This window comes from Stigmatopora nigra, chromosome 23, assembly GCF_051989575.1.
Source record: "Stigmatopora nigra isolate UIUO_SnigA chromosome 23, RoL_Snig_1.1, whole genome shotgun sequence".
Classification (NCBI taxonomy): domain Eukaryota; kingdom Metazoa; phylum Chordata; class Actinopteri; order Syngnathiformes; family Syngnathidae; genus Stigmatopora; species Stigmatopora nigra.
Window position 1 is genome coordinate 6,277,501 of NC_135530.1, and position 135,000 is coordinate 6,412,500.

Below are 135,000 nucleotides of genomic sequence, written 5' to 3' on the forward strand. Positions count from 1 at the left end.
AACAGTGATGCTCCCTCACCATGAATGCATATATAAACATAATAATATATAATATATTATGTATTTTTTTAGGTTCCATTGGTGGTTTTTGACAAACCAGTCACAGACAGAGCCAGAAAAGAACGAACAATGAAAACATTTCATTCCAGGAATTTGACAAACTTCTCCCTGGCACTAGGCGGGGGACAACTGGGGTCTGGCTGGGAGTCAATCGCTGCATTCACAAACACTTCCAAATCCCAGCTTCAAAAACGCAAAGAGAAAAAAAGTCACAAATAAGGCTGCGGATCATGGCAAAAAAGCGTGCAAACCCCAGTGTAAGCCTCACTAAATCTCTCATGTAACATCCCCAAAACATAATGCTGGTGTGCTATCATGTATCCGGGTGAAGGAGGGAGGGGGAGGGGGGGGGGATTCAGGGTTATCTTTCATTACCACACTGCCTACTAGCGACTAGTTTGTAGCTGAGAGGCAGTGACCACATGAATAGGTGCTCGGACATTTGGTCGCCGGTCAAATGGTGACAGAGAGTTTACTGTTGAAGCCAGCTCTCAAAATTATACTCATAAGAGAGAGTGAATATCTAAGAGAGAGAGAGAGAGACAGAGTTTAATATCTAAGTACTGTTTAATATCCAAGTGAAAAATGGGCAAACTATGGCATTTTAATCCAGCCCGCCGATGTTGTCCAAATAATGTTTTTTTTGGTTTTTATTTTTTTCCCCCCAAGATGGTGCAATCACGCGGAATCCAGTGGCAGTAGCTCTGTCCACTCTTATTAGTTTTTTTGTGTTTTACAGCCCCTCTATCTTTTTTTAAATAACATTTTAATATTTTTTAATACATTCCTTTTTACTTGACTTTTTACTTTAACTTTAATGATGAGTGATGAGTATGTTAATACTTGAGTCCTTTTTTCTGTTTACGTTTCATATGTACTGTTAACGGATGCACTTTTTTAATTGTATCGTATCTTGTGCTGACCCGGCCCATCTGTCAAATTTTTAAAGTCAATGCGGCCCCCGGGCCCAAAAGTTTACTCACCCCTGAGTAAAGTATAAAGTACCGATCGAGAAAAAATAAATGGTAGCAATAAGTTATTTCTGCCCTTTGCTCGATTCTCATCTAACATCCGTCATAGGTCACTCCAAAGTCATGTCTTTTCGCTCCTCAATACGCAAATTGCTAAAGCAGTCCTCGCCGGGAGATTCATGGAAGACACTTACTAATGACGACGGGTTGCTTGGAGAACCTCGAGGATCAATATCAGTCCCGGCATACATTAGCAGTTGTTAGCATCTATTGTCATCAGGGGGCCGAAAGGCTCCTCCTTGGAATAAAGTGTCAATTGAATCGAGTGTGAATGCCACCCAAGTAAAAGGTCATAGACGGGAGAAGTAATAGTGGTTTTATTTGAAACCAATAACTAATTGAAAGGATTTGAATGTTTCAATGGAAAAAAAATCATGTATTATATGAAATACAAGTGCCTGATTCTTCTCAGAATTCTCAGACCTTTTGACCTTTGCTTTAGATTAAAAGCAAATGTATTATAAAGTGAAATAAAACTGAACAGTACTTGATTTTTTTACCATACCAGTAGAGGGTGCCACACTTGATTTTTCAACTTCTACTCCAAAAAGTCATTAAAAAACAAGTAACAATACAACTTAAATGATTATTATGTAATTAACGAACAACAGTCAAATGTATTTACCTCCAATTCATGTTTAAATCATGATTCTATTCTCAAAATACTGCTCTGATTTTATTATGTCTTTTTCTATGTCTGTATTCTCACCCTCTTGCGACTGTGACAACAAAACTTCCCGAATACAAGAAGAATAAAGTTATCCAATCCAATCCATTTGACTATATTGTAAGTAAAGAACTACAGTCAAATATATTTACCTCAAATTCATGTTTTAATCATGATTCTACTCCCAAAATCACTCTTATTTTCCCAATTTTTATTTCTACCCACCAAAAACTCCAAATAACCACTTGACTAGCGTTTCTCCTTGTAAAAAAAAAACAGCCAAAGCAACAAGTAGCGCTTTAAACTTTCAACCATGTGATCAATTTAGCCAATCAGCAACCCAAAGAAGGTCACTCACTTGTGGAAAACCCATTTTCTGAATCCCCAAAGTGTACCTAATCTAATCCAAGCATCAGAACAAACACAGTACTATTCACATCAACCAAGCAGCCGCATCCGTCATTCACCGTCACCCACACTTGGGCCGAGCCTCCCAGACTCCTCCGGCAAGGTTGCCCGGCGAGATTAAGGCACGAACGAGGTGCAATATTGACAAGGCCAACCCCCTTGTACCCGCAATGTCTCGTTGACGGACGGGGTGGAGGTCATATGTCAAAGTGACTCGCTTACAAAGGCTACCGTGCGGCCCGGGCCAGATAGGATTAACAAACTCCTCCTCGGGGGACACCAATGTTTACCCGGCTTGGCTGGCGGAGGACCTTGATGGCGGTAACTCACACTAATGGCTTACCTCTGACCACAATGAGCGTACAACTAAATGAGCACTGAATCACTTTGTAGGAGCATACTTCATATTTTACCTTGTCTTCAATAATATGGCTCTGATAAGGTCTCAATTATTTGCAAAATGTATTCATGTGTATATATTTTCTGAATGAATATAAAGATGGTTCCCCATTTCATCCAAATGTTCTGAAAACAATAAAAAAAACTGTTAATTTGTGTTGAAGATATAATATTTATATATTTTTTCTCTAAATGGATTAAAAGAACTGGATTAAAAGCCCTGAATAATCAGTATTTCATAGATCTAAAACAATTTTTATTTTAGCTTTTTTTTAAATATATTATTAGATTTTACAAAATAATTTTTGAACTAAAAACACAAAAAAAAAATTTAAAAATACAATTATGGATTAAATTAACTGGATTAAAATTCCAGAAAATTCAGTATTTTATACATCTAAAACAATGTTTATTTTAGCTTTTATATATATATATATATATCATTAGATTTCCCCCCGAAAAATCGGACTAAAAAGACAGAAAAATAGATTAAAAAATTACAATTATTGATTTAAAAGGGGGAAAAAAAATCAGAAAATGTAATATACATCCATACTCTTCATTTTATTTTTTATTTACCCCAATGAGTATCCTTCATATAGATGGAGGCACCCAATGGCATGGTTATATCCCCATTCAGACGACTTTAATATTATAATGTACAGTTAAAAAAAGAATGGTGAATGTATATTCTTACACTACGATTGGTGTCATAGTTCCACTGATCCCCTCAGGGCTCCCCCGACATATGCGGCAACCCCTGCGGCCATACTTTGAACACACAAGCTCCCCGATTTAACACCAGACAACTCCTTAGATCACCAAAATACAAAATGAGGATGATATAGTGCAAACCAAACTGAAAGAAGGCCCATTTTTTAATACCTGACTGAGTCAAAAAACACTATAACTAAAGTAAATGCAAATAAAAAGGTGGTCACGTGTGGTCGAGGGCAAAGGACACTTTCCACACAAAAAAAGTCATGATTTATCAATAAATAGCATTTACAGGACAGTCTTATGTTTCGTTGAAAAGCTTCCGGCAACACTTGGTCAACTCAGTATTTGTATAAACTGAATAAGTATGAGCATTATAGTAAAAGTTGCTAACTTTGCATGATTAATCACCTCACATGGACGAAGCAAGCTACTCTAAAGCCAAAAAATAAATGATCCTTTATATATATTCTAGTTTTAAAAAGCTTCTCATAGTGTGATTGAACCAAAAAACGCTGCAAAAATTAAAATAAAAAAGGAGTTAATGACGACCATATCCACTCCCCACAGGGCAGCTGAAGCAGGTGCATCCCTCCATCCCATAATGCCCAAGACAGGTTTGCCTGCTTACCTGTACTCTCTGCAGATGTCACTTCGCAGCCGCACTGCGGATGCAAGCGAGGCACGTCCAAAAAAAAAAAACGAAAAAAAAAACAAAGCAATCACCCTCTTATTCCCCGAGAGAGAATTCGGGGAAAAAATTGAAAATCTTGTCATAAATCCTGGCAATTCCGCTTTCAATAATCCACACTCCCAAATAATACTTTGGCGGGCTTGAATCAGCAAAAGCAGCGTCCTTCTTCCTTTCCCCGGTCAGCCGGAGCTCACCACGCCGCTCTGTGTGCACTCATAGCCGGCCGCCGCACCTGCCATGCCCGGGCGAAGAAGCGCGGGGGAGAGATGGAAGAGGAAGAGGAAGGGAGGAAGTCGGAGTTTGGGATGCTGCTCGGTGCGGCGCTCGTGCTCAAGTGACGCTCGAAGGGGGGGTGGCAGGCAGGCAGGCAGGCAGGCAGGCTGGCTGGCTGGCTGCAGCAGAGTGGGAGTGGGAGTGGGAGCAAAAAGGAGGAGGAGAAGAAAGAGGAGGAGAAAGAGGTGGTAAGAGGAGGAAGGGGGATGCCTCCGAGTTGCCCGCTTTTGCCCTTCACACTTAAGGAGGACGACGCACTGAGTAAGCCAAGAAAAAACTACCCGAAAAATCCTCCTCCCCATGTGCACGAACCTCATTTTTCTCAAGATGAAAAAATAAGTGAATAAAAAATAAAAGAGAGGCACAAGTTTACTAAATGAGCCCCCCAAGATCACATTGCTATATACAAAGACAACATGGCTGTCGCAAGGTTTGATTCTCATCTGAATCCTTCTCAGCGGCTGTTTTTTGATGAGATTTTAATTGCTTCAGGGGTGTGTACAATTAGTCCAATTAGTATTCAAGCGCCCTTCTTATGTAATGTGCGTTAAAATCTATGGTGGTGAGGGCAAGAAGCACCTTTAAATTGGGTGAAATCTGATTAGAATATCTTCGATTTGTTGCTGCTGGGGTCTTTTTTGGGGGGGTCTTGAGTATTCAATGACTTCCCTCCCTCCTTTCCAATCCCTCCCCTGCTTGTAGAAAGCTCTCATGGGGACTGCTTGTATTTGAAACTCTGCACCAGAGCGCTCCCTACAGGCAATTTAAAAACGCAGGATGCAGGGAAAATGTATTTTAACAATGATTTGTATAGTAGTTGTGTTTATGTAGTTTGACGTGTAGTACTTGTTTTACTATCTATTATTATGTATTTTTTCCGTATAAATTATTGTTTTGTATTGTATTCTTCCACTTCTTTCACATTTATTCTTATGCTTGATCTCTCATCTCATTTTCTGAACTGCTTAATGGTCACTCGGGTCGCAAGGGGTGCTGGAGCCAATCGCATGGCACAAGGAGACAAACAACTATTCATGCTCACACACATAACTATACGCAATTTAGAGTGTCCAATTAGCCTACCAAGCATTTCTTTGGAATGTGGGAGGAAAACAGAGTACCCAGAGAAAATCCACACAGACCCGGGGAGAACATGTAAACTCTGCACAGGTGGACCGACCTAGATTTGAACCCAGATCCCCCAATGTGAGGCTGACCCGGAAACCACTAAGTATTTTTCAAATAAACTAGTCATTAATAAAACAATTGGACATCCTATTGAATAGGAGGTGGGCAAACTTTTGGGTCCGGGGGCCACATTGACTTTAAAAATGTGACAGATGGGCGGGGTCAGCAAAAGATACGATACATATAAAAAAAAGTGCATCCGTTAACAGTACATATGAAACATAAACAGAAAAAAAAGGACTAAAGTATTAACATACTCATCACTCATCATTCCAGTAAAAAGTATAACGTACAAAGTAAAAAGGAATGTATTAAGAAATATTAAAATGTAATTTAAAATAGATAGAGGGGCTGTAAAACACGGAAAACAAATAAGAGTAGACAGAGCTACTGCCACTGGTTTCCGCGTGACGGCGCCATCTTTGGGAAAAAATGTTAAAAAAAAACATTATTCGGACAACGTCGGAGGGCCGGGGTAAAAATCCTAACGGGCCGCATGTGGCCCGCGGGCCGTACTTTGCCCACACTCTGATGTAAACTCTGCACAGGTGGACCGACCAACATTTGAACCCAGATCCCGCACTATGAGGCCGACCCGCGAACCATTCAGTTTGATATAGTATTAATAAGTATTTTTCAAGTAAAATAGTAATTAATAGTAATGTAGCGGATGCCTATCACCGTCAATGGTAGGTGATGTTACAGAAAAAAATATATATATTTAATACAAGGTCAATGTCACCTTTAAAGAAAAGCAACCTGTAAATCAATGTGCAAGATAAGTGACAATTGTTTGGAAGGGTTGTCCCATTTCCACCCAAATCTCCTTGACAGCACATTGATTGACAGCGCCGTGTCACATTTATGTCGTCGTCGTTTATGTTTGAGGGCATCTGGGTACTCATTTGAAGGCCATAATGCGTCGATATGGACAAAGCTATTAGCTTCAGAGGGTTAAATCAACAGTCTTACAGATCTTCAGATCAGATAGCTAGGAAAAAAATCAATAGAGCCACCGTCTACTGTCACAATAGATGTGCAGTCATCATCAGTGGATCCCTCGAAATTCGTCAAATCAACAAGGATAGTTAAGATCTAATCCAAAATTTTTGACCAAGAGAGCCACAAACAATACATATTTTCAAACAATATTCCTTGAGAGCCATACTCTGAATTTAAAAGTCAAAATACTTGAAAATGTGAGCATTTATTATGCATTTCACCACTTTGAAAGTAAAAAAAAGTCAGAATTCTTTTGAAAACATTATTTCACTGTTGCTAATCAATGAGTATCAATGAGAGGATGTATGCAGAAGAGTCTAATGAAGAAAAAATATGATTTAAAAAGGTGCTAGAGATAGTTTTGTGCGTCCGGGACTTAAGTGTCTGACCAGTGGTTCCCATATTTTACCACACAGGTTCACGTAGAGTCATATATACCCATAAAAAGAGCCGCATATGGCCCCCGAGCCATAGGTTCCCTACTCATGCTCTAATCCAATGATAGTGCTTTATATTAGAGCTGTCCAATGTCCGATTATGTCATCAGAAATCGGTCCTGATCATTTTCAAAATGTATTCATGTGTATACATTTTCTTAATTGATATCAAGAAGTTTTTGCCATTTCATGCAAATGTTCTGGAAACAATACAAAACTGTTAATTTGGGTTGTAGATATAATTTTTTGATTTGTTTTCTTCTAAATGGATTAAAAGAACTGGATCAAAAGCCCTGAATATTCAGTATTTTGTAGAACTAAAACAATGTTTATTTTATCTTTTATATATATATATATATATATATATATATATATATATATATATATATATATATATATATATATATATATATATATATATATATATATATATATATATATATATATATATATATATATATATATATATATATATATATATATATATATATATATATATATATATATATATATATATATATATATATATATATATATATTAATATATATATTATTATTATTATTACATTTTTCAAAAATATTTTTGAGCTAAAAACACAAAAAATGATTAAAAAATTACAATTATGGATTAAATGAACTGGATTAAAAGGCCTGAATATTCCGTTTTTGATGATCAAAAATATTTTAGTTTTTTTATACATTATTAGTTTTTACAAAATGATTTTTGAACTAAAAACACAGAAACAAATTATTAAAAATGACAATTATTGATTTAAAACGGGGTGAAATCAGAAAATGTAATATACATCCATACTCTTCATTATAATTTGATCCTAAAACAGAAAGTCGTAATTCACTTTCCCGGGCCACACAAATTGATGCAACGGGCCAGATTTGGCCCCCGGACCGCCACTTTGACACCTATGAATTAAAGGATACAACCAACAAAATAAACCCAAAGTATATCAGACAATACGTACATATGCAGTATACTATATAGATATATTTACTCTGGAGCGACAATATAAAAGCCAAGAAAACCCCAATAAACAGAGCTTAATCCATCAAAAATCATTCTAGAGGTCTATTGCAAAACTATAAAATAAAAAAATACAATGTCAGTACATTTTACCCTAAATATTTAAATTTACACAAGTGAAACTAACTTTCCAGAACAAAAAAAAGCAAAAAAATAAGAAACTCAATTCATCACAATGGAATACTTTTTTAAATCTAGATGAAAATCAAATATTTACACGTTATTTGTTCCTTCTGCACAACATATTTGCCCAAAAAAACAAATTCCTCTCTTACTGTTGCATATATTTGATAAAATTTGATTAAAAAATACATTTGGATCTTTCCCCGGTGTCAGCAAATGAAGAAAAAAAATATTTATAGCATATTTAAGTGACTGTTAATAGTAAGGCGGGCATAGGAAGATGTTGTATTGCCACTAGTTTCTTTTTTCAAAGCTACTGCCTAGTATAACTGGCACATTTGTCTTGCAAATAAGACCGTGACTTGTGAATGGCGTTGATGAAGCCACCGCCTCTAAATCACTCCAGTGGGTTTAAGAGGTGGGGGGGGGGGGGGGGGGGGCAGTTTGCTGAGGCCAGCTGGCATGGTGTCATCTCAGCAGTTCTACCCGTGTTGCCCCAACCAAGTGTCCGGGGGTCCCCTTGTTTGTGAAAGAAGCCACTGAACCCCTCTGAGCACATCTGTATGCTTCATCTAAACGCTCAAGCCCCCACCCAATGATGCTACTAACCTCCCAGGGGTCTCCATAGCCCCATTTTGGAAGCGTCAACAGACAAACGCAGATGTCCGTCATACATCTGTTACACTAACCGAGCTCTTTGGCTCCCTTGGCAATTGAACACAAAATCTTACAAAAGGGTAGAATGGGGAAACAAATTCAGTTTTTTTGGGGGGCTAGCTCAGGGGTGGGCCTAACTTATGGACCCGGGGGCCATATTGACTTTAAAAATTTGACAGATGGGCCGGGTGAGCACAAGATATGATACATATAAAAAAGTGCATCCGTTAACAGTACATATGAAACATAAACAGAAAAAAGGGCTAAAGGATTAACATACTTATCACTCATCATTAAAGTAAAAAGTATAAAGTACCAAGTAAAGTAGAAAGTACAAAATAAAGTAGAAAGTACAAAGTAAAGTAGAAAGTACAAAGTAAAGTAGAAAGTACAAAGTAAAGTAGAAAGTGCAAAGTAAACTAGAAAGTACAAAGTAAAGTAGAAAGTACAAAGTAAAGTAGAAAGTACAAAGTAAAGTAGAAAGTACAAAGTAAAGTAGAAAGTACAAAGTAAAGTAGAAAGTACAAAGTAAAGTAGAAAGTACAAAGTAAAGTAGAAAGTATAAGGTACAAACTAAAGTAAAACGTATAAAGTATAAAGTGAAGTACAAAGTATAAAGTACAAAGTAAAGTAAAATGTATAAAGTACAAAGTTAAGTAAAACGTATAAAGTACAAAGTAAAGTAAAAAGTATAAAGTACAAAATCTAGCAAAAAGGAATGTATTAAGAAATATTAAAATGTCATTTAAAAAAAAGATAGAAGGGCTGTAAAACACGAAAAACAAATAAGAGTGGACGGAGCAACTGCCAGTGACGGTGGTAAAAAAAAAAATTATTAAAAAATTGGGACAACGTCGGTGGGCCGGAATAAAAAGCCTACTGGGCCGTATGTGGCCCGCGGACCGTAGTTTGCCCACCAGCCACTGGGCTAGCTGATTATTTCAAATCAGTAAAAATCAAATAAAATAAAGTACAACTTGAAAAAATGAGAGAAATGGCCATTTTTTTGCATAAAGTTCAATTAAATTCTTACGTGAATAAAGCTCTACATTTCCCACCCGTGACAATCCCATTCAGTTTAAAATCCCACCAAATCTTTTGACAAGCGCCTGCTCAATTCCCACTTCTAAATTACATTTGTATTTACCTAGACATTTTCCAGCTGTCAAGTAGATGCTTGGTGTCCATCTCATATAGAAAGGTTCCCTCCCACCACCCCCCGCGTACTTGGAAAACAGCATCAAAATAACCTGATATCTCATTTTTTTAATAAATGAACGACACTCTCAATTTCCACTTAGTATTTGGATTGTAAATAGCTTTTTCAACGCATAGTCAAATGGTAAATGTTGTTAAGGATGACATTCGTGTTTATATGTCATACGGATAGCCGTACCGATGTAATGAGTTACTTTGCATATTGATGATTTTGATACTTTTTAGGAGGGTGCGTGGGTGTCTGTTTACCCATCCGCGGATCATCTCTTCAGCCTCCCTGTCAAGCTAGCAGCTGCCCACTTGTCTGCCTGTCTGTCTGTCTGTTCATGTTTACGTGGGTGTGTGTGGTTGTCCATGGGTACCAGGTGAGTTTCGCCTGCCATGTCTCCGGAGATCCGTTCCAAGCCGTCCCCCTAAAGAGTTGAACCCGTGAGTGCTGCAGATGGTCCGGAGGATTGGAGACAGGGGACCCCAAATGAAAATGGCAAGTGACAAACAAACAAAACAATTGACTGTCCTCGGTGGAATGCTAATTATGGTCCATTTTGTGAATCAATGTTCTCTAAATTGACAGTCGATGGTAGGGGGGCCATATATGGCTCTTTCCATGGGTGCATATGGCTCTCCACTAACCTGTGAGGTAAAATATGGAAATCATTAGTGAGAGAGACAAGTCCCGAATGCATCAATAGGAGCGTCTCATCGACACTGTGGCGTTGAGAATAGCTCTAACACCACTTTAATCATAATTTAGTTTTTCATTACTCTTCTGAATGCATCATCTCATTAATACTGATTGATTACCAACAGAATAACAATGTTGTCAAAAGAATTCAGAAAGTTTATGGTTGAAACCAGCTCTCAAAATCCTATTCATTAGAGAGAGATTAATATCTAAGTACTGTTTAATATCTAAGTACTGTTGAAAACAATAGATATTTAGATATTAAACTCTCTCTCTCTCTATTGAATATCATTTTGAGAGCTGATTTCAACAGTACGTAGATATTAAACAGGGACACCAAAAGGGACATAAAGACCGGGGACCAAAAGACCGGGACCAAACGACCGGGGACCAAAAGACCGGGGACCAAAAGACCGGGGACCAAACAACCGGGGACCAAAAGACCGGGGACCAAAAGACCGGGGACCAAAAGACCGGGGACCAAAAGACCGGGGACCAAAAGACCGGGGACCAAAAGACCGGGTACCAAAAGACCGGGGACCAAAAGACCGGGGACCAAAAGACCGGGGACCAAAAGACCGGGGACCAAAAGACCGTGTACCAAAAGACCGGGGACCAAAAGACCGGGAACCAAAAGACAGGGGACCAAAAGACCGGGGACCAAAAGACCGGGGACCAAAAGACCGGGAACGAAAAGACCGGGGACCAAAAGACCGGGGACCAAAAGACCGGGGACCAAAAGACCGTGTACCAAAAGACCGGGGACCAAAAGACCGGGAACCAAAAGACCGCGGACCAAAAGACCGGCGACCAAAAGACCGGCGACCAAACGTTCGGTCGCGTGTGAGAAATGGTCTTAACATGGCGTGTCTGAAACAAAATGCAACTCTTCTGACCTTTGTCCACGCGCTTTACCGCGGCAAATTTTACGGAGAACCTGTTACGTCAATCAAAACTGAACGTTAACCCCTGTGGAGTACTGACAGATACTTGTGAGAATACCAAAGAAAAATCTTTATCTGACAAATTTACTATGAACAACTTTACAGAATGACTGACAACTCTTTTAACGTGCACGCTAACACCCTAAAAAAAGTGTGTCAATTATTCATGATGTCTGATGTTGATCGAGGTTTGCATGAGAAAAGGCTTGTAAACACTGTGTAATATTAGTGTAACGCTTTTAGATTTAAAAAGAACACCCAAATGCAAGACTTACAAGTTCAAAAAATACCATGTGGGATTTTTACATAGATATATATCAAATACAATAATACTTCTATGGCCGATCAACCGGCCCCATTGTTTTCAATAACTGCCAAGACAGGAGATCAATTATTCACTTTTGGGACTTGGGATGCGGGATCTAGACGCAATCAATGTCAATTTGGCATTTGATCTCTGCCATATCTCCCGCTTCAAATGGGTTGGATCAGACATGGGCAAACTACGGCCAGCGGGCCACATATGGCCCGCGAGGCGTTTTAATCCGGCCCGCCGACGTTGTCCAAATAATGTATTTTTTTCCCCAAGATGGCGGTGTTACGCGGAAACCAGTGGCAGTAGCTCTTATTTGTTTTCCGTGTTTTACAACCCCTCTATTCATTTAAATGACATTTTTATATTTCTTAATAGTACATTCCTTTTTACTTGACTTTGTACTTTATACTTTTTACTTGAATGATGAAGGATGAGTATGTTAATACTTTAGTCCTTTTTTTCTGTTTATGTTTCATATGTACTATTAACGGATGCACTTTTTTATATGTATCGTATCTTGTGCTGTCAATCTAACTATGACTCACGTTTTGGTTTGAGCTAATGCACATAAACACTGCTTAAAAACCAAGAAATAAATATTATGAAAAATAATATTGAATGAAAAAAAAACCTAACATAACGTGTCACTAAAAATGAAGTGAGAACGCTAGTTTTTTTTAAAATTATCCTTTGTATTGTGAAAAATACAACATGGTGTTGCATTACACAATGAATCAACATGGTAAGTTTGAACAAATAAATTAAAAAAATAATAATAATGAAATTGTGTTGTGATACAAAATGCGTATTTAGTAAATTTGGTAAAGACTGGCGTATTTGGCAGCTGCGTATTTATGAAACAAATTTGACGCTTTCAAATCTTTTCAAATTAAACCTTCACCCATAAAAAAAAAAGCTCATCTGGCCATCCTTGGCGAGTCCTAGAGTACGAGTACAAATGTCGCCATTCACGCCAGTCCGGTCCCAGGACAACTCATTAGGTACGAGGTCCTGTCGGCCCACGAACAAGAGAAAGAGAAGGACATTGTGCTGCAGTGTGTGCACTCTGCATGCCACTCACACGGTGGGAGAGCGTAAATGGCCGCTACGCACCGAACACAAAGGCTGACGCGGATTTATGTCGGGTGAGGGTCAGAGGAGGGTCAAATTAAAGCAAAGGCTCGCAATGGCTGTCGATACAAAACGGTGCTCAGACTTTTGGTCGCCGGTCTTTTGGTTGCCGGTCTTTTGGTGACAGAAAGTTTACTGTTGAAACCAGCTCTCAAAATTATATTCATGAAACAGAGTTAAATATCTATGAGAGCAATTTTAATATCTAAGTACTGTTGGATATCTAAATACTGTTGAAACCAGCTCTCAAAATTATATTCATTAGAGAGAGATTAATATCTAAGAGAGAGAGTTTAATATGTAAGTACTGTTTAATATCCAAGTACTGTTGAAAACATTAGATAATTAGATATTCAACTTTTTAAATTTTTTTATGAAATTAATAATTTTGAGAGCTGCTTTCAACGGTATTTAGATATTAAACTCTCTCATGAGCTGGTTTCAACAGTGCTTAGATATTAAACAGTACTTAGATATGAAACATTACTTAGATATTAAACAGTACTTAGATATGAAACAGTAGATAGATATTAAACAGTACATAGATTTTAAACAGCGCTTAGTTATTAAACAGTACTTAGATATGAAACAGTACTTAGATACTAAACAGTACATAGATTTTAAACAGCGCTTAGTTTTTAAACAGTACTTGGATAATATACAGTACTTGGATATTAAATAGTACTTGGATGTTAAACAGTACTTAGAGATTAAACAGTACTTAGATATTAAACAGTACTTAGATATTAAACAGTACTTAGATATTAAACAGTACTTAGATATTAAACAGTACTTAGATATTAAACAGTAATTAGATATTAAACAATACTTAGATATTAAACAGTACTTAGATATTAAACTTCTTTCTTAGATATTAAACACTACTTAGATTTTAAACATTACTTAGATATTAAACTTCTGTTTTAGATATAAAACTTCTCTCTTAGCTATTAAACTTCTCTCTTAGATATGAAACTTCTCTCTTAGGTATTAAACTTCTCTTTTAGATATTAAACACTACTTAGATATTAAACATTACTTAGATATTAAACTTCTATCTTAGATATTAAACAGTACTTAGATATTAAACAGTAATTAGATATTAAACAATACTTAGATATTAAACAGTACTTAGATATCAAACTTCTCTCTTAGATATTAAACACTACTTAGATATTAAACTTCTCTCTTAGATATTAAACAGTACTTAGATATTAAACTTCTCTCTCAGATATTAAACTTCTCTCTTAGATATTAAACTTCTCTCTTAGATATTAAACTCTCTCATGAACATAATTTTGAGAGCTGGTTTCAACAGTAAACTCTCTCTCACCATTTGACCGGCAACCAAAAGACCGGTGACCAAAAGACTGGCGACCAAAAAACCGGCGACCAAAAGTCTGGTTAACGATACAAAACTAACTCTAAACAAGGCAGTCGTCATTTTGTCCGTCCCAGCATGCACCGGTGTGCTGTGTCCGTCGTATACTTTATTGATGTACAAAAAAATAAATAAAAAAATGTGATTGGCGCACTGATAAACGTCAAAGACTGCACTCTACATTGGCTGTGATCGTCGATAAGAATCCCTTGGATTTCGTCTTATTTGGATGCAAATGAAGTAGAGGATTATGTCTCGGGGCTGAGATGTGTGCATTTGAGGCGAAATGGAATTGGCGAGATGGCGATGGCGGCCACCACGGCGGGGCTTTTAATGAGTGCTTGTTTGATTTGGGGAATTGGAAACTGGAAGGTCTTTTTTTTCTTCTCCCCCCTCCACGCTGATTTGGCTCACTTTAGGACGAAAGCAAACAGTGCTGACTCGTGTAGGGGTTTGTTTTCCATCTGACCTTTTTTTCCATTTCCTCTTCCGCAATATTGATGCCAGCGTTAATTTCATATTTCTAATATAACCAGCGGGAGTGATAAAATAAGAAAGTAGGTTAGAAATGCAGCAGTGAAAAAGACTGTTTAGCATAATGCTGATAAACAATATATTAAGGTTATATAGCACGTATTAATGTTTTGTCAGTATTAAGACATTCGCTGCCACTGAGTGAGTTAACAGGCATATATTCTTTATCCTCTCTCCCCAATTTGGTGCGTGATTTTTAAATGCAAAATCTTATTCAGCGCACTCGTGGACGCTTCCAAAAGCAAGACTAAATTTTAAAACAAAATTAGAATTAAGTTTAGTGTAAGGTTAGATTAAATTTATTTTTGAATGTCTGCATCTTAATCCAAGTTCATTTAAATTTGTTTATGTCGTGTTACCAGCACGTTGCCATGCAAAAAGTATCCCCCTCTCACTTCCCTCCTCGAAATGTGTCTGATTTTAGTACTATTAAACACATTTTAGTAATATTAAACACATGTTAGTATTATTAAACACAGTTTAGTACTATTAAACATACTTTAGTACGATTTAACACGTTTTAGTACTATTAAACACATTTTAGTAATATAAAACACATTTTAGTACTATTAAACACATGTTAGTATTATTAAACACAGTTTAGTACTATTAAACATACTTTAGTACGATTTAACACATTTTAGTACTATTAAACACATTTTAGTAATATTAAACACATGTTAGTATTATTAAACACAGTTTAGTTCTATTAAACATACTTTAGTATGATTTAACACGTTTTAGTACTATTAAACACATTTTAGTACTATTCAACACATTTTAGTACTATTAAACACATTTTAGTACTATTAAACACATGTTAGTATTATTAAACACAGTTTAGTACTATTAAACATACTTTAGTACGATTTAACACGTTTTAGTACTATTAAACACATTTTAGTACTATTCAACACATTTTAGTACTATTAAACACATTTTAGTACTATTAAACACATGTTAGTATTATTAAACACAGTTTAGTACTATTAAACATACTTTAGTACGATTTAACACGTTTTAGTACTATTAAACACATTTTAGTACTATTCAACACATTTTAGTACTATTAAACACATTTTAGTACTATTAAACACATGTTAGTATTATTAAACACAGTTTAGTACTATTAAACATACTTTAGTACGATTTAACACGTTTTAGTACTATTAAACACATTTTAGTACTATTCAACACATTTTAGTACTATTAAACACATTTTAGCACTATTAAACACGTTAGTATTATTAAACACATTTTAGTACTATTAAACACATTTTAGTACTATTAAAAACATGTTAGTATTATTAAACACAGTTTAGTACTATTAAACATACTTTAGTACGATTTAACACGTTTTAGTACTATTAAACACATTTTAGTACTATTCAACACATTTTAGTACTATTAAACACATTTTAGTACTATTAAACACATGTTAGTATTATTAAACACAGTTTAGTACTATTAAACATACTTTAGTACGATTTAACACGTTTTAGTACTATTAAACACACTTTAGTACTATTCAACACATTTTAGTACTATTAAACACATTTTAGTACTATTAAACACATGTTAGTATTATTAAACACAGTTTAGTACTATTAAACATACTTTAGTACGATTTAACACGTTTTAGTACTATTAAACACATTTTAGTACTATTCAACACATTTTAGTACTATTAAACACATTTTAGCACTATTAAACACGTTAGTATTATTAAACACATTTTAGTACTATTAAACACATTTTAGTACTATTAAAAACATGTTAGTATTATTAAACACAGTTTAGTACTATTAAACATACTTTAGTACGATTTAACACGTTTTAGTACTATTAAACACATTTCAGTAATATTAAACACATGTTAGTATTATTAAACACAGTTTAGTACTATTAAACATACTTTAGTACGATTTAACACGTTTTAGTACTATTAAACACATTTTAGTACTATTAAACACATTTTAGTACTATTAAACACATTTTAGTACTATTAAACACATTTTAGTACTATTAAACACATGTTAGTATTATTAAACACAGTTTAGTACTATTAAACATACTTTAGTACGATTTAACACGTTTTAGTACTATTAAACACATTTTAGTAATATTAAACATGTTAGTATTATTAAACACAGTTTAGTACTATTAAACACATTTTAGAATTATTCAACACATTTTAGTACTATTAAACACATTTTAGTAATATTAAACACATGTTAGTATTATTAAACACAGTTTAGTACTATTAAACACATTTTAGTACTATTAAACACATTTCAGTACTATTAAACACATTTTTGTACTATTAAACACATTTCTGTACTATTAAACACATTTTGTACTATAAAACCACTAGTTATTTGTTACTTTGGTAAAAGATGGCGAATTAGAACAAATAAAAATGTTTTTCCAATCCAATATCCAGTTTTGGGTGTTTTTTTTCAGAGGGTGGGAACAAATGTATTTGTTTTTTGTTCATTTCTATGGGAAACGTTCATTTGAGTAACTCGACATACGGACTCAGTCCGGGAACGAATTTAGCTCATATCTCGAGGTACCACTGTACTTCAAATAGAAAAAGAACAACTAGATTCAATCAAGCAAATTCTTAATAATTATGCAAAAAGACACTTTATAGCAAAATTCTCACCCAAGGGCCTAACAAAAAGTCAATGAGAAAACTCTTCAGTGGGAAACCATAGCTTCAGAAATGATAAAAAAAACATTAAAAAAAGAAAACAATAAATGATTAATGGCTTTTCATTAAAGAGCCACACCAGGATAATTTTCCCTCAGTGCTGAAGTATGTTTATCGCCCCGAAGCCAATGTCATTAGCGAGAAAGTTCTGCTATCCTTAACACACAAATGAATTTTGTAGTGCGTAACACAAAGCCGTTTTTTCCCCAACAATTACTCTGCTTTTGTCACATGCTATTCACCGTAAAACATTTAAAATCACGTAATTGGACGTTTGGTCGCCGGACGTTTGGTCGCCTAGACGTCTGGTCGCCAGACGTTCGGTCGCTCGGACGTTTGGTCGCTCGGACGTTTGGTCGCTCGGACGTTTGATCGCCCAGACTTTTGGTCGCCGGACGTTTGGTAGCTCGGACGTTTCGTTGCCAAGATGTTTGGCCGCCGAAACATTTGGTCGCCGGACGTTTGGTCCCCGGACGTTTGACAACATGACACTGTTACTGTTGAAATCAGCTCTCACAATTATATTCATGAAAGAGAGAGTTTAATATCTAAGTACTGTATAATATCTAAATACTGTTTAATTTCGAAGTACAGTTGAAACCAGCTCTCAAAATTATAGTCATGGAAGTTTAATATCTAAATTATCTACTGTTGAAATCAGCTCTCAAAATTATATTCATGAGAGTTTAATATCTAAATATCTACTGTTGAAATCAGCTCTCAAAATTATATTCATAAGAGAGTTTAATATCTAAATATCTACTGTTGAAACCAGCTCTCAAAATTATATTCACCCGGGCGACCAAACGTCCGGGCGACCAAACATCCGGGCGACCAAACGTCCAGGCGACCAAACGTCCGGGTGACCAAACGTCCAAGTACCCTAAAGTCATGACGAAAGCCTCTGGATCCTTTGTGTATATACTATCATATATACAACTCCACATGTCTTTGTGTGCGTGGGAGGAAGCCAAACAAACTGCTGAGCAGACATTTGCAAGAAAACAAAGACGCATAGCACCAACCTGCATCGCAAACAAGGCTTATATTGCTAGCGGACGGACCCTCGGGCCCCTCCGACACACGCGTGTACGCACACATCCGAGTGCTGATAAGCCAATGTGACTCACACAAAGCGCCGTGTCCGCTTTATCAAAATCAATAAACGGCCCGCGGCGGGTCGTTTGAGAGCAACGGCGGCAATAACAACGACTACATATTAATGAGCTTGCCGGGGAAAAAGGTCAAGGCTAAAGAAAAAAAATTCTTCTGATGAATATTTAAGTGTGATTAAAATCAGCGTGATCTCTAAAGTGATGGTTGTTTTTGACCAATGGCAAGACCTATAATTAGGCCGGAACTCATTTATTGTTGGTGCTCAGTTGATGCTCAATAAACTGTATAAAAATAAAACAAAACAAAAAAATTCAAATCCCTGCCATGTAAAACTTCTAGAATGCAATTTTTGCAACGAAATATAAATTAAAGGGGAAAAAACTGGACGAGTTGTTAGCGTCTCAGCCTCACACTTCCGAGATTGAGGGTTCAATTCCAAATGGGTTCGGAACTTCCTGTGTGGAGTTTACATGTTCTCCTCAGGCTTGTGTGGGTTTTCTACATGGTAAGCTGGTTGAACGCTGTAAATTTCCCTTAGCTACAAGTGATTGGTTGTCCTTTGTGCCCTGTAATTGGCTGGCCAACGATTCATGGTGTCGTGCCCGAAGCGTGACCGGACATTTGGTTGCCGGTCTTTTGGTCGCCGTTATTTTAGTCATTTTTATCTAAATACTGTTTAATATCTAAGTACTGTTTAATATCCAAGTACTGTTTAATATCCAAGTACTGTTTAATATCCAAGTACTGTTTAATATCCAAGTACTGTTTAATATCTAAGTACTGTTTAATATCTAAGTACTATTTTATATCTAAGTACTGTTTTTTATTATCTAAGTACTGTTTAATATCTAAGTACTGTTTAATATCTAAGTACTGTTTAATATCTAAGTACTATTTTATATCTAAGTACTGTTTAATATCTAAGTACTGTTTATAATATCTAAGTACTGTTTAATATCTAAGTACTGTTTAATATCTAAGTACTATTTTATATCTAAGTATTGTTTTTAAGTACTGTTGAAACCAGCTCTCAAAATTATATTCATGAGTTTGATATCTGAATATCTACTGTTTTTCAACAGTACTTAGATATTAAACAGAACTTAGATATTAAACATTATTGATATTAAACAGTAATAAGATATTAAACAGAAATAAGATATTAAACAGAAATAAGATATTAAACAGAAATAAGATATGAAACTCTCTCTCTCTGTCACCATTTGACCAGCGAAAACATGCATTCTAAAAAGTACCTCACATCTTGTTACACATAAATACATTGATACATAAATCTTTTGCAATCAATGACACCAAACATTCGCCGTCAGTTCCAATTTATTGGCCCTGTTTTGTCCTTAACCAGCCTTTCAGAGCAAAACCGACGTGAAACGTCAGCTACTACTGGAAACCCGAACACTCCAAGGCAATGCGTCAAGAGCGGGTTTCGAACATGGCATGTTTTTATCATGCAATGTTCGCCTTGCAGCCTTCTGTCAACCACAAACACTAAAGCCCAATGTCCTGTTAATAACCAAAAAAAAAACTCTTCTTTACCAATGTTTTTGCCTATAAAAGCATGTATAGAAATACCTCAAGTAGACGGACAAGCTCCTCGACGGAGGTTGCACAAGTACAAGTCATTTAAATCCCCTCATAAAGAGCGAAAAAATGTATTTTACAGTGTTGAGGGATTAGTCTTAACTGGCCTCTCAGAGTTCATGGCTGGATGGGCTTAGGCACGGCTGCGTAACAGGTTTAGCGTGGCGTGAAAATGCCATCAAACGCTTCAAAAATGTTTGTTTTCTCCCCGAGAATTAACTTCCAAATACACATCACAGCCGGACATATTGAAGGCGATGTATCTGTTGGAGGCGGAGCTATATGAGCCACCTCCAGGATGTATGGATTGTGTAAAAAGAAGGGGAACATTCTTCTTATTTTAAGAGGTAAACAGACTTGAATGCAGAGGTGAATGAAGTCTTTAAAAAAAAGAACAAATGGAGTGAATAGGAGAGGGGTGTGAAGTTGTAAATTGTAACCTAGAGGCGTGGCCTGCTGATGAATGGAGCCATCAGGCCGGGCAGAGGCATCGAGCAGCCTGCCATCTGCTTGCCCATTACTACAATGGAGTGTTTGACTCTTTTCCCCGCTGTACTGGCACCGTCAAACATTGATGTGTTTCTAATCCAATGCCGTCTTCTTCCCCAAATCAGTTCCGGGGGTTGGAAATTCAGGCGGACGGACAGCCGTCTGTGCGGGTTGGAGAATAATTGCCTGGAGATGGAAACTCGGGAATGCGCCGAGGCGAGGGCAGGACAAAAATGGCAGCAAAATACATGTAATGGTACAGACGATCCCCTACTTACGAACGAGTTAGTTGAAAGTGTTCATAAGTTGAAAGTGTTCATAAGTTAAAAGTGTCCATAAGTTAAAAGTGTTCAAAAGTTGAAAGTGTTCAAAAGTTGAAAGTGTTCATAATTTGAAAGTGTTCATAAGTTGAAAGTGTTCATAAGTTGAAAGTGTTCATAAGTTGAAAGTGTTCGTAAGTTGAAAGTGTTCGTAAGTTGAAAGTGTTCATAAGTTGAAAGTGTTCATAAGTTGAAAGTGTTCATAAGTTGAAAGTGTTCATAAGTTGAAAGTGTTCATAAGTTGAAAGTGTTCATAAGTTGAAAGTTTTCATAAGTTGAAAGTGTTCATAAGTTGAAAATGTTCATAAGTTGAAAATGTTCATAAGTTGAAAGTGTTCATAAGTTGAAAGTGTTCATAAGTTGAAAGTGTTCATAAGTTGAAAGTGTTCATAAGTTGAAAGTGTTCATAAGTTGAAAGTGTTCATAAGTTGAAAGTGTTCATAAGTTGAAAGTGTTCATAAGTTGAAATTGTTCATAAGTTGAAAGTGTTCAAATTGAAGTTGATTCAGTGCTATATTTTGTATTATAATGTATGTTTAAGGTCTATCTAAGTATATTGAAGGTTTATATAAGTGCATTTGTATGTTTAAGGCTTGTATAAGTAACCAGCATTGGTTTGTACTGAAAAAAAACATTTCATAAAATGGATAGAATACATAAAGTACTGTATACATACATTAGAAAGATGGAGAGAGATATTTACTAGAAACTGTCCGAAAGAAGCTATCTAATGTCCGAATTTAATCTTCTTTTTTTCATCATAAATGATGCGGTAGCACTGTATGGCATCATTCAATCAATTTGCAACCTTTGTGCAACGTTCAATATTTGGGTCCTTCTTTCTGTTTATAAATGGTACTGATGGTCGAACGATTCAAATTGTAGTATTCTCGTGCAACGCTCACCACTTTCTCACACACATCAAGGGCTATTATTGCCACTTTGGTTTCAAATGAGAATCCGAGTAAATTCATTGAGTAGATTCATTGAGAATCCGAGTAAATTTAGTGCAGTTTGTGCCCCCCAAGCCACCCTTGTGTTGTCCCATTTGAATTTAAACTTTGTATGGCCAATAGACGAGTGAGTGTGAAATAGCTCCGCATGCCATTCCCAACAAACCAAAACAGCACTGTGTCCAAGCCAATCACATAAAATGATCAAACTAAATAGCATGGATGCTGTAAAAATGACTTTACAGGGGAACAAATGGCTCTTGTGGAGACTTTCCAGAGCCCCATTCTGAATTAATAACACCGTTGAGATTGTGCAGACGGTTTGGAGAGAAGGACGGACCCCGTCATCTCCTAATTTGATTCCCGGCCATCTAACCTCATTGCGGGTTTAGCTTGGCCTTAGAAGGCGCCGGGTCAGTGGCGGAGAGGCAACAGAAATAGGCACCTGTCCTGAACTCCCTGAGTCATTATCCCCGACCTTTAGAAAAGCTCTCCAACACACACACAGACAACATAATGTGAGTCAACCCCTAACCCAGACATGGGCAAACTACGGCCCGCGGGCCATATACAGCCCGTTAGGCTTTTTAATCCGGCCCGCCGAAATTGTCCAAATAATGTTTTTTTAAACATTTTTCCCCAAGATGGCGCCGTCACACGGAAGTCAGTGGCAGTAGCTCTGTCCACTCTTATGTTTTTCGTGTTTTACAGCCTCTCTATCTTTTTTTTAAATGACATTTTAATATTTCTAAATACATTTCTTTTTATTTTACTTTGTACTTTCTACTTTAATGATGAGTGATGAGTATGTTAATACTTGAGTCCTTTTTTTCTGTTTATGTTTCCTATGTACTGTTAACGGATGCACTTTTTTATTTGTATCGTATCTTGTGCTGACCCGCCCCCCCTGCCTTAGCCCTTTGGAGAGTCCAGAAGTCAGGCCTGCTGACTGACAGACATGGGGATTAATCACAGAGAATCTCACGCTTGCATGGGCACAGCTTCCTCACTTTTTCCCGATGATTCGGAATTAAGATTGTATCCTCTCGCACATCTGACTCATTCGAATCCATCCCCCCAAAAAGACAGCGTCTAAGAGTGCAGAAAGCATGGAGGAGCTGTCTCCCCTGAGACAACATTAGCCCAGGAGACTGAGAAGGGTCCGACTATGAGGTGTAGACCAACCTTCATTCTCTCCATTTCGAAGTAAGAGAACTTAAAATACAGCAAGGTGTTGAAATACTATGGTCATTTTTATTAAAACAAATTAAAGTCTTAGTATACTTTTAGCCCGCGACAAGGCCAGACAGCTCGCTAAGCAGACACATCGAGACTATTAGTATATTAATTGTAATTTCTTGTAAACTAGTATAAAATGTGGGATGGGCACAGGCGAGGAAATTTTGTCTATACCAGGGGTGGGCAAACTTTTGGGCCCGGTAGCCACATTGGTTTTAAAAATTTGACAGATGGGCCAGGTCAGCACAAGATATGATATATATAAAAACTGCATCCGTTAATAGTACATATGAAAAATAAACAGAAAAAAGGACTAAAGTATTAACATACTCATCACTCATCATGAAAGTAAAAAGTATAAAGTACAAAGTAAATTAAAAAGGAATGTATTATGAATATTAAAATGTCCTTTAGACAGATAGAAGGGCTGTGAAACCCCAAAAAACAAATAAGAGTGAAAAAGAACATTATTTGGACAGGCCGTATGTGGCCCGCGGGCCGTAGTTTGCCCATGTCTGTTCTAAATACACACAAAAACAGGACGTTTCGTTCTGTCACCCAGGAACACATAAATGAAAAACAAGTACACACATGCCAATAATACACAACTTATTGATAATGTTGATATTATATATTTAGATATTAATGCTCTGACAAACTATCTCTCTCTATTATGATTATAATTTTGAGAGCGAGCGAATTGTCCGGCGCCGAAATGTCTGTCCGACAAACTGTCCAGCGACCAAACGTCCGGGGACGAAACGTTCAGGAACAAAACATCCGGGGACGAAACATCCTGGAAAGAAGTGTCCGTCGACCAAGTGTCCGTCGACCAAGTGTCCGTCGACCAAGTGTCTGTCGACAAAACGTCCGGGTACCGCCTAGCTTTATTAGCACAAAGCACACCAGATAAATAACGCCCGTTAAATACTAAAAAGGAAATAAAGGGCGAGAGATGGGGTGTGTATAACAACATTGCAGCATCTTTTTATTTTACTGTGATCGTGGGATGGTCTGGAGAGTTACATTAAGAAGACAAAGCACAACATAGATATTAAGGTGTAAAGTAGTGAAAATACTTTTAACATCAAAACAGGATTGTTTGGAAAAATACTTTTTCTACGAGTGCTGGAAAACGGGGTTCTCTATTGTCCATTGAGTGCTCCCGGTGGATCACCCTGGTACTGCTAAGGCCTCATACGGGGAAAAGTGTCACTGCCTTTGGATAGTTGTGTTTTTTTTTGTGTTATTTTTGATTTTTTTTCCAAGTGTTGTGCTGATTAGTTGTTCTCTTCTTGATCTTACTGTAGTTTTTCCCTCAGTCAATAATCTCACACAGTCTTGATTGCGCTGCCATTTTTCTTCCCGTATATTCTTTAACCGCCGGTCCTCAACTTGGTCTGGAGATAAACAAAAAGCAAATTTTATAATAAAATATTAACAGACGAGAGGAGAACAAGCAGGTTAGACGAGACAAATAGAAAATTGAGCAGAGATGGCGGCGGGGCATGAAAGGGGGAGGGGCCGGGTAGAGCCATTCAGGGACAACCCAAAGGGCAACGGATTTCATGTTTGTGATAAGTGCGACCATAAATCCCTGCACTGGTTGTCAATAATCATTTGAACTGGCCTGCTGTGGCTAAAGATGAACACTGCGTAGAAGGGAGGGATGGTGATGGAGAAATGGAGGATCCTGCTAGAAGGAAATCATCACAGAGAGTCATGGGATATAGCTGGTGGATTAAACAGGTTCAAGTCCGACATTATTGATCAATTCGTTAAAATGCCACTTGCTTACGCCGGTGGTTGGACGGTTGGTCGCCGGTGTTTAGGACGCCGGTCTTTTGGTGGCTGGGTCTTTTGGTCGCCGGTCTTTTGGTCGGCGGTCAAATGGTGACAGAGTTTACTGTTGAAATCAGCTCTCAAAATTATATTCATGAAAGAGAGTTTAATATTTAAGAGACAGAATTTAATATCTAAGTAATGTTTAATATCTAAATACTGTTTAATATGTAAGTACTGTTTAATATCTAAATACTGTTTAATATGTAAGTACTGTTTAATATGTAAGTACTGTTTAATATCAAAATACTGTTTAATATGTAAGTACTGTTTAATATGTAAGTACTGTTTAATATGTAAGTACTGTTTAATATCTAAGTACTGTTTAATATCTAAGTCCTGTTTAATATATAAGTACTGTTTAATATCTAAGTACTGTTTATTATCTAAGTCCTGTTTAATATCTAAGTCCTGTTTAATATCTAAGTACTGTTTAATATCTAAGTACTGTTTAAAATCTAAGTACTGTTTAATATCTAAGTAGTGTTTACTATATAAGTACTGTTTAATATCTAAGTACTGTTTAATATCTAAGTCCCGTTTAACATCTAAGTACTGTGTAATATCTAAGTACTGTTGAAAACAGTAGATATTTAGATATTAAACTCTCTCGAATAGAATTTTGAGGACTGGTTTCAACAGTACTTAGATATTAAACAGTACTTAGATATTAAACAGTACTTAGATATTAAACAGTACTTAGATATTAAACAGTACTTAGATATTAAACTCTCTCTCATGAATATCATTTTGAGAGCTGATTTCAACAGTAAACTCTGTCACCATTTGACCGGCGACCAAAAGACCGGCGACCAAGTGACCGGCGACCAAAAGACCCGCGACCAAAAGACCGGCGATCAAACGTCCAGTCACGGCTTACGGCAGTCTACAGCTAATGAGTAATTCCGCTTTCCTGCAAATTGGCCTTTGTTTGGTAACATGCTAAGTTGCCGATGACAAAGAGGACAAGACTATTGGGTCAGTCGACTTGAAAGGTCAATCGAACATGTTGGTTCTAATTATTGGACAGCGGGAGGAAAGTTTGTTCCTTTGAGCTGTAACTAATCTTGTTTTGTCTGCAATTTCCAGAAGCGGAAATTGAAGGATGCTCATTTTTTTTTCACTTTCCACACCATCTATTTATCGTCCAGAGAGTCTTAGCCAAGTCAATCGATGGGAGGAAGCAAGGTATTGTTGTTCAGTCTCCCATCCAACGAGCGCGTGTTTGTCCTTTCCAATTGTTCGGGAAGAGGCTAAAAGTCGACGGCATCGATAAGACAACAGCTTCAAGGTGCCAATTCTCCGTGACCAATTGGGACTCTTCTACGTTTTCATTCCGCCAATTAGAATTGACTGAGGCTGCCCGACACCTTTGGTCACCGGTCTTTTGGTCGCAGGTCAAATGAAATTAGATATTAAACCAGGCATGGGAAAACTACGGCCCGTGGGCCGGATGTGGCCCGCGAGCCGTAGTTTTCCCCTTTTAATCCGGCCCGCCGACGTTGTCCAAATAACGTTTTTTTTCCCCCCGAAGATGGCGCCGTCACGCGGAAGTCATTGGCAGTAGCTCTGTCCACTCTTATTTGTTTTTCGTGTTTTCCAGCCCCTCTATCTTTTATTTAAATTACATTTTAATATTCTTAATAGATTTCCTTTTACTTTAATGATGAGTATGTTAATACTTGAGTCCTTTTATTCTGTTTATGTTTCATATGTACAGTTAACGGATGCACTTTTTTTATATATATCGTATCTTGTGCTGACCCGGCCCATCAGTCAATGTGGCCCCCTGGCCCCAAAATTTGCCCACCCCTCTATCAAACAGTACTTCGATATTAAACTCTCTCTCATGAATATAATTTTGAGAGCTGGCTTTAACAGTAAACTCTCAGTCACATTTGACTGGCGACCAAAAGACCAGCGACCAAACATCCGAGCACCCTTTGTCGAGGTTATAGTGAGGAGGTACTTCAGCTATTAGTAAAACAGAAACGGGGCTTATCAGAAACGAAATCGAGGCATAAATTCGTCCCAAAATGTCCGATTCATTCGTCAACACCCTTGAGAGGAATGGCGCCTGAGCTAGTCTGTCTGCTTTGGACTTATTTGTGCAAGCTGCTGCTTCTTCATTGTCACACATGCAAAGCTTTAAGAGCACAAACATAGCTCCAGGGCGTGAGGCAGAGCGACAGAAGGGTCAAGGGAAGAAATGAAGTGGACAAGGGAAAGATAGGGAGCAAGGGCCACTCATGCGGCGGGAATACCCAATGAGGAAGCACGGCGGCGGCGGCAACGGCGGACGGAGATCGGGCCCAGAGATAAACTCGCCGAGGGGGAACGAGAGGAGAGGGGAAGAGCTTGCCTTTATCCCGCTTGCCCTTCGGCTGTCTTCGACTCACTGCTTGCTGTCTGGACGTGTTAAGTGCCGAATGCATTAGAAATGAGAGTGAGGACGATAGGAGATGGCGAGCGGGGCATTAAAGGCAGTGGAAGCGGGTCCGAATGTCATCAACGACTGCAGTGATAAGAGTAATTATAGGCGAGAAAAGCCTGCTGTTGTCCCGCCAGGCTCGGTCGGAAGAGTCTATTTTAAAATGGTGACAGAGTTTACCATGACCGGACGTTTGGTCGCCCAGTCTTTTGGTCACCAGACGTTTGGTCGCCCGGACGTTTGGTTGCCAGTCAAATGGTGACAGAGTTTACTGTGGAAAACAGCGCTCAAAAATATATTTATGAGAGAGAGTTTAATTTCTAAATATCTACTGTTGATTCATGAGAACTGTTAAAACCAGCTCTCAAAATTATATTTACGAGTGAGAGTTTAATATATAAGTACTGTTTTATATCTAAGTACTGTTTAATATCTAAGTACTGTTTAATATCTAAGTACTGTTTAATGTCTAAGTACTGTTTAATATCTAAGTACTGTTTAATATCTAAGTACTGTTTAATATCTAAGTACTGTTTAATATCTAAGTACTGTTTAATATCTAAATACATTTTAATATCTAAGTTTATTTGACCGGCGACCAAAAGACCAGCGACCAAACGTCCGGTCACGTTAGAGGAGTCAGCCCTGCGAGTTTTATTTCAGATTGAAGAATAAAGGTCAAAGCAAAGCGGCCCAATTGGAGTGGAAAGTCCCCTTCGGCTCATGGGCGGTGTCAGAAAGGAACCGTTTGATATTCGTACGCCAGTGTGATAAAGCGGTGTAAAACATCGCAATGGTGGCGACCGTTATCAGCATGGTTCCTTCTTCCGTTTTTCTTCATATCTAAGCTTTTTTTTTGCCAAAGTGACTCTTTGGCACTTAATGACTTGAGAAACAAGTCAGATAAAGCTCAGACAAGAACGAGTGTGTTTGGCGATTGCCATGGGGCGATAAACACGGGGCCAAATTACCATATCGTCGGCAGGCTGGTTTCACAACAATTTACAAAATGGTGTAACGGCACCCTGACGAGGCTACAGGTTGCTGCTGCTAAAACGCATTGCGCCCACGGCATGAATAAAACATCCTTGCAATTTACATGATGCCAAGCTTAAAAACCTGCTCGCATGTGACTTTCATATCTAATACTAATGCCTGTGAGCCTATGCGGGAGCCGTTCACCTCATTTGCTGTAAAAACAATAAAATTGCAAAAGAGAAAAAAAAAAATCTAATAAAAAAAATCCTTCTTGGATGTAAATCACTCTTTTTTTGGAAGGCAACTCTTGGTAAGTGCGCGGAAATCAGGTTAGTATCCACCTGAGTGACTTTAGTACGACTGCATTTTAACCTGACACGAAGGGAAGAGACTTATGCGGAGAGGAATGGCGTCCAAGTGAAATGGCATTAAAAACACACAGGGGTAGCCATACATGTCGGCAGGTGTTAGGGAAACAAGGCATTAGAACTAGGTTTTCTTTAGGGACTCAAAAACACATGGAAATTATACTGCATGGTGGCATCTGAGGTTATAAGGTGAAGGGGACAGTTGTTTAGTAGGTACATTTTTGAAATATTTAGCTTTTGCATACCTGTCAAGGTGCTCGGACGTTTGGTCTCCGGTCTTTTGGTAGCCGGTCTTTTGGTTGCCGGTCAAATGGCGACAGAGAGTTTACTGTTAAAACCAGCCCCCAAAATTATATTCATGAGAGAGTTTAATATCTAAGAGAGAGAGAGAGTTTAATATCTAAGAGAGAGAGTTTAATATCTAACAGAGAGAGTTTAATATCTAAGAACTGTTTAATATCTAAGTACTGTTTAATATATAAGTACTGTTTAATATCTAAGTACTGTAAACATATCCAAGTACTGTAAATATATCTAAGTACTGTAAATATATCTAAGTACTGTTTAATATCTAAGTACTGTTTAATATCTAAGTACTGTTTAATATCTAAGTACTGTTTAATATCTAAGTACTGTTTAATATCTAAGTACTGTTTAATATCTAAGTACTGTTTAATATCTAAGTACTGTTTAATATCTAAGTACTGTTTAGTATCTAAGTACTGTTGAAAACAGTAGATATTTAGATATTCAAGAGATAGATATTCTTTAGATATTCTCTCTCTTGAATATAATTTTGTGAGCTCGTTTCAACTTGTACTTAGATAAATTACAGTACTTAAATATTAAACAGTATTTAGATATTAAACTCCCTGTCTTACATATTAAACTATCTCTCTTAGATATTAAACACTCATGAATATAATTTTGAGAGCTGGTTTTAACAAAAAACTATCTTCGACAATTTGACCGGCGACCAAACGTCCGGTCACGACCTGTAAACCTCGGCCAACCCCTTATGAATGATTGTAATTCCGCTATTAAGTGAAAATAAACCATACAAATGCAACGAGCCACATATTTACTCAAATGAGACTAAAAGTCTAAAATGTTCGCCAAAGTGGACGTAGTAGCGCCCAATCAGTCGGTGTGCCTTTTGTATGCACTAAATTCAAGATTCTGTTGTTGTCACTGTATGGCGCTGACAGCTTGACTGTTTTGGTACATTGCTTGCTGACGTGCTATTTCTATATAGTGAAAAACATACTTAAAAGAAATCCCGTACAAAAGTTGTTATATGGCGTTATACAACTTGAAATATATTGAAAAGAAGTATAAAATATGGGAAAAACGTATACCTTGACAGGTATGCTTTTAAACTCATTGGCTATTATTGATAGCAATAGGCGTCCAATCCATTTTGTCTGGGAGAGGCTAACACATACCTGTCAACTTGTACGTTTTATACGTATTTTATACGTTTTTTTTACCATTTCAAATCATGTACGCCGTACACCGACTTCTGTACGGGGATTTTTTTTTTTAAATCACCAATATTTATGAAAACCGATCTCAACAAGACCGTTTTGGCTAAAATCCAGATAGTCTCGTAGGCTGGTAGCCAACGACGCTATTGTCATCGATCGTTACTATTGTCACGGTATACCAGCAAAAATGATCCACAATCGTATGTATTTTTTTTTAGTGGTGCGTACGGCAATATCGATTTAAGGATGACATGCGCATGCGTAGATATACATAGAGTAAATTTCGTGGAAGCAAGCATGGAGGAGCCACATAGTAAGAAACGAGTTACCGCGAGTAAACATGCGTCGTACGGTGTTTGTAAGGTTTTTTGGGGGTTTGTATGGGGAATAATTATCATTTATAAGGGCAGTTATCGGCAGAGGTCGACAGGTATGCTAACATTTCCCAGCCAAAACAGATTGAACGTCTATCCGCGTCAGTGACATTTGAACAATTCAACGGTTTACTAAATTCTCACAGGGTGAAGTGTAGAAAACTTACATGTCGTCTGTTTTGAAAGCTGCATTCTTATTCATCTTTTCAAACAAAACAAGCGAGTTATTTTCAGCATGGCAACAGAATATTACCACGTGCAAAGCCAGCCACTCTACGGATTTCAACAAGCAGACACCATGTGGAATATGTGGGGAGGAATAAAACACGGTGTTATTCCGCATCCAAAGCTCTCACCTGTTTAGTATTGTTGACACACTGCAGGTACATGGCTGCAATGTTGGAGCACAGGAGAGTTTTGCCAGCGTTTTCTTTGTAGCACGCCAAGATCTGGCCCTGCAAGTCGGTGCATACCGGAAATGTCTCGTAGCGCCTGTGAAAAAGACAGAAAGCCATGTAATTAGGGAACTGAAGATAAAAAAAAAAATGCCAAAGAGGTGCTGATGGGATGTGAAAATGAGAATACATACAGTCATCAGCATCTGGGGTGTTTTACTGACTGGGTAGCTCTCATTGTGATTGATGTCGAATCGATTTTAATTGTTTGGAATGCCGGTGAATGATGACGATCTAGTGCTATTGACGGTGAAAATTGATTTTGAGGCCTGTGACCAAGAGGAACGACAGGCCGTTGGTGCTCGGACGTTTGGTCGCGGGTCTTTTTGTCACCGGTCTTTTGGTCCCACTTGGCTGCCGGTCAAATTGTGACAGAGAGTTTACTGTTGAAATCAGCTCTCAAAATTAGATTCATGAAAGAGAGTTTAACATCTAAGAGACTTTAATATCCAAGTACTGTTTAATATCGAAGTACTGTTTAATATCTAAGTACTGTCTAATATCTAAGTACTGTTTAATATCTAAGTACTGTTTAATATCTAAGTACTGTCTAATATCTAAGTACTGTTAAATATCTAAGTACTGTCTAATATCTAAGTCCTGTTTAATATCTAAGTACTGTTTAATATCTAAGTACTGTATAATATCTAAGTCCTGTTTAATATCTAAGTACTGTTTAATATCTAAGTACTGTAGAAAACAATAGATATTTCGATATTAAACTCTCTCTCATGAATATAATTTTGAGAGCTGGTTTTAACAGTATTTAGATATCCAACAGTACTAGGATATTAAAATTGCTCTCTTAGATATTAAACTCTTTTTCATGAATATAATTTTGAGAGCTAGTTTCAACAGTATTTAGATATTCAACAGTACTTAGATATTAAAGTTGCTCTCTTAGGTATTAAACTCTCTCATGAATATAATTTTGAGAGCTGGTTTCAACAGTAAACTCTCTGTCATCATTTGACCGACGACCAAAAGACCGGTCACGCAGGCCTCGCTGTCAAAATGGAGCAGATGTCCATCACCTCAATGGTAGCAAATTTGAGGGACACCACGCTGCTCATTGAGTACTACTTCAGCCCATGGTAAGAAGACCCTTAAGCCTCAATAAATTCTGCTATCATTACAGTAAAAAAAACCCCAAAGTATGAATGAGCATTCCAAAGAATTGCGGAATTCACAGAAAAAAATAGACCATTTTAAAGAAGGACAAGGCAAGATGTTAAATAAATGACTTCAGCCTCAAGGAAGAAAGAACCATCGCTATCTTGAGAGCACATTGGAGAGTCCAGTGTAAAAATCAATGTATTGTATTTTTTCAAAACACCAATAGAAAGGATTTGAATTACAGCAGCAGTAACGCTTTGGCAAAATGACTCGTTAGTGGGTTTTTTAGCAACCTAAAAAGGGGGTGTAGTAAAATTTGAGTGCAAAGCATCTTTTTTCAAGACAAGCCATCGCCCACTCAATACACTAACTGCATCCCCAAGGCCTACTGTGTCCAAACTGGAATTTTCCAGATGCCAAGGCTCCCTTTATGCTACGCTCGACTTCAGCATGGCGCGTCAGTGTCCTACGTTTAAATGCTTTTGTCTGACGCTTCATATAGCCCATAAAGATCTGTAACGACGACACGTAGCACGTGAGGGCTATTATGCTAATAGCGGCGTCATCATTTTATTCACGCCAGTGCCCAGGAAACTCCATCGTTTGCACTAAAACGTCCATGAAAGGTCTTTTTGTGGGACATCAGCCACTCGGAGCCGGGTCTCCCCCCACCTGTCGTCACAATCAGATGTTTCAGTCGCCCCCTCCTCATGGGGAGAGAAATGATCCCCCCGTTAGATGCAAAGCTGGGGATTGCTGAAACGACAGGTCATTACCCAGGGTGCAATGCAGCAGGAAACGGATGCGCTTGGCTTGAATATCATGGCATTGGTTTGGAACGTCCTTGCCTTTGCGGGTAATCGCTGCGTAGCCGTCAAAGGGTCACACGGGAATGGAAAAAGGAGGCGTAATCCGGGTGTAATGATAGGTGTCATTTGGGTCTAACGTGGTTTTGTTAGAAATCCTGAATCCAAATACACCTATACGGTCGCCGGACTTTTGGTCCCTTTTTGGTCTCTTTTTGTCGCCGGTCTTTTGGTCCCTTTTAGTCGCCGGTCTTTTGGTCGCCGGTCTTTTGGTCGCCGGTCTTTTGGTCGCCGGTCTTTTGGTCGCCGGTCTTTTGGTCGCCGGTCTTTTGGTCGCCGGTCTTTTGGTCGCCGGTCTTTTGGTCGCCGGTCTTTTGGTCGCCGGTCTTTTGGTCGCCGGTCTTTTGGTCGCCGGTCCTTTGGTCGCAGGACGTTTGGTCGCAGGACGTTTGGTCGCCGGTCTTTTTGTCGCCGGCCTTTTGGTCGCCGGCCTTTTGGTCGCCGGCCTTTTGGTCGCCGGTCAAATGGTGCCAGAGAGTTTACTGTTGAAACCAGCTCTCATAATTATATTCATGAGAGAGACTTTAATATCTAAGAGAGTTTAATATCTAAGAGAGTTTAATATCTGAGTACTGTTTAATTTCTAAGTACTTTTTAATATCTAAGTACTGTTTAATATCTAAGTACTGTTGAAAACAATGGATATTTAGATATTAAACTCTCAGGAATATAATTTTGAGAGCAGTTGTCAACATTACTTAGATATTAAACAGTACTTAGATATTAAACAGCACTTAGGTAATAAACATTACTTAGATATTAAACTCTCTCATGAATATAATTTGAGAGTTGGTTTCATATGTAAACTCTCTGTCACCAAAAGACCGGCGGCCAAAAGACCGGCGACCAAACGTCATGTCACGTACGTACACAATGTTTCCGGATCAGGGCAATGAAGAACAGATATCTGTGCACCCTTGCTCGTATGGATCTTGGCACTCATTCATTACGCCGCCTGTTGGCACGGACCGAGTCGAGATGAAGCGCTAATTACTTTCTGAGGCGTCCGTGCTAATGCCAGGTGCATCCCGCTGATACAAAGCACAGTGTTTATCACCAGTAATAGACTCTTAATGGAGAGAAAAGGGACGGAGAATGAAGAGATGCATTTTTTTTTGTTTTGTGCTGGCTCCAGAGTAAATTTTGCTTAAATTAATCTTGGCGACAAGAGCACCGCGACGCATACAATCCAATATCATCTATTATAAAATGAACAGAAAAGTAGAAGCTAGGCCAAGAAAACTACGTCCCGCGGGCCACATACAGCCCGTTAGGCTTTTTAATCTGGTCCGCCGATGTTGTCCAAATATTTTTTTTTACCCAAGATGGCGCCGTCACGCGGAAGCCAGTGGCAGTAGCTCTATCCACTCTTATTTGTTTTTTATGTTTTTCTAGCTTTTTTTAAATTACATTTTAATATTTCTTAATACATTCCTTTTTACTATACTTTGTACTTTATACTTTTTATTTTACTTTGTAGTATAAACTTTTTACTTTACTTTGTACTTTTTTACTTTACTTTGTAGTATAAACTTTTTACTTTACTTTGTACTTTTTTACTTTACTTTGTACTTTTTATTTTACTTTATACTTTAGTTGGTATTTTATACTTTAGTTGGTACTTTATACTTTAGTTGGTATTTTATACTTTAGTCGGTACTTTAAACTTTAGTTGTTACTTTACACTTTACTTTGTACTTTTTACTTTACACTTTACTTTGTACTTTTTACTTTATACTTTACTTTGTACTTTACTTTGTACTGTATGCTTTACTTTATACTTTACTTCATACTTTACTTTGTACTTTATACATTTAATTTCACTTTGTACTTTATACGTTTTATTTCACTTTGTACTTTATACGTTTTATTTCACTTTGTACTTTATACGTTTTATTTCACTTTGTACTTTATACGATTTATTTCACTTTGTACTTTATACGTTTTATTTCACTTTGTACTTTATACGTTTTATTTCACTTTGTACTTTATACGATTTATTTCACTTTGTACTTTATACGTTTTATTTCACTTTGTACTTTATACGTTTTATTTCACTTTGTACTTTATATTTTTTACTTGAATGATGAGTATGTTCATACTTTAGTCCTTTTTTTCTGTTTGTTTCGTATGTACTGTTAACGGATGCACTTTTTTATATGTATCATATCTTGTGCTGACCCGGCCCATCTGTCAAATTTTTAAAGTCAATGTGGCCCCCGGGACCAAAAGTTTGCCCACCCCTGGGTTACACTCAAGTCCACTGAGAAAAGGTTTATTCGTTGATTGGAAGCCAAAGAAGGGTACGGGTTGCCTTATTTGGCTGCTAATCAACTAAACTCAAACACAACGCTAACATCGGTCACTGCCAATTGATGTAATTGTATGCTCGCTCTACCTTTGCAAGGTTATAGAAGACTTTTCAATCTCTGCATCGGCTGTAAGACCTGCATATTGATCGCAATATGTCCGCCACTCTCCATCAATAAGTCGCTTAGTCGTGCGAGTAGAGCGAGTATTTCCCCGCCATGCCAATGTGCTGACGTCGGTTTAATGTAGTCATGGACACCTTGAGGAAGCAGACATTTTGAAAGGAAGCGAGCAGGTAATCTGTCGCTGCTAATTGCATGCTAGTGAGCAACTCTGCTCCCCCTTTCGACCTTCTATGCTCTTTTTCTCAGCGTTTTCTTCTCCTCAAGCCCAATTCCATCTTTTGCCCGGCCTTCATTGTATTGGCCTAGCCTTTTTTTGGCTACTTCAGCATCTCGCCGTGGCCTCTGTGCTCTCACGGCTTTGTGATTTATGACACGGCTCTGCGAATGTGTAATGTGGATATCTGCAGTGAAGCAGCCTCCTCCCCTCTTTGTCGCTTTGACTGCTTCTATCAGTGCATCAAGGCAAGAAAGACTCACTGTGTTTGTGTGCTTTTACTGCCGCTGATTGGGTGAAATATACTATCGCTGGGTAACCAACATCTAAACTTTTCAGCCGGGGGGCCACATTGACTTTAAAAAATTGACAGATGGGCCGGGTCAGCACAAGATACGATACATATAAAAAAAGTGCATCCGTTAATAGTACATATGAAACATAAACAGAAAAAAATGGACTCAATTGTAAACATACTCTTCACTCATCATTCGGGGCAAAAGTATAAAGTACAAAGTCAAGTCAAAAGTAATGTATTAAGAAATATTAAAATGTCATTTAAAAAAAGATAGAGGGGCTGTAAAACACGAAAAACAAATAAGAGTGGACACAGCTACTGCCACTGGCTTCCCCGTGATGACGCCATCTTGGGAAAAAAAATATATTATTTGGACAACGTCGGCTGGCCGGATTAAAAAACCTAGCGGGACGCATGTGAACCGCAGGCCGTAGTTTGCCCATTGCTGGTGTAACCCTTCATTCATCAAACTTGGTAGCCATTCTAACAAATTTAAAATTTGGAAACTTAGTATTGAACACATTATTGCAGCATAGTCTTGTTTTCTATGTTGCAGTTGAAACCTCAAAATTGAACTGATGTACAAAAGCAGATTTGTTGAATTTTGGGATGCAAAAGGACAGTTTCAAAAAAAAAAATCTTCCTAAAATTAATCAGAAAAAAAAGTTTGATTAGATAGTAATTCTGATATTTTGTACCAATTCCATATTGTTTTTTGAGGTTATTCCAAGGCAGACCTTGAAATGTTAGGCTATCAATGAACTGCCACAATAGGCTAAATTTCAATCCATTTGGAATCAAATCAATTATTTGCTCCAATAAAGATGCACACCTGTTAAACAAGCTCAAAATTGGTGCTTTGTTCAAGTTTGGAGCTCTCTAGTCCTCTACCAAATTGCCTTCCAATCAGCACGATGTCTATTCATCATAATTTGGGCCTACTTATGGGTTTACAAGGTTAAGAGGAGGTTACCGGTCGCCCCTTTAAAAGGCTCTCATGTTCTCTACTGTTAAGGCAAGTGTCACAAGCACGGGGGAAAGATAAATATAAACGATGCAGTTAGAGAGAAAAATGAAACGGTCCATTTTTCCAAGCAGACCCGAGTGACCCCGGCATTGAATCGATCAGAGTGGATGGAGAGAAAATCAAAAAAAGGCCTCCGAAAAAGCCAAAAAGGTGAGGAGTCTACATGAATGAAGAGGGAGAGCTTCTGGCATCTTTTCAAGCCTTTATTGGCTTCTGATACTTGGCTGACCACGGTTGCCCGGGAAACTAAATTAGGCACGGGCCTTGGAAGATAACATTAAGATAAAATGACAAAGTCGCTTGGCAATTGCTTGTTCATTTTGTATCAGTTTTTGTAAGTATTGAAACATCGTTGTCATAAGAAACTTGTTACGATCTCGCCGCGTAGTGCGACGCGATCGTAGGGTAAGTTGAACCCAGATGCAGAGTCACCGAAGTAAATGGAAAGGTGAGGCAGATCTGTAGCTCTTGTAGGTTGATTTAATAAACGGGGTAACATAACTTAAACAACTTGGCTTGACCACTCATTACAAACGAAAAGAACATGCGGCGTGGCGTCAAATGGAAACAGCAATTACTACGAGGATTAACAGGAAACGAAACCAGAACTAACCCAGAACGATCCGACAGCGTCCACAGAAAATCATAATGCTTAAATACCAAAAATAATCTAATCACGTAATTAGTGACAGCTGATAGTTATCGTGACGTCATGCCAGGAAAGGCAATCCAACCACTCCTGACAAAACTTGGCCGGAGTTTGGTTGGAACATGGAGATTTGACATTGATTAACCCAGAGATAGGCAAACTACGGCCCGTGGGCCACATCCGGGCCGCGAGGCGTTTTAATCCGGCCCACTGACATTGTCCAAATAATGTATTTGTTTCTTTTCCCCAAGATGGCGGCGTTGCACGGAAGCCAGTGGCAGTAGCTCTGTCCACTCTCATTTGTTTTTCGTGTTTTACAACCCCTCTATTCTTTTAAATGACATTTTTATATTTCTTAATACATTCCTTTTTACTTGACTGTGTACTTTATACTTGAATGATGAGTGATGAGTATGTTAATACTTTAGTCCTTTTTGTTTGTTTGTTTCATATGTACTGTTAACGGATGCACTTTTTTTATATGTATCGTATCTTGTGCTGAGTCGGCCCATCTGTCAAATTTTTTAAGTCAATGTGGCCCCTGGCCCTAAAAGTTAGCCCACCCCTGGATTAACCGGACTTCGCCCTTGGTCGTTGCCTTGGAGACCTGCCACTGATTAATCAAACTTTGCCCAGAGTTTAGTCATTGTCATAGAAACCATACTATGCCCTGTTTTCCTATATAGAAATTGACCCACTGTTAATTCAGAGAGAGTTGTAAGGACAACAGAATGTGAGCGGTTCATAGCTGTTTGAGCTTTCTCCCCATTCTGCAATCTGGTAATAAACCTATTTCCTATTAAATTGATCTCACTCTTTCTTAAACTGCTCCTGAAGTTGTATTTCTGATCCATCCGCCTCACCTGATGGCCACACAGGCCCATTTTCCCCTCAACTACAAAATGAACTTGTGCCATCTTGACTAATGAGTTTGCTGTTTTTTGCTTCATAATCAACAACTAATTGCTTTGCTCATTTTGTAGGCATGGCTATTTGTCATTTAAACTAATAGCAGCACTTGCCAAGAAAGCAAAAGCCCTGGCTTAACACCTTATTTACATTTTGCATGGTACTTTTTTTTACTAATTTGGCAGCTTTTGGCTACTTCCTGAAGTCAGAAAGTGAAGCAATAAAAGAGGTCCCAAAGGATTCGGATTTATGCACACTAAATGCTGAGTAGATGGAATATTGTTGGATCAAAATATGTAAGCTGTCTACTCCTAATTCAAACCTTTCCTCATAAACTCCACACAAACACGTTTTTTTGCATTGCTAGCCCAAACTGGTGCTCGGACGTTTGGTCGCTGGTCTTTTGGTCGCTGGTCTTTTGATCGCTGGTCTTTTGGTTGCCGGTCTTTTGGTCGCCGGTCTTTTGGTCACCGGTCTTTGGGTCGCAGGTCAAATGGTGACAGAGAATTTACTGTTGAAACCAGCTCTCAAAATTATATTCATGAGAGAGTTTAATATCTAAGTACTGTTTAATATCTACGTACTGTTTAATATCTACGTACTGTTTAATATCTATGTACTGTTTAATATCCAAATACTGTTTAACATCTAAATACTGCTTAATATCTAAGTACTGTTTAATATCTAAGTACTGTTTAATATCTAAGTACTGTTTAATATCTAAGTACTGTTTAATATCCAAATACTGTTTAACATCTAAGTACTGCTTAATATCTAAGTACTGTTTAATATCTAAGTACTGTTTAATATCTAAGTACTGTTTAATATCTAAGTACTGTTTAATATCTAAGTACTGTTTAATATCTAAGCACTGTTTTATATCTAAGTACTGTTTAATATCTAAGTACTGTTTAATATCTAAGCACTGTTTAATATCCAAGTACATTTAATGGGCGATCAAAAGGGACCAAAAGACCGGCGACCAAACGTCCGGTGACCAATAGACCGGCAACCAAATGTCTGGTCACGGCCCAAACTCCACTTAAGTAAATTTCACAACTTCATCCTATTATGAGGATTCCTCAGAAACGCCGTGGGCACTTTATATTCACCTTGAAATAAAATAAAGACTGTGTCTATGGCTATTGTCAACAGGATTAAAAAAACTAAAGAGAATAAAAGGCGCAAAGAGCTTTTCAAGGGAAAGCATTAAATAAACAATAGACAAAGTAACTTTTTCTAGCCTGCAGGGAAGGGGATGAGCGACAGCCAAGTGACAAACAAAAATGAGCTCCCATTCTCCGTGGCCAACCGGGAAATGTTACACACATACATAATCAGTTGCAAACACAAAAGCCTAACAATACGGCCTGATCTCCACGTAAATGCTTACATCAAGGTATGTCTAACAAAACGTTACAGCTGCTATTCATTCCTCACCATTCGTGGCGACAATTCAGCTGGGAGTCGGGTTAAAGTGAGCAAAGACGCCCTACCGAAAGGTTAGCGCTGACAGGGAAGCTTAGGATCCCGTTTTCTTTCAGCGCTTTGCATAATCTCACATCTTTCACGTTCCGCCGTGGCTGGCAGTTGGGCCCTTCGGGACGCCGCGTCCGGTGCCTGGGCCGTGCACGCACCCTACCGTACGTGCCACGCGGGAAAGGTCACGTATTGAAACGCCGGACGATGTGATAAAACATCAGCCCGAGAAAAAAACGAACCAGCGACCAACATGGCGTTTAAGTCAGGGAAGCGACGGCGCTTATCTACTGTCAGAGAGCAGGTGAATGGTAAAAATGGTGTGACGAATTTACTGTGTTGTTACGTGATTTTTTTTGTTGTAAAATGGAACCTCGACATAAGAGACATTGAGATACGAGTAAAATTTTAGGCAAATATTTATCTCGAGACAAATTGTGATATACAAGCAGACAGCGGAGGCGAGAGGCCGTGACCGGACGTTTGGTCGCCGGTCTATTGGTGGCCGGTCTTTTGGTGGCCGGTCTTTTGGTGGCCGGTCTTTTGGTGGCCGGTCTTTTGGTGGCCGGTCTTTTGGTGGCCGGTCTTTTGGTGGCCGGTCTTTTGGTGGCCGGTCTTTTGGTCGCAGGTCTTTTGATCACCGGTCAAATGTTGAAAAAGAGTTTACTGTTTAAACCAGCTCTCAAAATTATATCTAAGAGAGAGAGCATAATATCTAAGAGAGAGTTTAATATCTTAGTACCGTTTAATATCTAAGTACATTTGACTGGCGACCAAAAGACCGGCGACCAAAAGACCGGCGACCAAAAGACCGGCGACCAAAAGACCGGCGACCAAAAGACCGGCGACCAAAAGACCGGCGACCAAAAGACCGGCGACCAAATGACCGGCGACCAAAACACCGGCGACCAAAAGACCGGCGACCAAAACACCGGCGACCAAAAGACCGGCGACCAAAAGACCGGCGACCAAAAGACCGGCGACCAAAAGACCGGCGACCAAAAGACCGGCGACCAAAAGACCGGCGACCAAAAGACCGGCGACCAAAAGACCGGCGACCAAATGACCGGCGACCAAAACACCGGCGACCAAAAGACCGGCGACCAAAACACCGGCGACCAAAAGACCGGCGACCAAAAGACCGGCGACCAAAAGACCGGCGACCAAAAGACCGGCGACCAAAAGACCGGCGACCAAAACACCGGCGATGTTAATAGATCACGTATTAGAACAAATAAAACTTTTTTTCCAATCCAATATCCTGTTTTTGATGTTTTTTCAGAGTTGGAAGGAATTAATTTGTTTTAGTTCATTTCATAAGGAAACATTCATTTAAATTACGAAAAAAAATCGACATAAGAGCTAATTCCTGGAACAAATTAAGCTCGTATCTCGAGTTACCACTGTATAAGTAAGAAAGGTGCAGCATAGATCTACAAAAGCAAGATGATGCATTAAAGCTAATCATCTAATAAAATCAACCACTATAGGATTACTTTTTTAAACCTCCTGCAAGTTCACATTTTAGCCTCCATTTTTAAGCAATCGAATTTATCCAAATCAGTTTTCTATTAGCATTTGATCCCTTTCAAATGAATATGCGTATTTTCTTTCTCAGAATAGAGTATTTGAATTGAATTTACGACTCTACGCGTACTTAGTTGATTAGTGCTGGCCTCCGCACACCTCCACTCAACAACAGTGATTAATTGCCTCGTCAAATGAAAGCAGTGGGGCACAAATTTACTTGTCAGAAAATCATTTACATTCCTTAAACTTCTATTTGAAGGCAAGTCATTTATATGCATCACATTTTCTACACCCTGGTTTTGAACTCTGACCACGGCGCTATGGGCGACTTTGTAGAATTATGCGCCTCCAGAAAGCCTCTATCGCAATCATGTGTCATGCTATAAAGTGACAAAAGTCCCTTCAAGTTCCCTGTACTGACAGCCAAAGGATGTAATGAGGTCAGAATGGCGCTCGTCTCGTTTCAGTTGGGAGCGTTCTATCAAACTCTGGCGGGAATAGAAAATGGCAAGGAGCAGCTGCCACACACACACACACACACACACCTATATACACAAACAACTACATAAAACGACTAGCGCGTATGTATACGCACACATCCTGGCCTCCCAAGTGGCCCCACCTCTCACACTTTCATTTATTTTTCAACACCACCGAGGAAAATGACCGTGCTGTGCTTCTGGAATCAAAGCACCCTATTGGATGCTGCGGGGCGGAAAACCCATAACACCTTTTGTACATTGCATACGATGGTTTTGCTATGGATTGTTTATTGACACCCCCAAAAAATGCATATACTGGAAGGCATTTTCATTCCCTTTTTTCTTGAGGTTGATTTTAATGAATTATGTTAGCATAGTCCAGCCGTAAAGAAGCAGCTGAGTGACTTTGGCATTATTGGACCTATTGGGCAGCAGAAAACATGCACTTTTTGACCACATAATTCACTTGATTGGGTTGATTCATTCAAATTAGAGGTGATCACAATGATGGAATGAGTTATCGGTGCTCGGACGTTTGGTCACCGGTCAAATGGTGACAGAGTTTACTGTTGAAACCAGCTCTCAAAATTATATTCATGAGAGAGAGTTTAATATCTAAGAAAGAGAGAGTTTAATATCTAAGAACTGTTTAATATCTAAGAACTGTTTAATATCTAAGAACTGTTTAATATCTAAGAACTGTTTAATATCTAAGAACTGTTTAATATCTAAGTACTGTTTAATATCTAAGTATTGTTGAAATAAGTAGATATTTAGATATTAAACTCTCTCTGACTAATATTATTTTGAGAGCTGGTTTCAACAGTACTTAGATATTAAACAGTACTTAAATATTAAACAGTACTTAGATATTAAACTCTCTCATGAATATAATTTTGAGAGCTGGTTTCAACAGTACTTAGATATGAAACAGTACTTCGATATGAAACAGTATTTAGATACGAAACAGTACTTAGATATGAAACAGTACTTAGATATGAAACAGTACTTAGATATGAAACAGTACTTAGATATGAAACCGTACTTAGGTATTAAACAGTATTTAGATATTAAACAGTATTCAGATATTAAACTCTCTCTCACTAATATAATTTTGGGAGCTGGTTTCAACAGTAAACTTTCTGTCACCAAAACAATGAAAAAAATGAAAGAAAGCTAATAGACAATTTGGAATTATTTAATAAGTATTGATGAACAAAATATAATATATGATTCAGATATTTCTTAAGCCAACAGAGAAGGCCTTGAAGGTCCTGATGGCCCGCCACTAGTTCCATCTAACGAACCCACCTCTCAGATCCCCTCACTGCATCCCGTGGACCACCAGACCTTCTTGACATTTCATTAACACGCAACTACGCACACAGAACCCCCCCTTCTCGACATTATTATCCAGTCACCATCGTCCTAATGCAGTCCCTTTAATCCGATCAACCAATCGAACATCTTTGTACACACACCCGTGTCACATGACTACCCACCCAGTCGTGGTCCGTATCGTCATTTGGCACTAATGTCATTCCAGTGAGTGATTTTCCCCCCCTCGCCTCTCGCTTTAATACGATTTGGGTAGTTTCATCTCCAGCCTGTGGAAGTCTAGCAATACACTCCTGGTGGGCTTCGCTAATCAGTTTCCAGCATTTCTGAGGGAGACAATGATCCCGGTGTTAGCACTGGCTAATGACAAACTAACGCAATCAACTAGGCCTCCTGAGGCCCGGGGCCCAATTTAAGCCCCACCCCTCGAGACCTCCTCATCCACTTTCCCTACATTACTATGGAGCCTAATGGCCCCCTTATTAAGAAGACGGATGGAACCAGACTAGGAAGAGTTTCTTTGACTACTTGGGTTACGTGTTCGTCGGATACATGTTGCAGACGTGCTACTTTGTTTTTCCATCCTTGGCTAATTGCCTCAAATAGCAATCAATCTTTTCGTAATCAGGGTTAATGGGATAGCAAACACACCATATCTATATGTACACACCATATGGGCTGGTTAGCTCCTGTAAGACCGGTGATAGACTTTATAGAAGAAAGTTTGTCTTCTGTACTTATGTTGCCAAAGTACTGCGATATTCTTGAAGTTAAGCAGTCTGACCTCTACTTACGAATGCCTCTATGTACGAAGGGTTCAGGTTTGAAAATGTTTTATAATCAAATGAGATACGAAAAAGATTACCGTATTTTCACGACTATAAGGCGCACTTAAAAGTCTTACATTTTCTCCAAAATAGACAGTGCGCCTTATATATGGAAAAAATATCATTCATTGAGGGTGCGCCTTATAATGCAGTGCGCCTTATAGTCGTGAAAATACGGTAGTTACGAAATCCCCCCAAAAATAAATGCATTTATCCATTATTTTATTTGTAATTGCACTTATTAAGCGATTAAAAGCTACAAATGCAACGTGGCACATATTTAAACACACAAACACAGGTCGTACGTAAAAGGTAGAACAGGCTATATACCCGCCATCTGGAAAATAGGCTTTATTTATTGAACTTACTTGAACTTGGCATTCACTTGATCAGCTGCTTTATGGTAGTTCTCTGTGGTCGTCTTGTAGAACTCGGCGCTCTGGAGGGACAAAACAAAAACAGCTTAATGACCAAATGACTCTTGGTGTCATTGTGCATTGAGCAAAACAGCGAAAGGTTGCTTTTCAGAGTGCAAAAAAAACAATAGCCTGATCAAGACCCTTGAGCAAAGTGATATCCAATGTTCCCTCTAAGCTGCACACTACTCTTCTCTGCACAGCAGCAATCATACGGCGCGCAGTAAATAAAATCCAAACTTTTTTTTTTACCCCTTTCCCCATAATGGCGCCGTTTACGGGGCAGCCAGTGACAGTAGCTCTGTCCACTCTTATGTTTTTTTGTGTTTTACAGCATATTTTTTATGAAAAATTAGAGGGAACATTGACATGCATCTGCTCATGGCATCTGTGATACTGGTGTGCCCATAGCAAGCAATGATGCTATCGCTCACACTGTTACTCTGTCAAATGTACTTAAATATTAAACAATACTTGGATATTAAACTTTCTCTCTTACATATTAAACTCTCTCTCTTACATATTAAACTCTCTCGCTTAGACATTAAACTCTCTCTCTCTCTCCCTCTTAGATATTAAACTCTGGCTTAAACAGTAAACTCTGTGTCACCATTTGACCAGCGACCAAAAGACCGGGGACCAAAAGGGACCAAAAGACCGGCGACCAAACGTCCGATCGCCCCTGCTTATGGAAGGTGTGATACTGGTGTGCCCATAGCGGGCAATGATGATGTCACTCACACTGGTACTCAGTGCACTAAGGGAGGTTGTCTTTCTGCCCAGACCAACGAAAAATTAGAGGGAACATTGGTGATATCTAGTGGCAGTCATGCAAGGTCAAAGGTTCACTAGTCAACAGGAAAGTGACCCGGGCCGGTCTGTCGTAAATGATGTCGTCACACAGCCACTCCATCCAAATGACTTCTTCAAACATGGCCATATAACCTCAGTGCAACAACATTTATACTACTCAAGGAAGGTCTCCATCCCTTGACCTGGCTGCCTGTTGTGACCATTTATGATGGAGCAATAGGGAGGCACTAAAATGCAATGGACACTTTGATGGAGTAGGTAAAGAAAAGAAAAAAGGAGAGATGTTTTACACAAAATGGCCAAAAAAGCCATCCTTTGAACACGTACTGAACTCCATAATGAATACAAGGAACAGTATATATGAACCAGTAGTCGGTTGGATGAATTTTATCTATCTCCGCTCTCTCTTTTTGTAAAAGAAGACATTTGTCATCATTTGAAGAAGATCAATAAGAATAGGCTTGACTGCTAAAAAAGAAAAAAAAAAAGATCAATATTCATGTTGGAGATGACAATTGTGAAAAATGCTCTGACACACATGGGACACCCGTACCTACTAATTCAAAAAGATGAGCCTCATTTGGTGACATGGCTATGTAAATTACATTTCATGTAACCTTTCTATGTGCTTGAGATGCAAGAATTGAACCAGGCCATTGTTTTCCATTAAGTCAAATGAATGATCGCTTGTTCATTTATTAGTCGCAACTCAATTGATAATTGATTCATGGTTACATTTCAGTCAATTGCCTTTTGTGGCTATATTTCAGGCCCATAGGTAGACCTGTCTTAAAGATTTAAAGCAATGTGTTGATACCACCACAGCTATTGGATATGGATAAGAAATTTAAATTTGATGCTTGCCCGTTTTGGATTTGACAAATGAAAACTAAGGAAAGTAAGAAAAAACTAAATTGTAAGATCAGGCTTTGGTCTCTGTGCCCTTTTTGGCCTTGAACAGAGAGCTTTTCATTTTATCCAAAGAAGCTGTGCGAGACATGGGGAAAAAAAGGGATAGAGAGGGAAGCTGCAAAAATGAAATCGGATTCTTGGAGCAATCCCGAAAGTGGAATAAAAAACATTCTCTGGTGTGAAAAAGGTGAAAAATGGTATGGGAAAAGATCAAGAGTACTACGTTTGAAGAACTAGTGAGCACCGTTACCGGACGTTTTGTCGCCGGACTTTTGGTCAGCGGTCTTTTGGTGACAGAGTTTACTGTTTAAACCAGCTCTCAAAATTATATTCGTGAGAGAGAGTTTAATATCTAAGAAAGAGTTTAATATCTAAGAAATAGAGATTGATATCTAAGAGAGAGAGTTTAATATCTAAGAGAGAGTTTAATATCTAGGTACTGTTTAATATCTAGGTACTGTTTAATATCTAAGTACTGTTTAATATCTAAGTACTGTTTAATATCTAAGTACTGTTTAATATCTAAGTACTGTTTAATATTTAAGTACTGTTTAATATCCAAGTACTGTTTATTATCTAAGTACTGTTTAATAACTAAGCGCTGTTTAATAACTAAGCGCTGTTTAAAATCAATGTACTGTTTAATATCTAAGTACTGTTTAATATCTCAGTACTGTTTAATATCTAAGTACTGTTTAATATCTAAGTAGTGTTTAATATCCAAGTACTGTTTATTATCTAAGTACTGTTTAATAACTAAGCACTGTTTGAAATCTATGTACTGTTTAATATCTAAGTACTGTTTAATATCTAAGCACTGTTGAAACCAGCTCTCAAAATTATATTCATGAGAGTTTAATACCTAAATATCCAGTGTTTTCAATAGTACTGATGTTAAACAGTACTTAGATATTAAACTCTCTCTCATGAATATAATTTTGAGAGCTGGTTTCAACATTAAACTCTGTCACCATTTGACTGGCGACCAAAAGTCCGAGCACCGTGATCACACACTGATACACAAAAAAAGTGCAATTAGTGTCTCAAATTGTTCTACCACTGAATAATGATCCATTTGTGAGACAACGGTCATTTTGTTTAATTGAAAAAAACTATTCAGGTGTCCACAAATGGCCCATTTATAAAAAGTTTGAAAAAAAGTGTTTACTTGGGAAATACTTTTGAGTGAAAAGTAGCATGTCGAGCAATTGCTTCCGTACAAATGTCAACATTCTGTTAAAATTGGCATTTATTTCCCCGCAGAAATACGGAACCTCAAGCCGTGTTTACCCTGCAAACAAATGAACTGCAATCCACTTTGAAGAAAATGAAATGAAATTCTGTTTTGGCATGTCAGAAGACAAATTAAGTTGATCTTGCTAATGTACCACAGAAAGCTGGAAAAAAAACCAAATTAATTGGAACGAAGGAAGATAGATTTTTAATGAATGGGAACAAACAACTGCAGGTGTTAATAGCTTTCTTGGTGCTTATTTGTAGTTAAGCAGGAGTTACAGTGAATAGGAAAAAAGTGAATTTAAGTTAACAAAAAACCTTTAATAGGCGAACTATAAGGAACTTCTAGTTAAGTGTTAGGACCTACCGTATGCATGCATGTACATCTATGTGTATGTATATATGTGCTTATATATGTATGTATATAAATATATAAATATATTTCAGCAACATGCTTATTTATTTATATATTTATTCATGTATTTATTTATTAACTGACTTATTACCTATCTATTTATGTCTAAAATGTCTTTTTCTGTGTCTGTATTCTCACCCTCTTGCTACTGTGACAACAAAATTTCCCGAATACGGGATGAATCAAGTTATACAATCCAATCCAATCCAAGATGATCCATCGTCGTTATATGACTGATGCAATCGACGTAGCCACGCGCGGGAAACCAAAAACAAAACAAATTCCATGAATACACCGGCTTTGAAACCAAGCTAGAAAAGATGAGAAAAAGCTGGCAGAAAAGAAAGCATTTGCACACTGCGAGGAGGGAAAATGCTGTGTGAGAGATAGATTGGTGGACGGCGTAACCGGTCTTTTGGTTGCCGGTCGAATGTTGACAGAAAGTTTACTGTTGAAACCAGCTCTCAAAATTATATTCATGAGAGAGAGTTTAATATCTAAGTACTGTTTAATATCTAAGTACTGTTGAAACCAGCTCTCAAAATTATATTCATGAGAGAAAGTTGAATATCTGAATATCTACTGTTGATTCATGAGAGAGAGTTTAATATCTAAGTACTGTTTAATATCTAAGTACTGTTGAAAACAGTACATATTTAGATACTAAACTCTCTCTCATGGATGTAATTTTGAGAGCTGGTTTCAAGAGTACTTAGATATTAAACAGTACTTCGATATTAAACAGTGGTTAGATTTTAAACTCTCTCATGAATACAATTTTGAGAGCTGGTTTCAACTGTATTTAGATATTAAACAGTACTTGGATATTAAACGGTACTTAGATATTAAACAGTACTTGGATATTAAACAGTACTTAGATATTAAACAGTAATTAGATAATAAACTCTTCCTTTTAGATATTAAACTCTCTCTTATGAAAATAATTGTGAGAGCTGGTTTCAACAGTAAACTCTCCGTCACCATTTTACCGGCAACCAAAAGACCGGCGACCAAAAAAACGGCGACCAAACATCAAAGCACAGACGCCACGGACAGACGTGGCCAAAAAGTGGCAAAACGCAAGCCGCTTGATTGTTAAATATGAGATGGTTTTACAGCGGGCAGGTATTGAGTGAAGATGTAATAAATATATAGATATTGTTTTCAGAGGCTATTTACTGGCTGTGGGCCCAATGAGAGGTAGCGGCGAAGGCAACGGCGGAGGAGGCTCAGCTGCCTGCGAGCGCGCTGATGGCCTGTCACGGGAAGCCGCACTGATGGATGACCATGTTGGATTGAAACAGACGTGCAATATATATCAGCCTTATATTCTCTCTCTCTCTGGCTCAGTTCCACTGTGCTCTTCTTCTGCTACTTTTCCAACAAAGTGAAATATGTCGAGAGTAGCCCGAGGTAAAAGGACAGAGGGCAAAGTATGGCAAGGGGAGATACTATGGAAAAAAGTTGCAAAATCACAGAAACAAAACCGGACATTTGAGAGATGCACGGAGAGGAACTTTTCCCCAAACTTATCAGGATTCTGTCAGATTATTCTTTGCTTCCAGCCTCGCTCTGGCATGTGAAGGGAATGTGTTGACAAATTGATGAACGTGTTATTGAACAATGGCCGTGGCGCCGCTTCCTTTTTCGCAAATAGATTCAAAAACTGCTTCTTTCTAAACGCTGCTTTTCAATCATCTTTTTTGTTCATCAAAAGGATAAAACCAATAAAGTGCTTCAAGGTCAATGTCTCAAGACAGTCGCTTTTTTGGGCTCTTTCGGGATAATAAAACTTTTCATTTATCTTTCCGTCCCCCAACGTTGATTTTTCACGTTTTTGCCACTTAGGAGATAACGCTGTGAAATGGCGAAATGATGCTAAATCTTCATTCAAAATGCTACTGTTTAATATCTAAGATGGAGAGTTTCATATCTAAGAGAGAAAGTTTAATATCTAAGAGAGGAAGTTTAATATCTAAGAGAGAAAGTTTAATATCTAAGAGAGAGTTTAATATCTAAGAGAGAAAGTTTAATATCTAAGAGAGAGTTTAATATCTAAGTACTGTTTAATATCTAAGTACTGATTAACATCTAAGTACTGTTTAATATCTAAGTACTGATTAACATCTAAGTACTGTTTAATATCTAAGTACTTTTTAACATCTAAGTACTGTTTTAAAATCTAAGTACTGTTTAATATCAAAGTACTGTTTAATATCTAAGTAATATTTAAGTAAATATATAGTGTTTTCAATAGTACTTAGATACTAATAATATAAAAAATAACTTTTCATTTATCTTTTCGTCCCATAACATTGATATTTCACGTTTTTGCCACTTACGAGATAACGCTGTGAAATGGCGAAATGATGCTAAATCTTCATTCTAAAGGCCACTGTTTAATATCTAAGGAGAGTTTAATATCAAAGAGAGAAAGTTTAATATCTAAGAGAGAAAGTTTAACATCTAAGAGAGAAAGTTTAACATCTAAGAGAGAGTTTAAAATCTAAGAGAGAAAGTTTAATATCTAAGTACTGTTTAATATCCAAGTACTGTTTAATATCTAAGTACTGTTTTACATCTAAGTACTGTTTAATATCTAAGTACTGTTTAATATCTAAGTACTGTTTTATATCTAAGTACTGTTTAATATCTAAGTACTGTTTTATATCTAAGTACTGTTTAACATCCAAGTACTGATTACTATTTAAGTACTGTTTATTATCTAAGTACTGTTTATTATCTAAATACTGTTTAATATCTAAGTATTGTTTAATATCTAAGTACTGTTTAATATGTAAGTACTGTTTAAAATCTAAGTACTGTTTAAAATCTAAGTACTGTTTAATATTTAAGTAAACATCTAGTGTTTTCAATAGTACTTAGATATTAATAATATAAAAAATAAAACTTTTCATTCATCTTTTCGTCCCCCAACATTAATTTTTCACGTTTTTGCCACTTACGAGATAACGCTGTGAAAAAGCGAAATGATGCTAAATCTTCATTCAAAATGTTACTGTATCTGGCCATGCAATAATTTTCACCTTTTCCCATTGAAGGTGACATTTGATCATATCAAGGCGGCACTTTATTGTGCGATTTGAAAGCAGAACAAATATGTGCTCCTTTCAATCTTGACCCACCACCTTGACTTGTAGGTACTGCATCATTTTAGCGGCCCGGCGTGGAGCTGCTATTTGCGCAACACGATAGAAGTACTATGTACCCATTGGTGCAGGATTTTCTTTGGTGCAAATGTGGTTGGAGGGGTGGGGGGTTAGTGTGTCATTTTCTGCAGATAGGAGAAAAACAATAGGGGAACTATGACACTTCACCCTTTGTCCTTGAAGGAGATATGAGGAGAGGGAATAGCAAATAAGAAAGCTTGAAAGGTCGGACCTGTATTTCCAGTCAAAGTGGAAAAAGAGGCGCAAATGCAGTATAAACAGTTTGTCCAAATTAGGTGAATAAAATGTGGACAGTACAGACGCTCCCCTACTTACGAACATTCAACTTACGAGCATTCAACTTACGAGCATTCAACTTACGAACAACGGTACATATGAACATGTCTGCAAATTAAGTTTATGTCGAAAAATGTTGGTAAGTTCGATTTTGTATTGTGCGCCTTTTTCTGAGTTGTGCTTCTTTCTGCCGCTAATACCGACGCCTGGCGCTGTGAGAGCTCAGTTCACCCAGCATCTACCTTTCTCTGTAGTGCGGAAGTGCGTGACGTATCTCCAGTGCGCAAATAACCTTTTTTATTTCTATCATTAACTATCTGGTGCATCCATTATTCAATATGGTTGGTGAAAAGCAAAAGGCTGAAAAGTGAGGGCGGTGCAAGGAAGAGGCAAACCATCTAGTTTGAAACCAAAGTGGCAATAATAAAGAAGTTGATGCACGTGGGAAAGTGGTGAGTGTTGCACGGGAATACAACTTGAATCGTTCCATCGTCAGTACCATTTATAAACACACAGATGGAGAAGCAGGAACCAAATATTGGACGTTGCACAAAGGTTGCAAATCAATTGAATGATGCCATGCAGTGCTACTGCATCATTTATGATGAAAAAAAGAAAACTGTTCAATCGTCATTAGATAGCTTCTTTTGGCCAGTTTCTAGTAAATCTCTAATGTATGTATACAATACTGCATGTATTCTCTCCATTTTATTCAATGTTTTTTTTCAGTAAATACTAATACTGTTACTTATACAAGCCTTAAACATACAAATGCACTTATATACAACTTCAATTTACGTATATAGGCCTTAAACATAAATTATAATAAAAAAATATATAGTATTGAATCAACTTACGAACAAATTCAACTTATGAACAATCGCTCGGAACGTAACTCGTTGGTAAGTAGGGGAGCGTCTATATTTTCAAAACACTGAAGGTAACAGTCCAATCATCTATCGTTCACATTTGCAAATGATGTCTCTCTTTAATTATAGCATCTATTCTAGCAATGGTTGTAAAACGTTTATGAGTCCTCGAGCTAAAGACATTATTATTCTAACCTGCCAATATACTTATATAGGCCTTAAACTTAAATTATAATACAAAATCTAGCACTGAATCAACTTCAATTTGAACAATTTCAACTTATGAACAAGCGCTCGGAACCTAACTCGTTCGTAAGTAGGGGAGCGTCTGTTTAATTAAATGTTTTGAGCCTTTGCTATGACTGGACGAAGGTTGATCCCTCCCATTCCCAGTGCGGTCTTTTCCAGTTTAATATTGATGGCAAAAACTCACTTTTTCCTCTAGCCGAGCCACCTGCTCCCTGTAGAAGGCATCCTGCTTGTTTAGGTCGGCCTCTTTAGCCTCCAGCTGTTTAGCCTGCACACAAGACACCAGAATTTGATCAGCCAAGCGTTGCAAAAGCATACTCACTCGATTTACGATTAATAAACGCATGTGTGCTTGAGACTGAAGGATCATGACATTGCATTTTTTTTTTGACAGAAAACAGTACATTGAGATAAACCTTGACAAGATATAGTACACTCTGCTTGGATAAATTCATTGTGAATTCTATCATTTATGGCCTATGCTATTATAGGGAGAAAAAGAACATTGAATTTTATACACTCAAAAGAGTAAATATTTGGAATTAAAGGGGGGGTTGCTCATTTGAATCTGAATAGACGTTCTTAACAATAGTAAAAAAAATTGGAACTAAGAGTAACATGCAATAATTTGACACAGCCGATTGATGTTGGATACACCTATTGTGTGCATTTGTAATAATATTGTAACTCTCAAAAATATGACATGAAAAGTTTAGATCAGGGGTGGGCAAACTTTTTGACTTTAAAAATTTGACAGATGGGCCGGGTCAGCACAGGATATGATACATATAAAAAAGTGCATCAGTTAACAGTACATATGAAACATAAACAGAAAAAAAGGACTAAAGTATTAACATACTCATCACTCATCATTCAAGTAAAAAGTATAAAGTACAAAGTCAAGTAAAAATTTATGTATTAAGAAATATTGAAATGTTATTAGAAAAAAGATAGAGGGGCTGTAAAACACAAAAAAACAAATAAGAGTGGACACAGCTACTGACACTGGCTTCCGCGTGACAGCGCCATCTTGGGGGAAAAAAACATTATTTGGACAACGTCGGTGGGCCGGATTAAAAAGCCTAGCAGGCCGGAAGTGGCCCGCGGGCCGTAGTTTGCCCATGTCTGGTTTAAATTATGAACTAAATACCACAAACTATTCATTTAGCACATTCAGTGAGGCCACTGAAACAGAGGGCCTCAGTTGGAAAACAACATATGTCTTTGAAACAAAAGTGCAAAGAGAAATCCACGGATGTGTTGTGAAAAGAAAAGAAAAACACACTCACCTGAAGTTCAATCTCCTGATTATGAAGCAGAGAGAAAAAATGGAAAAAAGAAGAATACAAATGTTGAATCCTTCCTTTAACCATGAACTTTATCAACACGATTTATGGTGAGATTTACAATGGACACTCGAGCCTCTCACATCTTCAACATAGCCCTTTTCTCCCAAACTATACCTATTGTGCTATATATAAGCTATACTCCTCTTCAAGTGTACGCATTAATGTCATCTACCTAGACACTGCGGAGGACTGCACTGGAGGATAACAGCAATGCAAATGAGGCCTTGAAGCTAGAGCTTTTGTTTGAAGGAGACAGAGATAATGACGGAAGTACACCTAATGAAAAAAAAATGCATTAGCCCATCCAATTTCACCGCGCAGCGATAAGCATCTGTGTTCAAATACTCCATTGGCAAGCGCGTAGAGGTGCATGCGTTATGAGTCCCACCATGTCACAGCCATCGGGCAGGAAATAAACCATGCAGACACCGTAGGACGATTGTGATGGCTCAAAACATTAGTTGACTTTGTGTTCCTATTGTTAGCAGGATCATTCAAGTTGATTGACTGACTAGCCCAGGGTTGGGCAAACTTTTGGGCCCGAGATCCATATTGACTTAAAAAATTTGGACAGATGGGCCGGGTCAGCACAAAATACGATACATATAAAAAAGTAAATCCGTTAACAGTACATATGAAACAAACAGAGAAAAAATGAACATACTCATTACTCATCATTAAAGTGAAGAGTACAAAGTAAAGTAAAAAGAAATGTATTAAGAAATATTAAAATGTCATTTAAAAAAGATAGGGGCTGTAAAATACGAAAAACAAGGGCTGAAAATCTTTAACTGGAATTATAGAACAGTAATACCTTGACATACGAGTTCCCTTAGGAATTTGAGATGTGAGTAAAAATCCTAGCAAATATTTGCCTTGAGATACGAGACAAATTTTGAAATACGAGCATACCAGACAGGCTGAGACGTGACAGGCTGCTTATAGTTTCAGCGGACAGTGTTTCTCACCGTGACTGGACATTTGGTCGCTGGTCTTTTGTTCACCGGTCAAATGTACTTGGATATTAAACAGTACTTAGATATTAAACAGTACTTAGATATTAAACAGTACTTAGATATTAAACAGTACTTAGATATTAAACAGTACTGAGATATTGAACAGTACTTAGATATTGAACAGTACATAGATATTGAACAGTACATAGATATTAAACAGTACTTAGATATTGAACAGTACTTAGATATTGAACTGTACTTAGATATCGAACAGTACTTAGATATTGAACAGTACTTAGATATTGAACAGTACTTAGATATTGAACAGTACTTAGATATTAAACAGTACTTAGATATTGAACAGTACTTAGATATTGAACAGTACTTAGATATTGAACAGTACTTAGATATTAAACAGTACTTAGATATTAAACAGTACTTAGATATTAAATAGTCCTTAGATATTAAACAGTACTTAGATATTAAACACTCTCTCTTAGATATTAAACTCTCTCTCATTAATATCATTTTGAGAGCAGGTTTCAACAGGAAACTCTTTGACGAAATTTGACGATCGGCGATCAAAAGACTGGCGACCAAAAGGGACCAAAAGACCGGCGACCAAAAGACCGGCGACCAAAAGACCGGTCCGAGCACCTATTCTGTCAGCGGGAGATGTGTTTGCAGGTCGACTCCCTGATCGTACGAGACAAATAGGCCGGAAAAAAAACAGGCGGCTTCCCTTTAGGCCGTGCCCAACTTCTTCAGTCATACCAAAACAAGCATGGCTGTCTTTGGGGGGTGGCGGCTACTGCAATCAGTACAAGAGCAGTTTGTGAGCGCCGTTGAAGCTCAATGTTGGGCCTGGAGACGTTAGGGCTTTGCAGACAAAAGATGCACTCAGACAGCGGGACACAAACAGAACCTTAGACGCTGATCCGAAGCGTACACACACACACAAACACAGATCCTTACAGCAGCCAGAGCAGCTGTGCCCACAGAGGGCGGAGATAAATGTGTGCTGAAGGCGAGACTTAAGGTGCCATTAAAGGAGGAGAGGTTGTGATAGAAAATGAGCACCCTGGGGTTTTTCCTGCACGCGCATTAAATCGGTCGGCGGGCGTGTTGGCCAAACTCCTTGACGACAATCCGGACCCGACACGCACACTATGTCAGGATTACTTCCGAGCGATCGCCTCCTTTCATTGGACGTTAAAAGATAATCTAATCACGCTAAAGGCCAAACAATAGCAACGGGTTCAGAGCCCATACACCTTTTGTCCCAAGTGATGATAGGGCGGTTGTGGCTTGAGGAAAACAGGTTTGGCAGCGGAAAAATAAGAGAAAGCAGAAGATGAGATGGGTGGAAAGGCATGGAAGGGAATTGGAGGGAGTAAGTAGTCACAGATTGAGGACAATAAAAAGTGATTTATCAGGGAATGAAGAGCCACTTGTTTTTGGGCGACTTGGAGCCCAGATAAAGCAGCTCTGAAAACGCAATTTGGGTGAAAGCTTTATTGAAAAAGAGGCAAATCACCGGTGAAAAGAGTGAGTTTTACACATGAGTGGCGTTAACAGTGAAACAGTTCCCAAGTATTTCAACTCGTAAAAGCTTATCGCCGCCAAGAGGAAACTTTTATATCTTCCCCAACTATTCTCGCTAGGATTCCTATTGGGTATAATGTCACAATGGCTCGGGGTGCAAAATGCAATGGGACTGCAATGGTGGTGGTCAGATTAAACGGATCATTTAGGCGAGGTGAACGCCTCTGTGAATATCAATTAGCTAGCCGCTGAATAATTAAGGACAATCGTGTTTTTTAATTAGCCGAGTGCCGCAGTTTGAGGCACCGACCGAGGGGGTCGGAGAGAGAAGCCGTAGGGCGGCTGGAATGATGAACACAGATGGATGGTGGCATCCGCCACAACTCCACTTCGCTTATAGATCTGGCTGCTTTGTTTCATAACTATCTGGCGTTCTCTGCCACAAACGGTCATGCATAACCCCGCCTGCCGAAATACTTGGATGCTTTAACAGGAAGCTCGGACGTTTGGTCGCCAGTCTTTTGGTCGCCTGTGAAATGGTTACAGAGAGTTTACTGTTGAAACCAGCTCTCAAAATTATACTCATGAGAGAGAGTTTAATATCTAATAAAGAGAGTTTATTATCTAAGTACTATTTAATATCTAAGTGCTGTTTAATATCTAAGTACTGTTTAATATCTAAGTACTGTTTAATATCTAAGTACTGTTTAATATCTAAGTACTGTTTAATATCTAAGTACTGTTTAATATCTAAGTACTGTTTAATATCTAAGTACTGTTTAATATCTAAATACTGTTTAATATCTAAATATTGTTTAATATCTAAGTACTGTTTAATATCGGAGTACTGTTTAATATTGGAGTGCTGTTTAATATCCAAGTACTGTTTAATATCCAAGTACTGTTTAATATCCAAGTACTGTTTAATATCCAAGTACTGTTTAATATCCAAGTACTGTTGAAAACAGTAGATATTTAGATATTATACTCTCTCATGAATATAATTTTGAGAGCTGGTTTTAAATAAACTTAGATATTAAACAGTACTTAGATATTAAACAGTACTTAGATATTAAACAGTACTAAGATATTAAACAGTATGTAGATATTAGACAGTACTTAGATATTAAACAGTACATGGATATTAAACTCTCTCTCAAAGAATATTAAACTCTCATGAATATAATTTTGAGAGCTGGTTTCAACAGAACTTAGATATAAACAGTACTTAGATATTAAACTTTTTCTCTTAGATATTAAACCCTCTCTCTTAGATATTAAACCTTCTCTCTTAGATATTAAACTCTCTCTCATTAATATAATTTTGAGAGCTGGTTTCAACAGTAAACTCTGTCACCATTTGACCAGCGACCAAAAGACCGGCCGACCAAACGTCCGGTCACACGAAACAGCATTAACTGGAGCCATTATTAGTACGTAACGCAAACCCATTCGCAACCTGCTTTGAGGCAATTCTTCCTACAGTCCTCATTTCACACCTCAGTGATGAAGCTATCTACACTGCAATATAATGACATGACTTGAAGTTACACTCGATGAGAATAATCTTACAGGGTGCCCAGATCGATAGGGCACAAATCAAATCTCATCACATTAACCAATGACACCTCATCCATAACCTTGTTGTGTTTTGCCCCGCCCCTTTCTCCCTCTCCTGCCTTGTCAGTTGTAACATCACAATCAATGCTCCCTGATGATGTCCACGCCAATGGTGCAGGATGGGGAAGTCAGGGCTACTCTCATCTATCAAGGATAGCAAAGCCATGGGCCCGGGGGGTGGGGGCATTCAGAATGCTACAACAAGCAGAAGATGGGAGGGTTGGCGGGGTCAGAGGGCGATGCAATGTTACTGCGCTTTGGTGTTAATTGGCATGGTTGAGGTGTAGGTGGCATGAGGGAAAGATGGAAGGCTGGGAGAGTGATGGGTTAGCATGTGCGACTGTGGATAGAATAAGAATGACAGATTGTGCAAGGGCAAATGCCAAAAGAGATGGTGAATAAATGCTGGTGGTGGTGGGGGGGCTGGGGTAGTTCTATATTTAAACAAGGCCATCAATGGAGGTTTTGGGGGAGGGGGGAGCTGTGGCTGGCAGTAATTCCCCTTAAGCCAGCAATACTATTTATGTATTTTTATTTATATGGGAGGAATCCAGAGCGAGTGAGACAATGAGGTACTCGGACGTTTGGTCGCCCAGACGTTTGGTCGCCCGGACGTTTGGTCGCCCGGACGCTTGGTCGCCCCGGACGTTTGGTCACCCCGGACGTTTGGTCGCCCGGTCTTTTGGTTGCCTAGACGTTTGGTCGCCGGACGTTTGGTCAATGCCTGGATGTTTGGTCGCCGGACGTTTGGTCGCCCGGACGTTTGGTCGCAGAACGTTTGGTCCCTGTTAGTCCCCGGTCTTTTGGTCGCCAGTCAAATGGTGACAGATAGTTTACTGTTGAAAACAGCTCTCAAAAATATATTCATGAGAGAGAGTTTAATATCTAAATATCTACTGTTGATTCATGAGAGAGAGATTAATATCTAAGTACTGTTTAATATCTAAGTACTGTTTAATATCTAAGTACTGTTGCGACCAGCACTCAAAATTATATTTATGGGAGAGAGTTTAATATCTATGTACTGTTGAAACCAGCTCTCAGCTCTCAGCTCTCAGGTTTTAAAATTGAGCATGGGTTTTTAATTTTACTATCAAGTGTTTCCAAGTCAACATGGAGTACATCAAAATGAAGGGCTGGTTGGAGTACTGTGGTTTACGAGGTTATTATCAACTCAAACTTTAGGATGATTGGCCCCTGGGATCTCTTTGCATGGTAATTAATGAGTCCATGGCCCCTTAGGTCAGAGAGGTGACCTTTTCCAGAGACCCACACTACAAGGGCAAAGGTCTAGTGAATTTACGTGATTGCTTTTTATTCAGTGTCCTTGCAGTTTTAAACTCAGTGACTTTGACCACGGGTCAAATGAACACTTCCTGAAACCGCCTGCTTGTTTACTTTTTTTTAAGCTTATAGGCTCATTATTTGGGGGAAATTGGAACAATAGGATTATGCTCAGGCTTGTTCCTCAAAGGATATTTTCAAAATGCCGGGTGAACATCTGGAGAAATGAAAACAAATGAATTTGGAAGTTATGGGATAGAACCATGAAAAATTATTTGTCATACAAATTATCTCCCTGAAACTTTGAGCACAAGTGTCCTTTGTTGAAGACGCTACAACGGCACTGCTTGCCGAGAGACGACATCTGCAGATTGATTAATTATCCGATCAGATGCCCGCAACGTAAACGGATTGATTGTTTGTCTCCAGGTTGGCGCATCTGCATCTAGAGCAAACCCTTGGGGCCCAACCTCTGGAGGTCCCCGCTCATCTGTCACGTCCAACATGGATGAATAAGATAGGAAGTGTTGAGCCTTTATTACCAAGAAATGGTTGTGCATATAGAGGAGGGTCTGAGCCGAGAAACCAGTTGTGGGGGGAAAACTACAGAAACAGAGCACTACAGAAACAAGATACTATAGAAAGAAGAACAGACTAATGGAGGAAAGTCACAACAAGGTCAAATAATCGTGAAGCTTTGCATCGGCAAAAGTGGAGTCATACCAAATTTGACTCTTGTATCGGTGCTCGGACGTTTTGTCGCCGGTCAAATGGTGACAGAGAGTTTACTGTTGAAACCAGCTCTCAAAATTATATTCATGAAAATTTAATATCTAAGAGAGAAAGTTTTATATCTAAGAGAGTTAAATAATTAAGTAGTGTTGAAAACAGTAGATATTTAGATATTAAACTCTCTCTCTTGAATATAATTTTGAGAGCTGGTTTCAGATATTAAACAGTACTTAGATATTAAACGGTACTTAGATATTAAACCGTACTTAGATATTAAACGGTGCTTAGATATTAAACAGTACTTAGATATTCAACAGTATTTAGATATTCAACAGTACTTAGATATTAAACATTATTTAGATATTAAACGGTACTTAGATAGTAAACAGTACTTAGATATTAAACAGTACTTAGATATTAAACAGTACTTAGATATTAAACTTCACTCTTAGAAATGTAACTTCTCTCTTAGATATCGAACTTGTCTATTAGATTTTAAACTTCGCTCTTAGATATTAAACTTCTCTCGCAGATATTAAACTGTCTCTCATGAATATAATTTTGAGAGCTGGTTTCACCAGTAAACTCTCTTTCAACATATGACCGGCGACCAAAAAAACGGCGACCAAATCTCCGGTCATGCTTATTTCCAGCTCCTGACAGAACCACTTTCACTATTTTTTTTAATAACGCCATAGGTAGAGATAGTGGCAATAACCCAAAATGTTTTTTGCCTTCATTCAAAGAGAGATAATGCCTCCTCCACATGTCTTCAGGGGAGGACAGTGAGTGACCTGAAAGCGAAGGGACGTCTTGTTGCCTTTAATAAACAAAGGCGAAGCCAAGGTGGGGGGCAGAGGGAATGCTGGGGGGAAGAGAACAACCTTTGTCAGGTAGGAGGTGAGGAGAATGTTGACGGAAAGACAGGGGGCCAGGACATGGTCGGCGTGCAACAGACAGCGTCAGGATGTGTTGCTGGAACAACGTACTTCGCCTGTCTAATATTTCAGAGCATGAGAATCCTCCCCTGTCTCCATATGTTTCTTGCCTTTTGTGATCTTGGTAGTGTGGAAATTTTGGAAATCTTTTCATCCATATTCATGGAAACCAGCAGCAGGTGGTCCTTGAGGTCTGCGAACGCTGGGCCAGGGGCTCACAGTCCGCCCCAGCATCTGTCCATCAAGAGCACATAAATGGATTCGGGGTCACCTCTAAGCTGCCGGCCGTTGAATTCACCTTGTTACCTCCCAGAAAAAAACTCTTTTGGAGGCATTGCTGCACTGTTATTACTCCACTGTTTTGACATTGGTTTCAAACACTACATGGGTTGTTTTCCTTGTTTGCTAGCTTGCTTTCAAAACATCCTTTTGAATCAATCTTTTTCCAGCATTCCACAAGCATCCTTTTATTCCTCAATTTACCGTGTCTTTGTTCTCTCCGTGTCACTTTTTCCCGCTGTTCAATCAAAACTTGCGCTGCAAGCGCTATCAACCTGAGCCAATACTTTCAGGGCACAGACGTTTGGTCGGCGGACGTTTGGTCGGCGGACGTTTGGTCGGCGGACGTTTGGTCGCCGGTCTTTTGGTCGCCGGTCTTTTGGTCGCCGGTCTTTAGGTCGCCGGTCTTTTGGTCGCCGATCTTTTGGTGACAGAGTTTAATCTTGAAACCAGCTCTTAAGATTATATTTTATATATTATACTATCATGAGAAAGAGTTTAATATCTAAGAGAGAGAGTTTAATTTGTAAGTACTGTTGAAAAGATATTTAGATATAAAACTCTCTCATGAGTATAATTTTGAGAGCTGGTTTCAACAGTACTTAGATATATAACTCTCTCTCTTAGATATTAAACTCTCTCTCTCATTAATATAATTTTGAGAGCTTGTTTCAACAGTAAACTCTGTCACCATTTAACTGGCGACCAAAAGGCCGGCGACCAAAAGACCGGCGACCAATAGACCAGCAACCTAGACCAAGCACTGCCTTCCCCCTGGCCAGGGTATGGTACCCACATGTCGTGACTGCGAAGGGGTCAGATGGGAGGTAAAAGCCCTAATTTGCGAGCTCTTTGCTGGCACTCCTCCGGCAGTAGGCCTTCATGCTGTCGGCTAATTGGCACCGCGAGTAGGCATCGGTCAGGCTGTAAAATGCAAGCGCCTTGTTTGATTGATGGTTTGACTGAGCAATGTGTTCGGGCACGTCAGCAACAACAGCTGATGAGACGTTGTTTGACAGGGCCATTTTTCAGCATTGCGGTAACAAGTTCATTAGGAAAAGAAGTTAGAAATGGGAACAGTCCAACTTTGGAGGTGGATTTGTGCTTGAATTTTTTTCATTGGAACATACTGGTTCTTTCATATACAAATTGTTGACTGCCTCCTCCCTTTTGCCCGACAGGAAAGCTGGAACAGTTTGTGGGAAGTGAACGTAACACGACCGGACATTTGGTCGCCTGTCTTTTGGTCGCCGGTCTGTTGGTCACTTTAGGTCACCGGTCAAATGGTAACAGCGAGTTTACTGTTGATACCAGCTCTCAAAATTATATTCATGAGAGGGTTTGATATCTAAGAGAGAGAGAGAGAGTTTAATATCCAAGAGAGAAAGTTTAATATCTAAGAGAGAGAAAGAGTTTAATATCTAAGTACTGTTTAATATCGAAGTACTGTTGAAAACAGTAGATATTTAGATATTAAACTTTCTCTCATGAATATAATTTTGTGAGCTTGTTTCAACAGTACTTAGATATTAAACAGTACTTAGATAGACTGGCGACCAAACGTCCGGTGACACTCCGGATGTAGCGTGGGCGAAATGAGGGTTAAAAAAAAGGACATACAAAAGATTACACACTTGGAGTTTTTTTCTTCTTTTTTAACCCCTGTAATGTTCCCATCATCTGTTATATGGAGAGAAAAAAAGAATCGGAAGGATTTTTTTTTTTAATACCACCAAGGGGTACCAATTCAAAACCCAGCAAGTCTCCTTTAATACCGAGGAAATTAAATTGTCAGCACGTTATCAGCCCAGTCCAGTTGCCTGTACCTCAAACACGACAGCAAGGAACATGGAGACGCAAAAAGAGGGAGGGAGGTGGCGAGAAAGTGCATCTGACTACAATTTATGTTTGCAAAAGCAAGATTGTGTACGCCGGGCCAAGGATAAAGTGGAGCAAGCAAATCTAAGGTGGGGGAGGCGGGGAAAGTTTTAACGAGTTTGACTTGTGACTCAGTTGGTGAAAAAGAAGAAGAAGAAATATTTGGCCATTTAGCAATGTACTGTACATCAATAATTCAGTAAAGAGTTGCTTAGTAGTGATTTATCAGACCATTCAATTATTGAACCCCAGTACATTTCTTTTTATAGTTCTTGAGCCGAGCTAGAACGCATTTAGGAAGTGCGTGACCGGATGTTTGGTCGACCGGACGTTTGGTCGCCGGACGACTGGTCGCCGGACGTTTAGTCGCCGGACGTTTGGTCGCCGGACGTTTGGTCGCCGGGCGTTTGGTCAGCGGTCTTTTGGTAGCCAGTCTTTTGGTCGCCAGTCTTTTGGTCGCCAGTCTTTTGGTCGCCAGTCTTTTGGTCGCCAGTCTTTTGGTCGCCAGTCTTTTGGTCGCCAGTCTTTTGGTCGCCAGTCTTTTGGTCGCCGGTCTTTTGGTCGCCGGTCTTTTAGTCGCCGGTCTTTTGGTCGCCGGTCTTTTGGTCCCCTTTGGTCACCGGTCTTTTGGTCGCCGGTCTTTTGGTCCCCTTTGGTCACCGGTCTTTTGGTCGCGGGTCAAATGTACTTAGATATTAAACAGTAATTAGATATTAAACTTTCTCTTAGATATTAAACTCTCTCTTAGATATAAAACTCTTTTAGATATTAAACTCTCTCTTAGATATTAAACTCTCTCTTAGATATTAAACTCTCTCTTAGATATTAAACTCTCTCTTAGATATTAAACTCTCTCTTAGATATTAAACTCTCTCTTACATATTAAACTCTCATGAATATAATTTTGAGAGTTGGTTTCAACAGTAAACCCTCTGTCACCATTTGACCGGCGACCAAACGTCCGAGCACCCAAAAGTGTGTCTGTTTTAAACGACTGCATCATTTATTCTTCCTCCTAAATTCAGCGTACGACTTTTGACAATTTCAAGCACCAGGAGACAACATTTCAGATCAGGACAGGTAAACAGAGTCAGTGTTCAGAGTGTGGAAAGATTGATGACTTTCAGTTTGATTGAAAATTCCGCCTTAAGGTTAGGGCTCGAGTATGACCAGTGATGGATTGGCCACTGGACCAGTGTGACTCGTCAAGAGCCTGATTGGTTCAAAATTTAACAAACAAAAAGGTAGGGCATGATGGAGTGTTGGTGGACTGTGAACAGCGTACATGCACCCTAATATACAGCCTAAAGCATTTAGCATCATTTCAAGGCAATGTTTGTTTTCACCTCTGTACAATTTGTGTACCTGACAATTAACACCTGCACATGACTGGCAGAACACGTGTGAACTCTGACACGGAAGTCGGCAAACGACAGAACCGCGGGAAGCCGACGAGTGAGTGACAAGCGGACCACCATGCCCACGCTTCGGTGAAGTTTCAATTACCAGGAGCTGGACTGACTAGAAGGAAGGAGTCGACTTGTCACGAGGAAGGCGACAGAAAGGACGTGAGTTTCCACCGAGCCCTAGTTATGCTAAAGTACACTGGATTAAAGCTAGTTTCGGGTCCTCTGAACGGAATGTACTCCGCAATTGTATTTTTTTTAGCTGCATAACAGGTCTGGAGCAAAATAAGGACAATAAGATGCTGAATCAATGAGCTGAATTAAAATCTGATTTACCATTTGAACTCCAGCCCGCATGGCAATGCTCCAAAATGCCGACTATTATAATTGGGTCCGGCTTCAGGGTGCTCGCACGTTTGGTCGCCGGTCTTTTGGTCCCCGGTGTTTTGGTCCCCTTTCGTCGCCGGTCTTTCGGTCGTCGGTCAAATGGTGACAAAAAGTTTACAGTTGAAACCAGCTCTCAAAACAATATTCATGAGAAAGAGATTAATATCTAAGTAGTGTTTAATATCTAAGTACTGCTTCATATCTAAGTACTGTTTAATATCTGAGTACTGTTTAACATCTAAGTACTGTTTAATATCTAAGTACTGCTTGATATCTAAGTACTGCTTAATATCTAAGTACTGTTGAAAACAGTAGATATTTAGATATTAAACTCTCATGAATATAATTTTGAGAGCTGGTTTCAACAGTACTTAGATATTTAACTTCTCTCTTAGATATTAAACTTCTCTCTTTGATATTAAATTTCTCTCTTAGATATTAAACTTCTCTCTTATATATTAAACTTCTCCCTTAGATATTAAACTTCTCTCTTAGATATTAAACTCTCTCTCTCATGAATTTAATTTTGAGAGCTGGTTTCAACAGTAAACTATCTGCCACCATTTGGCCGGCGACCAAACGTCCGGTCACGGTTTTGGTTCCTCTGAACGGAATGTTCTCCACAATTGTGTTTACAACAATAAGATCCTGTGAATCAATGAGCTGAATTGAAATCTGACACAACATTTAAACTCCTTCCTGCGTGGCAACGCTCCAAAATCCCGACTATTATAATTGGGTCAGGATGCTGGCTATTGTAGGTAAGCGTGAGGAGGCATAACTCTTCCCATTATGGCTCTTGTGTTGTGCGTGAAGTATAAGAGAGAATGCAAGGATCGTCGTGACCTGTATACTAATGAGTTTGGTGGGGAGTAATCGATAACAGTCCACAGCAACTACGGCCACTGGCAATTGTTTTCTGCGGCAATAACTGTGGAGAACAGGCTTCGGCTGAATTCACATTCAATTAAAAAAACATGTGGAAATACAGTCATGTGTGCAATAAAAACACCTGATTAAATATTGAACCACCGTCAAGAGAAACCAGATTTATACGTCATTTCTGAGTGGCATGGGAAATAATGCTTTGTCATCAGGAAAATGGGAGAACCTTCCATTAAGTCATAAAACTGTTAAGCAGAAAGATCGGATTGGAAAAATCTACTTCTACTGGGGAGATATTTACGTAGTGCGAGCTTAAGTCTCCAGTTTGTGTTTTGCTCCTACAGTTAATGTAAAATATGTGTGAGCGAGGTGGAGATCAATGAACTCTCGCCTGGAGTGATGCTCAAACGCCAACAGACCTGACATTTGTCAGCGAGCTAGCCATGACCTGTCGATTTCCGCACACAAAATCCGCCTCGGTGGTCAGGAGAGGCGGTACGTTCGGGGGTAGTATAAAAAAAAAACGAAAAAAAAACTTTTCCAAAGTCATGGTACTCACATAGCGCTGAATGCGAAGCTTCTCGTCTTCACTGGCGATGCGTTCCCGGATGACGGCCTGGTGGATGCTCTCCTCAGCCGAGGCGCGTTCGACTGACAGAATGCGGGTTACTTCGTCCTCCACGTGACGCTTGGCATCGGCCTGAGATTGAGCCGATGCACGGGACTTTTCAGCCTCCAGCCTGTGGACCATTAACCATGTCAGTTTAAGTTTCTCTACTTGCGGAGTATCTCAGAATTTATTCATTTTAAGTATCAGTTCTCCTCACAAAGGTTGTGGGGGAAGCTGAAGCACAACTATGGGCACAAGGCGGGTGGGGGGTCACCCTGTATCAGAGACCAGCCAATCGCAGAGAACTTGGAGACAAACAACCGATCGCAGGCATAGCTAGGGGCAATATTCCCTCTAAGCTGCACGCATGCGCAATTGCGCACTACTCTCGTCTTCTCTGTGCAGCAGCAATCATATGGCGAGCAGTAAATAAAATCCAACCTTTAATTATTTTTATTTTTTGTTTTACCACTTTACCCATGCGATGGCCAGGGTGCTCGGACGTTTGGTACCTGGTCTTTTGGTTGCCGGTCTTTTGGTCGCCGGTCTTTTGGTCGCCGGTCTTTTGGTCGCCGGTCTTTTGGTCGCCGGTCTTTTGGTCGCCGGTCTTTTGGTCGCCGGTCTTTTGGTCGCCGGTCTTTTGGTCGCCGGTCTTTTGGTCGCCGGTCTTTTGGTCGCCGGTCTTTTGGTCGCCGGTCTTTTGGTCGCCGGTCTTTTGGTCGCCGGTCTTTTGGTCGCCGGTCTTTTGGTCGCCGGTCTTTTGGTCGCCGGTCTTTTGGTCGCCGGTCTTTTGGTCGCCGGTCTTTTGGTCGCCGGTCTTTTGGTCGCCGGTCTTTTGGTCGCCGGTCTTTTGGTCGCCGGTCTTTTGGTCGCCGGTCTTTTGGTCGCCGGTCTTTTGGTCGCCGGTCTTTTGGTCACCGGTCTTTTGGTCGCCGGTCTTTTGGTCGCCGGTCTTTTGGTCACCGGTCTTTTGGTCGCCGGTCTTTTGGTCGCCGGTCAATTGTACTTAGATATTAAACAGTACTTAGATATTAAACTCTCAGTCTTAGATATTAAACTCATTCCCATGAATATAATTTTGAGAGCTGCCTTCAACAGTAAACTCTCTGTCACCTTTTGACTGGTGACCAAAAGAGCAGTGACCAAAAGAGCAGTGACCAAAAGAGCGGCGACCAAACGTCCGGTCCCGTGTGGCCATTGGGAGTAGCTCTGCCCACTCTTGTTTTTGGTGTTTTAGAGCATGAAAAATAAAAGGAACATTGACATGCACCAGCTTATGGCAGGTGTGATACTGGTGTGCCCATAGCGAGCAATGAAGATGTCACTCACACTGGTACTCAGTGCGCTCAAGGAGGTTGTCTTTCCCCCCAGACCAACGAAAAATTAGAGGGAACATTGGCTAGGGGCAATTTAGCCTAGTTTGGATGGATTTTGGGGATGTGGGATAAAAGCAGAGTACCCAGAGAAAACCCACACCAGCCCATACAGTGAGGACTGACTGACCTGGTATCGAACCACTCACCCACTGGGCCATCTAGTATCTTAGAATGATTTTCAAAAAGGTCACAAATGCAATTAGGAACTTAACAAAGCCAAGAAAGATGCTTATACGCAATAATATTGATTTTCCAAAATGTGTCAGGAGAACCCGCTGTCCACACTCCTTTGGAAAAACAGTCAGCAAACACGTCTCCGACAATTGAAATGAATTTGTATTGTTTCCAAATGATTTGCAGGGGAGTGCCATTGTCAATATTTAACGGTTGGAAAGCACACGTTACCTTCACGGCAGCGTTAAACTCCTTGCAAAAGCACCATTTGAACCCCAGTTACTGAGCTCTGGTAGTTACCTAGCAACACGCTCCCTATGCAGCGACAGCGGGTTTGATTAGAGAATAGGAGAAACGTCCCTGAAAGCCCCTGAACAGCCTCCTCTGCTCGAATCAAGTGGCGAGGTAAAATAAACACAAAACACACAAAGACAATGTCAGGGCGAATTATGATAGACTGAAAGAAAGGATTCCAATAAACTTGGAGTCAGATCCTAAGAGATAGCACAAAGACAGGTGAGTACTTACTGTCAGAGTGAAAAATTCTTCAGTAACAATTTTTGCCCAAATGTTCAACAATGCAATGGCGCCCCAGAGAAAGAGTGGTTAGCAAGTCTGCCTGACAGTTTGAAGATTGAGGGTTCCATAATCAGTGAGTTCTGATATTCTCATTTGGAGGTTAGATGTTCTACTCAGGCTTGTTTGGGTTTTCTACGGGTAATCTGGTTTTCTCCCAAAATCCGCAAAATATGCAAGGTATGAGGGTAGGCATGAGCATGGTTGTCTGTGTCTTTGTGCTTTGCGATTGGCTGACGAACAATTCGGATGATCGGACGTTTGGGCGCCGGTCTTTTGGTCGCTGGTCAAATGGTCACAGAGAGTTTACTGTTGAAGCCAGCTCTCAAAATTATATATACTAGAAGAGATAGTTTAATATCTAACAGAGAGTTTAATATCTAAGAGAGAGAGTTTAATATATAAGAGAGAGAGTTTAATATCTAAGAGAGAGAGTTTAATATCTAAGAGAGAGAGTTTAATATCTAAGTACTGTTTAATATGTAAGTACTGTTTAATATGTAAGTACTGTTTATTAACTAAGTACTGTTTAATATCTAAGTACTGTTGAAAACAGTAGATATTTAGATATTAAACTCTCATGAATATAATTTTGAGAGCTTGTTTCAACAGTACTTAGATATTAAACAGTACTTCCAAATGAAACTACTTTCTTAGATATTAATCTCTCTCTGATGAATATAATTTGGAGAGTTGGTTCCAACAATAAACTAGTTGTCACCATTTGACCGGCGACCAACAGACCGGCGACCAACAGACCGGCGACCAACAGACCGGCGACCAACAGACCGGCGACCAACAGACCGGCGACCAACAGACCGGCGACCAACAGACCGGCGACCAACAGACCGGCGACCAACAGACCGGCGACCAACAGACCGGCGACCAACAGACCGGCGACCAACAGACCGGCGACCAACAGACCGGCGACCAAAAGACCGGCGACCAAAAGACCGGCGACCAAAAGACCGGCGACCAAAAGACCGGCGACCAAAAGACCGGCGACCAAAAGACCGGCGACCAAAAGACCGGCGACCAAAAGACCGGCGACCAAAAGACCGGCGACCAAAAGACCGGCGACCAAAAGACCGGCGACCAAAAGATGCTTCTTTCAGACAGTTTCTAGTAAATCTCTCTCTCTAATGTATTTATTTAATGTTTTTTTTCAGAACAAACCAATGCTGGTTACTTATACAAGCCTTAAACATACAAATGCACTTGTATAAACCTTCAATATACTTATATAGGCCTTAAACAAAAATTTAAATACAAAATATAGCAAATACAAAATATAGCACTGAATCAACTTCAATTTGAACAATTTCAACTTATTAACAATCGCTCGTACCGTAACTCGTTCGTAAGTAAGTAGAGGAGCGTCCGTAATGTAATTTTGTTCCTAATCGAGATGCACATCAAAACCCATCACTGATTTATGGTCATACAGCCACACACTAGGAATTACACCATGTAATAATACAGTCCAAATCAATTAAGATTCCTCAGTGATGACCCTGAGCAACAACACAATGTACACAAAATTATGACAGACAGGCAAGTCCTGTTGGGTGCCTCCAAGGCGGCCTCAACCCGCCGAAATGTCAACGAGCGGTGACGAACAGTTGGCGATGGGAGGCTCCGAAACGTCGACGGAAGGGAAAACGTGAGTTGCAGCGCACTGACATGTTTGGGCCCGAAGAAAGCCGAGCAAAGACAGAGTGAGGAGTTGGAGAAAGAGATGGAGTGAAGCCAGCCATGTCCGTTCCTACAGTCCGCTGGGTCGCACGCGTCAGCACACGCCATCCATCACAGGGGGCTTGGACTCCCACTCCTTCACACTAACACACATACACACAATGGATAGTTCCTAATAGCCCTTTATAGTCACCATTTCCCCCACAACCTGCACTTCAAAAAGCTGGCTTCTATCAAAAAGTAGACGTGTACAAAAATGGGAGGCAGATGGCCTGCAGGCGTCAGCATCCGTCCAATCATTTTGAAAATACCTGCTAAAATTACACCAAACCATGTTAAAAATAAACGCATAGTTAATAAAGAATGTCGGGCAAAGGAAGAGTATTTCCACAGACTTCTCTCAAGTGCTAAGCCAAGCAAAGACGGCTATCACTAGCTGGATGCTATCTGTCTGCCTCGCCTCAATCGCTTTCCAGTCTTTATTGCACTCTCTTGGGGATATTAGACGCATTTTTCATTTGGCTGTAAAGGATTGACGCCAGGTGGGGGAGAAAGAGGATGCTCTAGTCCAAAAAGGGCATTAAAGATTCTGGCGGAAATAGCATGATGCTTGCCCAGACAAGGGCAAACTACGGCCCGCGGGCCACATCCGGCCCGCCGATGTTGTCTAATTTTATTTTATTATTTTATTTTTTTACCCCGAGATGGCGCTGTTCAAGCGGGAGCCATTGGCAGTAGCTCTGTCCACTGTTATTTGTTTTTTGCGTTTTACAGCCCCTCTATCTTTTTTTAAATGACATTTTAATATTTCTTAATACATTCCTTTTTACTTTACTTTGTACTTTATACTTTTTACTTTACTTTGTACTTTATACTTTACTTTGTACTTTATACTTTACTTTGTACTTTATACTTTACTTTGTACTTTATACTTTACTTTGTACTTTATACTTTACTTTGTACTTTAAACTTTACTTTGTACTTTATACTTTACTTTGTACTTTACACTTTACTTTGTACTTTATACTTTACTTTGTACATTATACTTTTTACTTTACTTTATACTTTAAACTTATTACTTTACATTGTATTTTATACTTTACTTTGTACTTTATACTTTTTACTTTACGTTGTACTTTATGCTTTTTACTTTACGTTGTACTTTATGCTTTTTACTTTACGTTGTACTTTATACTTTTTACTTTACGTTGTACTTTATACTTTTTACTTTACTTTGTACTTTATACTTTTTACTTTACTTTGCACTTTATACTTTTTACTTTACTTTGTACTTTATACTTTACTTTGTACATTATACTTTTTACTATACTTTGCACTTCATACTTTTTACTTTACTTTGTACTTTGTACTTTTTACTTTACTTTGTACTTTTTACTTTACTTTGTACTTTTTACTTTACTTTGTACTTTGTACTTTTTACCTTACTTTGTACTTTATACTCTTTACTTTACTTAGTACTTTATACTTTTTACTTAACTTTCTACTTTATACTTTTTACTTTCTACTTTATACTTTTTACTTTACACTTTTACTTTACTTTGTACTTTATACTTTTTCTTTAATGAGTGATGAGTACATTAATACTTTAGTCCATTTTTTTCTGTTTATGTTTCATATCTACTGTCAACGGATGCACTTGTTTATATGTATTGTACCTTGTGCTGAGCCGGCCCATCTATCAAATTTTTAAAGTCAATGTGGCCCCCGGGCCCAAAAGTTTGCCCACCCCTGTGCTTGCCCTAAGACTCGAAGTGTGGAAGTGGTAACGCAATTTTCTGCAACGATCTGGAAATTCAATCAGAGCCCATGTTCCAAGCGAACAGCTTGGTTGGCGCGGTGGATTGCGATGGTCTAAACGCATGCTGTGTTATAGATGTAAGCACTCAAGAAGGTCCGACACCTAACAGGAAGTCATGCAGTATGCTGACAATATTATGGCTTCGGTGTTGAGCAAAGCGCGGTTCCGAGAAAGTTGGCACCGAGCGACGCTTCCAAAACAATCGGTGTCTAAACGCAGGTTGTCAAGCTTCAATGGTGGAACACCAAATTGCTTATTGTTGTCACTGACATGGGTCCAATGGCCAAGGGAGGAAGTACATTGGTTCTGGGGTTGGCTCCAATGGCGTTGGATGGAAACCAATAGCTGAGTTTTATTTACATTGGTTAGCCATTTTTCCCTATAACTACTCTCTCGTGCTGTATGTGATTTGGCCTGTTTGGCTGCCACGTCTCCAGAAATTGTGCTAATGTTTTTTATTTGTAGGCCTGAAAATAAGTGACGTTTAATTTGACTTAGCATAACATACATGCCTATTTCCACCTAAATAAACAACTCGGCTTGCATTGACACCAAATTAGACTCTACGAATGTCATCTTAGAATAAAAATGGGAAAACTACGGCCAACGGGCCACATCCGGCCTGCTAGGCTTTTTAATCCGGCCCGCCGACATTGTAAAATTTGTTTTTTTTCACCCAAAGATGGCGCCGTCACACGGAAGCCAGTGGCAGTAGTTCTGTCCACTCTTATTTGTTTTTCGTTATTTGTTTTTGTTCTTCTATCTTTTTTAAATGGCATTTTAATATTTCTTAATACATTCCTTTTTGCTTGACTTTGTACTTTACACTTTTTACTTTAATGATGAGTGATTAGTATGTTAATACTTTAGTCCTTTTTTTCTGGTTATGTTTCATATGTACTGTTAACGGATGTACTTTTTTTATATGTGGTATTTTTATAAAATTAATAGGACTAAGAATTGGAAAGAATTTTTAAAAATTACGAATTTATAAAAGCATACATGACGCATTTTTGAAAAGGGTCATCGCTTCCTAAAATTTAGTTGAACAATTTTGATCAGTTAATGTAAGTTAAAGAGCTTCTGTTTTGGTTGCAAGGATTTCATTAGATTTTGAGATTTTAAAACATTAAGATCATTTTGTCCAAAGTTATAGATTGTTAATATTTTTCATTTGCTATATATGAAAACATGACGCATTTTTTTGCATCTTTTGTAAAAAAAATAAAAAATTAAAAAATGTCAACTGGACCTAGAAAAAGTTTTGAAAATCTACATTTCTTAGAAATCTTGGTTTGATTTTTCTTTTAATTTGACAGGGATTGTTTTTCCTAAAAAACAAACCTTTTAGAGTAAAATAATACTAATATTTATGAATAATTTGGAGTATTTTTCATAACTGTCTAAATGAAAATCAAACAAGTTATAAAATCAAATAATTCAGCCAATAATGGAAGATGCAGTAGAGGAGTTAAATTACATCTAATTGCCATTTTTTGACAAAATACTTCATATAATTCTACCCTACAAAGCACACAGCCCCCACCTGAATTCCTCAATATACTTTCTGTCTCTGCAATACATGAATTTTTAGACATCTATTGGAGATTCATGTCGAAACAGCGCACCGAGTTTGGCAAAAGCAGGCTGATACAAAGGCATTTAAAGGCACTATGCAATATTGATGTTGGAAATAATGTCGCCGAATGCTGGCCATGAATATTTGATGGCCGCAATGCGCTCTCTCCGACACGTCTATGCGGGCACATAAACACAGCGCACCTGACTATGAAAGGGTGTTAAAAATTAAGTGAGCACAATGAATGGAGCAGATTTAGAAATGCTAGAACATAAAAGCGTTTTTGTATTGGACTCTCCCTGCAATCAAACGGCAACAATAAAAAAAAGATAACTGCATGGGTCTTAGAAAGGATGATTGTGGCTGATTAGAAGCATATGGTCAGCTTTTATCGTACCTGTTTAAATATGTGAAACAGTGCGTAATCCTCATGAGACAAAAAAAATTTGCACAAGAAAATTTAATAAAGACCATGCTGGGTCAGACTGCTCGGTTTAAATAGTCAATTAATAATCTCCACGTGGACGACCAAGCGTGAAGTGTCGACGAAAGGACAGTTTGATAGAAGAGCGACGTTTCGTACTATTTCACTTCTTTTATGGCTTGAAGGTTCCGCAAAAAAAAATACAAGACTTTAAACTTTTTCCTTCAAAGTGACGCCAACTTTTTGTTATGCTTTTTAAACTTCACCTCAAACTCGGAAAGAACTTACTGTCCCTCATTTTAGATTTCTTCCGCTGCACACTGATTTGTTGCAAATCGAGTCAGTGTGACCGGACGTTCGGTCGCCCGGACATTTGGTCGCCGGACGCTTGGTCGCCGGACGTTTGGTCGCCCAGGTGAATATAATTTTTTGAGAGCTGGTTTCAACAGTAGATATTTAGATATTAAACTCTTTCTCTCATGAATATAATTTTCAGAGCTGGTTTCAACAGTAAACTCTAGATATTAAACAGTACTTAGATATTAAACAGTACTTAGATATTAAACAGTACTTAGATATAAAACGCTCTCTCTTAGATATTAAACACTCTCTTAGATATTAAACTCTCTCTCTTAGATATTAAACTCTTTCTCTCATGAATATAATTTTCAGAGCTGGTTTCAACAGCACACTCTCTGTCACCATTTGACCGGCGACCAAAAGACCGGCAACCAAACATCTGCTGACCAAACGTCCGGGCGACCAAACGTCCGGGCGACCAAACGTCCGGGCGACCAAACGTCCGGGCGACCAAACGTCCGGGCGACCAAACGTCCGGGCGACCAAACCTCCGGGCGACCAAACCTCCGGGCGACCAAACCTCCGGGCGACCAAACCTCCGGGCGACCAAACGTCCGGGCGACCAAACGTCCGGGCGACCAAACGTCCGGGCGACCAAACGTCCGGGCGACCAAACGTCCGGGCGACCAAACGTCCGGGCGACCAAACGTCCGGGCGACCAAACGTCCGGGCGACCAAACGTCGGGCGACCAAACGTCCGGGCGAAAAAACTCCGGGCGACCAAACTCCGGGCGACCAAACGTCTGGGCAACCAAACGTCGTCTGGGCAACCAAACGTCTGGATAACCAGACGTCCGGGCGACCAAACGTCCGAGTACCCCGAGTCAGCCATCATAAAAATATATGAGCTGCTGTATCAGTCTAACAAAAACTAGTTTCAGTTGAAAGCTGTAAAGAAAACAACAATAACTGTGTCAGGCTCCTATTAATTTGAATACAGTAATGAAGACATTCACAGATGTAACAGTGTGGCGTTCACAGCACTTTCATCAAATATAGCCAATTCATTGCTTGATATTGTAAAGCAGCCAATGTCCTGAGGCAACACATGATTGGATTATTGGATATCACAGCTTGTGTTCAGAAATGTGTAATAGGTTTGTAACGGTAAATGTATTTGACTTTTTCAGAAAGCGACGGGAAAGGAGCCTAGCGGTCATCTAGTTCTTGGAAATTGCCGTTATTGGAAGTAGTAGTTTTCTGTAACATAAGTCAACCAAACATTGTTTATTAAACTAAGATATCAACCTAATCCCATACAACTCCACTAGTGTGTACAATCGTGAGAAAGGTCAAAGCAAATATGGTCATTGAACACAGCAGAAGAGAAACTGAGTGTTATTTTTCTAGACCTGTGGTCTAATTTCATTTCAGAGCTTTCGGGGGCTTAAAAATCAATTGGCGGCCCAAATCACAAGACGCCCACATACATTCAAGAACAGTTGATGATTGCTTGTTTATGGCTGCCTTTTCCACTTCCCTCACACAAGAAATGAGGACTTGAAAGCTGCCATGATGTCCATTAATTGCAAGCAGGGAGCAATTGTGAGGCACTTACTCCTTTGAACAGACATCAATAAATGTGGTGCAGGAAAACGCCGCATTGAAAATCAAAAAGAAAACTCCCCAAAAAAAAAGAAAAATAACAACCATTTGTGCCAGGCACTTTTCTCTCAAAAGAGTCTGAAGAAGGAGGTTAATCAATAATCTAACACTAGCTTCTCCTCCATTGAAGCAGTTTGTGTTTTGGGGGTGTTTAGCCACTAATTACTGTGGTCTATTCACCGGGGTCCACTGGATGGTGTCCAGGTCTATTAAATGGAGGGGGCGCAACACTGCAGAGCACCTGCTAGCTAGCTTGTGACTTTACCTAGGAACTGAGTACGTCCCGCCCGTCTTGAGCGGGACTAATGGATGGCCCGACATTACATCCAGGAAATTACTTCAGGTTAGCGCCCTCCCTTTGCGGGTGTGATTAATTGATCCGGAGAAGACTGAGAGAAGAAAAAAGTGCTGATGCACTTAGGAAGGGAAGCAAATTGGAAACGTGGCGGAGATCGAAAGAGACGGATGCTGACCTTTATGACTATTAATGAAAGTGGGCATACGTCGGAAGATGATATCGGAGTTATTTAACAATAACAACAGCAGCTTTGCACAATTGTCAAACGTGACGGGACGTTTGGTCGCTGGTCTTTTGGTCGCCAGTGAAATGTACTTAGATATGAAACAGTACTTAGATAATAAACAGTACTCAGATATGAAACCACTTAGATATAAAACTACTTAAATATGAAACAGTACTTAGATATGAAACTACTTAGATATGAAACTACTTAGAGATGAAACTACTTAGATATGAAACAGTACTTATATATTAAACAGTACTTAGATATGAAATAGTAATTAGATATGAAATGATACTTAGATATGAAATAGTACTTAGATAATAACTTAGATATTAAACAGTATTTAGATATGAAACAGTACTTAGACATTAACTTAGATATTAAACAGTACTTAGATATGAAACAGTACTTAGATATTAAACAGTACATAAATATTGAACAGTACATAGATATTAAACGGTTCTTAGATATGAAACGGTACTTAGATATGAAATGGTACTTAGATATGAAACAGTACTTAGATACGAAACAGTACTTAGATACGAAACAGTACTTAGATATGAAACAGTACTTAGATATAAAACAGTACTTAGATACTAAACAGTACTTAGATATTAAACTTTCTCTCATGAATATAATTTTGAGAGCTGGTTTCAACAGTAAACTCTCTGTCACCAAAACACCGACGACCAAAAGGGACCAAAAGACCGGCGAGCAAACGTCCGAGCACCTTGTCAAATGGCGGATGCGAGTTGGTAGAAGGTACTACAACACGTCTATTTTGGCATCTCACCAAGCTTGCAGGTCTCGCTCCGCCTTGACCCTCTGCTTCTCCAAGCCTTCGGACAGCTCGTCGCTGATTCTTTTCTTCATGGCTTCTTCGTCAACTAAGCAGAAAAGAAACAATCAAAACAATCAGCGATCGTGCAACTTGCGTGTTAAGGACACTTGTATGTTACACAAATGAAATAACTCCCAAAACACAGCGGTATATGCTCACATTCCTGAAACCTTATCTGGCTATATTCATGTCAGGGACATCACACGTGGACGCCTCTCGCGTCCTCGCCGCTCTATCTTGGCAGGTAATTAAGCATGAAAGTAAAGATGGCAGCCAGCGACCAGGCCAAAACGTGCTCGGAAGACACAAGTGCCACACGGTGCCCCGCATGAAACGGGGGATGTGTGTGTGTGTGTGTGTGTGTGTGAAGATTACACTCACACTGCATTCGTTAGCTGGGATAATCCCTATTGTCAGAGGCTATTATAACCTGGTAAAATATATTAACAGCGAGGCAGAGAAAAGGCACACATACACACAAAGACAATTTCCCCTAAAGACGCCAAATGTTAATATAGACTAGCTTTTGTGGACCTCACCAGAAAGTAAATTTAATAGTCATAATGGAAACATTGGATTGGATAATTTGATACATCCCGTAATCGGGAAATTTCGTTGTCACAGTGGCAAAAGGAAAGGCATTTTAGACATATATAGATAGGTAATAAGTAAGTTAATAAATAAATACATGAATGAATATATAAATAAATAAGCATGTTCCTGAAATATGTGTATGTATGTATGTATATATATATATATATATATATATATATATATATATATATATATATATATATATATATATATATATATATATATATATATATATATATATATATATATATATATATATATATATATATATATATATATATATATATATATATATATATATATATATATATATATATATATATATATATATATATATATATATATATATATATATATATATATAAGCATACATAAATACACACATATATAAGCACATATATACATACATACACATATGCATACAGTAGGTCTAAACAAAACCATTTTGTGTTAAAAAGCCTGACAGCTGATTGGAGGAAAGATCTGCGGAAGCACTCCTTCCTGCAATGAGGGTGCAGCAGTCTATTGCTGAAAGAGCTTTGGAGGGACTCCACAGACTCATGCAGGGGAGGGGAGGTGCTGTCTGTCCATGATGGACATCGGAAAGAATTTACACTGTATGGAAAATCCAAGTCTTCTCGATCCAAACTTGTTTCCGGTACATTTAACTAAATTCCCATCTTGCCAACAGTTTTTTTGGAATACAATATTATGGCAAGAAATAAATTAAACCTCACCTCACTATCTACATGGTACTAAAATTTGCCTTATTAGCCTCCTTGCCTACTAATTCAACTTACCTTCACAAAAACGACAAAGCATTGGCGGTAAACTTTTTCCTACGCCGTAAAACGCCGGCTAACAAGAGCGGAAAAATGAGCTGCTCGGTACAATAAAGAGGTGACGTGGTTCAGGCAGAGACATCATTCACGCCTCAGCCGACGTGTTTGACGGCGGCAAAAAGCATCATTGATCAACAATGTTACAACTCCATCAGGATCAGCCATGGGCCAATTACAGGGTAAACGTAAGAAATATGAATTAACCGCTAAGTCAAGTCCACAGGGTAAATAATGAAAAATAATCTGAATTGAAAATTGAAAATCCAATATTACATTTAACTCGAATAAATATCAAATTCCTATATTGAACTGCATTAATTTCAATTAAAATCACAATTTATTTGAATCCATTTCAATCCACACAACCACACAGGGAGTTTCATGTTGGCTTAGTGCTAATGAGTATCCAGGATGAGTGAGTTTCCCATTCCAAATCTACTAAAACTCATTAATTTGATCCCAAATTAGCCTCCAGCAACCAATTAACAAGCACTGATTTCTATAAATTAGTTAATTTGTCTTCTGTCTCTCTCTTATAAGGTTCAAATCCAATGTAGCAAAGTGGGGGACTATTGAGATGTCATTAAAATGACGCAGTAGGTTAATAAACTCTCCAGAATAATAACATCAAGTTCATAAAACTAATTATTTGCCCCCACACCAACCTGTACCAGGAATTGACATGAAAAATACGGTATTGCTTTTTAACTAAACAATACAAACAAGGCGCGATTATCAAGCAAGAAGCGAAGGCCCACACACTTGGAGTGTGTGTCTGGCTCCTCATTGGCCAAATTTTTCTGCTGTGGCAGTGGCGACTCCCTAGCATACCTGTCAACTTGTCCGTTTAACACAGATTTTATACGTTTTTTACCATTTCAAATCATGTATGCCGTTCACCGACTTTTGTACGGGGAAAAAATTTAATAAATAAAAATATCGTCAATATTTATGAAAACTGATCTGAACAAGACCGTTTTGGCTAAAATCCAGATAGTATCGTAGGCTGGTAGCCAATGACGCTACTGTCATCGATGGTTACTATTGTCACGGTATACCAGCAAAAATTATCCACAATCGTAAGTATTTTTTTAGCGGTGCGTACGGCAATATCGATAAAGGATGACATACGCATGCATAGATATACATAAAAGAAATATCATGGAAGGAAGCTTGGAGGAGCACCTAGTAAGAAACCAGTTACCGCAAGTAAACATGCGTCGTACGGTGTTTTTACATTTTTTGGGGGGGTTTGTACGAGGAATCATAATCATTTATAAGGGCAGTTATCGGCAGAGGTTGACAGGTATGCCCTAGTACATCTTACCACCATGGGGAGTCGTAAAAGGAAGACAAAAGCAAACAGCCCTCGATTGGTTGCATCTAAAAGTCAGGTTGGAGGCGGGGCAAATAAAGCCAAACCGAGATAAACCATTAGTAATTTGTTACTTTATTAATAGATGGTGAATTACAACAAATGAAAATATTTTTCCAATCCCATATCCTGTTTTTGGTGTTTTTTTTAAGATGGTTGGAACAGATTAATTAGTTTTTAGTTCATTCCTATGGCAAGCGTTCATTTGAGTTACGAGTAAATCGACATACGAGCTCAATCCCGGAACGAATTAAGCTTCTATCTCGAGGTACCACTGTAATTAAAAGGCTTCAATGTTCAGGTGAGCTAGAAAAAGCGCCACCTTTGTAGTATCCTTTCCTGGGGAGCAACATCCCACTAACTGGCGGCCCGCCATGGGGGTCAACGAGCTCCTGATACGTTAAACCCTCTTCAGGGGGGGGTGTCTAGGCTTTGGGCCAGACGCGGTTTGGCCTCCGCAGAGCCCCGTGGCAATCGCAGAGTAGCGGATGTAAATGTTAAAAAGATTAAAAACTCATCTGAACGCGTGGCCCCCCATGCTTTTCTCGGCACCAATCATGCACGGAGCCTTGTGGAAAGCCTGGTGCAAGATGAAAAAAAAAGCAGGCCAACTATTGCCGAAAGAGATAATAGACGAAGGCAAATTGCATTTCTCATCAGGGCTTTCATTAACCCCGAGACCCTCGTGGAAGGCCTAATCTGTAACATTAACACTTGCTCACGATTCCTCGCTGGAGTCTTCGCGCACCTTTTGCCACGCTTATATCAGAACGAGTATTTTTATATATATATATATATATATATATTTATTTTATTATTATTATTTTTTTAAATCCACCCTTGAGCGAAGAGGTACATTTTTTTTTCTCAATTGTTCCGAATCTTCTTAACTGACAGCTCTGAAGTGGTTCTGGATGACAAGGAATGATGACCAGACGTTTGGTCGCCGGTATTTTGGTCCCTTTTGGTCGCCGGTCAAATGGTGCCAGAGAGTTCACTGTTGAAACCAGCTCTCAAAACTATTATCATGAGTTTAATATCTAAGAGAGAGAGTCTAATATCTAAGAGAGAGAGAGAGTTTAATATCTAAGTACAGTTTAATATCTAAGTACTGCTTAATATATAAGTAGTGCTTAATATCTAAGTACTGCTTAATATCTAAGTACTGCTTAATATCTAAGCATTGTTTAATATCTAAGTACTGTTGAAACCAGCTCTCAAAATTTTTATCATGAGACAGAGTTTAATATCTAAGTACTGCTTAATATATAAGTACTGCTTAATATCTAAGCACTGCTTAATATCTAAGTACTGTTGAAACCAGCTCTCAAAATTATATTGATGAGAGTTTAATATGTAAATATCTACTATTTTCAACAGTAATTAGATATTAAACAGTACTTAGATATTGAACTCTCTCTCTTAGATATTAACCTCTCTATCATGAATATAATTTTGAGCGTTGGTTTCAACAGTAAACTCGGTCACCATTTGACCGGCGACCAAATGTCCGAGCACCACAAAGAACGACAAAAAGGAAAAGTCCCACACTTGATGTTCCACACATGCTAGCTACAATGCTTTTGAGATGGGCAGCTATTATAAATATATAATATATTATAAATATATAATATACAACATCGCTGGATCTTGTGTTTGTGCTAATAAGGTGCATGAATATTTACGATGCAGTGGTCAAAAAAGTGTCAAGAGATTTTTAACCTTTAAGGTGGCGGAATCCACGGTCACGCTCCAAAAAGTCAGTCAAGCACTTTTTTTAAACAAGCCTTTAAACTTATTGAAACATTTTCCATTTATTTAAAAGACGTTGAGGTCATGATTCGATTTTAATATTCTATTACATTTTTTTTTCATATGCTGGTTCGGGCCTGAGGCCTTCAATATTTTAACTTTTTTTTTTTTAACAAGACGCTACCTTAACCATATTCACTTATTTGAAAAACAGGAGTTCTGCTACTCTTAAAAATGTTATTGAAGTAAAATATCAGAAAAAAATATCTTTTAGAATGGGTTCAAAGGTGAGCTTCAATAATAAGAAGTAATAATACTCGCAGTGTGTACTACAATGATTATATTTGGAAAGTTTAGTGGAATAAAGTAGTAAAATAAATGTGAAAACTACTGAATTAAGGACTCAAGGTCCATGCCTCGCTTTGGCTGTTTTTTAAAAATGTCTTCAATAAAAAAAAAAAATGAATTGAATTGATCTGGGAAAAATAGAATAAACCTTTATTTTAAATCCATTGTTGTGCTGTGAAATCAATGTCTAGTCATCTTAAGCGGCAAAAGATGGTTTTGAAAACATAGTAAACTTAACCGTCCGAGTGTGATTATAACGCGGTGAACAAAAAGAGCGAATGGTTGAAATGGAATTTAATGTCAAAGAAGGGCAAATATAAAAAATGCACTGCTCATACGCACTTTCTAAAACTGCAGAGGTGTCGTTTTAATCACAGAAGTCACTGTGGCGTGGCACAAGTTGGCCTTTTTTTTTTTTAATTAGCACGCTGATTGCGTACCATAAAGGACGGGGGATGCCTGCTTGCCCACACCCCGTCTTTATGTGCCCACTCATCCGCCACGCGCCTCTCTTTGTGCGTAATGAGCAACATTCAAATGCCCTCAGCCCAGCCGGTCCGGGAAACCTGAGCCCAACTTTATTTAGAGAGGGATAAGTTACTAAAATAAAAGAAAATGCCCTAATATCTAAGTACTGTTTAATATCTAAGTACTGTTCAATATCTCAGTACTGTTTAATATCTAAGTACTGTTTAATATCTCAGTACTGTTTAATATCCAAGTACTGTTTAATGTCTAAGTACTGTTTAATGTCTAAGTACTTTTTAATATCCAAGTACTGTTTAATATCTAAGTACTGTTTAATATCTAAGTAGTGTTTAATATCCAAGTACTGTTTAATATCCAAGTACTGTTTAATATCTACGTACTGTTTAATATCTAAGTACTGTTTAATGTCTAAGTACTGTTTAATCTCTAAGTACTGTTTAATATCCAAGTACTGTTTAATATCTAAGTACTGTTTAATATCTAAGTACTGTTTAATATCTAAGTACTGTTTATAATCTAAGTACTGTTTAATATATAAGTACTGTTTAATATCTAAGTACTGTTTAATATCTAAGTACTGTTTAATATCTAAGTACTGTTTAATATCTAAGTACTGTTTAATATCTAAGTACTGTTTAATATCTAAGTACTGTTTAATAACTAAGTACTGTTTAATAACTAAGTACTGTTGAAGCCAGCTCTCAAAATTATATTCATGAGAGTTTAATATCTAAATATCTACTGTTTTCAACTGTACTTAGATATTAAACAGTACTACGATATTAAACTTCTCTCTTAGATATTAAAGTCTCTCTCATGAATATAATTTTGAGAGCTGGTTTCAACAGTAAACTCTGTGTCACCATTTGACCGGCGATCAAACGTCCGGTCACGCTTCTAACTACCAGTAGTTCATACACCCAGTGTATCCAATCGCATTAACTTTTGTGCTCTATTGAGGAGATTCAGAGCTTTACACAGATACCCAATTTCTTTTGTAGTATTCCAATTACTTCATATAGATTGGGGAATTTCTAAATAAATGTGATGGAATAACATTTTTTTTTCATGGTAGTCAAGTGGATAAAACATTCTAACCAAAAACTTATTTTTAACCTCATATATGAGTACAAATGTACCAACATAAAAGTACCAATGTAAAATGCACAAACCCTGAACCACAGAAATAGAATAGATTCAAATATTTAAAATACTTAACATAACCTGAATTGAGAAAATATTTTTTTTCTGGAGCCCTGCAAAGAACATTTGCATTGGTGCCAAATATTAAGTGAGTTTATATAGATAAAGCCTACTACGTGCATGTTTCCCTGGAGGCGGGCAAACAAACTTCTTGTCATCCTAACAATGAAAAGTTAATACATGCAATATAAGAGCAGAATCATTTTCCATAATGACTCATTTCATTATGAGTTATACGGGGGACGGCGCGCCTCCTCGTCAAAGTTAATTAGAGGTTCTTCGAGAATGAAGTGTCCGGGGATTAATTTTATGTGCGGCTACATTTGGAATTTTAATCATGTTTATTGTGCACATGTTTACTTTAAGCCGACTCACACTTTTAGTAGTTCTTTTGATTCATGCTCGGTTATACTCTTATCCGGGTCGTGTTAATAAAGTAGTAGCTGATTACCGCTAAGCATGATGGACATTTGCGCTGACCGGACGTTTGGTCGCCGGACGTTTGGTCGCCGGTCTTTTGGTCGCCGGTCTTTTGGTCGCCGGTCTTTTGGTCGCCGGTCTTTTGGTCGCCCGTCTTTTGGTCGCCGGTCTTTTGGTCGCCGGTCTTTTGGTCGCCGGTCTTTTGGTCGCCGGTCTTTTGGTCGCCGGTCTTTTGGTCGCCGGTCTTTTGGTCGCCAGTCTTTTGGTCGCCGGTCTTTTGGTCGCCGGTCTTTTGGTCGCCGGTCTTTTGGTCGCCGGTCTTTTGGTCGCCGGTCTTTTGGTCGCCGGTCTTTTGGTCGCCGGTCTTTTGGTCGCCGGTCTTTTGGTCGCCGTTCTTTTGGTCGCCGGTCTTTTGGTCGCCGTTCTTTTGGTCGCCGGTCTTTTGGTCGCCGGTCTCTTGGTCGCCGGTCTTTTGGTCGCCGGTCTTTTGGTCGCCGGTCTTTTGGTCGCCGGTCTTTTGGTCGCTGGTCTTTTGGTCGCCGGTCTTTTGGTCGCCGGTCTTTTGGTCGCCGGTCTTTTGGTCGCCGGTCAAATGTACTTAGATATGTACTTAGATATTAAACAGTACTTAGATATTAAACAGTACTTATATATTAAACAGTACTTATATATTAAACAGTACTTAGATATTAAACATTACTTAGACATTAAACAGTACTTAGATATTAAACAGTACTTAGATATTAAATAGTACTTAGATATTAAACTCTCTCTTAAATATTAAACTCTCACTTATATATCAAACTCTCTCTCTCTTAGATATTAAACTCTCTCTCTCTCTTAGATATTAAACTCTCTCTCTTAGATATTAAACTCTCTCTCTTAGATATTAAACTCTCTCTCTTAGATATTAAACTATCTCTCTCTTAGATATTAAACTCTCTCTCTCATGAATATAATTTTGTGAGCTGGTTTCAACAGTAAACTCTCTGTCACCAAAAGACCAGCGACCAAATGTCCGAACACCGTTAGAAGGATACGACCTATGTTTGTATTATATATGTATTTGCTAAACATTTATATATATCTTAATATATCTGTGTTTATACATTGGGGGGGGGGGGGGCATGGGCTGTAGAAGGTTTTCTGTGGGATAAAATGCCACTGGGTCACACAATGTAAATATTCTTTTTTTTTGTCTAAATCTTAAAAACTCGTTAGCTATGCAACCATACTCCACTTGTGTGTTGTGTATAGTACACTGCCAGGCAACCTACTTGTTGGTGCAATTGGACGGGCCTCTGGGACAGGAACAGTGACTTCTGACTTAGCCGCCAACTGAGGAGGAGGAGGAGGAGAAGGAGGTGGAGGAGGAACGGTCACTTGAGGCTGTGGAGAAGGAGGTGACAGGATAGCGACAGGCTCAGAAGCAGGAAGACAGGAGAGGGAATCCGGCAAGAAAATAAGAGGAGAGAGAGGTTCATTTAGCGGAGCTACAGAATCCACCGATGCAGGTAAAGGGGCGCAAGCAGGGGGATCCGAAGGGGAAATAGAGGTGGTAGTTACCGGCTCAACAAAGGGAGGAGGAGCAGTGCTTGGCTCAAAAGCAGGAGACACGTCTGCGGGTAAGGAGGCTGAAGGTAGCACCATGTCAATGATGGTGGGTGCTTCTACCTGCACGGGTTCAGGAGGAGGAGGAGGAGGTGCTACAGTCTCTTGAGGGGGAGATGGTGGAGGAGGAACGGAAGGGATGGGACCAAATGGAGGAGGAACGGGCTGTGGATGAGGAGGTTCTCGCATTCTGTTGATGACGTTCTCTGAAAGCTGCAAAGCAATGTTTGAAACCATCATTAAACGGACATTAGGAGAGAAAAAAAAGGATTTACCTAAAAATTCAAGGAGACACCGCATTGAAATGAATAGGATTACTTTGTAGGTGACTTTTTTAAAGTCTTATATAATGCCCTTAAAGCGGATGCATCTAAATTTAGCCACCGATACACTTATTGAGGGAGCAAGTCTTGTTTGTATACTTTACCTCATGTCATTCGATTATTCATTCATTCATCAATTAGGAGGAAAATTGCACGGGGCGGTGACGTCATCGTCAACATTCTAACATCATTTATATTCCGCGCAAAACGGGTTTTCACGCTTGTATAATTATTAAAATCAGATAGATCCCACTTTCACGTTTATACACGTATTAAAATGAGGTAGATCAATGTTTACACACTTGTTTTGAGGACATTCTTAATGACAGCATGTGATTGTTTTAAAAATATTGATCGAGATCGTTCAAGATATCATCTCATTTAGGATAAATAAGACATTACGCTTCGAAGGGAGTGGAAAAAACAAACAAGCAAAGAATAAAAACACAGTTTCTCATAGTTTTGCATGCAAGTGTGCATTCACTCACCCTAATGCCCTTCACCACAGTAATGTTGTCGTTCTCATCAGACTCAAATGACACTCGGCGCGTACTGTTGTTGGCCCCCATTGTCACTCCGCACCCCCAAAGGACATTCACTATCTACATGTATTATTAAACACTTAAGATGAGGTGTTTTTATCTTTGTTTATAGTGGTCAAAGTTGTCAGAGGCCCGCGCGCTGTCATTCCAGCTTCATCAGGAAACACATTCAATAAAAGCATTTGCTATTGGCTAACTGCGTCTCAGCCTCAACAACGGAGATTTCTATTGGTTGTATAGCTTTGAATGGGTGACCGTTTTAAAGAAACAGGACTCATATATATATATATATATATATATATATATATATATATATATATATATATATATATATATATATATATATATATATATATATATATATATATATATATATATATATATATATATATATATATATATATATATATATATATATATATATATATATATATATATATATATATATATATATATATATATATATATATATATATATATATATATATATATATATATATATATATATATATATATATATATATATATATATATATATATATATATATATATATATATATATGTAATGCATTGAAATTGCTGTGTTTAGGACTGAAACTGGTTCCCGTTTTCAACTAAATTGTTCCTCATACATTTTTTTTTGGCACAAAAATTGGCAAGGTTCATTTCGATCATTAATGAAGGTTATGATCAATGTTCCCTCTAAAATACGCGCATGCGCAATTGCGCACTACTCTCGTCTTCTCTGTGCAGCAGCAATCATATGACGTGCAGTAAATAAAATCCAAACTTTTTTGTCCATTCTTATGTTTTTCGTGGTTTTACAGCATGTTTTACATGAAAAATTAGAGGTAACATTGACATGCACCTGCTTATGGCAAGTATGATACTGGTGTGCCCATAGCAAGCAATGATGATGTCGCTCACACTGGTTCTCTAAGAAAAATTAGAGGGAACATTGATTACAATAAATCCCCGTCGGGTTGGGTCAAAAGGAAATTGCATTCTCAATTTTACAAATATCACAAATGTACTTGTTGAAAACAGATTAGTAAACATGATTTTAGTTGCTAATAATATGCTTTATTGCAGATTGACACCCGTGTGTTGGATAGGGGCAAAAACAAGCAATAACAAGCGGTAATGATCATCAGTGAAATGAAAATATAACTATACAGAGCATCATTTCTCAGACAGAAGGTGAGGAGGAGTAAGAAGCAGGCATAATTTTGCCAAAGATGACCTATTATAATTCACATCCAAATCAACATATTGCTGGTAGCTTTGGGAAAATGCCCAGATTGTTGTCAGCTTCACTTTCCACTATGGAGCATATCTTTGTCCAGTCAGTGCACATGCACATCTGTTGTTTACCGGCTATTATGACTACTTTCAGTGCTGGGTTTCTTTCCCATTGTGTTTCGAGAACAGAAAATAATATTTGGAAATATATTAAAACTTCTACTCTAGCTTCTGAAGTCATGAAAAACATCTTGAGTTTAAGCAATGGAGGTCAGTTTACAATTTGAACATGATGGGTAGAATAATTGCAGCTCCAAAATGGAACAGCATGGCTTTTGTTTGTTCTGCAAAGTCGTGAAACACTGTTAGAAATCAAAATATAACAGAAATTCAATTTTCCTTGAGAACAGATGCTATATTTACGAATGACAGCTCATATGTCTTTTCTTCTAAATTTAATATATTATAAACAGAGTTGTTTATTTGGGTTTTATTCCCACTGTTAGGTTCCTTTTTATTTATATTTAATATAATATCAAAACAATTACAAGGTTTTTGATTAATCCAATTGCGTAAGCAAAAACAACAGCTGTAACAATTATCGGCTATCAGATATTCAATAATAATAAGGTCGGAACTGAAAAAACAACTCCATTGGAAATTAAACAAACAAGCCTCCATTGGGCAAAACAATTCCATAATTAAGCGAAAAGAGTGTCACGATTTACGACTATATGCGAGTAATCACAAAGGTTGTTGGATAGCAATCACGCTGCATCAACAATTTCTTAAGCGTCCTTCTAGGTCTGCATTCTGGGGTAAATGTCAGTCCTATCTTCCAGTAAACAGTCCTCGGAACGAGGATTCGGTGACATGTTCCAATCCCGAGCTATTCAAGAAGCTCTCATACAAAAATGAATAAATGCAAACACATTTATATACCGTATTTTCATGACTATAAGGCACACATAAAAGTCTGAACGCCTGAACTGAAACAATACTGTTAAATATGCAGATGCCATCTTAGTTTACAAAATCTTCCATCATATAGCTCCTCCCCCACTGCAAGATTTTATATTAAAAAAAAATCCAAAACATCAACAATGGCTGGCTCTAGAGGTGACTGTGTAGTCAGTGCTTCATACCTGGAAGTCAATAGCAATTACCGTAATTTCACAACTATAAGGCACACTTAAAAGTCTTAAATTTTCTCCAAAATAGACAGTGTGCCTTATAATACAGTGCAGTGTGCCTTATATATGGAAAACATTTAATTCATTGAGGGTGCACCTTATAATGCGGTGCGCCTTATAGTCGTGAAAATACGGTATTCAAATGTGTATATATATCTTTGATGGCCTTGTTTTTCTCTCTTACATATACTTGTTTGCACCATTTTCGCATTATGTTAATGACTAAGGCTGCAGCACATTGTATTTCATATATCACGTTTTGGGATTGTGACATTCTATCTGAAAAGTAAATCCCTTTTGTCATTGTACTTTGTTGCACCAAGAAGCACAACTTAATTGTACTTTATATTCTTATATTTGTCTATTACCATCAGAAAATTGGGTTCTCCTACATTTCAGCCGAAGCACATTCTCCAGGGGAAACCCTCATCTCGGAATCTATTATTATCGTAGATTACTTAATGAATAACTGGAATATGCAGCGACGCCCCAGGGCACTCTTTGAAAAGCCTTAGGCTGCATTGAACACTGAGTTTATATAATAGATACCCCACTGTATTACAAGACAATAAACAAAGTCATTTTGGTTCATTTCATAGGTTCTTTCCAATTTGCATAGACGTAAAAAAAATTCTAAGTACTGAAGCATGTTGTTTTTGTATGAATACCCATCAAATTGAACAAAATGACCTTGGCTCTCTGTTATTGGGGACAAGAAGGCGAAGAGATTGGCTGGCCTGATGGGCAGAATGCTTCTGTGATAAGAACGTCAAAATTAAACCTGGACCAGAGGAACTTGACTCCTTTATTTATTTATTTATTTCTTTTTCAAAGAAAAACGTTTGCGTCTTCTCTTTTTTTTTCCTCCACTGGATGAGAAGAGACATAAAGATGGGCGACAATCTTATCTCATCATTCCATGGGCGCATCAATCACAGTCTAGACCAGTAAAAATCGACCAATTCCACCTCTACAATCAATGTCCTTTCCTATTGTCACTGGTACAGCAAAGATTGTCAGAGATAAGACCAAGCAAATCCTTCCAAATCTACCTCTATGGATGCTCTAAATGAAAAGCTATTTACTAACAGATAAATACTTGCCTCTTTGCTACCATTCCCTTTTTTTCCTGTCCCATGAGATATGAATCGAACTTCCCAATAAAGAAGCTTCCTTGCTGTGATCTGTTGATTCTTTCAAAAATCAATGCTGCATTAAAACATGTGTCTGGTTTTAGGCTTTCACATGAGGCTCAATATATATATATATATATATATATATATATATATATATATATATATATATATATATATATATATATATATATATATATATATATATATATATATATATATATATATATATATATATATATATATATATATATATATATATATATATATATATACGTGGAAAATTAGACAATATTTAAATTATTATATTTATTGTAGTTTGCCATGTTTATAGAATTTTATTGCCTTGATTCATTTTCATTTCGTATATAGTACTTAATAATTGTTATATTTATTGTAGTTTGCATTTTTTTACAATATTTTCTTGCTGTTTATTCATTTTTATTACGTAGATAGTGCTTAATAAATTATTATATTTATTACGGATATAGTATTTAAAAAAAGTACTTTATTTATTGTTGTTTGCAATTTTTACAATATTTTCCTGCTTTTTGTTCATTTTTTATTACGTATATTATACACTGAAGCAAAAAACACAGGACGATCAATTTAAACTACATCTCCCATGATGCTCCACCATGGGTTTCTTGCTTCCGGGTTTTGTTACCGCTGGATAAAATGGCTACAGACACTGGGCGATACAGGGGAGCTGTCAACAAAAACAAAGACCCCTCCGGGCTACTTATATCTGTCATAAGGTATTGTTCATACCATATTTTTATTGGATCATGCAATCGTGCTCTTTTTTCGCTTAACGAAAATCTTTAGGATATGAAGATGTCAGCATTGTCTTCCTGTCTAACGGAAATACCATATTTCTCCATTAAAATCGCATGTAAAAAGGATCCAATGTTGTTTTGCACTGAAATATTTGTTTCTACAATTTCTTAATGGTTCAGTAACGTATTGATAATCAAATCTGATGCTGTTTTCATAATTGTTATGCCATTGGCGTCCATACATTCGAAGTCAGGGCTAGTCGCTAATGAGTTAAATCTGTCCTTGCAATTAGGACTTTGTCCAACAGTGATGACGTCCAAGACAGGGAGACAGAAAAAGGCCGTCTGGAGGAAGCATTTGAGACATGCGATCGTGATCTGGACCATCTTATCGTGCAGCACTATGCCGAGCTCACCACCGCCATCCGGACCTACCAGAGCATCACTGAGCGTATCACCACCTCCCGCAATAAGATTAAACAGGTAAGATTTATGGGAAATAAAATTGTATGGCACATGCTGACGTCATCACATCCCATGCAGGTGAAGGAGAACCTCCTCTCTTGCAAGATGCTTCTCCACTGCAAGCGGGATGAGCTAAGAAAGCTGTGGATTGAGGGCATCGAACACAAGCATGTCCTACAACTCCTGGATGAAATTGAGAGTATCAAACAGGTGCCTCAACGCTTGGAGGCTTACATGGCCAGTAAGCATTACCTCCATGCCACAGATATGCTGGTGAGTAGGCGTCTTTGCGGGAAAAATCCACATCCAACTCAAAATACTGAGTCAAGCATCTCAATTTTATTTATTTTTGTTACCGTGTAATACTGGCAAAGCCACTTGCCTGAATTGTGGCATTACAACATGGGAAAAATGTAAATAGACCACCAAACTAATGACAAAATCATTCACTTTTAATGAATGACTTTTACAATTAATCTCCTTTTCCTACATTTTGATATAGATTACTAATATGTGGGTTCAGATCACTAATATGTAAGTACATATTACTAATATGGATGGATGGATGGATAACTTTATTCATCCAGTATTCGGGAAATTACATTGTGGCAGTAGCAAAAGGGTGATTAGACAGAACAGCAAAGCAAAAGCACAAAGTGTGGATACAGATTGCTAATTTGTGGGCACACATTACTAATACAGTGGTACCTTGAGATATAATCTTAAATATTTCCGGGACTGAGCTTGTATGTCGATTTCCTCCTAATTCAAATGAACGGTTCCCATTGAAATGAACTACAAACAAATTAATTTGTCCCAACCCTCTGAAAAAACACAAAAACAAGATATTGGATTGGAAAAAAATGTGAATTTCTTCTAATTTGCCATCGATTAACAAAGTAACACAGAACTAGTGGTTTAATAGTAATAAAATATGTTTAATAAAAGTAAAATTAGACAATTTTGCGGAGGGCAGAGTTTTTGCATCGGTGGGCACGGATGACTAATCTGAGGACACGGATGACTAATCTGAGGGCACGGATGACTAATCTATGAGCACGGATGACTCATCTGCGAGCGCAAATTACTAATCTGAGGGCACAGATTACTGATCTGCGGTTTTGGATTACTGATCTGTGGGCACAGATGACTAATCTGAGGGTACGGATAACTAATCTGAGGGCTCGGATAACTAATCTGAGGGCACGGATGATTAATCTAAGCGCACGGATTACTAATCTGCGGGCACGGATTACTAATCTGCGGGCACGGATTACTAATCTGCGGGCACGGATTACTAATCTGCGGGCAAGGATTACTATTATGCGGGCACAGATTACTAATCTGCAGGCACGGATGACTCATCTGCGGGCACGGATGACTAATATGCGGGTACGGATGACTAATCTGTGGTCAAAATTATTGTATAGTTTATAACAGTATAAAAGCAATATTACAATATTTTTTCCTATCATTGTTTTGAGTTTAAAAATAAATACCCTCAAATGGAAGAACAGGAATCTTCTCCGTTTAGCATTTTATGGTTCCCTCCTTTTTTTCATGGTGAAATGATTGCATCCACAGATGCCAGTATTTTACCATCAATTTAAAATACTAATCCCATATAGCTTTATCAGGAACACAAATGTTCCGTTCTTAAGTATCACCTCAGTTTCAAACAGGTTTGGGCAAACTACGGTCGCGGGCCACATACGGACCGCTAGGCTTTTTAATCCGGCCCGCCGACGTTGTCCAAATAATGTTTTTTTTCATTTTTATTTATTTTTATTTTTCCCCCAAGATGGCGCCGTCACGCGGAAGCCATTGGCAGTAGCTCTGTCCACTCTTGTGTTTTTCATGCTTTACAGCCTTCTATCTTTTTTTAAATGACATTTTATTATTTCTTAATACATTCCTTTTTACTTTACTTTGTACTTAATACTTTTGACTTTAATGATGAGTGATGAGTATGTCAATACTTTAGCCCTTTTTTTCTGTTTATGTTTCATATGTACTGTTAACGAATGCACTTTTTTATATGTATCGTATCTTGTGCTGACCCGGCCCATCTGTCAAATTTTTTGAGTCTATGTGGCCCCCGGGCCCAAAAGTTTGCCCACCCCTCAGTTTAAAACTACATTTTCTGTGATGTGTTTTTTCTGCGGGACCCCCGACTTTGCAAATAATGAGTCTCCTGAAATTGATTTATCAATATGAGGAGGGTGAGGGAAATATGGTAGTCACAAAAGGAGCGTGAAAATCCTTTTGAGCGCAGTCCGAACCTCCTCGCAAATCACTCTCGTTCGGTCGCTTTAACGCCTTTTAAAAAAGAAGTTGAGAGTTCAAAGTCACTCGGACTTTCATTTTACTGCTCTGGCCTGCTAGAATGCTCGGTGAAAAGGCATAAAGAACACTTTATTTCCCCCCAAGACCTACATCCAAATATTCATGAGTCATAGATATAATTTCCTTTCTCGGTTTTACCTCGAAAGAGTTGGATTAGCTGCAAATATAATTTGCTGTGTGTGTGTGTGTATGTGTATGTGTATGTGGGTGTGTGTGTGTGTGTGTGTGTGTGTTTGACTGTGGCTTATCGCCATGGTTTGACAATTAGAATTCAGTCTGTGTTCTTGCCGCTACTGAAAGGCAGTCCTAAGCCCTATGGTGTCGGATAAAAAAGTCGCTTTTCTTTCTTTTTATACTTTTGTACTTTGGTTTCACCTTTGTAAACTTTTATGAATTGTAATAGCAACCCATCATCTCATACTGCATTGAATAGATACACATTCTTTCAAAAGCTATGGCAATTTTTCTATAGCAAATATAGGCCAGTTTTACAACCCCACAACTACTATGAGTATTTATTTATAATTGGTACCGTATTTCCATAAATATAAGGCGCACTTAAAAGTCTTAAATTGTCTCCAAAACATGTATAATAGTGCCTTATCAATCCTGTGTGCTTTATATATGGAAAAAAAATAAATGTTTCATTCATTGAGGGTGCGCCTTATAATGTGGTGCGCCTTATAGTCGTGAAAATACGGTGTTTGTAAACTTAGCCACTTTAATTCCTACTTGTACGTATAATAGGGTGCTCGGACATTTGGTCGCCGGTCAAATGGTGACAGAGAGTTTACTGTTGAAACCAGCTCTCAAAATTATATTTATGAGAGAGAATTTAATATCTAAGTACTGTTTAATATCTAAGTACTGTTTAATATCTAAGTACTGTGTAATATCTAAGTACTGTGTAATATCTAAGTACTGTTCAAACCAGCTCTCAAAATTATATTCATGCGAGAGAGTTTAATATCTAAATATTTACTGTTTTCAACAGTACTTGGATATTTAATGTAGATTTAATATCTAAATATCTACTGTTTTTAACAGTACTTAGATATTAAACTCTCTCGCATGAATATAATTTTGAGAGCTGGTTTCAACTGTACTTAGATATTAAACAGTACTTTGATATTAAACAGTACTTAGATATTACGCAGCAATTAGATATTAAACAGCACTCAGATATTAAACAGTACTCCGATATTGAACAGTACTTAGATATTAAATTCTCTCTCATGAATATAATTTGAGAGCTGGTTTCAACAGTAAAATCTCTGGCACCAAAAGACGGGCGACCAAAAGGGACCAAAATACCGGCGACCAAAAGACCGGCTATCAAATGTCCGGTCACGGAATACACAATAGTTTTATGTTTTTTCATCCTATTTTTTTAATTTTGGTTTCAAAGATGTTTTTCACTTGTAACGGTTTGCTTGTTCGCAGCGGAAACACCCGAACCTATCAGGAAAGAACAGTCTTAACTCATCTTAATTTATGCTATTCCCGGTCAGGTATCTGCTGTGGAGTCGCTTGAGGTCCCCCTCCTGCAGGTAGAGGGGCTCGGCGACCTCCGCCTGGAGCTCCACAGCAAGAAGCTCAACATCCATCTGGTGCTCATCGATGAACTCCACCGTCACCTCTACATCAAGTCCACCAGCCGACTTGGACACAAAAACAAGGAGAAGAATGCTTTGCGCCTTCCAGGGTAAACGAAGCCAAACTTTGTACTACTAGATCAGTGAATTCAGTTTTTGGTGTGCATGCTCGGTTCCACGAGGACACCAGACAATGCGTGTCCAATTATTGTACCTGTATAGAAATCCATTTCACATCTCATTTGCTTGGTCTGTGGTGTTTACACCCTTTTTCTGTGTGCTCATTGTGTCAAAAAAAAATAGTCTTCAAAGTGCTGCCTTCATTACAAGTCCAAACAGGTGCCAGTTGCCAATTATTTCTTGTGTGGACACAAGGCCAATTAGAGGTATAACAAGTCTATTTCGATATATTTTTCCTGAAAACCATGCAATCTCTTTCTCCAACTTGCCTTGCTATTCCATATCCGGCGGTGAACATTAAGGCTAATACGGCGCAGTGGCGACTTTGCTTTGTTTATGCTTTTGTGTTGAGGCGTTGTTCGCGCGTGTGGGCGCAGTAATTACGGCAGTTGTTTGTCTGCGAGGTACAGTGATTTATTTCCTGGATCAGCCGGTGACAGGCGCCAACAAACCCCTCTGTTGCACACCCCGCTGACTTAGTTTATGCCGTTTGGACTTTAAAGGGCTGCAATTGCTGAAGTTGTAATAAATAGCTCATTGGGAAGCATTCGCCAGTCCCCACACAGATGCAAGGGGGTCGGGGTTAAACATCAGATTAATAACGTTAGCGAAAGGTGGTTTGCTTTGTTTTTGGTGTTAACGCGCTTCTTCCGGCGTGTGATTGACTGATTTTGTGCTTTTCAGTTCTGCGGGCAAAGACGTGTGCCCCATGCCACCGTTGGATGTCAGCGGCCTTTCCACGCCGCGCAAACTACTGGATTCCTCGCAATTCAGCACACCGGGATCCAGCTGCGGTACGGAACATGCCTTAAATGGGTGCTGGGGGATTTGGTCGCCGGTCTTTTGGTCGCCGGACGTTTGGTCGTCAAGTCTTTTGGTCGCCGGTCAAATGGTGACAGTTTACTGTTGAAACCAGCTCTCAAAATGATATTCATAAGAGAGAGTTTAATAGCAAAGTACTGTTTAATATCCAAGTACTGTTTAATATCTAAGTACTGTTGATACCAGCTCTCAAAATTGTATTCATGAGAGATTTTAATTTCTAAATATCTAATGTTTTCAACAAATTGTGACAGAGAATCTACTGTTGAAACCATCTCTCAAAACTATATTCATGAGTTTAATATCTAAGTATGGCTTAATATCTAAGTATGGCTTAATATCTAAGTATGGCTTAATATCTAAGTATGGCTTAATATCTAAGTATGGCTTAATATCTAAGTATGGCTTAAGATCCAAGTACTCTTTAATATCTAAGTACTGTTTAATATCTGAGTATATTTTACTGGCGACCAAAAGACCGGCGACCAACCGTCTGGTGACAAAATGTCCGGTCACGCTAAAATGACATCACACGCAATACACAGCATATGTTGAGTACTGTTCGCAAGCAGGTCGATATTAATCATAATGAAGTCGTTAGAGACACCATTTGCATGTCATTATGAGTTTGCCACCCAAGTACGCCGTCGAGGAAGTTTGCCTCATTTTTTTCACAAGACATTTGTCACAACAACCTCCACTGCCACCATCATAGTCCCTCGCCAACATCATAATCATCTTGTCCGCCTTTATCTGCGTCGTTTGTCATCTGCCGGCACCGTCATCGCAGCAGGAGGGAGGAGTGGCGGCGGCAATAGGCGGGGAGCATTTGTAACGCTCAAACTGGCAACTGATAATGTGCGGAAACAAAAATGAGACTGTAATGACAAAAAAAATAAAAAAAACAAAAAACATCCAGAGACCAATAAGTTATGGCAGGCGTGCCTGGATTTTTTTATCACATTCTTCCTTAATACTTTGTTTTTTCGTCAGTTTGTTTTTTAGATTGTTCAACTTACGTTTCAGCCTCCCTGCAAGGCGGGTGCTCGGACGTTTGGTCGCCGGTCTTTTGGTCTCCGGTCAAATGGTGACAGAGAGTTTACTGTTGAAACCAACTTTCAAAATTATTTTCATGAGAGAGAGTTTAATATCCAAGTACTGTTTAATATTCAAGTACTGTTTAATATTCAAGTACTGTTTAATATCCAAGTACTGTTTAATATCCAAGTACTGTTTAATATCCAAGTACTGTTTAATATCCAAGTACTGTTAAATATCAAAGTACTGTTGAAACCAGCTCTCAAAATTATATTCATGAGAGTTTTATATCTAAGTACTGTTTGTTATCCAAGTACCAATGAAAACAGATGATATTTAGATATTAAACTCTTTCTTGAATATAATTTTGAGAGCTGGTTTCAACATTACTTAAATATTAAACTTCTCTCTTTGATATTAAACTTCTTTCTTAGATATTAAACTTCTCTCTTTGATATTAAACTGTCATGAATATAATTTTGAGAGCTGGTTTCAATATTACTTGGATATATAAACAGTACTTGGATATTAAACTCTCTATTAGATATTAAACTCTCTTATGAATATAATTTTGAGAGCTGGTTTCAACAGTAAACTCTCTGTCACCAATTGACCGGCGACTAAAAGGGACCAAAAGACTGGCGACCAAAAGACTGGCGGCCAAAAGACTGGCGACCAAAAGACTGGCGACCAAAAGACTGGCGACCAAAAGACTGGCGACCAAAAGACTGGCGACCAAAAGACCGGCGACCAAACGGCCCGTCACGTGCAAGGCGGAGCGTTAAAAGCTAAATGGCAGATTGGTCCAAATTATTCGAAGGAATCGGGCAATCAGCAGGCCGCCCACAGGCCATCATGTGCCCGGACGCTGGCGCGCTAACAGCTGCGGTTTTAATAACATTAGAGCACCTCGTTTGTCGCTCGTAATTGTCATAATTATTACACAAACTACGAACGGAACGGGCAGAAGAGGCAAAGGCAACCCAAAGTCCATTAACTTGCCATAAACATTAACTCCCCCAACGTGCGCTGATGGGGAATTGGGACGCCTCTTCTAAGGAAAATTGGACCCTCGCTTACTCTCAATTGTGCCACTAATTTGGTTAACTAATATTACACTCTTGTTTTTATGGATCGGCGTTGGTGCGTCTCATTATTAAAAAGCTCCTCCTGTGTTTAGAGGGGACTCTCTTATTGCAACGTGCATTATAAAAATGCCGCCTGATCAACTTTCTTGTCATTTGACAGATTGGATCTGAAAGGTCGAGGCCTGAATTTTTTTATACAACAGTTGCAAAGATGCAAATAAGGAAAGATGAAAGGCAGAACAAAGATTTTTTTTTTAAACTTGGTATGTGTTTGTTAGGTTCGTTTATAATTATACTTTAATATAATTATAAAACAATAGAGGGGGACATCTGATTCATTATATATATTTCATTAATTTGGCATCTCTGATGATATTCTTGCAAGGAGGTTTCATTCTGACATCATCCTCGTCAAAAATGATTCTGGCGTGTGGTAATTTCTCCTGCCCATTTAAGGCCACAAATAAAAAAAATATAAGGTTATTGATTAATCCAATTGCGTAAGCAACAACAACAGCTGTAACAATCATCGCATATCAGGTATTAAATAATAACAATTAAGGTCGGAACTCAAAAACAATTCCATTGGAAATTAAGCAAACAAGCCTCAATTCGGCAAAACAATTCTTCAATTTCTTAAGCGTCCTTCTAGGTCTGCATTCTAGGGTAAAGGTCAGTCCGTTCTTCTAATAAACAGTCCATGGAACGAGGACACGGTGACTTGTTACGACCCCGTGTTCTCTTCAGACAATTTGAAGAAGCTCTCATACAAAAATGATTAAATGCACACATATATATATAATAGTATTACAGAATAACTCCAACAGTGTCCCGCAAATTTTTGAAGCTGTGTTTATTTTCCACTGTAGCGCGTGAACTTCAACAAGACCTGCGAGAGTCCAACCAATTAGATCTCCCGGAGGTGGACCCGGAGGAGAACAGTGCAGAGTTCATGGGCATCCTCATAAAAGTAAACCCAACAGTGTGGACCCGTTTAATTGTTTTCTCTTAAACGATTGTTTCTTTTTTCTCCATCAGGCGCTAGCCAAGCTGAAGAAGATCCCAGAGACCATCAAAGCCATTATGGAGCGACTGGAGCCAGAGCTCAAGCAGATAGTGAAGAGGTCCACCACGCAGATTGCAGACCATGCCTACCAGAGAGGAGAAAACCTGGGTCAGGAGAGCCAACCAAGGTACAATTAAGCAAAATTATTGGATTGGATAACTTTATTCATCCCGTATTCGGGAAATTTCGTTGTCACAGTAGCAATAGGGTGAGAATACAGACACAGAAAAAGACATTTTAAACATAAATGGATAGGTAATAAGTCAATAAATAAATACATGAATAAATATATAAATACAGTGTTCCCTCGCGACTTGGCGGTTCAGATACCACGGACTTAGAGCTTCGCAGATTTTTTTGGGGAAAAAAAACATACAAATATTACATTGAAACAACATATTTTACAGTTTTTTTTTGTTATAACATGAATTTCACGCTCTCTACCTGTATTCTATATGGTGTACTGTATACAGGGGGGTAAAAAAATGTTTAAATTAAAAAAAAAAAAAAATTTAAATAAAAAAAAAAGTTTTTTTAACTAAATTCAAATTAAGCATTTTTGAAGGGGAATCCCTACTTCACGGAAATTCACCTATCGCGGGTGGTCCTGGTCCCCATTAACCACGATAACCGAGGGAACACTGTATCATATAAATAATATTATACCTAGTTAAATGTGCTCTGACTGGCCAGACACGAGTAACCTTAATAACTGTGCTCATTTACCATGTTAGCATATTCTAATATTGTCAGGGCTGCTCATCATTTTTTCAAATATCAGCCTTGATATATGCGTATTGTGTATCCTATGCTATTATTCCACTCAGAAACTTGGTGAACCCTATACTGCTACGGACACACTTCCTGGTTGTGCTTATGTTAATTCCATTTTGAAAGGAACTGATTTTACATTTGTGATTATGAAATAAAGCAAAATTACGATTTTTTTCTTTTTAAAAAATCAACTAATACAATAACATGAACCCTCATTAAAAAGCATCACGTTCTCTTCAAGATAGACTTATTACTTTTTTTCCAAAGTAAATAATTGTATATTTTGCATTTACAATGGCTAGTATATTAACTTCCTTATGATATTAACCCTAAAAATGTGCTTTTGATACATATAGTATCTCAGAAATACCATTTGCGATGATTTTTCTTAAGATTTTCCCTTCAAAGTAACACATTTGCACTCCTATTAAAACCATGAATGTGGAGGTGAAATTTTTGAATCAGAGGGCGGCTTATATGAGAGAAATAGTTAAATTCAATGATTTTAAAGGTGTGGCTTATAAGTGGATGCGGCTAATATGCGAGAAAATATGGGGCGTGTCTTGTGCGAGAAATTGTAAAACTCAACAATTTAAAGATCAGTTTGAAAAGGATCTCAATTTTTCTTCATCACGTCAACCTTCTTTCGTAGTAAATCGGTAGCAGAAAGGTGATCACGCACCGTCAGCCCAGTCTTAAATCTAATTAGTTTTCATGACTTGTTTGCTGGCACCACTCCACAGGCTTCTGCTGGAGCTTCTGGAGCTCCTCTTTGACAAGTTCAAGGCGGTGGCACAGGCGCACAACGTGGTGCTGTCCCACCTGCAGCGCATTGCCGTGCAATGCCCGGGCGGCGCCCACGAGGAGGGCATCAAGCTGTACGAGCAGGCCGACGTCTCTGCCAAGATTCAGACCGTTCTACAGGTCAGGCTCCACATTGCCTTATTTTCTTCTATTAATTTAAATATATTTGAGTTTTGTACTCAAGGACTTGCCATATTTGGCCTCTGTTATTCATAAGCCCGCAGAAGTTTTGAAAAATCTTGGTCAAACTGTTTAAAATAAAATGGGTGAAATCTTCAATATGTACCCAGAAATAAATCCAGTGCTATCTTACATATTTACACTTACACTGGTGAAACTAACTTAAAGAGAAAATGTCAAGAAATAAGTCCAAAAAAATCATAATCAAGTGGGCTCAATTTATCCCTATGCATTTTTTCTTCAATGAATGAAAATAAATAAAATGCATACACAGTACGTTTTATACGATACATTTATATTGACACTAGTAAAAGAAACTGCACAAAAAGAGTGCGTAAAAGTCAAGAAAATCGTAATAAAGAGAGCTCCAGTCATCACATTGGATTATTTTTATTTAGAGAAGCAAGCATTTAAAATTAATTTGCATGCAACCTTATTTTGTGCTGCAGAATTGATTTGCTAACTTTTTTTTTGCTAATAATGCTGTTATATGTCTTTTGATATCGTGACCAGACGTTTGGTCGTCAGTCTTTTGGTCGCCTGTTGACAGGTGAGAGTTTACTGTTGAAACCAGCTCTCAAAATTATATTCATGAGAGATAGTTTAATATCTAAATATCTACTGTTTTCAACAGTACTTAGATATTAGACTCTCTCTCTCTCTCTTAGATATTAAACTCTCTCATGACTATAATTTTGAGAGCTGGTTTCAACAGTAAACTATGTCACCAAATGACCGGCGACCAAAAGACCGGCGACCAAACGTCCAGTCACGTAAATATTAAGTACTTGTTAGGTGAATTCACAGCAATTAGTATATCATCATTTTACAGGGAGAAACAGGGACAAAAAGAAAAATGAAGTACCAGCAAAGTGTAATTTACATTTCAAGCGATATCCCGGAAGAAAAGGAAAATCACAGCAAGGGGTGAGGAGAGGACTTATCAAAGCCGATTCCAAATTTAAGAAGCCCATCCCTTGATGCAGTAGCGTGATCTCCAGAAAGAGAGTACAAAAAGCCCTGAATCTACATTAAATTAAAACTGCATAAAGAGATGAACGGATGGTGAACTTAGTACGATTGCCAACATAAAATAGCTTCTGCCAAAAAAAAAAATTAATAAGCACGATCATATTGGCGTACAGTGGATATATAAATGTCTACAGGTGCCAAAAGTCAATTCATAATTTTAATAACTGTGCATTGTTGAGTGATACAGACACTATCGCCGTATAGCATTACGAGAGTACAGTGGCGCTTAAAAAGAAAACAGAAGACATTTCAATTCTGACTCCTTGCTTTTCTGTGACTATCAGCGGTTAATGGGATTACGGAGGAAATTACTTTAGTAGGGAAATTGCCATACTCCTGCGACAATGCGGGATATGCAAACAAGGAAGGGATGAAATCATCAAGAGAAAATGAAAAGATTGACAAGGGGTTATTGTATCATCTACTGAGTATTGCAGCTATCCATAGGTTAAACCTGCATCTACTATGAAATCAAAATCGGAAAAGAAAGAATGTCCCCATAGCTAATTTTTGCATGTGAATCGAGTCAGCTGATTTTGCAGAAACTGATTCCCATTCTGGTACCTGGAAAATGTATCTATCAAGGAGGAAAAAACAGTGCACCAAATTGTCTTTTCTAACCCCAATTTGAACAAAAATAGTATTCAAACAGCTAGCCTAGTAGCTAACTACTTCATCACCACTACATCTCATTTTATTTTTATTCACACTATTTTTTTACAAGGTTAGTTTTAACAAATATTTTAGTAGAATATGATTAACAATAATTAATACTTATTTAATAATAATATAGACTTGGAGCCCACATATGTAAACATCACATTTGGACTCAGATGAATACAAAATGTAAATATTGTGGTTTTGATAGGTTCATCAATAATTACACTTCTCTATAATTATCAATCACTGCAGGCAGACATCTTTAATTATTGACATTTAATTAAATCATTTGCATCTCTAGTAATAACCTTATAAGGGAGGGATACATCAAAACTTCCTCCTGATCTCCAAAATATCGGTTTTAAAGCCATAAATCAAAACAATTACAAGGTTATTGATTAATCCAACATGGACAATTGGAAGAATTGTTTCATAAAGAAATGATTAAATACACACATCTATAATAGTATCACAGTATAAGCCCAACAGGTCTAATTGACCCAAAATCATGATGGTTTTTTGTAATTCATTTATTTATTTTTATTTTTTTTAATGACCAGAAATAGTTATACCATTAATAGTACCACTAGTTGCTGCCTAACACATTTTCACTTTTTATTCAATGGGTATTTTAAGGAATTCGTTGGAAGTGAATGTAAGGTGATTACAATGAAAGTAATAGTTAGCCCACCACCTTTAATTCTTGGCTTATATCCCTCCTTGGCTTTTTCTAACTTTTTTCATCAGCAACCCATTCAGTGTTCATTTCCCGCCTATAATCACCTGTTCCTTCTCTTTCTCGCGGTTTTATCAGCGACTGTTGTCTTTCTCCTCCCTGTCCAGTAAATTGTCTCCACGTTTCACGCTGTCAGCAGACTAATGCAATTCAGGTGTAGTCGGAGGGGTCGCTCATTCAACGGGAGTCTTGGCATTTCTATCAGTTGGGTGGGGGCTTGAAGGCAAGCGGGGTGCCTCATTACTTAATCATTAGTCATTAATACAGTGACAAGGATAAGCCACAACATGACAAACGGTGTCATACACATGATTTTTACCGTATTTTCTGGACTATAAGTCGCTTTTTAAAATAGCTTTGCTGGACCTGCAACTTACACATTTTTTTCCCATTCGGACCGTCAACAGCTTGTTGTGCAGTTATCGAAAAATTGTTAACATGTTACATAAACAGATGACTGTTGTTCCCTATTTTCCTCTTACTTTAATGTACCGTATTTTCAAGACTATAAGGCGCACTTAAAAGTCTTAAATTTTCTCCAAAATAGACAGTGCGCCTTATATATGGAAAAAACAGAAAACCAAAAACGAAAAAAACACCACTGTCGGATATTAAAAAAACACAAACGCCTGAACTGAAACAATACTGTTAAATATGCAGATGCCATCTTAGTTTACAAAATCTTCCATCATACAGCTCCTCCCCCACTGCAAGATTTTATACCAAAAAATCCAAAACATCAACAGTGGCTGGCTCTAAAGGTGACTGTGTAGTGAGTGCTTCATACCTGGAAGTCAATAGCAATTACCGTATTTTCACGACTATAAGGCGCACCTAAAAGTCTTACATTTTCTCCAAAATAGACAGTGCGCCTTATAATACAGTGCGCCTTATAATACAGTGCGCCTTATAATACAGTGCGCCTTATATATGGAAAAAATGTCATTCATTGAGGTTGCGCCTGATAATGCGGTGTGTCCAAAAAATAAGGTACATTCAAACAAAATTCTCCTTTTCCATTCAGGAACAGGCACTAAATTCATTATTACAGCCGGAATGGATTGCCATCTGTCCGGCCATTAGTCCCGCGCCATTTCTGGACCGACCATCACCGCCTGGCCAAATTAGACACACAGCAGAGCTAAATGGGAACCGCTAAATTACAGAGCCATTTGATACGGTGGTGGCGCTTTTTCTGAGCATACATACGACACACCGGGTCGAAGATGAGGGAGTGAGAAAGGAGAACGCTTGTGAAAAATGAGAGGCCACAATAGAATGATGGAAGAGGGGAAGTTAACTTTTGTGTGTCGGGCCAAATTTGCAGTGGCCTCGTCCTATTGTTAGAAGTTGATAAGATTTTTATGAAGCATGAGAAGACATTGACGGATGCGGCCAATGGATCATTGGCTTAATGGAGAACTGGATTCTCCGCAATGGTCATCACACATGCCCTTTTTTATCAAAAGGTTGATTAGACTTCATCTGATTGTGATGCATTGCAATGATATTGAAGTACAAATTGAAGGGAATCCATTGCTTTAGTTCTCCTTTGAATCTTTATCCACTCATTGGATTGGATAACTTTATTCATTCTGTATTCGGGAAATTTCATTGTGACAGTAGCAAGAAAAGGCATTATAAGTTAGACAGTACATTCGCAATGGGATTGGCTGTTTAATATTCCTTGAATGTGTCGCCCAGGTGTTGCTGATGGAGTATCTGGATGTGAAAAACAGCCGCAGCACAACGGAGTCTTCAGCCCAACTTTCCTACGCCAGCACGGGCAGCGAATTTGCCGCCTTCTTTGCCAAGAAGAGACCGCAGCGCGCTAAACAGTCACTTTTTAAGTAAGTTATTTGAGGTCAAGGTGCCTTCTGTTTTTTCCTGGCTTTTTTTTCATAATATTTCATGCTTTTTTTTTTTAGATTTGAATCATCATCCCACGCCATCAGCATGAATGCCTACTTGAGAGAGCAGAGGCGAGAACTCTATAGCAAAAGTGGAGAATTGCAAGGTGAGGAGACCCATTGGGAGTGTTGATGAACATGGTGACTCTTTATTATGGGGAAAAAAGGGGAACTCAAATTTTTCGTGGGTTCATCAGCAATGTTCCCTCTAATTTTTCGTTGGTCTGGGCAGAAAGACAACCTCCCTGAGCGCACTAAATATCAGTGTGAGTGACATCATCATTGCTCGCTATGGGCACACCAGTATTACACCTGCCCATAAGCAGGTGTAATATTGGTGCATGTCAATGTTCCCTCTACGTTTTCATGTAAAACATGCTCTAAAACACCAAAAGCATAAGAGTAGAAAGAGCTACTGCCACTGCTGCTGTGAAAATGGTGCCATCATGGGGAAAGGGGTGAAAAAAAATGTTTATATTTTATTTACTGCGCGCCATATGATTGCTGCTGCGCAGAGAAGAAGAGAGTAGTAAACAATTGCAGACACGCGCAGCTTAGAGGGAACAATGCTCCAGTGTAACTTGTAAATATTTATTATTCTTTGGCTAGTGCGACTTATAGTCCGAAAAATACGTGCGCGTTATTCTTGTCTATGTCATGTCAGGTGCATGTCAATGTTCCCTCTAATTTTTCATGTAAAACATGCTGTAAAACACAAAAAAACATAAGAGTGGACAGAGCTACTGCCATTGGCTGCTGTGTAAACAACGCCATCATGGGGAAAGGGGTGAAAAAAAATAGTTTGGATTTTATTTACTGCGTGCCATATGATGGCTGCTGCGCAGAGAAGACGAGAGTAGTGCGCAGCTTAGAGGGAACATTGTTCATCAGTATAAATAGCTGACTTCTATAAACGAATATGGACTAAATTGTGGGGAAGGGAGTGTCGACGTGTAATGCTCTGGTAAAGAAAAGGATAGCAGGGTGACTTTGCAGAAAACACCCACAGGGATAGATCTTGAACAACAAACGTACAAAAATGTATCCTACTCGTTCTCACCATGGACTGTCCGTCTCTTTGCCCATGACCTTGAGGTTTTGGCTCTTTTTTGTTTTCTTTTTTTTTTTGCCTGCAAGCACTCTTACCTTCACACCGAACCCCCTGTGGACAATAAAGTGCAGAAGAAAGACAAGGGAAAAGCTTTTGATCTATACAAAAAAAAATGGGATGTTTTCCAAATAGCACTAAATCAGTTATCAAGCAATTTTGCCTCAAGTTGCATCAGGACGACTAAAGTACGTTTTAAAACCAGAAAAACATTCTTGAATACTACAGTTGAATTTGAGAATGGTTATTGCAATTGGATGCAAATAATATATGCACAGCATATTTTATAAGACATGCTTAAATTTATATAACGCCGGTGTTTTGGTCGGATTGTTGAAACCAGCTCTCAAAATTATAATCATGAGAGAGTTTCTTATCTAAGTACTGTTTAATATCTAAGTACTCTTTAATAGCTAAGTACTGTTTAATAGCTAAATACTGTTTAATATCTAAGTATTGTTTAATAGCTAAGTACTGTTTAATATCTAAGTACTGTTGAAACCAGCTCTCAAAATTATATTCATGAGAGATTTTAATATCTAATTATCAAGTTTTCAACAGTACTTACATTTTAAACTCTCTCATGAATTCAACAGTAAACTCTCTGGCCACCAAAAGGGACCAAAAAACCGGTGACCAAAAGACCGGTGACCAAGAGACCGGCGACCAAAAAACTGGTGTTCAAAAGACTGGCGACCAAAAGACTGGCGACCAAAAGATAGGCGACCAAAAGACAGGCGACCAAAAGACAGGCGACCAAACGTCCGAACACCAATAGTTGGCCATTCAATCACAGGGTACAAGGAGACAGACAACCATTCACCCTCACACTCATACCTAGGTGCAATTTAAAATGTCCAATCAGCCTACCATGCATGTGGCAGGAATCCGGAGTACCCGTAGAAAACCCACACAGGCTTGGGTTGTTCTCTCTCCTCCAGTGAATTCTTCCTTCCACAGCAGGAAGGAACTGCATTGATCAACTGTGGATAAAGGAAAAAAAGCTCCAAATACTCTTGAATTAACACCTCACTTTTTTTTCAATCTTCCATCTGTCTGCCCTGAGAAAAGAATAGGTGGGATTTGTCTCCTTTTTTTTTTTTGAGCGGCTGAATGCCTGGGAGCGTTCATAAGAAGATGAGATTTCACTGCGCTTTCATTTCACCTGTCACAATGTGGCACGCCGTCCGCAAAGAGCCCGAGTCCCCCAGCCTTTAGAATGGCCACGGCGGGATTGAAGCTGTAAGAAATCATTTAGAAAGTGAAATAAGTCCACTGCCGTGGTAGGGGGGGGAGAAGGACTAGGGGAGGGAAGGTTAAAAGTCATTGTTTTCATCAGAGTCTGGCAGAGAAGCCATTAAGAGATTCCTGAGGGGGAGAAATTAAGGGGTTGGGGAATGATGCATCCAAGATTTTAGCTCGTATCGAATGAAATCGGGGAGGAACAGGCCCTCAAAATGAGAGAGGTGGGGTTTACATGCCAGTTGGAGCGTCGTCACTTGGATCTCGACGGCTATTCTAAGTCAATAATCTCATAAAGTCAGACTATGAGTATTTAGAAGTAGAGCAATCATTGTAGGGGATTCTGTCTTTGTAACTTTCTGTAGTAACTCGCTGGCTTTCATCGTAATGATCAAATTGTCCAATATTTGCTGTATCCATTGAATATAACATTTTCGAAAATATTATTTATTTCCCACCCAACAACATTTTTCTTCTCCATGATACGTTTTTTTTTTGGTACTTGCTGGACGTTTGGTCGCCCGGACGTTTGGTTGCTGGATGTTTGGTCGCCAGGACGTTTGGTTGCTGGATGTTTGGTCTGCCGGACGTTTGGTCTCCCGGACGTTTGGTCTCCCGGACGTTTGGTCTCCCGGACGTTTGGTCTCCCGGACGTTTGGTCTCCCGGACGTTTGGTCGCCCGGACGTTTGGTCTCCCGGACGTTTGGTCGCCCGGACGTTTGGTCTCCCGGACGTTTGGTCTCCCGGACGTTTGGTCTCCCGGACGTTTGGTCTCCCGGACGTTTGGTCGCCCGGACGTTTGGTCGCCCGGACGTTTGGTCGCCCGGACGTTTGGTCGCCCGGACGTTTGGTCGCCCGGACGTTTGGTCGCCCGGACGTTTGGTCGCCCGGACGTTTGGTCGCCCGGACGATAGTTTACTGTTGAAATCAGCTCTCAAAAATTATATTCACCCGAGGGACCAAAGGTCCGGTCACGGTTTTTCCGGTCTTAGGCAAATTGGCTGCAGGCAATCCGGAGAGATGACCTACCGTGACTTGGCTAGTAAAAAAAAATCCACCTCAGCCCACTTGAAGACAGTTGATTGTAATTTTGCCAACTAAAGTGGACTTTTCCTGATTGGCTATGTGCATGGTCAGCCTCCCCCAAACGCCTCATCTGGAGCAATTATGAGCTCCGGTTTCTCGCTCAAGCAAAAGCGCTCCCCGAGGGAAGGCGACACGGCGAGCTTTTAATCAACACGTGTGACCGTGCGGTAAAGGGGAACAGGCAGAGGAGGCGTCTTTGTGTTAATATTACCATTCCTTTGAAATAAACGTGTTGCGAGTGTAATTTATCTGTCGTGCGCCGGCCGTATATCAATGCAATGCGTACACAGGAAGACATAATTGCCTCTTGCGCACTCCGCCACGCCTCATACGCTTCAATTAACCCACGAGTCTTTATTACAGCGCCATATGTAGCCATATGTGGCGCGTAAGAGCGAATGTCACAGCGCGGGTGTTTACTTCACACCCCACCACTCGCAATCACACCACCGATGAATAAATGATGAACGTTACAATTTCCGGCGGTGGATATGTTGTCGGTTTTGATGGCGCGGGATAACCCGTCGGTCAGCGGGATCTTTTTAAAAGGCTATTTCGCTTCGTGTCACGGCACCGTGCAATATTGTCTTGCCCCGGGGTGCGTTTGAAGTGATGATCACAACACCGCCATGCCGTAAACACAACAGCCGGTAAATAAATAAAAAAAAACACGCCTGTGACCTCCCGCCTCCGAGAGGTTCACATCTGAATGTATTTCACATATTTCCACTTTTGATCTTCAAAAATGTTAGTGCAGGCGATCTAATTACAAGTAGCTTTACCCGCCCATAAACCTTTGGTAGATAGATAGAAAAGTATAGTCTTGTTTATGTATAAAAGCGTAGCAACCCTTCGAGAGGTGACGGTAACCAGGAGCGTCCGAATTGGTATTGTACAAGGCTGCCATTTAAGTTTCAGGGACAACCTCCCTAAACTGTGGAAATCCCCCCAAAAATACCCAATTTATTTTTTTAAGGAACTATTTCGAAAAAGTAATACATTTACATTTTAAATGACTCGAAATTCATCGCTACGGCTTCCGCCATCTTGGTTCAACTGCACTGTAAACCAGAAGATTTCGGTTACCCGAGTGCATTGTCGTGACCGGACGTTTGGTCGCCGGTCTTTTGGTCGCCGGTCTTTTGGTCGCCGGTCTTTTGGTCGCCGGTCTTTTGGACGCCGGTCTTTTGGTCGCCGGTCTTTTGGTCGCCGGTCTTTTGGTCGCCAGTGTTTTGGTCCCTTTTGGTTGCCGATCTTTTGGTCGTCGGTCAAATGTACTGAGATATTAAACAGTACTTCGATCTTAAACAGTACTTAGATATTAAACAGTACTTAGATATTAAACAATACTTAGATATTAAACAGTACTTAGATATTAAACTCTCTCTCTCTTAGATATTAAACAGTACTTAGATATTAAACTCTCTCTCTTAGATATGAATATCTTTCTCTTGGATATCAAACTCTCTCTCTTAGATATTAAATTCTCCCTTAGATATTGAACTCTCTCTTAGACATTAAACTCTCTCTCTCTCTTAGATATCAAACTCTGTCACATGAATATAATGTTGAGAGCTGGCTTCAACAGTAAACTTTGTCACCATTTGACCGGCGGCCGAAAGTCTGGCGACCAAACGTCCGAGCACCGTGCATTTTAAATCATCCGAGTTACAAGTTCTGACGATTCGTTATGTGCCTTGAGATTTTTTTCCAAGCCAAAATTGTACCCCAGCTCAAAAAAGGTTGGGATAACACTGGTATAGACTCGGGCTCCCCTGCAAAAAAATCAAGGTTTATGCTTAATGTTTGATAAAATCCTCTCTTAATTCGTAGAACATGTTCTAAAATGTTTATGCCATTTGCCATACCTGTCAATCATTCGTCCTTTTTAGTCTTATTCCTCTACTCTTTACGATCAATATCTGACCTCTCTATTATAGTTTAACATATTCATAAAGGAAACCTCAGATGTGGTTTGATTTTTGCCAGCATAAATAGTCGATTTACCATTATTATTATGGGCTTTTAATGCTGAGGGCACTCACCTTTTGCTCCTTTGAACACATCTAATGTTCATTAAAAAAATAGATTTCACCAGTCATTTTCTAAGCGCGTCTTCGACACTCCAAAAAGTTTCTTCCGCGTAGTTTGCGTGAAGCAGCAAAAGGGCTATTGAATTTTTTTTCCAATTCGAAGAAGGTCGACAAAGTTCGCACAGAGAGAAAATTCAATCACGTAGAAAAGAGCCTGGTGAATTCCCCTCTCATCTCGTGGCTAATTTCAATTAGTGCGAGGGGTCCTGTGGTCTTTGGCAGCTTTGAGCGTCACCCCTGTGTTTACATTTGATCTTGATTTCATGAGGAATCCTTGGCGTCCTCACCTAAGCATCTTTAAGTATTGGCACAAGTGTTGAACATCGACGGGGGCGATGATGCCACAGATTTTTAAAGGCAATTTGTAGTTTTAATGACTAGTCTAATAGCAAGTGATTCCCGTTATCTGTCTACGCTATTTGAGCTGGGAGTTCAAACATTTCAAATGGATTGGGTGCCACAAACTTGGCGTGACCGGACGTTTAGTCGCCGGTCTTTTGGTTGACGGTTATATGGTGACAGAGAGTTTACTGTTGAAAACAGCTCTCAAAAATATAATCATGAGAGAGACTTTAATATCTAAGAGAGAGAGAGTTTAATATCTAAGTAGTTTGGTATCTAAGTACTGTTTAGTATCTAAGTACTGTTTAGTATCTAAGTACTGTTTAGTATCTAAGTACTGTTTAGTATCTAAGTACTGTTTAAGATCTAAGTACTGTTTAACATCTAAGTATTGTTTACTATCGAAGTACTGTTTAACATCTAAGTATTGTTTACTATCTAAGTACTGTTTAATATCTAAGTCAGAGAGTTTAATTTCTAAGTAGTGATTAATATCCAAGTAGTGTTCAATATTCAAGTACTTTTTAATATCTAAGAAATGCTGAAATGAGCTCTCAAAATTATATTCATGAGAGAGAGTTTAATACCTAAATATTTCCTGTTTTTTACAGTACTTATAGTAATAATAGTACTTAGATATTAAACTCTCTCTCATACATATTAAACTCCTTCATGAATATAATTTTGTAAGCTGGTTTTAACAGTAAACTCTCTGTCACCATAAGACCGGCGACCAAAAGGGACCAAAAGACTTGCGACCAAATGACCGGCAACCAAAAGACCGGGGACCAAACGTCCGAGCACCCTAACCTTAACCACTATCCTTTAACCCTAATTCTAACCACTAACCTTACAAATTGTCCATCGACGAATTGTCCGGCGATAAAACATCCGGTCACAACAAACTCATTTTTAATTCTCAGCAGAAAGTTGAAAACGGCCACTTAATTAGACACCTATCATAGTCAATGGCACTGACAGATAAGACCGTTTTGTATTGTGTAGTTTTCATTGCTTCACCACGAAATGAAAAACCACTTCATATTCAGTATGAATCCTACAAGTCGGCGTATTGTTGTCACTGACAGCTGCTCCCTTAGTAAAATCCACAGAGCCACACAAAAACACACATTTAATAATTAATCCCGCTCATTTCACGCCTGGATATATTTATGCTATTATTTATGTATGATATTAATTCTCATCAGAGTTGGCTTCTCCCGGCTGGCAGAGCACGAACTTGGAATTAGTTTTAATAATGAAAAGCTCTCATTAAGATCCAATCAGACATGAAGGTATTGGGGGTTGCAATACAATGCCCCATCACTTGACCAAAGATTCATGTATTATGGAAGCCAAAGTGTCAACCTTGTGAACGTGACGATTTTCTGACTGAGTAATGTTGGCTGTTAAGACTGGGAAAATTCACAACTCACCTGTTGAAAGAGCTATAAAAAAAGCATACTTTAAAAAAATCCCATTGAAAAGTTGATACATGCCGTCAATGTTCCCTCAAATTTTTCGTTGGTCTGGGCAGAAAGGCAGCCTCCCTGAGTGCACTGAGCAACATCATCATTGCTCGCTATGGGCACACCAGTATCACACCTGCCATAAGCAGGGGCGATCGGACGTTTGGTCGCCGGTCTTTTGGTCCCTTTTGGTCCCCGGTCTTTTGGTCCCTTTTGGTCCCCGGTCTTTTGGTCGCTGGTCAAATGGTGACAGAGTTTACTGTTTAAGCCAGAGTTTAATATCTAAGAGAGAGAGTTTAATATCTAAGAGAGAGAGTTTAATGTCTAAGAGAGAGAGTTTAATATGTAAGAGAGAGAGTTTAATATCCAAGAACTGTTTAATATTTAGGTGCATTTGACCTGTTTAATATTTAGGTGCATTTGACCGGCGACCAAAAGACCGGCGACCAAACGACCGGTCATGTAAGCAGTTGCATGTCAATGTTCCCTCTAATTTTTTCATGTAAAAAATGCTGTAAAACATGAAAAACATAAGAGTGGACAGAGCTACTGCCACTGGCTGCCGCGTAAACGGCGCCATCATGGGGAAAGGGGTAAAAAAATTAAATAAAAAAAAAAGTTTGAATTTTATTTACTGCGCGCCATATCATTGCTGCTGCGAAGAGAAGACGAGAGTAGTGCGCAATTGCGCACCAGCGCAGCTTAGAGGGAACATTGCATGCCGTGCAATACGAAATAATTAAAATATGTATAGAGTACGGGAATATCATTCACAGGTATGTAACAAAGGTGATGATGGGCGTGTCATTCGCCAAGTACTTGACAAATATAACTATACAGTGACTCTGAATCTGAATGACACGCTTATAAATAAGAGATTATTCCCTATCTTTACTCATCTCTTTACTCTGTGCTCTTTCTAACACGCGTTTGTACGTGCATACCCAAACACGAAATCTCGGGAGACTGTGATGTGCCGTTTGATATTTTGTATGCGTTCTCCCTCGCCACCCAAATCCGGTCAGGGGCGGGAATTCATCACTGGATCAAACCGGCTTTTTCTCATCAAACCCAGGAAAGTGTGGCTAATGCAATTGCACTAACTCACTGACTTACTTGATTGCACGTGGGCCGGGGGAACGGGATTCCCAGGTGCCGTGGCAGTGGCCGACTGGAGCTAATCATTAGCGTGGGCTTTTCGCTGGCTAAAGGATAGAAAGTCTCTGAAAAATTCAGCCACCTTAACATTCGTTAGGATTCTGTCCTAAGCCGTGGCTTCTTCCGCACGCCGCTAATCCCGGATGCTCGCCAAAGTTTAGAGCAGGGGTAGGGAACCTGTGGCTCGAGAGCCACATGTGGCTCTTTTAATGTGTGCTTATGGCTCTATGATAAAACAGCTGAGACCCAAATGCACCAATAGGAACGTCACTGTGGCATTGATTTTCTTCTTATGCATCCATTCTCTCATTGATACTCATTGATCTCTTGGATATTCATTGATTAGCAACAGTGTAACAATGCTATCAAAATAATTCCTAGACTTTTTGTACTTTAAAAGTAGTAAAATGACGAAAAAAATGTGCGCATTTTCATATATTTTGACTTAAATTCTACTGCATCCATTATTTCATTGATACTCATTGATCTCATTGATATTCATTGATTAGCAACAGCGTAACAATGCTATCAAAATAGTTCAGGGACTTTTTGTACTTTAAAAGTAGTCGAATGACGAAAAAATGCACATTCTCATATATTTTGACTTTTAAAATCTAATGCCTCCATTCTCTCATTGGTACTCATTGATCTCATTGATACTCATTGATCTCATTGATACTCATTGATCTCATTGATATTCATTGATTAGCAAGAGTGTAACAAATAATTCCTAGACTTTTTGTGCTTTAAAAGTAGTAAAATGACAAAAATAATTTGCAAATGTTCATATATTTTGAGTTTTAAATTCTGCATCCATTCTCTCATTGATACTCATTGATATTGATTGATTAGCAACAGCATAACAATGTTATCAAAATAATTCACAGACTTTTTGTACTTAAAGAAGTAAAATAAAAATACAAAATTGCAGATTTTCATACATTTTGACTTTGAAATTGTGAGTAAGGCTCTCAAGGAATAATATTTGAAAATAGGAATTGTTTACGGCTCTCTTTTTCAAAAAGGTTCCCGATGCCTGTTTTAGAGCAACACAAACATTTTTCCCAACACAAACATTTTTCCACAATTTCGCGGTGTCTGCCGCTAGCCGTCGGGTGCCATCCTGACCCCGTCGCACCCAAACGAGTCTGAAGAGCACCAAGGCACATTAATTCCTCCTTCTGTTTAATATTCATCGGTGTTATGCCCTGTTGGCAGCTGCTCCCAGACTCTCATGGATCAGCCAGGCTTCCTAACACGGGTGCAGATGTTTAGAGCGTGAAATTAAATTGGTCATTGTCATCGGGGTCTATGTGGAGAGGGGGCACTTGCTTATTTGTGAACACAGCAGCGTTTTTTTGGTCCAGAAAAACTGTTCGGAAGAGTTGTTTGTGTTCCTCTAATTGAGTTTCAATCAAATTTGGACCAAAGGGAGGAAGAAGAGTGAGTCAGACAGCAAAACAACATCAGATGTCGTTCATTGGAAAGTTTGCAAAGGAATAATGGCCGCCCGGCCTTGTCAATTCTCATGAAAATTCACCGGGAGTTGTCTCCCGTGGGTTTCAAATCAAACTTGTTCGATTAGAAATGCGTGATTGAGCCCAGCTCGGTGAACAATGCTCAATATGCATTTGAATGCTTGTCGTCGAGGCAGTATGGAACGAGCTGGGGTGCAGCGTGGTGTCTTTTTTGTAATGTCACACGAGCTTTGCAAGGCCATATTGGAAATGGAAATGGGAAAAGGGGAAAACACAAGGCCGAGGCTTTGTTATAAAAACTGGCTTCTCTCGTCACCCATTTCCTCCTTTTGTAAAGTCTTCCAAATGTAACCCAGACCTTCCAAATGGCTAAATCGCAATTTGCTGGAAAACACCCTGTGCGTTTCCACGCCTAGATTCTATTCCTCCAACATCTTTCTTTCTGTCGTATTGACGGATAGTCACAATTCCGTCTCCCGTCAATTATATCGATTACTTCAGCGTGAGTGGGTGGTAATGAGCTTCGGTGGTCTTTGGCTCCCCCTGCGAGATGCTGCCGCCCCCTTTGAAACTCCCAACTCGCTCCCATAACCCACCCTGTTGCTCCATTGTTATTTTGTGCCACCAATGCTGGACCTTCAGAGATGATTTTTGGTCTGTTAGGTGAGGTGGAGAACAGGCGCACGTTTGTAGCCGTGACCGGACGTTTGGTCGCCGGTCTTTTGCTCGCCAGTCTTTTGGTTGCCGGTCTTTTGGTCCCTTTTGGTCGCCGGTTAAAGGGTGACTTAGAGTTTACTGTTGAAACCAGCTCTTAAAATTATATTCATGAGAGAGTTTAATATCTAAGTACTGTTTAATATCCAAGTACCGTTTGATATCCAAGTACCGTTTGATATCCAAGTACCGTTTGATATCCAAGTACTGTTTAATATCCAAGAACTTTTGAAACCAGCTCGCAAAATTATATTCATGAGAGAGTTTAATATTTAAACATTACTGTTTTCAACAGTATTTAGATATGTAAACAGTACCTAGATATTAAAAAGTACTAATATATTAAAAAGTACTTAGATATTAAACTCTTTCTCATGAATATAATTTTGAGAGCTGGTTTCAACAGTAAACTGTCACAATTTGACGGGCGACCAAAAGTCCGAGCACCATTTGTAGCCGCTCTATTTCCACCCATTACCGCCACTAGCATGTTTGATCCGTGTTGTGTTCTGTCCCGTTAGGCGGTGCCGACGACAACCTGATGGAGGGCGGAGAAATGAAGTTTCTGTGTAAGCCGGGAGCCAGGAACATCACTGTCATATTCCAGCCTCTTCTTAGGTATGTGTCAAAATCAATCAAAACTGAAGTTCTTTCCCAGAGGGAAAAATAACCCAAAAATGCCAATACTCCCAAGATATCAGCGAGCCCACACGTGACCTAATACAAGTAAAGATCCAAATAATTCTGTTACCAAGCCATCCATCGATTTGCCACTTTTAAAGTTGATCGAGCGACTGTAACTCAAATACGCCGAGGCCTCCGGTTCCAAATGTTTTGTTGATACCATCCAGCAATTGGAAGCGACAACCATCCTCGCTTTTACTTGGCATTAGAATCAAGTATTTGGAGGGCCTATTCGTTCTCTACATACTGTAACTCTCGGGGGATTTGTGAAAATCTAATAATGAAGACGCTTAATTGAATTGGGATGCTCTGATACATTACCTCCAAGGCCCATCAGGGCGGGGTGCTTCTTATTTCCTCGCCGCACAATTGACGGCATGCAATGTCTACTTGTTCTGCGTAGGGGTGGGACACGGTGGTAGCGTTTTGGCACGAGTAGGGACTTTAGCAGATGTTTTGATGTTGAACGCGTCCTCAAAAGTGCCACCCGTGGAGAGCTGCAGCAACACTGTGGCCATCTGGACGGCGAGTCCTTTCGTTACTAGAGGATAACTGCTAAATAAATGATTGGATGAACTTTCAAGATATTTTTTTTGCTCCATCTAGGCTATGCAGGAACATGCTACTCAAAATCAACCCTTTGTTTATGCTCCCCACCCTTAAAGAATTTGGTCCGCACGCAAGATGTCTAGTTTTTTTACCATTTCATATCATGTACGCCGTACACCCACTTTTGTACGGGGGAAAATAAAAAATCGCCAATATTTATAAAAACCGATTTCAACACGACCGTTTTGGCTAAAATCCAGATAGTCTCGTAGGCTGGTAGCCAAAATAGCTATTGTCATCGATCGTTACTATTGTCACGGTATACCAGCAAAAAATATCCTCAATTGTATGTATTTTTTTAGCAATGCGTACGGCAATATCAATAAAAGATGACATGCGCATGCGTAGATATACATAGAGTAAATATCGTGGAAGCAAGCATGAAGGAGCCACATAGGAAGAAACGAGTTACCGCGAGGTAACATGCATCTTACGGTGATTGTACATTTTCGGGGAGTTTGTACGGGGAATCATAATCATTTATAAGGGCAGTTAACGGCAGAGGTTGACAGGTATGAGATTATACAGAAACAACTCGGACCAATTTTATTCATTTGTGTATTTCCAAACTCTTACAAAGATGCTGAAAAGAAAAACAAGAAGTTAATATGCGCATCTTACCAATTTGTGGTGTCATTGCCATCCCCTAAGCCGTTCATCCTCAGTGTCCTTCCTGTGCCAGAATCCAGTGCAGCAAATCAGCTTGCGCATTAGCCAAGACCACTGCTTGTTTTCCATTCCGTTGTGGACCGTCTCACAGCAGAAAAGTCAAGAAAGGTACGCTCCAGCGCCTTGACGCTTGACTGTTTCTGACTCTGAATAAGCCGGAAGGATTATTCATTCCAACGGGCCTTGGATGGGCTCTGAATCAATCCCCTGTTGCTTCAAAGGCCCGGCAAAGAGGGACATCTTAGTCAGACATTGATAATCACCACAGATCATGGTGCTCCGACGTTTGATCGCCAGTCTTTTGGATGCCGGTCAAATGGTGACTGAGAGTTTACCATTGAAGCCAGCTCTCAAAATTATATTCATGAGAGGGACTTTAATATCTAAGAGCGAGTTTAATATCTAAGAGAGAAAGTTTAATATCTAAGAGCAAGTTTAATATCTAAGAGAGAGAGTCTGATATTTAAGAGAGAGAGTTTACTACCTAAGAGAGAGAGTTTAATATCCAAGTACATTTAACCAGGGGCCAAAAGACCGGCGGCCAAAAGGGACCAAAAGACCGGCGACCAAATGTCCGGGCGACTAAAAGGGACCAAACGTCCGGGGACCAAACGTCCGGGGACCAAACGTCCGAGCGACCAGATGTCCGGGCGACCAAAAGGGACCAAACGTCCGGGGACCAAACGTCCGGGGACCAAACGTCCGGGGACCAAACGTCCGAGCGACCAAATGTCCGGGCGACCAAATGTCCGGGCGACCAAATGTCCGGGGACCAAACGTCCGGGCGACCAAACGTCCGGGCGACCAAATGTCCGGGCGACCAAACGTCCGGGCGACCAAACGTCCGGGCGACCAAACGTCCGGGGGACCAAACGTCCGGGGGACCAAACGTCCGGGGGACCAAACGTCCGGGGGACCAAACGTCCGGGTGACCAAACGTCCGGGTGACCAAACATCCGGGTGACCAAACGTCCGGGTGACCAAACGTCCGGGTGACCAAACGTCCGGGGGACCAAACGTCCGGGGACCAAACGTCCGGTCACGCATATCGTTACTGATGCTGTTTTTACATTTATCGTGCCCCTCTGATAAAATTAATATGCATGAATGGCCATAATAATAATAAAAGTCAAACCTGTGTCAAGGCTGGGGATATGACAGTCTCCTCAAAGGTGACTGCCAGTAGTCAATATATGGCTTTGTGGGATGTTTGTGCACATAGTAACCAATTTAGTTGACTTGTGGGGTCTTCAGTTGACATTTTGCTGATATTTCCACCTTTTGCGCCGGACGGGCTTGGCATTTTGAAAAGCTTCTGCAAGGACTGCTAATCTCTCCCACCTCACCCGTCGCACGGGGCCCAATGGATGTAAATGAGACGAAAAGACCTACGTTAGCGCCATATTAAACCCGGGGAACCCATGGTTATTCTACGGATTGGGCTCATTAGACGCATAGCAGATGCGTACGCAGTCCTCGCAAAGTTGGGAGTGAGTAAACTGTCCACAAGGTCAGCACGTGACAAAGAGCGCTCAGAGGGAAGGACAATGGAAGCAGCCAGGAACGTAATAAGGAGCAGACAGAGAGGTCCATGACAGGAACAGGACAGAAGGTCCTGGCCACCCGCCGCAGTCGCCTGTGGTGAAAACGACAACACACCATGACTTTGCACTAATTTTACTCCCTCATTAAATCTCCTCCCTTTGAGGAGACAATGCAACAATAAGCAAGCATTAGCAAGTGCACAATATTGAAATTTGTGGCCGTATAAAAAACAACAACATTCAATTACATGTGGACTACGATTGATACTCAGAATTAAATAATTTTATAGAAGCAAATGTAAGTGCTGTATTCTCTAAACTTGTCTTTTTCATACTTTGGCTGGACCTGTGACCAAATGTTCACTCTAATTTTTTGTTGGTCTGGGCAGGAAGACAACCTCCCTGCATACCTGTCAACCTCTGCCGATAACTGCCCTTATAAATGATTATGATTTCCCGTACAAACCTACAAAAAACCTTACAAACACCGTACGACGCATGTTTACTTGGGTAACTCGTTTCTTACTAGGTTTATCGATATTGCCGTACGCACCGCTAAAAAATAGACACGATTGAGGATAATTTTTGCTGGTATACCGTGACAATAGTAACGATCGATGACGGTAGCGTCGTTGGCTACCAGCCTACGAGACTATCTGGATTTTAGCCAAAACGGCCTTGTTGAGATCAGTTTTCATAAATATTGGCAATTTTTTTATTTTTTTATTTCTTTTCCCTGTACAAAAGTCGGTGAACGGCATACATTATTTGAAATGGTAAAAAAACGTATAAAATACATATGAAACGTACAAGTTGACAGGTATGTCCCTGAGCGCACTAAGTACAAGTGTGATGCCATGAGCAGGTGCATGTCAATTTTCCCTTTAATTTTTCCATGTAAACATGCTGTAAAACACAAAAAATATAAGAGTGGACAGAGCCACTGCCACTGGCTGCCATGTAAACAGCGCCATCATAGGGAAAGGAGTAAAAAATAAAAATAAAAAAGTGGATTTTATTTACTGCACGCCATATGATTGCTGCTGCGCAGAGAAGACAAGAGTAGTGCGCAATTAGAGGGAACATTGCCTGCCACTAACACTCAAGTCCTGTTCCTCAGTTTACTACTGTTACTTTAATGTAGGTTTGTTTGTGCATATGTTTTTAGCTTTTTGGTTGGGCATTGCCTCGTGGGATTAAAAAGCAGATGCAATTTACAGTCTGGAAAAATACAGTAGCTGTACTAAATCTGACAGAAGCACTAATAGTGTATTTACAGTAATCCCTCGAATATCGCAGCTTCACCTTTCACGGCTTCACTACTTCGTAGATTTTAAAATATATATTTTTAACTTCATTAAAAAATTTGCAAATCCACGCTGAAGCCGCTCCAGTCTTCCACTTGCTACTAGCACTGAAGGAAAAAAATACCGTATTTTCACGACTATGAGGCGCACCGCATTATAAGGCGCACCTTCAATGAATGACATTTTTTCCATATATAAGGCGCACTGTATTATAAGGTGCACTATATTATAAGGCGCAGTGTATTATAAGGCGCACTGTCTATTTTGGAGAAAATTTAAGACTTTTAAGTGCGCCTTATAGTTGTGAAAATACGGTAATTGCTATTGACTTCTAGGTATGAAGTACTCACTCACTACACAGTCACCTCTAGAGCCAGCCATTGTTGATGATTTTGGATTTTTTGTATAAAATCTTGTCGTGGGGGAGGAGCTATATGATGGAAGATTTTGTAAACTAAGATGGCATCTGCATATTTAACAGTATTGTTTCAGTCCAGGCGTTTGTGTTTTTTTTTTTATATCCGACAGTGGTGGTTTTTCATTTTTGGCTTTCTGTTTTTTTCCATATATAAGGCGCACTGGATTATAAAGCGCACTGTCTATTTTGGAGAAAATTTAAGACTTTTAAGTGCGCCTCATAGTCGTGAAAATAAGGTGATAAAAATAGTAAAAAATAGAATTGTAAGCCACCTTAAATCTTTAGGGTAAATTGCAGTGTTTAATGTTAAGCACTTAGTACTTAAGTACTTTGGTTTCACATCCATTTTCTTCTCCCTACAGCCGGCACATTGTTTTACAGCAACAATGCCAAGCAGACAAAACACCAATTGAAAGACGACTAACAAGCCATTCAGGCAGATGCAATTTAAGAGGCTTTGGCGCATTCCTTCTTCTCGGCTCTTATCTGGTTTTTACTCTCAATCCACCTGTCCGTTTGTTGGTTTTGTTAAATCATCTTTCCTTTTGTGCTTTTTCTCTCATTACTACCATTATCTTGTCTCTCTTGTGTTGCTTTCTATTGTCAACTTTTGTTCCTGTCCCGGAAGATTTTGACCTTTTCTACTGGAAATTCCCTCCCGTTGACGTGCAGGAATTTAAATGGTTGTGGAAAACAAAGAGAATTAAGTAGAATGATGGCAGAGTCAAGGGTTGGTAGCAGGTCAAAAGATAAATCGAATATTGCGGTTAATGTAAACCAGACATGGCCGCGATAATCGAAAAATCGCCAAGTAGGATCACCCCTATTATGACTACTGTATTTTCACGACTATAAGGCCCACTTAAAAGTCTTAAATTTTCTCCAAAATAGACAGTGCGCCTTATAATCCAGTGCACCTTATATATGGAAAAAACAGAAAACCAAAAACGAAAAAAACACCACTGTCGGATATTAAAAAAACACAAACGCCTGTAATACTATCTCACTAATGGATTGTGTTATGTCAGGCATGGACAAACTACGGCCCGCGGGCCACATCCGGCCCGTTAGGCCTTTTAATCCGGCCCGCCGACGTTGTTCAAATATTTTTTTCCCCAAGATGGCTCAGAAAATTGCATTTACAATATTTCAATTTGCCCCCAATATCTTCACAGCTGCTGAATCCGAGACAGAAACACAGCGTGCCTCAAAATGTTTCAATTAAAGAGCCTAGAGGAACAACAATTCAACATTGTCAGGGATTTGTAATTAACAGATGATTTCTAAATTTTCCATTTCCCCAAGCTTACCTCTCCTTCCTTTAGTCAATCCCCTGACAACATGAGCTGCCACTCCGCGTTACCGTCACATGAGCGAGTCTGCCTCATGGCCGGCTTTTGATTGGGGGCCGGGCCTTTCCAGGTCGACGGGCCGCTCCCCGATAATAACCTTGTTTGATTGCTGGAGCGGCGTCGTAATGGATTGATCCGCAAAGCCTTGCTGGCCGGGCGGTGGTCCTTTTTGAAGGAGCCCGTGACAAATTTTGCAAAGCTCAACACTGAGGAATCTCTTAAAACACCATACTTTGCTTTCTGATTATTTTCCTGACAATGGAACCGTATAGAACTATATATCGGTGATGTTTTGAGCATTACTTTGCTTGGTTTTCGCTCCCAAATGTTATGGTCATTCTAGGCACAAAGAGCTTTGTTCTTGCAATCTTTCTTTATTATACTGGACAGAGCGAAGGCACAAAGGAAATTGAATAAGCAAGTTGGTGAACGTGGCGTGAAGGTCGATAGCCGAGAGGTCCGTAAATAGATTCGAAGCGAAGATACAAGGCTCGTGGTCACCGGTCTTTTGGTGGCCGGTCTTTTAGGGGCCAGTCTTTTGGTGGCCGGTCTTTTGGTGGCCGGTCTTTTGGTCGCCAATCTTTTGGTCGCAGGTGTTTTGGTCGCAGGTGTTTTGGTCGCCGGTCTTTTGGTCGCAGGTCTTTTGGTGGCCGGTCTTTTGGTGACAGAGTTTACTGTTGAAACTAGCTCTTAAAATTATAATCATGAGAAAGAGTTTAATATCTAAGAGAGAGAGAGAGTTTAATATCCAAGAGAAATAATTTAATATCTAAGCAAAAGAGTTTATTATCTAAGAGAAAGAGTTTAATATCTAAGAGAAAGAGTTTAATATCTGAGAGAAAGAGTTGAATATCTAAGAGAAAGAGTTGAATATCTAAGATAGAATTTGATATCTAAGAGAAAGAGTTGACTATCTAAGAGTAAGAGAGTTTAATATCTAAGAGAAAGAGAGTTTAATATCTAAGAGAAAGTTTAATATCTAAGAGATAGATTTTAATTTTTAAGTACTGCTTAATATCTAAGTACTGTTGAAACCTCTCTCTCTTAGATATTAAACTCTGTCTCATGATAATAGTTTTGAGAGCTGGTTTCAACAGTAAACTCTCTGTCACCATTTGACCGGCGACCAAAAGGCACCAAAAGACCGGCGACCAAACGTCCGAGTACCGTATCTTACCGATGATGTCAGACAATCTTGCCAGAGTAAGATTTAAATTTGAGTATGTCCACGTATGTTCGCTGTCCCCTACACCTTCCCCAACCCCTAGAAAGTGTGAAAAATGAATTTGTCAATGAGATAAATGCTCCTCCCCATTCGTCCTTCCTTTCCCCTGTCCGACACGGTGGTGCAAGCGGTTAAAAATCAAACCGGGTGACGGATTGCCCCATTTTTAGTCCTCATCGACTAAGTTTAAATGGAGAAAGAGTTTAGCGAAGAAGCCTCCCACAGAACTTTGCTTAAATTCATCACAGGAGTAGTGTGATGGGAATTTGAGCCAGGGCCAGGAAGGGCAGCCTATAGTGGAAACTGTGGAAAAAAAATCCATTATGTTTGATGTGAGTGTCTCTCAAAGAAAAGCCAGCTAAACAACATTAGGGTGTCTTGTAATGCAATTGCGGTTTTGTCCATATGAGATTTCTAATGGATTTCAGCACATTAGAACATTCTTTATTTGTAATATTTATTCCCTCTGGCTTTAAATGCTGTTTGGCTAAGTACGCCACCTCCTTTCTGCAGATTATACAATGTAGAAATACAGCAGCATTATCACATGGAAAGTGCTACTGAATTTTTTGCACAAGTCGCACTTGAGGAAAAAATAATTGGTTTTAGCCCAGGGGTGGGCAAACTTTTGGGCCAGGGAGCCACATTGACTTTAAAAATTTGACAGATGGGCTGGGTCAGCACAAGATACGATACATATAAAAAAGTGCATCTGTTAATAGTGCATATGAAACATAAACTGGAAAAAATGACTAAAGTATTAACATACTTATCACTCATCATTAAAGTAAAAAGTATAAAGTACAAAGTCAAGTAAAAAGGAATGTACTAAGAAATTAAAATGTCATTTAAAAAAGAGAGGGGCTGTAAAACATGAAAAACTAATAAGAGTGGACAGAGCTACTGCCACTGGCTTCTGCGTGACGCCGCCATCTAGGGGAAAAAAATAATTAAAATAAAATATTTGGATAATGTCGGCAGGCCGGATTAAAAAACCTAATGGGCCGTATGTGGCCCGCGGGCCGAAGTTTGCCCATGCTGGGATAGCCCGAAACTAGCCAATGTTGAAATACCCTCTTGCAGTTCAGTCCAAAATTAACATATAACATAATTAAATAATAATACCTTAATAATTTCACACCTAAATCAGAGTATAAATTGCACCCTGTAAAATAAATAATAAACAAAGAAATTGCGACTTATAGTCCAGAAAATACGATATATGAACCTATCTTACTTTGCTAAAATTGCACTAAATCAGACAATGTTGTGCAAACCTAGGCAGATTTAATGAGTTAGATTAAGAAGGATGCAGAGATTGACACACACACACACACACATGCACTCAGACACACACACACACACACACACTCCTCGGCGCTTGACGAGAGGAGATGGAGTGAGGCCATTATGCAAATGTCAGGTGTCAAGTGTAAATGAGATTGGAAGGACGGGAAACAGAAGTATTGGATATCATGGCGGCAGCGAGGTGGTGAGAGCACCCCCACGTTGAGAACAGCAAAAAAAAGAAGGACTCTTATTGACAGTCTTGTCTATTGGAAGCAAATTCATAGCCTGAAATGCAACATTTCAATTATATTTTTTGTAGGAGCTTTTTACAAAAAATGACAGCATTCATTCTGAGCCACAGAAAAATATATCAACTCCATAGAATTGCTTTTTATTTGTTTTGGGAGGGACTACAAGCTAACCTTTAGTTCCCCTCCACTTCATTTCCAGGCAGGCTGTCTTTTTTCTTCTTCTATTTTCCCGTATGGCTTTGAACATTATAAGGCGTCACATCAGAAGAGAAGTGAAACATAACAAAGAAAAAGGTCAAGGTTGTCATTTCTCTCAAGTGGACGCTCGGTTCGGCCGACAAAACATGACAACAGCCACCTGAGAATCCATGAATAATTTAACCCCTGGCATCCCATTTGGACCCCCGGGCTGTGACGTAGACGGAAAAGGCCGTCTGCGCCTCACTTTTGAGCGGCACCCGCCTTCATCTGACGTTCGCCCTCTACCCGTCGGCACTATTCTCCGAGCCGGAGGTATATGACGGACTTCCCGAATGTTGGCTTCCCAAAATTGCATTTTGGGCCAATATGAGAGCTGTCAAGCGTCTTTTCCCCCGGGGGACCACGCAAACCCTGCTTCAGGCCTTTTTTTTAGTGAGGAGCCACCATTGCACAGTCTATCATTTCGTAGTTTTTTTTTGCGCATATGAAATCCCACCTTTGCTCACTTTGTCTCGTTTACCTCTTCTTCACCCTTGTGTGCACTTCCCATCACTTGAGGAACCCTTAGGTGGGTTCTGGACCACTCTCTGCCATTTCCTCTTTATTGCTCTTTTCTTTTTACATTCAATCAGACCTTCACCTGAGCCCGAGAAGTAATTCCATTTACCAACAACCAATGTTCCTTCTAATTTTCCATTGGTCTGGGCAGAAAGACAACCTCCCTGAGCGCACTGAGTACCAGTGTGAGTGACATCATCATTGCTCGCTATGGGCACACCAGTATCACACCTGCCATAAGCAGGTGCATGTCAATGTTCCCTCTAATTTTTCCATGTAAAACCCCAAAAACATAAGAGTGGACAGAGCTACTGCCACTGGCTGCCGCGTAAACGGAGCCATTATAGGGAAAAGGGGTGTGAAAATAAATTAAAAAAGTTTGGATTTTATTTACTGCGCGCCATGTGATTGCTGCTGTGCAGAGAAGACGAGAGTAGTATGCAATTGCGCATGCGGGCAGCTTAGAGGGAACATTGGTTCCAATACTTTTGTAAAACATGCTGTAAAACGCGAAAAACATAAGAATGGACAAAAAAGTTTGGATTTTATTTACTGCACGTCATATGATTGCTGCTGCGCAGAGAAGACGAGAGTAGTGCGCAATTGCTCACACGCGCAGCTTAGAAGAAACATTGCTCCAGTGTAACTTGTATATTTTTATTATTCTTTGGTTAGTACGACTTATAGTCCAAAAAATACGTGTGCGTTATTCTTGTCTATGTCGTGTCAGGTGCATGTCAATGTTCCCTCTAATTTTTCATGTAAAACTTGCTGTAAAACACAAAAAATATAAGAGTGGACAGAGCTATCTTAGAGGGAACATTGCTTCCAACAACCCAGCTTTTAACAAAGTAGGTGAGGATGAGGACTAAGCATTTGGAGAGATAACAGGACTAAAAATAGTTGGAGGAGAAGGAAGCAGTGACCAAGTGAAGCTTCTACAATGGAACGGTATGGCCATGACTGACATGGGGTTCGATGCTGAATACATTTTTACTATACTATACTTCGAAGGAGAATCTACTGTATTTCCTATTTTCTAGTATAAGCCGCACCCGTAAAATTGCCTTAAAAATGTGGAATTTTACAATTTCTCGCGTATAAGCCGACCTGCTGATTAACAATGGTTTTAATTGGGAGTACAAATGTGTTACTTTGAAGGAAAAATAAGAAGAAAAATTGTATTTCTGAGATACTGTATAAACCAAAAGCACATTAGGGTCAATATCATAAATTAGTAATTCATCCAGTAATGGTTGTTTTCTTACTGCAAAACAGAAAATAACCAACAAATAGTATATGTTACTTTGCATGCATCTACTGGAAAAAAAGAGTATAGAAATTCTTGTGTCATCATTTTTTATTGTTACAAATATGCGAGAAAATACGGTATTTGTAGTTTTATCTGGTTGACGCATTGCACAAGATGCAAATGCTTATCAGCGAGGCAAAATATTTTTGGGGGAAAAAGTGACTAAACAACAAAGATGCTTTCGGTCTCAGCATGAAAGGCCATTCAAAAAGATGGAGGGGGAGCGTTAGCAAGATGAAGGATAGGCCGAGGTGTGGCGATTTGCCTTTTGAGGTTCCGGTGGCGTCAGCTAAACAAGGCCATCTCATTTCCTGTTGTCTGCAGGAAACAGATGTCTCGCTAGCCTTGCCACCGCTCGCTGCTTCTTGGGCGCTCATCAATCTCGCTCTTTTTAATTGGTCTGCACCACACTGCGAAAACCACACACATACACGCGCACTAACACACGTACATAGTTCAAGACTTTGAAGGTATTTTGGTTGCAAACCTATACAGCGGGGGACAAGGCTGTGAACCTTGTTGTACACCAAAGAGAAGTATGCCACTGAAAGCTGTCTAATTAATTCTTATTTGTCAGGCCTAATTCCGCCACCAACTCTGTGGTCTGACTTGTATCAGATTAGATTGGGTAACTTTATTCATCCCGTATTCGTAGATAGGTAATAAGTAAGTTAACATATAAATATATATATAAGCACATATATACCTACATATACATATATATAAGCACATATATACATACATATACATATATAAGCACATATAAGCAAACACCTACATATATAAGCACATATATACATACACATACATGTATAAGCACATATATACATACACATACATACATATATAAGCACATATATACATACACACATATACATACACACATATACATACACATATAAGCACATATATACATACACATACATAAATAAGCACATATATACATACACATACATAAATAAGCACATATATACATACACGTACATATATAAGCACATATATACATACACACATATATAAGCACATATATACATACACATAAGCACATATATACATACACATACATATATAAGCACATATATACATACACATACATATATAAGCACATATATACATACACATACATATATAAGCACATATATACATACACACATATAAGCACATATATACATACAAGCACATATGCATACACATACTTATATAATAGCACATATATACATACACATACATATAGATATAAGCACATATATACATACACATACATATATATATAAGCACATATATACATACACATACATATATAAGCACATACACACATACATACATATAGATGTACATGCATGCATACGGAAGGTCTTAACACAGCCATTTTTTGTTAAAGAGCCTGACAGTTGATGGGAGGAAGGATCTGCGGAAGCACTCCTTCCTGCAATGAGGGTGCAGCAGTCTATTGCTGAAAGAGCTTCGGAGGGACTCCACAGACTCATGCAGGGGGTGGGAGATGCTGTCCATGATGGACATCATCCTGGTCAGCATCTTCCGCTCTCCCACTTCCTCCACAAAGTCCAAAGGACAGCCCAGAACAGACCTGTCCCTCCTGACCATCTTATTCAGCCTGTTCCTGTCCCTCTCCGTGCTCCCGCATCCCCAACAGACCACTGCGTAAAACACTGTAGATGCCTGTAGTGCATTTGATCACACACTGAAAGCTAAAGATGTGAGTAGGCTGACACACTGGCATCTGCTGGTTGAAGTGGAAAAGGCATTATAGTTGATTAAATTACTATTTGAATCCCAATGATGGGATAATCTCTCTTTTGGCTTACAGGCAGGGCCATTTCATTGTGTATATGACACATTATAATGCAAATCAAGCATTTAGATTGTACTTTACCCTCGAAATCAAGCATTTAGATTGTACTTTACCCTCGTCCATTTTTTTTAATTTCCCTGCTTGAAATATCCACAGGCAGACAAAAATCTCATTAATTCAACGCTGCCATCAAAGTAAGCACACGGCAAGCAGTTATTCCAGGGAATCGATATGGAGTGTGCAGTTGAATAACAATTAAAAGGCAGGAAAAGATTTAGGCTTGGTGCTAGCCATGCGGGGCGAAAACTCTCTGAGTGTCTTCCATCCATTAGGATCCTTTAACGACTTTGACATTCTTGCTGAGGAGTGGTGTAGGAAAGAATCATTGCGGATAGATAAGCGCTTTGAAGTGTCACTGTAGGCCTTGCGTTGGGCTCTTATGGCTTCTTTGTTCCAATCTTTTGGATAATTGAAGTAAGAATTGGTGTAGCTTATACGTGACCGGATGTTTTGTCGCCGGTCTTTTGGTTGCCGGTGTTTTGGTCCCTTTTGGTCACCGGTCTTCTGGTCGCCCGTCTTTTGGTGATAGAGAGTTTACGGTTGAAACCGGCTCTCAAAATTATATTCATGGAAGAGAAATTTAATATCCAGGTACTGTTTAATATGTAAGTACTGTTTAATATCTAAGTACTGTTTAATATCTAAGTACTGTTTAATATCTAAGTACTGTTTAATATCAAAGTACTGTTGAAACCAGCTCTCAAAATTATATTAAGAGTTTAATATCTAAATATCTACTGTTTTCAACAGCACTTAGATATTAAACAGTACATGATATTAAACTATCTCTCATGAATATAATTTTCAAAGCTGGTTTCAACAGTAAACTCTCTGTCACCATTCACCGGAGACCAAAAGACCGGTAATCAAAAGACCGGTAATCAAAATACCGGTGACCAAAAGACCGGTGACCAAAAGACCGGTTATCAAAAGACCGGCAACCAATAGACCGGCGACCAATACACCGGCGACCAATAGACCGGCGACCAATAGACCGCCGACCAAACGTCCAAGCACCCCTCAAAGGATTCAGATATTTTTTAGGGAAAAAACACACTGTAAATACGTATCAAAGGTCTTAAGTTCATGTCAAATCTTCAAGCAATAGCATTACTTTGCCCTTTACTAGTTTTCTTACCTATTTTATAGCTTGATCATCCAATAATTAGCAATCACAGGCAAATCTGTGGCCCCACCCTCTCTTTACCCACAATTCTGTATTACAACCTTCCCATCTTGTCAGTGTTTGTCTGAGCTCGCCAGGGCGGCTAAGTGAATTATTTAAGGCTATTAAGATTTCTCACACCATGCTGATTCGTACGAGGAGCACTCGCTCCGACTGCTGTTTCCACGGCAACGCGATCCATCCTCGCCATCCCGGCGTGTTGGGTCGCCGTCTGTTTACCGCCGCCTTGCAGCGTGGCCGAGTCCGTTTATCCCGTTTACCTCGGTCCGACCCTGATGCGGGTTGGCTTTCCTCTCCTCCAGATGGCACGTTTACTACTCGCCGGGGCCTCGCCGCATTACTCAAATGTTATCACCTCTGTCGGCGGAAAAATCCATCTGTGCTCACGCGCAAAGCGGACGATCCGTCATCCTGACTGTCGTATCGGAACAGCGACGTTAATGACAGCTCGGAAAGGATCTCGGGGCAACGAGGCGCGCCGTTCAAAGTGGCAACTTTCTGTCCGCAAAATTGATCTTTTTTTCTGATCAAGTTGTCAGCAAAAAGTATATTTTCTCTTGAAAAGCAAGGGATACTTGGGTGCAATTGCGTACTACTCTCGTCTTCTCTGCGCAGTAAATAAAATCAAAACGTTTTAGTTTTTTTTATTTTATATGCCAGATTTTCACGACTATAAGGCACACTTAAATTTTCTCCAAAATAGACAGTGCGCCTTATATATGGAAAAAACAGAAAACCAAAAATGAAAAACCACCACTGTCGGATATTAAAAAAAAAAACACAAATGCCTGAACTGAAACAATACTGTTAAATATGCAGATGCCATCTTAGTTTACAAAATCTTCCATCATATAGCTCCTCCCCCACTTCAAGATTTTATAAAAAAAAAATCCAAAACATCAACAATGGCTGGCTCTAGAGGTGACTGTGTAGTGAGTGCTTCATACATGGAAGTCAATAGCAATTACCGTATTTTCATGACTATAAGGCGCACTTAAAAGTCTTACATATTCTCCAAAATAGACAGTGCGCCGTATAATACAGTGCGCCGTATAATACAGTGCACCTTATAATACAGTGCGCCTTATATATGGAAAATGTCATTCATTGAGGGTGCGCGTGCGCCTTATAGTGCGGTGCACCTTATAGTCGTGAAAATATGGTGTATATATATATTTTTTTTACCCCTTTCCCCATGATGGTGCCGTTCACGTGGCAGCCAGTGGTAGTAGCTCTGTCCACTCTTATGTTTTTTTGTGTTTTACAGCATGTTTTATATGAAAAATTAGAGGGAACATTGACATGCACCTGCTTATGGCAGGTGTGATACTAGTCTGCCCATAGTAAGCAATGATGATGTCGTTCACAATGGTACTCCGTGCACTCAGGGAAGTTGTCTTTCTGCCCAGACCAACGAAAAATTTGAGGGAACATTGCTTGGATGTTTAAGTTCCCTGCATATTTATAGAGAGGAGCTGTTTATCTGGTCCGCATTGTTTGACAGCTTTAATTAGCCCACAGAAGAGTTTCTCCCACTTTGCACTGCGGTCGACTTCGGAGAATCAATGAAGGATTTACAGTGGCTTTAGACTAAACACACACACACACATACACACATAAGGCCTCCAGTCTTGCTGACTAATTGGGTGCAAATGCTGAGTAGCGCGTGAGTATGCGAGATTGGTCCACGGGAATTGTTTTGTTTAGCCAGAGGCTACGAGTTACATACTTCATATTCTAAAGCGCCTAACAAAATAACTTGCAAAAACACTGGAAAGCAGCATGAAACCACAACAAAGGACATATTGAGGCGTTAGCGTTTTCACAAGCTGGAACAAAGCTGTCCTACATGTTGTGGTTTTATAATCCTTGAAGCACGGGATTTTTTTGGGCAGAAACATTGGAAAAACAATTGTCAGGACTGTTGCTTGTTTACTTTTTGTTTGAAAATCCTTCCAACAAAAGCTTGTTTTATCATGGCGTCCTCACATAACCCTCTTTCCGTCATTGTTGTCTCCGCGGTCTACTTTTCGGTACACCGAGGTCACGCGTAGCCACACATATCGTAGGTCATGAAATCCTCCCCCACCCCCTTTGATTTATTTGTGCATTTATACGGGCTGCGCGCTCGGCGGGGCGCTCGCTCTTGCGTGGCGTCGGCCCCACGGCGTATGCGAGACGGGGTCAGCGACCGGCGAACCTGACAAACGAGGTGCGAACGTGCCTAGACGAAACCATACGTTAGTGTCCGACCTACATCTGGACGGCTGCGAGGCACTTTAGCCAAAGCATTACAAATGTGAGTGGTGAAGACAAAAGTATTGGAACCAATGTTTCCTCTAAGCTGCCCTCGTGCGCAATTGCATACTACTCTCGTCTTCTCTGCGCAGCAGCAATCACATGGCGCGCAGTAAATAAAATCCAAACTTTTTAAATTTATTTTAATACCCCTTTTCCCTATAATGGCTCCGTTTACGCGGCAGTCAGTGGCAGTAGCTCTGTCCACTCTTATGTTTTTGGGGTTTTACTTGAAAAATTAGAGGGAACATTGACATGCACCCGACACGATGTAGACGAGAATAACGTGCACGTATTTTTCGGACTATAAGTCGCATTAGCCAAAGAATAATAAATATATATATAAGTTACACTGGAGCAATGTTTCCTCTAAGTTGCGCGTGTGCGCAATTGCGCACTACTCTCGTCTTCTCTGCGCAGCAGCAATCATATGGCGCGAAGTAAATAAAATCCAAACTATTTTTTTTACCCCTTTCCCCATGATGGCACCGTTTACGCGGCAGTCAGTGGCAGTAGCTCTGTCGACTCTTATGTTTTTCCTGTTTTACAGCATGTTTTACATAAAAAATTAGAGGTAACATTGACATGCACCTGTTTATGGCAAGTGTGATACTGGTGTGCCCATTGCGAGCAATGATGACTGGTACTTTGTGATTGGAAGACATTTGCTGGACTATTTCAATATTAAAACTTAGTTCTCTCCCACGTAGGTTCATTCAGGAGATCGAGATGAACATGGGAGCGGGCCAAGCCAAGCAGTGTCAACTCCGAAGCTTCCTCACATACTACATCAACGACCTTTTCCTCAACCAAGTACGCACAGAGATCAACAAAGAAATCGAGTCGGTGAGCAAAGTAGCCGACCCCTTGAAGATCCTCGCCAGTGCCGACACCATGAAAGTTCTGGGCGTGCAGAGACCTGTGCTCCAGGTGAGGAGATCATATTGCAACTACTACTACTACTCCTCCGTGGGCTTGTCCCGGGAGGGCTCGCCAAAGCCAATTAACTTTTTCCATTTCACCCTGTCCTTTGCGTCATCCTGGCCTATACAGACCACTTTCATGTCCTCCCTCACTACATCCATATATATCTTCTCCGAGGTCAACTTCTAACCCGGTTCCCTGGCACTTGTAACTCTATCCAAGATGATCACTCCTACACTCATCACCATCTCCATTTCTACCTGTTTTTTCCTGTCTCTAAGCCATACATCATGGCTGGCCTGTAGACCTCACCCTTCATCGTGGCTGACACTCTGCTCACACTTAACACACCCAATATTTTCCTCAAGCTGTTACTACCTGCTTGCACACGGTTCTTTAGATCT

At 39.1% G+C, this 135,000-nt stretch overlaps 3 protein-coding genes across 8 annotated transcripts in view; 1 reads left to right on the forward strand and 2 right to left on the reverse strand.

Moving 5' to 3' along the window:
• plxna4 (plexin A4) overlaps positions 1-4,685 on the reverse strand; it is a 186,645-nt gene extending 181,960 nt beyond the window's left edge. Inside the window, exon 1 of the mRNA XM_077709697.1 lies at positions 3,914-4,685. The gene's annotated coding sequence lies outside the window, so the exon portion shown is untranslated. The remainder of the gene's footprint in view (positions 1-3,913) is intronic.
• A 19,615-nt stretch (positions 4,686-24,300) lies between these two features.
• chchd3a (coiled-coil-helix-coiled-coil-helix domain containing 3a) lies at positions 24,301-87,347 on the reverse strand. 6 transcript variants are annotated; one of them, XM_077710055.1, is made up of 11 exons: positions 87,109-87,347; positions 86,361-86,510; positions 85,964-86,075; positions 77,616-77,709; positions 66,640-66,820; positions 54,111-54,125; positions 53,006-53,089; positions 44,813-44,883; positions 31,176-31,311; positions 30,987-31,021; positions 24,301-24,739 (listed from the first exon to the last, which is right to left on the reverse strand). In XM_077710055.1, exons 1-11 carry the CDS (start codon positions 87,187-87,189, stop codon positions 24,730-24,732), a joined length of 969 nt encoding a protein of 322 aa, XP_077566181.1. In that variant the 5' UTR covers positions 87,190-87,347; the 3' UTR covers positions 24,301-24,729. The 6 variants fall into 6 exon arrangements, with proteins under 6 accessions (XP_077566181.1, XP_077566180.1, XP_077566179.1 ...); XM_077710054.1 differs by having other exon boundaries at positions 85,964-86,024; positions 86,253-86,510; XM_077710053.1 differs by having other exon boundaries at positions 86,253-86,510; positions 87,109-87,346.
• A 4,015-nt stretch (positions 87,348-91,362) lies between these two features.
• Positions 91,363-135,000, forward strand: part of exoc4 (exocyst complex component 4) — a 78,245-nt gene continuing 34,607 nt past the window's right edge. Inside the window, exons 1-12 of the mRNA XM_077709513.1 lie at positions 91,363-91,488; positions 91,803-91,992; positions 92,053-92,247; positions 95,832-96,025; positions 96,780-96,889; positions 99,913-100,013; positions 100,082-100,236; positions 101,627-101,807; positions 106,000-106,145; positions 106,224-106,312; positions 117,417-117,513; positions 134,383-134,602. Coding sequence (XP_077565639.1) covers positions 91,409-91,488; positions 91,803-91,992; positions 92,053-92,247; positions 95,832-96,025; positions 96,780-96,889; positions 99,913-100,013; positions 100,082-100,236; positions 101,627-101,807; positions 106,000-106,145; positions 106,224-106,312; positions 117,417-117,513; positions 134,383-134,602 — 1,758 coding nt within the window. The 5' untranslated portion in view covers positions 91,363-91,408. The remainder of the gene's footprint in view (positions 91,489-91,802; positions 91,993-92,052; positions 92,248-95,831; positions 96,026-96,779; positions 96,890-99,912; positions 100,014-100,081; positions 100,237-101,626; positions 101,808-105,999; positions 106,146-106,223; positions 106,313-117,416; positions 117,514-134,382; positions 134,603-135,000) is intronic.

Coding starts and splice junctions, on each gene's coding strand:
- chchd3a (XM_077710050.1), bottom strand. CDS start 87,189: ATGGGGGCCAACAACAGTACGCGCCGAGTGTCATTTGAGTCTGATGAG. Junction 44,884..53,005: donor TGGCTCGGCTAGAGGAAAAA/GTGAGTTTTTGC, acceptor TTGTCCCTCCAG/AGCGCCGAGTTCTACAAGAC. Junction 31,312..44,812: donor CAAGTGAATGCCAAGTTCAA/GTAAGTTCAATA, acceptor TCTTTTTCACAG/GCGCTACGAGACATTTCCGG.